Source organism: Microtus oregoni, unplaced genomic scaffold (assembly GCF_018167655.1).
Source record: "Microtus oregoni isolate MIOR12 unplaced genomic scaffold, Mior012 000086F_ref0000336, whole genome shotgun sequence".
Classification (NCBI taxonomy): domain Eukaryota; kingdom Metazoa; phylum Chordata; class Mammalia; order Rodentia; family Cricetidae; genus Microtus; species Microtus oregoni.
Genome location: NW_024544552.1, coordinates 3,697,397 through 3,821,370, shown reverse-complemented (window position 1 = coordinate 3,821,370; position 123,974 = coordinate 3,697,397). Strand labels below are relative to the sequence as shown.

At 46.7% G+C, this 123,974-nt stretch overlaps 5 protein-coding genes and 1 non-coding gene across 13 annotated transcripts; all 6 read left to right on the top strand.

Annotated features, from left to right (window-relative positions):
- Positions 1-3,162: 3,162 nt before the first annotated feature.
- Nectin4 (nectin cell adhesion molecule 4) lies at positions 3,163-19,562 on the top strand. Of its 2 annotated transcripts, XM_041643529.1 has the most exons (9): positions 3,163-3,477; positions 12,782-13,141; positions 14,915-15,205; positions 16,077-16,197; positions 17,300-17,448; positions 17,688-17,841; positions 18,203-18,278; positions 18,707-18,781; positions 19,116-19,562. In XM_041643529.1, the coding sequence occupies exons 1-9, from the start codon at positions 3,402-3,404 to the stop codon at positions 19,338-19,340; spliced, it is 1,527 nt and encodes a 508-aa protein (XP_041499463.1). In that variant the 5' UTR covers positions 3,163-3,401; the 3' UTR covers positions 19,341-19,562. The 2 variants fall into 2 exon arrangements, with proteins under 2 accessions (XP_041499463.1, XP_041499464.1); XM_041643530.1 differs by lacking the exon at positions 18,707-18,781.
- Positions 14,600-14,706, top strand: LOC121442120. Its single transcript, XR_005973528.1, has one exon. It is a non-coding gene; the product is annotated as a U6 spliceosomal RNA (small nuclear RNA).
- A 1,906-nt stretch (positions 19,563-21,468) lies between the features above and the next one.
- Positions 21,469-44,404, top strand: LOC121442044 (rho GTPase-activating protein 30-like). Its single transcript, XM_041643483.1, has 12 exons — positions 21,469-21,819; positions 31,855-31,957; positions 34,837-34,981; positions 36,449-36,531; positions 36,673-36,780; positions 37,516-37,643; positions 38,124-38,292; positions 38,374-38,477; positions 38,558-38,635; positions 39,335-39,730; positions 41,742-42,028; positions 42,121-44,404. Exons 1-12 carry the CDS (start codon positions 21,723-21,725, stop codon positions 43,726-43,728), a joined length of 3,306 nt encoding a protein of 1,101 aa, XP_041499417.1. The 5' UTR covers positions 21,469-21,722; the 3' UTR covers positions 43,729-44,404.
- Positions 44,405-45,392: 988 nt separating this feature from the next.
- Positions 45,393-54,753, top strand: Usf1 (upstream transcription factor 1). 5 transcript variants are annotated; one of them, XM_041643485.1, is made up of 12 exons: positions 45,393-45,670; positions 49,090-49,273; positions 49,773-49,865; positions 50,546-50,595; positions 50,900-51,015; positions 51,516-51,617; positions 52,459-52,654; positions 53,023-53,110; positions 53,242-53,300; positions 53,426-53,520; positions 53,746-53,874; positions 54,078-54,753. In XM_041643485.1, the coding sequence occupies exons 3-12, from the start codon at positions 49,858-49,860 to the stop codon at positions 54,165-54,167; spliced, it is 933 nt and encodes a 310-aa protein (XP_041499419.1). In that variant the 5' UTR covers positions 45,393-45,670; positions 49,090-49,273; positions 49,773-49,857; the 3' UTR covers positions 54,168-54,753. The 5 variants fall into 5 exon arrangements, with proteins under 5 accessions (XP_041499419.1, XP_041499418.1, XP_041499422.1 ...); XM_041643484.1 differs by having other exon boundaries at positions 45,394-45,670; positions 49,090-49,226; XM_041643487.1 differs by lacking the exon at positions 45,393-45,670 and adding an exon at positions 45,696-46,275 and having other exon boundaries at positions 49,090-49,226.
- A 91-nt stretch (positions 54,754-54,844) lies between these two features.
- Tstd1 (thiosulfate sulfurtransferase like domain containing 1) lies at positions 54,845-56,330 on the top strand. Of its 3 annotated transcripts, none has more exons than XM_041643491.1 (4): positions 54,845-55,130; positions 55,314-55,406; positions 55,916-56,078; positions 56,169-56,330. In XM_041643491.1, exons 1-4 carry the CDS (start codon positions 54,908-54,910, stop codon positions 56,218-56,220), a joined length of 531 nt encoding a protein of 176 aa, XP_041499425.1. In that variant the 5' UTR covers positions 54,845-54,907; the 3' UTR covers positions 56,221-56,330. The 3 variants fall into 3 exon arrangements, with proteins under 3 accessions (XP_041499425.1, XP_041499426.1, XP_041499424.1); XM_041643490.1 differs by having other exon boundaries at positions 54,919-55,130; positions 55,314-55,436; XM_041643492.1 differs by lacking the exon at positions 55,314-55,406 and having other exon boundaries at positions 54,858-55,130.
- Positions 56,331-74,512: 18,182 nt separating this feature from the next.
- Positions 74,513-102,952, top strand: F11r (F11 receptor). The gene is made up of 10 exons (XM_041643571.1): positions 74,513-74,677; positions 99,175-99,243; positions 99,348-99,455; positions 99,646-99,792; positions 100,044-100,246; positions 100,406-100,508; positions 100,645-100,752; positions 101,086-101,098; positions 101,348-101,399; positions 101,508-102,952. Exons 1-10 carry the CDS (start codon positions 74,617-74,619, stop codon positions 101,541-101,543), a joined length of 900 nt encoding a protein of 299 aa, XP_041499505.1. The 5' UTR covers positions 74,513-74,616; the 3' UTR covers positions 101,544-102,952.
- Positions 102,953-123,974: the final 21,022 nt, after the last annotated feature.

Here is a 123,974-nt window from a genome sequence, read left to right as displayed (position 1 = left end):
GAGACCAGTTGAAGTTGCTTGGACACACGCAGGTAATATCCACATGGATATGGACAGAGGCAGGCCCGTGTATATTAGCAACACACAGAGACACGCAAAGGAAACGTGATGGTAAGGTGTCATGTGTTGGAGATATATGTGTCTGTCCTCTCCTGACCAAGGGGCCCTTGAGGGCAGGGATCATATGTCCTATGTCTTTGTCACCTCCCTTGAGCCTGACACTTAAGCGTCTGTTGATTGAATGTGCACTTGCAGTCATGCCCTGTGATGCTGCTCAGACGAATGCATGTGCTAAGGATGCCATCTATCATGGCTTGAATTGTCCCCATTCTTCGAGCTCAGAATGCAGGTGGGAGGAGGGTAGGTAGTGAGGCATGAGGGGAATGGGGAGTCAGTGTTGAAAGAATTGGGCTCTGAATGTAGGCACTGGTCCTGAAAGGTTTTCATAACCATTATTTTAGTATATAGTCCCTGACCTGCAATATGGCTTCCCTAGGACTTATCTCAGAAGAGGATAGAAAAGGCCTGAATATAAAGCATATTTCTCAGGAGTGTGGTCCACGTGAAACATTATAGGACTAAGGGAGAGAGGACTTGAAGATAAATATTTGTTAGATGAGGAAAGAAAAATCCCAGCTAAAGGCATGGATGGCCACCTTATTCTCTCTGCCCGTGGCACTTGCAGCCCCCAGTTTAAGGTTGTTTACTAGGGCCTGACCATATCCACGAAGATGGGGTGTTCATTACCTTAATACTGCCTCAGAGAAGTCCTATTCCCCTTTAGTGATTTAGGGTCCCAGCCTCCAGGGGCTCAGAGATACTCTGGCTGGTAGCCCTCTGAGGGGAAGAGTATATTGTGAATAGATCCACCCCAGCGGACTGGATACTCACTTTGTGGTCTAGCTGCTTTCCCACCCCCATGCCTCAGTTTCTCCCGTGATTTCCTGTACCTAGAGGGATGAATCCGTGGGAAGGAAAGAGCTCCTCTGACAGCATGTGATAGGATCCAAAGTGTGATAATTATAATTATAACACAGGATGCTCCCCCTCCCATCCCCCTGGCCCTACCCCACCCCTGCCACACTGGATCTCAAAGGAGCATCGGGGTGGGGCTGTTCCCCTGGCATAGGCGGGGACCTGGGTCCTGAAGAGGGGAAGGGGTTTGCCAAGGCGGAGGTGGAGAGAAATTAAGGAGATTTGGCATCCAGCCTGACCCTTAAATCTGCCTCTGACCCGCAGGAAATAGCCCTTGAGGAAGAGGCCACTATCCTAATCACTGCTGAGAGGTAGGGTCCAGAGAGGGGTCTACTCTATGGGCAGCGTTAGAGCCTAGATTGCAACCCAGGTTCAGGATGGGAACATGATTATTCGAGATCTCTGCCTGCTGACCCTCCGTCACCATCTTCTCCGGACTGACACTGGTTGATTTAGACATGCAGGCCTTCCTAAAACAAATGCACTCACTCCCCACTGGGGTTGTGAGCTGCCCTAGCATGGCTGACTGGGCAAAAGTATAAAACGAGCCCGACCTTTAAGTACTTCACAGAGGGCAGCTGCCATCCTTTCCCTCGGTTTAACGAGTTTACTGTTAAATCTCGGGCATGCAACAGGCCTCAATCAATGGCTCTTGAATTAAAGCTTACAATTTAGTTAAGGAGATAAGATGTGCACAAATTATGAGTGCACAAGCTATAATAAAGAGACTGGCAAGGACCGAGGAAGACGAGAAGAAAGGTGGGAGGAGCCGAGAAAGCTTCAAGGGAGATATGGCCTTTGAGGTCAGTTTTGAGAGATGAGCAAGACTGACAGGTAAGGGAACTGAGGAAGTGGCTTGGTGGTAGAGAGCTTAGCTTGTATGCACAAAGCGCTGGTCCTAAGCCTCCACCTAAAAAACAAACAAGAAAACGAGAACTGGTAGAGTTGGGGAAAATCTCCTACATTAATAACCTCCCCCGTTATTGATACTTCTTTCTTCTTTTCTATGCTTCTGGACACGAGAACTGTGTAACCTCTCTATTCTCTTCCCCTGGGTTTATTTCTACATGCATATGTCTTTTTAAAGTTATTATTATTATTATTTGAGGTAGAGCCTCATATAGCCCAGGATAGCCCAGAACTCTGTGTAGTCAAAACTGCCTTCACCTCCCAAGGGCTGGGCCTGTGGAGATGCACCAGCATGTCTGGCTTTTACCTGTCTGTGAAATTCCAGTCTGCCAGCGATCCCGCCTCCCTCTTTCAGGGGATAGATATGTACCCCTTCTTCCGGCTCTCTAGCTGTCCCTTGGTTACTTTTATTCACCCAAATTGGAAATATGTGATCAGATGAGCATAAGAGTTACAGGGGTACAAGGATAGAGTGAAATCCTCGCCAAGTCCAGACACATGTCCATGGGGGGGCACACCATAGAGAACGAGGAAAGCCCCCCCTGTTTGGGTTGCACTGATGCACTTTTAAAACTCCTGCCATGGGTTAAGTTGTTGAGCGAAGGTTCTGAGAGGAAAAGCAGGAATTCACAGGGCTAATCCCCTGGTCAGCCCCTCTTCCTCTCCCATGCAGGGGTGGGCTAGAGGAAAGCAGTGAAGTTATTTCTCAGAGGGTTCTCTGAACTAACTTTCTGCTTCCAGAAAATCACTAGACTAACTTGACTGTCCTCTAGCAAGTCCATCCTCCTATTTAGGCCTTCTGAAGCATGAGGTAGATGGGCCAGCGGGCCAGGGACCTCCTCAGTTCTCTGATTCTGTGGCACCAAAAGTGAATCCTTCAGGAGTTTGAGGAACTTGTCAGGGACCCCAGGAAACAGCTGACCTGGCTGTCATATGAAAGGGTTGGGTGCTTTTTCAGACACATCTGGTGCTTCCGTCTTTAAGACACCCAGGCCTCCTTGTTCCACGCCCCCTGCTAGAGGCTCACCACCACCCTCACGCTGCTGTCCATGGCCTCACAGGTAAAGCCCCTGTTACTGATGAGATCCCACTGCCCGCACCCAGATTCGTCCCTTCTTCCCTCCCTCCTTGGCGCCCATTAGCTAGCCCAGGCCGTGGGGGCGGTGGCTGCGGAGTCTCCTCTCTGTGCCAGGCCCGGCCCCCAGAGACGCACCTGTTCTGACCTGCTTAGCAGGTTCCCAGGTTTCTGCCTTCGTTGTTGGCCACGGCGTGGGAAGCAGCTCTGGGGGAGCTCAGGGCTCCCGATCACGGCTTCTTGGGGGTAGCCACGGCTGGGTGGGTAGAACTGGGGCCTGGGTCCCCTAGTGGAGACCCAAGTGGGATAGGCAGGCACGTTAGTGCCTGGGGACTCCGTGACTTCCTGCCTTCTGGGTCAGAGCTTTACACAGCTCCAGAACCGGCTCCCAGGGAGAACTCCGTGGAACTCAGAATCACTGGCCAGGTCTGCCTTTCAGCCAATGCCCCTGTCCCTGGGAGCCGAGATGTGGGGCCTTGAAGCCTGGCTGCTGCTGTTGTTCCTGGCATCGTTTACAGGTAGGACTTGCCTGAACCGTCAGGACTCTTGCTTCTGAGCTCTACCTGGCAGAGACAGGCACACACACACACACACACACACACACACACACACACACAGACTTACACACGAATGTACCACATACCCAAACATTCCCTTTCCTTGGACTCCGGATGGAGAAGACAATCTCTCTCTCCTGTTCATTCCACTTGCCATCAGTGCCCTCAAAAGAACCAATGTAGCTCTTTCTTCTCAAGTCTCCTCTCTGTCCCAAGACCAAGCCACTTAATGTCTGCAGTCCCTAACCACCTCTGCTAAAGCCTTGCTTGCCAAGGCCTTTGTAGATACACACACGCACACACGCACATACACACATACGCACACAGGGCAGGTGGGCTGAAAGGTGGACTCCGAGAACCCTGCTTACCCCAGGGCTTCCTGAAGGCTTTGTGGCCTACCCACTGGGCTTCAGACCTGCCTCAGCATTCACCAGGAGCAGGAAACCTGGTGTCTGGGGAGTGGAGGGGCATTTCTGTCTCCTTCTCCTCTCATAGTAATATTCTGAGCGCAGGATTGAGGTGCTCATTGTGGGATTACAGGAAAGCCATGAAACGCCTCTCACCCTAGCGCCTCTCCCTCCCTGGCACACACTAGTAGGTGGAGAATAATGGTGTGTGTTTCTTACACAATGGGGGGATGTTAAAGGGTAAAGGGTCTTCTAGATGAGATGCGGTCCACTTTTATTCATTTATTATCTTTCCATTTCCTCTGTTGAATGCCTATACAATACTTAGACTTTCTGCTTGCCTAATATAGCCAGAACATACATAAAACATCAGAATGTATCATTGTCAGAGCGAGAGGGACAGAATATGTGTGCAAGGAGACCAAAGTAGGATGCTATTGGCTGTTGCTGGGGAAGGAATAGCTAAGAGCTCTTTTTCCTCAGAAAGACAGGGCCTTGTCTGCAGAGGACAGTAGGGTCCTCAGCTCAAGAAACAGAAGCAGGGACTATCAGTTGTCCAGCAGCACTTGGTGACTCTCTCCCCACCTCCATTCTCAGTTGAAGCACACACACACAAGGCATAGATGGAGAACAAGGCATAGATGCCTGGATTGGAAGGCTTGAGGTTGCCCTCACTCTGGTCTTGTAACAGAAGGGTCAGTGGGTCACTCTCCAGTATCAGAACGCTAAGCTCCAACCTCTGCCATCTGCCCTTACCCTCAGCCCCTGCCCTTAATTTCCATTTTCCAGATAGCCCTTTTCCCTGGGTTAAGCCAAGAGGGTGGGGCCTCCTGCTGGGCCAGGGAACCCAACTGACACTTTCCTGGGGAATCTACCTACCCCTGAGGAATGGAGTCATGCTGTCTCAGGACTTGGGTAGGACCAAAGAGATCACTACTCCAACTCCTTCATTTTAAAGATGGGAAAACCAAGAGAAACAGATGGGCAGGTGAGATCTGCAAGATTACTCAGTGTAAAAAGCAGAACCAGGGTTAGGGCCTTGGTCACCCAACTCCTTGTTAAAAAAAAGAAAAAAACCAGGATAGTTGAGAGCATGCGGTACTAGAGGCTGGCTACTAGATACTAGATACAGTGGTAAGGGTAGTACCCCCGCCTTCCTTCTTCATGAGGCAAAGCTGATCTTTCTAGTAGAAGCCCAGAGAAGAGGGAGAGAACTCCTGGCTAGAAGATTGCCCCAGACTTCACCCAGGTCTGGGAGAAGCTAAGCTGAGGAGAAAGGCTGGCTCCAGGATAGCCCAGGAGGCTAGTAGCTAATCGGATGTCACTGAACTTCTGCTGCCATGACCTGCGCAGAGATGAAGCCTGTTCCCAGGAATCCCTGGAAGCTCGCACTATGGGGCCACAGCCCAAGGACTAGAGAGTCCCATCCCCTTCATTTTGGCTCCCTTGTGTGTATGTGTAGGCATCTTGTTCATGGCCCTAGGAACCTAGACTCATTTTATATCTCTGAACACCCCTCAGATTTGGAAATCAAGAGCCTTGAGTTCTGATCCCATTTCTTCCATTAATTTGTTAGGTATTTTTGAACAGCTGAGAGACTGCATCAGGAGACCGAGAAGGACTGGAGGGTCTCTGCAGACCTTTTGACTCTGAAATACTAGGCTTCTGTGATTGGTTGTCCAGCTCCTGGCTTGAAGTGTTGTGGTGGCTGAAGAATTGATCAGTCTCCCTGTGGCTGAGAGGACCCTTCCCAAGGACACAGCCTTCCTGGCCCAATTGCAAAGTGACACCTGCCCCCCAACTCCAGGACCATTAGAGCACTGAGCCCTAGGGCCCTGCCCCACCCCTGACAGGGAGAGGAGCCCAGGCTTGGGAGGCGCCTCCAACACCACAGCTCTTTGTTTCTCCTTAATGGGATGAGTTTCCGGGTGAGGTCCCATCCCTCCTCCCTCCCCCATCTCTTGCCCTGGGGCTGAGGGGCTGAGTCTGCAAACTGTTTTCCTATAGGTTCCCAGTTTCTAACTCTTTGAGTCTTGCGGGGGCCCTGGGAGTAAGCTGGTCCATGAATTCTAAATTCTGTCTTCTGATGGTTAGGATCAACTTTCTGTTGAGATTAATTTCCTAGAAAGGGAGGGGCCCCATCCCTGCTTTTCTGCTCCCGTTGACAGAGGTGGGCAGGCCCTTTCCTGTAGGGCCTACCCAAACCCAGAGAAGCCAGAAAGGGAGGTTTGCTTCCCCGCCCAAGTGTGGAGAACCAGGAGAATCCCAGGGAAGCCCTTGGCCCCAGTGACCCTGGTTCCATCCTAGCATTTTGTATTGATGCAGCGGGTGGGGGGGTGGGGGGGTGGGAGGGTGGAGAGACCCCCAGCTACAGAGATAGCAGTGATAAGGTTAATGTGCACAGTCCCATCTTCTAGAGTATAGCCTCAGACTCCAGGGGTCCTGGGGCCACTGAGGAGAGCAAGTCCTGTAGGGAGAGAATGCCTGTAGAATCTGGACTCCAAATCTTCAAAAGACTCGACAAAGAAGGGATGGAAATGAAAAGTGGCAAATTAAGTCAGGAGCACAGAGAGCAGAGGAACTTTGGGGTCCAGATCTGGAAACAGAATCTAAAGCAATTAAGTTTTAAATGGGAGGTACCCACCTGTTTTCTGGAGGAGAATGGGGGTACCATACCCTATCCTTTCACTGGAACAGGAGCCAACAGGGTGCCTGGGACTGAGGACCTGTTCCCATGGCTTTCTGTACCACCCCCACCCCCAACACGTCTCTCTAAAACTGTTCTGAAAGCTAAGGTTAGGGCTGTGATGTGGAATGAAGCTGGCTAGACACAATGGGAGAAGGGATGGGCAGAATTTGGGTGTTGGTGGGGAGGCTAGATCTCAGGGGTTTGAGAGAAGTTGAATTCTAGGTCTCCCACCCACCCACAGCGGTGACTCAGCAGGGCTCAGACTCTGGCTCCTGGGGGGTTTAGGGGACTTATCTGTGCTGAGAGCTGTGTCTAAGGCAGAGCCGCCTGCCTCATGAACTGTCCGTCCTCCCCATTGTTCCTCTTTCCCTCTGTTACTTACGTGGCCCCCCTCCCTAGACACTAATCTGTGGGTGGGCGCTTTGCCCAGCTTGGGAAGCTCTTGTTAAGCTGGGGGGCTTAGGAAAAATGAGGGGTATGTAAGGGAGGTGGGTGAAGGCGGAGGGAAAGTTTTTGGTTTTCAAAGTCCCTCAATTCCAAGGCCAAGGTTACGGGCAGAGGAAAGTCCAAAATAACCATTTGCTTTGTCTGTGTCACCTGTCCTGGGTGGACGGGGACTAGAAGCTTCCCTCTCATGTCTTCTCTTACCTCTAACACACCTACGCCAGCCTTCTCTGGTGAAGCAGTGAAGGGAGGGAGGCAAGAGTTAACAAAAAATATGAGACCCTAGACAGCCTGGACCCCTCCCCCTAGCCCCAGGCAACCCCCCCCCCCCCCAGCTGCTTCCCACCGAACCTGCATCAGACAGCTCTTACCCCAGGCCTGGAGCCAGAGCTGGTTTTTCTGGTGGTAGCAAGTAGCAAAGCCCTGACAGAGATTCCCAGGGAAGAATCTCTGCTTGGGGGGTCAGAGTCCTGAGGGGGCCCAGGGGTGTGGCCATAGGGGGTAAAAAGGGTGGGAGTCCCTTTGTAGGAACCCAAAGAGAAAAAGAGAGAGAGCCTTTGTTTTGTTTGTCAGGGAGGTTCGGTGGCAATTTCCCATCACCTGGAGGGACAGTGACCTCATCTCTGATTACCTCCACCTTTAGCCTGAGATGAATCTGCCCTGAAGTCTTGGGGTGAGATGGAGAGGGAAGCCAGGGGCAACATTAGAACGGGCAGAAGCCCAGAGCCACACGCTGACCAAATGCAGCTGAGCCAGACGTGCGGAAGCCAAGATAAACGCCATCAAAATATTTACTGTGTGTGTGGAGTTCCGTAGTAGGGTGATGTGGACTGTGTGTTCAGAGGGTGAGATGTATATGTCATGGTGCGTGCGTATATGTTCATATGCTAACACATAGCTCTTCCCTCTGGGTACAGAAAATTTAGGATGTAGATTTCCCCGAAGAGAGCTGTGAACACATATATTATGTATGAAACACCCCAGGTTCTTGCAAGGAAATAGTTTCACATTCATACGAACTAGAAAAACTGGCCTAGCCCTCATCCAAAGATTCAGACACAAAAGACTAGACAGTTATTACCTTTGTCACACAGACACACCTCAAGGACCCCAATGTGTGTACATCCTCTTATGCACCAATAGAAGACAATGATGGATAAAAGTCCCTCAAAAAAAAAAATCTCATTCTCAAACACATTGCTAAGGTTGGGTATCTGCAACTGCCAGCCTCAGTTTCCCCTTTTGAGCTTAAAGGCCAAGACTTACACAGAAAGGAAAGTAGGAGCCAAGGGAACAGAGTAGGGTGTAGCCAGCTAGCCCAAGCCAGGAATGAAGGACCTGTCTGGGAGCGGGCGGGGTACACAAAAGGCAGGGCCCCAAAGAGGCCTGAGGGGGCCTGGCCAGGGGTGGGGGAGGCTGAGGGCAGGGATCCCGTCTGGCCAGTTGGGCCTGTTCTCTCCCTTGCGCAAGGTGGTGGTGGCTGTGGCTAGGCCTGCTGCTCTGTGGCAGCTTCTGAGTCACTAAGGCTCCTGACCAGCGTCCTGGTGCTCCTTGAGAGGAGGGGTGGGGAGAGTCAGGAGGAGGAGTGCCCAGGAAGCTAGAGGCCACCAGCCTCAGCAAACTACACACGCAGCAGTAGAAGGGTCTGTGGGCTTGACCTGGCCTGGCTACTGCATGCCCATAAGGTGACCTCACCAGGCAGGCGGTGTGTCTCCTTCAGCCTGGTGACATCATCATGCTGACGCCAGGCAGGCAGTGGGTGGGGGAGAGGAGGAGACAATCCTGGCTTGCCCTGGCTTGGAAGCCTGGGTTCTTGGGTCCATTTAGCTCAGGACAAGGATCCTTGGCCCCAACTTCTCTTAACTCATCTCTTTTGATTTAGAAGATGAACTGAAGGCCATTGGAAGTGGGGATGCCTCAGCCTAAGATACTTCCACTAAATAGCGGCTTTAGGACAGTGTGGGTTTTGTAGGAGCAATTCCAAAGGAACTTTCCTGTCCCATTAGGTACCTCAGTCTGCAAAACTGGGGCTTGTACCTTCAGGATGAGGATTTCGGACTCACAGGTTAGGGACATTATGGATGGAGATGCAGGCATGTGATGGGTACCCAATTCTTACTGTGCTTTAAGGAGGTATCTTGGGGGACAGAATATGGATGACTTGTAGTGGGGGTAGGGGCCAGTGTAAGGGCTTGAGAGATGATGGTTAAGAGCACTTGTTCTTGCAGAGAACCTGGGTTCAATTCCCAGGACCCACATGGCAGTGACCAGCCACCTGTAACTCCAATTCCAAGACATCAGATGCTCTCTGCTAACCTACATGGCCACCAGGCATATAGTATACATATATGCAAGCAAAACATTCATACACATACAAAAATAAATAAGTAAGTAAAAATTTAACGATGGAAATATGGGATCTGCCAATGTCACAGAAATGTCTTTGGAAGGATTTCTATCTCCTGGTGGGCAGGACTTGGGGGTCCCTGTGACATGCATCCACATTATTGTGACTTAAATCTACATCAGTGTTTTGCAGCAGAGTGAGCTGAGAGCCCATATTGCACCCCACCGCCAGGCTTTTTTGACAACCTTACTCCCTTTAGTGCTAGGAGGAGGTACCTGGGAGGGGTGCAAGCTGGACTCCCAGGCTGGGCTGGGTGGGACCCATGTCAGCTTAGGCAGGTCAGGGCCCTGGTATCTGGCCCTGCAGGTCTGTCCCGTCCAGTCTGGGGCCCTCCCAACTCCCAGCAGCAGCATCCTTCCCTCCACCCCTCCTATCAGGGCCACAAGACCCATTCATCTGTCTCCCTGGAACCCTCTGCCCTACCCCATGCTTCATTTCCTCACTACATGCCTGCCTGTCTCCATCGCCTTCGTCCTTTGTCTGGTCCAGAGTTGCTTGCTCTGGCAGTGAACCCAGACAGCCAGTTTATCTTACCCCCGCCCCAAGGTTGCCATGCCAACACTTTCCCTGCCTCATCCAAATAAGGGACTGTGCCTTCCTCTTGGTTCTACTTTCTTTCTGCTGCCTCTTTCAAGCATCTGCTCACTCATTTGTATATTCTTTTTGTTTTTGATTTTTGTGGGGATTGAGACATTGTTTCCCTTTTGCTTGGGATGATGGCCTTGAACCCAAGATCTTCTTGCCTGAGCTTCCCCAAGTGTTGGGATAAGAGGTATGGGCTACCAAGTCTGGCTTTGTTCACTCATTCATTGATTCACTCAGTCAGTAAACATTCATCAGTGTCCAGTTATGTGACAGGAAGGAGACCACATACCACTGACTGAGCATGAAATCAGAAACCATGTTTTTAATATGTGATACGTGACCCTGTTTCGACTCTTTTGAAGCTCAATGCCTTGGGGAAGGAGAACACGAAAACAGAAAGTCTGATCTATAGGTTAAAGTGCTATGATTGAGGCTAAAGCAGAGGGGCAGGGCACTCGAAGCGGCTTGAGGTGGGGGAAGGGAGGGAGGACTCAAGAGGAAATGATGTCTAAGCAGAGTCTTAAGGCGTGAGTAGGTGTTCTCCAGACAGCGATGAGTAGGAGCAACCAGACACAGGGAGGAGAGCATTCCAGGCAGGGGTACAGTGTGAGCAAAGGTGACAGACAGCAGGGTGTGGGGGGGTACTGGTTAGAGGCAGGGATTATCAAAAGTTGGATGCTCTAAGTGGAAGCTCTGGCCATCCCAGAACACTCTTCTGCCCTGGCCCGGCCCCTGACCCTGGGTTTTGTTTATTTATTTACTTATTTTATAACCATAGGCATTCCCAGGCCCAACCTTCTTTATAAGCTACTCATTCTAGATAACCAGTTATCTTTTCCTGTTCCCCACCTCTCTCTAGTCAGTGACCAAATCCCCACCAAATGTCCCCTTTTATCTGCCCAGTACCACCTTGCCAGGCTACGGCCTCATGGTATCTGCCTCGGTCTCTTTCCATGACCTGTTTTCTGGTCAGACTATATGTTGTCACCTGCTTCATGCAACTTGCTAGCTAGGGAAGCTTTGGTGACTCTCCACTTCCTACTGACCAAATTTGAATTCCTTTTCCTGGCATGGGTAGTCCTGAGCTATTCGGACCCACCCTACCCCAGCTATGGTTTCCCTGCTGCTCAACACACACACCCCCTTAGGTTGGGTCCTCTTCTCTTTGCTTCCTGAACCAGCAACCAGTCTTTCTACTTCCTTAGGTGTTTGCTTACTTGATCCTCTATTATCAATGCCTTTCGAGGTCTCCCGGGCCTCCTGATCCCACTCAACTCACTCATGAAGCCTTCCCTATGACTCCCACATGCCTCAAACAACCTAGGACCCAGACACCAAACACTAAACCAGAAACCACCATTGCAAGTCAGGTGGGGTGGTGGGGTGGTGTATCCAGTAATCTAAGCACTCCAGAGGCTGGGGTGGGAGAACAGTGAGTCTGAAGCCAGCCTGACAGGCTACATAATTAGTCCTTTTTTTTTTTTTTTTTTTTTGGTTTTTTCGAGACAGGGTTTCTCTGTAGTTTTGGAGCCTGTCCTGGAACTAGCTCTTGTAGACCAGACTGGCCTCGAACTCCCAGAGATCCGCCTGCCTCTGCCTCCCAAGTGCTGAGATTAAAGGCGTGAGCCACCATCGCCCGGCAGTTAGACTGTCTTAAAAAGAAAGAGGAAGAGGAGGAGAGTGGAAAGAGGAGAAAGAAAAAAAAATTATCATTGCACGATTCAATGCCTGTCTGTTAGTAGCTAGATGATAGATAGATAGATAGATAGATAGATGATAGATAGATGACAGATGGATGGGTGGATGGATGCATGGATGTCTATCATTTGTATTTCTTCCTCCTAAACAGACCTCGAGTTCCATGAGGGCAGGAAATGGATCTTTACTTGCCAGTAAGGTTATATAATGGACTTATCTAAATTCAAAATTTCCAAATGCTTCCTACAGCTGCTCATCAATTACCAAAGCACTAGTCCTTCATCCCTGGTCCTCTGATTCTGGCTCAACATTCTGACAATTGCCGTGTACCTGCCCTGACCTCATCTCTCCAGGCCCCTGACCTAGGCGCCCTTTTTGTCTTCAGTGACTTGCTGCTTCCTGCCCCTAAGCCTGTTCATGCCATTCCTCCCACATGGAAGACCTCCTTCTCTCTGGGAATCCAGGACTCTCATCTTCAAGCCATGGGAAAAAGCGTTCCCAAGGGCCTTATCCTTCCAAAATGGCCCATCCCAAGCCCCAAACATTCTGAACATTTTCAACCGCTCTTCACCATTCCTTCCAAAAGCACTGGCTTTTACTTTTACCCCACTTTGTAGACTGTGCCTCCTGTGAAATTTGTCCTTGGTTTCCTGTTTCTCTGGGCAGAGATTCCATTTCCTGGAAGGCTGTGAGCTCTGTGAGGGGCAGAAGCTAGGTCTCTGGACCTGTTATAGTTTCTTTGTTCAAATAGAATTCTAGACGGCAACAGGGTGAGTCTTCCATAAATCATCTGCGTGGCCTTAGGGAAGCCACTTCCCTCTGGGTCTCAGTTTCCTCCTCTGTTAAATGGTGATAATAACGCCTACCCTCTTGGGAATGTTGAGTGGATCTAATGAGGTAATGGCTAGAATGCGCTTTGCAAGCATAAATTGCTCCTGGAGTTCCGGCTGCCTTTGCTGTCATTATCATTTTGATTGCGTTCCTTTGGTTCTGCCCCCCCCCCCCCCACTCTGACTTACTGTCTACCCCCTGCAGGCCGATGCCCGGCGGGTGAGCTGGAGACCTCGGACTTAGTGACGGTGGTGCTGGGCCAGGACGCAAAATTGCCCTGCTTCTACCGAGGGGATCCTGACGAGCAGGTGGGGCAAGTGGCGTGGGCTCGGGTGGACCCAAACGAGGGCACCCGGGAGCTGGCCCTACTGCACTCCAAATATGGGCTTCATGTGAGCCCCGCCTATGAGGACCGCGTGGAGCAACCACCGCCCCCACGAGACCCTCTGGACGGCTCCGTGCTCCTGCGCAACGCTGTGCAAGCAGATGAGGGCGAGTACGAGTGCAGAGTCAGCACTTTCCCCGCCGGCAGCTTCCAGGCACGGATGCGGCTCCGCGTTCTGGGTTAGTAGAGCCAGCTGGGCACAATCAGAATTCGTGGGTGTATGGAGGGGAACGGAGACAGGACGGGACTGCAGAGATGGATGGGGCAGAGGCAGAACAGGCAAACATAAAAGATAAGGCCATGTAGGGGTGAGGGAGGAATACCCAGTCCCTCCCACCCAATCCATAAATTCTCTCCAAAAGCCGCCAAAGCTGGGGAATAATACATATTTTAGGGAGCTTGTCCTTCCCACGGTCCGAATTTCACTCTGTGCACCTTTGTCCTTCTGGAACATGGGCTTATTCTTTCGAATAGCTTTTCAGAGAGCTGAGAACTTCTGGCAGACTCCACTTAAACGCCCTCGTTTCCAAGTTGCACTTACTGATTCTAGGAAAGACACCAATGCACCAATGCAAAGCTTTCTTCACTACCCTAGGTGCTGCGGTTTTACAATGTGAGAGTCACAGATGTGAACATGACGCCCAGCTGTGATGTGATATGTGAGCAGGGGAGCGGTTAATAGGTTAATACGCTCCTTGATTGGGACTTCAATGGACGTGATCTAAGACCACGATCACGTTTATCTATCTGTCTGTCTGTCTGTCTGTCTGTCCGTCCGTCCGTCCATCCATCTATTGGTTTTTCGAGGCAGGATTTCCTCTGTGCAGCTTTGGAGCCTGTCCTGGAACTCTCTTTGGGGACCAGGCTGGCCTTGAACGCACAGAGAGTACTGGGATTAAAGGCGTGTGCCATCACCGTCTGGCTCACAATTGCATTCTAAACCACTGCTTTGCATTATGGACAGTGGTGCTGGTCAACCTGTTCCTATGGTCAAGGTGTCTTTTCAATTTTGTGGTTGAGCTATTTTGAAGCTAGAATTTTTTTTTAAAAAAAACGTGCTTTGGGTTATTTTGAAGTTAGAAATAAAAAGCCTTCATGTTTTTGCTTTGGATGGAAGTTAGTAGCCTAAGTCTTGGAGGGGAAAAAAAAAACCAAAACTTGAATGAAAAAAAAAAAAGCTGGGCATAGTGATAAATATCTATACTTACACTGCTCCAGAAGCTGAGTCAGGAGAATGGAGAATCTGAGGCCAACACACACCCCAAAACAAAATCTGTGACTCTAGGCTTTGTCACGTAAGAGCTGAGGACCTGGAGCAAATCCCTAACCCTCCTTGAGCTTTGGTTTCTCATCTGAAGAGCAAAGCATAATAATACCACCTCACTAGTGTGTTAGCAGAATCAAATGAGATAATGCATGAAAGCATTTAGCCTAATAGTCGACACATGGTAAGCAGTGGTTATTATTGTTATTATTACATAGATAGTATCTAATTAGTTTTAAAATTATTTTATTTTTTTTAAAAAAATAACCTATGCACGTTGTAAAAAATTCTAATAGCGAAGAAAGATGTAAAGACACTTGAAATTACACCACTGATCTGGCACTTTTCTTAGTAAGATAAGAAAGGGGGACTGGAGCTCGCTTCAGCAGCACAGATACTAAAATTGGAACGATACAGGGAAGATTAGCACGGCCCCTGCACAGGGATGACAAGCAAATTTGTGAAGCGTTCCATATTTTTAAGACAAGATCTCCTGAGTAAACTGGGAGCATGGGACCATGGGAGAGGGTTGGAAGGGAGGGGAGAGGAAGGAAGGGGAGCAGAGAAAAATGTATAGCTCAATAAAATCAATCATTAAAAAAAAGTGGGGCTGGAGTTTGCAGCTGGGTAGGACTGAGAGAGGCCTCCTGACAGCGGATCTTCCATACACTCCTCTCCCCATCCACAGTGCCTCCCCTGCCTTCACTGAATCCTGGTCCACCACTAGAAGAGGGCCAGGGCCTGACGCTGGCAGCCTCTTGCACTGCCGAGGGCAGCCCAGCTCCCACCGTGACCTGGGACACAGAAGTCAAAGGTACTCAGGCCAGCCGCTCCTTCAAGCACTCCCGCTCAGCTGCCGTCACGTCAGAGTTCCACCTGGTGCCTAGCCGAAGCATGAATGGGCAGCCACTTACCTGTGTGGTGTCTCACCCTGGCCTGCTCCAGGACCAGAGAATCACCCACACCCTCCAAGTGGCCTGTGAGTATTGGGATAGATGGGTAAGATAACCTATGTTCTGAAAATAGTGCTAGGACCCTGTGACCCTGAACCACGCCAGGAGGGTCAGCCTGAGAACAGAAGACTTGGGGGCCAACCTAGATGCCCTGGGAAAACCATTGTGGTCTCTGTGAACTATATTTCAAGTGCTGGGATTAAAGGCAAGCCCCACTGCCGCCTGGTGTCTCTGTGAACTTTGTAGAAGAGACTGCCTTATTTTCACAGTGTTGATGGGAGAATAAAATATAAATTTGATACTGAAGGTATTTGCATAATATACAGTTTTAGAGTTTGGAGGCAGACTTGGGACAAGCCGCCGTTCTGCTATTTACCAATAGTTATTTAATCTTGTTAGACTTCATTTTATTCACCAGAAAATGAGTGTAATTATACCAACTCTACAGGATTTTGATGAGAATTAGCATCCTTGAATGCAAAGCATCTCACAGATTTGAAATCCTGTAAGGGTTCAGCAAATGATAGTGTGCTCCCAGCGTTAGACTGCAAGCCCAGATTACACCGCCATTTGGCATGAAGTAGGAAATCAACACACGTCTGTTAGGAAAATGAACAAACTGGCGGATTTTTAGGCCCTTAGTGAGCACCTGCTCGGTGAGTTAGCAGTATGCTAGGTGTCACCGGAGAGTCAGAAAGACTGAAACTCCCTTACTCCTAGGGACGGGCGGGCTTTGCAGCACAGGTCAAACAAAATAAACTCTGAGCTTGGGTGGGGGTGGGGAGCACGTGACAATGTAGTCAGGAGCTGTGGGTGAGGGGAGAGGGAGGTTGTTCGTGTAGGACAAGAGGGGATTCATGGATTAAAGCATCTTCCTCCTCCCTCTTCCCACTCCAGTCCTTGCAGAGGCCTCTGTGAGGGGCCTTGAGGACCAAAACTTGTGGCATGTTGGCCGAGAAGGAGCTACACTCAAGTGCCTGAGTGAAGGACAGCCCCCTCCCTCATTCAACTGGACGCGGTAAGGGCCTATGCCTGCAGAAAGGCCTAGCATGGGACTAGCATCCTTTTCTTTTCAGGATGAACCCTATATTAGTTAGGGCATATGTTCAGACCAATATAAAAATATGCATAGTCAGCAAATATTACTGGTGCGGTCCAGGGAATGTGTGATTACCCATGGGAATATGTAGATATCTTCTTGGCTTTTCAAAACCCCTTAACTTGGGCTGGAGAGATGGCTCAGCGGTTAAGAGCACTGGCTGCTCTTCCAGAGGTCCTGAGTTCAATTCCCAGCAACCACATGGTGGTTCACAACCATCTGTACTGAGATCTGGCACCCTCCTCTGGCGTGTGGGCATACATGGAGGCAGAATGTTGTATATATAATAAATAAATAAATCTTTAAAAAAAAACCTTAACTTTAAACTATGAACTAAAACTATGGTAGATATGAATCTTTTAACTATTTCTGAGTGCTAAAAGAGCAGGAGACAAAAAGACAGCTGGCTATAACTGCTGTTATACCAATGCTCCTTATAACCATCATGTGGCTAGCACCCCAGAAACACCCACCCCCTTCCACCAGCTCCTTCAAGAGCCCTTGTCTTTTCTTCCAAAGAATTACAAAAGGGTAGGATACCCATGTATGTGAGCCTATGATAGACATGTTCTTACATGTGGACATACGAACGATACATGTGGCCTTGTGCCTAGGGCTAGGTTTGTTTTCTCTGCCATGTAATATCATAGGTGTTGGAGCATGCAATCACAGTTTCCAGGTACCTCTGAGGCCAGCTAGGAGTGGAGTGTCCTGTTGTGTGGACTTTGTAACATGTATTCCTGTTACCTGGTGCTAGATGACGTGATGCCTGTGGGAGCATGTGGGATGGCACGCGTGTGGATCTTCCCCAAGTGTGTGTGGGGGTGCCCGGGTCAGGCTGGGCGGCAGGGAGAAAGGGCCTCTGCCTAGACCTGCCTAGGGTAGGGAGGGGCACCGTGGGAACAGCCTGAGGCTCTGGATGACGTCATGGGGGAGGGGGATGAATAGCTGCCTGGGCACGTTGGATGGTGGCAGCCTTAGCCTGCCCCAGCCAGCACCCTTCAGCTTCCCTGTCCTTCAGGCTGGATGGACCTCTGCCTAGCGGGGTGCGAGTGAAGGGGGACACTCTGGGCTTTCCCCCACTGACCACTGAGCACAGTGGCATCTACGTCTGCCATGTCAGCAATGAACTTTCTTCGAGGGACTCTCAGGTCACCGTGGAGGTTCTTGGTAAGCACAGTGGTTGGGGAACAAAGACAGGGAGACTGAATCAGAGCTGGGGATGGGCAACAAGAAGCAAGACAGAGAAAGAAATGGGAAGGAGTGTCTTTGGGGATGGTAGATGGGGCTAAACTGAGTGGGTAGCTGAGGATGTCTTCTGTGAGGATAATATTTGGGTAGCAATGGGGTCTGGGGTAGATCCAGAAAGGATCTGGGCATGCGCCTCAGACACAGCCTGTCTCCAGCAGACCCTCAAGATTCAGGAAAGCAAGTGGACCTAGTGTCGGCCTCAGTGGTGGTAGTGGGCGTGATTGCTGCATTCTTGTTCTGCCTCCTGGTGGTGGTGGTGGTACTCATGTCCCGGTATCACCGACGGAAAGCACAGCAGATGACCCAGAAATAGTGAGTACTGGCTACATCGAGTGGGTGGAGCCGAGCTGAGACCAAAGACAATGAAGTAGGAGGTGAATCAGAACAGAGGAGAGAGGACACTGGGTAGCCTATGACTGGACAGCTTGTCCACCAGAGATGGGCAAAGCCTTTGGGGAAGTGAGGAAAGCCTGGGGCCTGGACCACAGCTCGATGAGGAGGCATGAGCCTGAGAGAAGCCCAGATCCATATTCTCCGGTGTCATCTACTATGCGTACTTTAGCACTATGTGGCACACATATGCTCCAGCTATCGTACACAGGCTCAGCCAGGCTAGATTCGCCGTAGGAGGCTGTCATTGCTCTCAGGTCCTGACAAGGGGTGTCTTTCCCAGTGAGGAGGAACTGACTCTGACCAGGGAGAACTCCATCCGAAGGCTGCATTCTCATCATACAGACCCCAGGAGCCAGGTGTGTGCTAAGGATGGGGGCCTGTGTGGGGCGTGGGCACACGGGTTTGCTTGGGTCTGGGCTCCTCTACAGATAGGAACATAGCCCTATACCGGGTCTGGCTGCTTACTCATAGCTGGAGCTGAGCCGAGGCTGGGATATTAGCCGGGGATAGATGCTTTGGGGCTGCTGGGACTCCTCCTTGCAAGGCCCTTTCAGCCCTGGGTTGGGGGCTGCTCTAGGAATCCACCACCAGTGCTGGTTCCAGGGTGGGTTTTTGGGAGTGAGTGTGGGAAGGGGGATGTTTGTGTCAGAGAGACAGAGAACTACGGGTTGGGGGAAAGATGATCAGGGAGGAGGCTGGTAGAGGATGAGAGAGGTGAAGAGGCTGAGGGGAGGAGGCTGGACTCTCTTCTGACTCCTCCTCCCCTATGTCTGGGCTCCTGCAGCCGGAGGAGAGTGTAGGGCTGAGAGCGGAGGGCCACCCCGATAGTCTCAAGGACAACAGTAGCTGCTCTGTGATGGTGAGGCCCCCGGCCCCACCGGTGTCCCCAACACTCTCCTGGCCCCAGATGTGGTGTGACAGCAGCCCCCTCTACCAGTCCCTGCCTCTCATCCCTGGCTCCCATGTGAGCCCCGCCCCGCATTTCTGCTGTGCCTTCGTTCTCTGTCTCCCCATCCCTATATATAACACCTGCTCTTGCCCTCCCCACCCCCAAATTTCCAAGCCCCATGCCTCCAGGACAGCCATTACCCATGCTTTACCTGACCTCTGACCCCACCACAACCCATCCCTACCCTACTGTGTCTGCCTGTTTGATCTCAACTGCTGACTTATCCTCTGCCCTTGGTCTCCAGAGTGAAGAGCCAGAGGGCCGTAGCTACTCCACGTTGACCACAGTGAGGGAGATTGAAACACAGACTGAACTACTGTCTCCGGGCTCTGGGCGGACAGAAGAGGAGGAGGATCAGGATGAAGGCATCAAACAGGCCATGAACCATTTTGTTCAGGAGAATGGGACCCTGAGGGCCAAACCCACAGGCAATGGCATCTACATCAACGGGCGAGGGCACCTGGTCTGACCCAGGCCAGCCTCCCTCCCTAGGCCTGGTTTCTTCTGCTTCCATGGGGGATTTCAACTCTTCTTAGGGGAACCCTCCTTAAAAGCCTGCATTTCTTTAGGAAGATACTTCCCACCCCACTGACTGCTCCACTTTTACCTCCAATCCTGGTCATCAGGAGGGCTCCACTGATTGAGTGTCTCCTATTTGTGTGTGTGTGTGTGTGTGCGTGTGTGTGTGCGTGCGCGTGTGTGTATGGCATGCATTGTGCTGTCATGTTAAGAGTCCCAGCGAATGGTATGTGTGCCACAGGATTTGTGGCTGTGCGCAGAACATTGCTAGGGTGTGGCTCGTGCCTAGCATGCCTCATGTGTGACCTCTGCCTGCAGACGCAGGTATTATCCTCAGACCCCAGAGCAGTATTAGTGATGCAGAGGTTGGAAGGGAGACGTGGAGACTGTGGGCCAGATCCAGGTGTGCGGGCATAGCTGGAGCTAGAATCTGACCTCCAAAGTCGGGGAGCTGTGTTCCCACCCTTGGGGGGCAAGTGTGAAGCAGGCCTCCAGGGGTCTGCCAGAGGCTTGAACTGTTACAGAAGCCCTCTGCCCTCTGGTGGCCTGTGGGCCTGCTGCACATACACACCATACTGTCTGTAAATTAACCTCCAAGGGAGCCTCCTGAGGTCCCCTCAGGCTCCCTTAGTAAGAGAAAAAGAAACTTAAAAAACAAACAAACAAACAAAACCCTTTTTGTTACTGTGCATGCTTCTTGCTGGGCTTAAGCAAGGCCAGCCCACATAGGCATCAACAAGACTGTTTAGCAGACCCCACAGCAGGAGCTAATTCTTATGGTTCTGGAAAGTTCTCCTCCTAGGGCATCTTCACCCAAAGAGGCTCTGGGGAGGAAACTGACAGCTGGCGGAGTCTGGAACCAGTGGTGTGAGGTATAAACACGGGGAGAAGAGGGTAGAGATAGGGTGTTTGGCTCCCATGGCCCTTCAAATCTTCCCCGAGTTGTGTCCACAGTTCAAACCTTCACAGAGTTGGGACCTGGTGTCCAGGGCCCCTGGTTCAGTTGTGTAGAGGGCAGAGGGTAGCAAGGGAAGGGAGAAGTTCAGGGGAGGTTTGAGCTGCTGTGGGCGAGGGTGATAATAGCTCCTTCCCCAGGGTTTCTGAGTCATTAATTTGGGGCTCTTCTGGCGTTTTCTATGTGTGGGGCTTGGGATTAGATGTTTTTCTTTAGCCTGCCCAAACCTACTCAGCCAGAATACTGAGATTTACTATTCCAACCTTGTTTGGCCTGCAGTCTGGTCTGACGGAGAGGCTTTCATCTCATTCCCATGGACTTGTGGACCCCAAGGATCTGGGGTCCTAGTATGTATATTTTATGTAAATATATGTATATTTGTACATAAAATGATATTCTGTTTTTAAATAAACAGATAAAATCTTTTCTGTCTGATTCCTGTCTTGCCCCTTGACCTGGATAAGTCACAAGTGCGATCTCAGTGTCTTCCTTCCTATGCTCCTGGGCAGGGTGAGGACCCAGGTACTTGCAGCTAAGAAGGAACAAATAGCTTTCAAAACCCTTTTAGCCATTTCTGAGTGCCCTCAGGTAGGAGAGTGTGGACGTGACCTCCTTTAGGGGAAGCCAGTGCCTTAATGTGCAAAGTGCTTCGAATTTGACTGTGCTGGAAACTTCCAACAGCTGTGTGGGGTGGACAGCCGTGTAGTCTTCTACAAAGAAACTGAAACTCAGAAGGCAGCTGGTCTGTGTACTCGTTTTCAAAGGTATGGCAACCGAGGCTCAGTGAAGAAACGTGGCTTGACCACGATGACAAAGCCACCAGAGGCATCCTCCATTCTGAGTATATTCTGCCTGGTCCTTGCTCCCCGAATTTGGGTCTCTGGAGATGCCAACCACCTGCTCACACCCCAGGCCCCATTACTCCACCCAAGCGTCCTGACATCACCTCCCTTTGTGACCAATAGATGAAGTCCCAGCAATGATGAGGATGTGAATGTCAGCTACCTCCCCCACCGCAGGCTCTGTGGTTGCAAAGATGCTCTAACAGGAAGCGGGTTTGAGGAGCTGCACAGCTTCCTGCCCCCCTAGAGCTTCACAGTGCGAGAAAGGGCCAGGGCTCAGCTTGGCCACGAGATACAGCTTCATGCCAGGGTTCTGGTAGCTTCCTCTTCCATATCCACTTCCGTGTGGCCCCGAGTGGGCCCCAGAGGCAAGTGCTGCTGTCCGTTGCCCAAGCCACCCTCCACCTCCAGTTTGGAGCCCTGCCCTTCTAGGGCTGGGCCAAACCAAACTACTGACTGGGATTCCATGGGGGACTGGTAGGTCAAAGGTCTTGGGGAACAGAAGTGGTGGGGCCAGATCCTGGGGGCTCTGGCCATGAAGTCTCGGCAGAAAGTAAAGAAGAAGGGCTGCTCCAAGGAACGAGTGTTTGGGTGCGACTTACAGGAGCACCTACAGCACTCAGGACAAGACGGTAAGGAGGCCAACCGAGCAGGGGGCAGCGGAACGGGTGGGCGGACTGGCACGCAGGCACCGAGCTTGTCTTCTCTGGCTTGATTTGATCTGTTGGGAAGAATCAACTCCTAGGGCCCCGTGGCTCAGGATCACCATCCATGAGACCTGTGCCCAGGAAAGACAGGAAATGCGGCTCAGAGGAGGCAGAGAGGTTCGCTTCTGTAATAGTTGTGGGGCAGGTCTCTGAGAGGGTGAGGATAAGAACTCCAAGGGGATGCGAAGTGGGGGATGGTGATATTTATAAAGTCTAGAGATGCCGACGAATCAGGTGAGGAGACGGAGAGGGGGACAGAGGGTAGGAATGGAGGTCCTATGTCACGAGAGTGGCTGAAGGGATGGTTGATAGAAAAATAAACGGAGGTGGGATTGGGCCCAGTGGGTCTGAGGACATAGCTTGGGGAGAGTGGAGGGAGGCATCCTAGCTGGAGAACAGCACCAAGGGACAAGGACCTGGCCCTTCTGCATCTTTGCTGGGCCGCGGGAGGGTGTGGGGGAAGGAGAGACCGTCTTCTTTAGATTGCTTGCAAAAAAGAAACAGGTTTGGCGTAGAAGGCAAGGGGAGAAGCTGCTGGTGTACGGAACACAGAAAAGTGAAGGAGATGGTTTAAGCCCTGGTTTGAAGCTGGGAGTAGAAGCTGCAATAAAGATAGATGTGGGCACTGTCTGGAGCTGCCTCGGTTCCTTGCCTGGTTCCTTGCCTGGCTTACTACGCGGTGGCCTTGGAAAGCCAGCCTACCCAGGGACAAGCCCTGGCTCAGTGCTCTGCCTAACACGCGCTCAGAACCATGTCTTACTTGATTTGAAATTGAGCTATCTTGACTATACCGGCCAGCTTGTTTTCAGCACACTGAGCAACTTACAAAAAAGGGCATGATTCTGCCCCCCCCACTCCACCCCACCCCAATCTGTCATTTCCTCTTTGTCCCCTTCTCTGGTTGTGGTGCCTGCAGAGAAGGGAGGGCGATGGTGGTTCCCAGCTCATTTCCTGCTCTTAGCCCCGCCCCTGTGTCCCCAGACACCTCCTTCCCCTTTTCTCCTCCATCAGAGGGCCCCATCCCTACCAGCCTCCATTAAGGGAAAGTCCAGGCCCCAAGAAAGAGTGTTTGCAGCCGAGGTGGACTTTTCTGTGCCTTCCTCTTCTCTCTGAGCACACCTGGCTCCTTTACTATTATTCCACTGGCCATAATGATTCTTTAACAAAAAGTATCACACCATTTACTTATATATTTTGTATGCATGTTGGGAAGGGGCAAATTGGTTCCCCCGCAGGTATGGAGGTCAGAGGACAACCTGAGGGAACCAGTTTTCTCCTTCCATCATGTGGGTCCCAGACATCAAACACAAGTCATCAGGCTTGGTGGCAAGTACCTTCATCCACTGCACCACCTCACAGGTTGTATTTCGTTGTTGTTGTTGTTGTTGCTGTTTTTCAAGACAGGGTTTCTCTGTGTAGCCCTGGCTGTTCAGGAACTTGCTCTGTAGACCAGGCTGGCCTCAAACTCAGAGAGATACGACTGCCTCTGCCTTCTGAGTGCTGGGGGTTAAGATTAAAGGTGTGCACCACCATTGCCTGGCAGGCTATATGTATTGGTAGTATTAGTGTCAGTGTGTGTATGTGTGTGTCCACATGCATATGTGGAAGTCAGATAGCAACTTTTGGAAGCCAGTTCTCTCTTACCATCATGTGGGTCCCAGCGTTGAACTGAGGTTTTCGGGCTTGGTGGCAGGTATCTTTTACCTCCTGAGCCATCTCACCAGCACTAAAGGATTTTCTTTTTAATTTTGAGATTTTTTTTAAAAAATTTTTTATAGGCATGAGTTTTGTCTGTGGGTGTGTGTTTCACATGTGTGCAGTGCCTACGGAGGCCAGAAGAGGGCATCAGATTCTCACTGGAACTGGAGTTCCCATCCGTAGCTGCCAAGGGTGCTCTGAAGAACAGTCAATTCTCTTAGCTGAGGAGCCGCCTAGCCAGCACTAGATAACGATTCCCGACAGAGAGCCGTACATCTTCATTGGACTTCATTGGGGATGATGTTCTTGTAGTTCCTGGTAAACCCTCAGTTCAGCCTCCTTATCCTGGTTCAGCCCTTCCCTGTGGTTCCCATCCCCCACAGACAGCCCAGACTCCCCTTCTGGGACTCTCAGGGCCACCATTCCCAGCTGGTAAAGGTTTCTTTCTAGAGATCCAGGGATAATGAAAGGCCAGCGGCTCCTGGTTGCAGGTGAATTCAGAGCAGGTGAGAAATTACTTCTGTCCCTTACCAGAACTTCACCTGCGCTGCAGGCTTGAGAGATGACTCTTGGGTCTCTCGGGTATCAGTGAGAACTCCTCCCCTAATCCAAAACATCCTGGTACAGAGAGGTGTAAAGTGTTAGGGAAGAGTGAGGCTGGTTGATTGCAGCTTCTCTCGTTAGCTCAAGATCCAGCAAGAAATTGAAGGTCCTGGTAGGCGAGATCCATCTGCTTCTGGTGTACTGATTCTCCCAGGTCATCTTAGTTTTCTCTACTCTTACACCCTTGCTTGACTTTAGACCTCTTCCCTAACTCTTCTCCCCTAAATGGATCTTTCCCTGTCCCTGAGCCCTGCATACACTCTGATAACTTGCTTGTGTTTCTGATTCACTGTCGGTGCTTCTTTGACTCCACCCACACCCTCCGCATCATGTTGACTCCATCACCCCAGTCTTGTCTCTAGATTCCATCGTCTTGTCTCTGACTTCATTTTTCTGATGTCTATCTGCAGCTCCACCAACTCTCTGACCCTGTTATCTTTAGAACCATTTCCCTTATGACTCAGGCTCCTTAAGACCTTCCATCTCTGTAAAGACTACTCCAGAGGTTCAAAATCAACTGAGAAGAATAGGGCAGGAAAACCTGGTTTAGATGAAACCTAGGAATTTAGAGGAGAGAGGGAGATTGATGTTTGAGGTGCAGTCTCGCTATGTAGCTGGGATTACAAGTGCGCACTAACCAGACCCAGCCGGCAGCCTATTTGTGAGTCATCAGAGCAATATGGTGGCCAAAAGAATGGATGCAGCATTTGGCACCCAACGGCGGAGCAGCAGCTTCAACAAGCAGGGCAGCCTCATCTCTTCATTTAGTGCCGAGAACTAAGGACAGGGGACCACGGAAAAGCGAGAGCAGGACCCGAAGGCATGAACAGTGGCTAGGCTGGAGTGAGGTGAGAAAGGTGACAAGAGCCCAAATTTTAGGAACCACTCACTCCAGAGACATTGTGCAAATGTCCTGGGTCCCTCATTCTAAGGATTAACACACACACAACCCTGAAAGCAAAGACTTCCTTAAATTTTTTTTTAATCCTCCATGCTTTTCTTGTTTCACCCAAGTTCCGGGTATGAGCAAAAAGACAAAGGATCTGAAAAGCAGGTCACAGGAAGAAAGATGAAAACCAGTGATCGGTGGGATTATTATCTAGAACCTTCACCCTGGTTTTCTGTCATATTTGTTCCACAAAAAGCTTGGGAAGACAGCTGGCTCTCTGTGCGTTTGAGGTTAGCCTGGTCCACAGAGTGAGTTCCAGGACGGTCAGGACTGTTAAACAAAGAAACCCCCATCTCGAAAAATGAAACAAACACAAACCTCAAACAAAAAGCTTGGGTTGACTCCTGAGAGGCAACACAACAAACAAATAAATGACTGAGGAACTGAATTGAATGGAAATTAAGAAGAGTAGGACCCAGAGCTGCACGTCAGATAGTTCTATGTGGCTGCTAGGGGTGGGCCGTAAACTGCGTAGTAGTTAAAGTCATATGAAACTCACAAGCCTTTTAGGGAACAAAAATTTAGGTAGCTGAGAAGAAGCACAACTTTCCCCGATACTGATAAACGCAAGGAACTTCTCTGGTGACTTCCAGTCAACAGGACTCAGTGCTCTGTGAAAGGCAATGTTCCTTATCAAATCTCTAAGGGACTTTAGTGATTCAGACGTAATTCTGAATTAATTCATTGTGTAATCTAACAAACATTTGAATACCTCAGGTTCCACCGCAGTGAGAGATATGATTCTCTGACAAGAGAGTACCATTTGTCAGGAGGTATAGATACAACCACTTACAATAAAGTGTCGTAAGTACTGTAAGATTGGGGGCTGGAGAGATGGCTCAGTAGTTAAGAGCATTTGCTGCTCTTGCAGAGGACCTGGGATTAGTTCTCAGCATCCACATAGTGTAGCTCACAACTGCCTGTAACTCCAGTTCCACCCTAATCTGACGCCCTCTTCTGGAATCCTCAGGTACCTGCATATATAAGGTGCATGTACAAGATGCTCACATATATAGATACAAAAAAAATTGAGATGAGTAAAGGACTGTAATATATATACATATGTATACATACACACATATACATATGTATATACATATATACACATACATACAAAGGGTTCAGAATCAAGTGATTTTTTAAATTTGTTTTTATCTTATTTTTGTGTGCATGGATACATGTGTGTGGCTATTTGAGGTTAATATCTGGGCTCATTCTCCATCACTCTCCAGCACATTATTTTTGGCAGTGTCTCTCAGTCAAGCCCACAGTTTGCTGATATGGCTGTATCACCAGCCTGATTGCTCTGGGGCATCTCCTATCTCCACTTTGTGAGGACAGAATTGCAACCCATTTACATGAATTCACATGGATTCTGGGGACCTGAATTCCAAAACTCTTGCTTTCCAGGCAAACACTCTTAATTGCTGAACCACCTCTCCAGCCCTTGTTTAGTTCATTTAGTTTAGTTAAGGTTTTTTGTTTGTTTGTTTTCTTTTGTTTTTTTAAGATGATCTCATTATGTTGTATGTTGGCTCTGAATTCCTGGGCTACAGTGATTCTCCTGCCTCAGCCTCCCAAAGAGCTAGGACTATAAGCATGTGCCCAGCTAGGAGGCTATGCTTGAGATATTTTGAGTAACAGTTTACCAGGCAATTGGAGGGGAAGGTATATTCCCAGACAGGAGAATAAAACAAGTGCCTTCATCAGTTCTGGGTTGCTCCAGCAAAACAGCTCAAATGGAGAAATTATGGAGAAGTTGCTTTTGCTCATGACTACAGTGGCTGAGGTTTTCAGAAAGCTTATGCTAGCATCCTGGCAAGGGACTCCTGGGTATGTCACAATATGGTGAGGTGGAAAGAAAACTATCTGCATACAGAAGGACCAGGAGCATGGAGTGGCATTGCTTTTGATAACTCACTTTCTGATCCAGTCATGAAAGACCCACTCCCGCCCAAAGAGGTAGCACTGTAAACCTTGGTGGCACACTTTTTTAATCCCAGTACTTGAAAGGTATAGGAGCATCTTCAAAGGCCTGTCTGAGGTAGTAATAAAGACCATCTCTCAAACAAGATTATACACACATTAAAAAAACAAAAAGCCAGGCCAGGGGATGATGGTGGCGCATGCCTTTAATCCCAACACTTGGGAGGCAGAGGCAGGTGGATGTTTGTGAGCTTGAGGCCAACCTGGTCTACAAAGCTGGTTTCAAACAGCTAGGGCTGTTACACACAGAGAAACCCTGCCTCAAAAAACAAACACAAAATACCAGGCAAACCCCCCACAAAATTTAAGAGACAGTAATAATTCATTCATGAGGAGAGAGTCCGATGACTTGATTATCACTCACTAGATCCCATTTTCTTGACTGTTTCCCATCTCAACACCACCACTCTGAGATGCTTCCAGCACACAAACCTTTGAGAGAAAAAGCATGTCCCAGCCACATCACTGAAGAATGGTACCCACGCTTGCTTATGGATTAGCAAAGGGCTCAGTCATAGAGTTTGTCAGGACCTGGTTTGTGAAGGTCTTCTATCCCAGGCTGAGGAGCTCATATTTTATTCTGTGTCTATAAGATAAACACTGGGTACTCGGGTAGGGTAGGCTGGGTGTTTCTGTAGCCTAAGATTAAAGTGTGGAAGGGGGCGTAGTTTGTAGGTTTGAGTTAGGTTGCATTCACAGCTATTTTTGTCTGCATGGCTTTCTTTTTTCTTTTTCCTTTCTCTTTCTTTCTTTCTTTCTTTCTTTTGAGGCATGGTTTCTTGATGTAGCCTTGGCTGTCCTGCAACTTGCTTGGTTGACCAGGCTGACCTTGAACTAAGGGAGATCTGCCTGCCTCTGCCTCCTGAGTGCTGGGGTCAAAGACATGGGCCACTACCGCCTGGCTACATGGCTTGCTTTCTTTTATTTTTCTTTTTTCTTTTCTTGGTTTTTTGAGACAGGGTTTCTCTGTAGCTTTGGAGCCTGTCCTGAAACTAGCTCTTGTAGACCAGGCTGGCCTCGAACTCACAGAGATCCGCCTGATTCTGCCTCCCAAGTGCTGGGATTAAAGGCCCCGGCTAGCACGGCTTTCAATACTTGTTTTTGAGACTCTATCACAACTGCTACTCTATCAAGATAACACGAGAAATACCATGATAATCTTTAAGGAGATTAGTCTAATAGCACAATATTGGCCCAAGGTCAGGAGAGATAATATAATTTTTTGCATTCTTTTTTTTTTTTTAAAACACCATATTTTTTTTTAATTTTATTTATTATGTATCCAGTGTTCTGTCTCTGTGTATCCCTGCAGGCCAGAAGAGGGCACCACATCTCATTACAGATGGTTGTGAGCACATGTGGTTGCTGGGAATTGAACTCAGGACCTTTGGAAGAGCAGGCAAAGCTCTTAACCACTGAGCCATCTCTCCAGCCCTTTGCATTCTTTAAAAATGGTTTATTATTTTGTTTGTATATTGTGTGGACACACATGTGCCATGAAGGGCATGCGAAAGTCAAAGGACAACTTGTGGAAGTCGGTACTCTCCTTTTACGCCTGACCATGTGATCAGGCGTGGTACTTTCCAATGCCAAACTGAGTAACTGCAAGTTTTCTTACCGGAGAAAGTGCCTGAAGCTAAACCCTTTCAGCTGCCTTCCATTTCAGCCGGGATAACCAGGGTTCATTTGTTCACGGCTGGCAGAGTGTTACATAAATGCAATTTGGGTGCCAGTCTTTGACTTGTCTACCCCACAAAATTGCTGTTCCCTTTAAAAATTCTGGGGTATGTCACAGGGTGGTGGGACAAACCTTTAAATCCCAGCTCTTGGGGGCTGGAGGCAGGTGGATCTCTATGAACGCAAGGCCAGACTGGTCTACAGAGCAAGTTCCAGGGCATACAGGGCTACACAGAAAAACTCTGTCTGGGAAAAAAAAATCTGGGGCAACAAATGATGACAAAGAGAAGTTTCAGTTCCAAAGCTGCGGACCTGTTCTTCCTGTAACTACATACAGCACTGACAGCTGAGTACAGGGCAGGAGGGATGGCTCAGCAGTTAAGAACACAAGCTGCTCTCGCAGAGGCCAGGGTTTGGTTCCCAGTACTCATGTTGGGCAGCTCACAATCACCTGTAATTCTAGCCCCTCGGGGATCCTGGGATGCTTCTGCACTCATAAGCACATGCATGTGCACACACATGCACACACACAAGACTATTAATGAGATGCCATTGGTCTAGTCAGGCATTGGTGACACATGCCTTAATTTCAGCACTCAAGAGGCCCAGGGCTACACAGAGAAACCCTGTCTTAAAAAAACAAAACAAAACAGTTACCATTTATCTTATTTCTCTATTTAATGTTGTGATTTGGCCTAATAATTTTATTTGTGTTTTCTAATACAGATACTGATATTTAAAGTTAGATTGAGGTGGTTTTCTTTTGTATTTCTTTTTTTGGGGGGCGTTGTTTCAAGACAAGATTTTGTGTGTGTGTGTGTCTGTGTGTCTGTGTAACAATCCTAACTTTCCTGAAATTCGTTTTGTAAACCAGGCTGGCCTTGAACTCACAGAGATCAGTCTGGCTCTGCCTCCCCAGTGTTGCGATTAAAGTCATGAGCCACCATTGCATGGCTCTTTTGTGTTTCTTTTTTCTTTTTAATTTATTTATTATGTATATAGTGTTCTGGGCACCAGATCTCATTACAGATGGGTGTGTGTCATCATGTGGTTGCTGGGAATTGAACTCAGGACCTCTGGAACAGCAGTCAGTTCTCTTAACCTCTGAGCCATCTCTCCAGCCCATCTTTTGTGTTTCTTAATGATTTATCTGTTTTTGTTTTGTTTGAGGCAGGTTTTCTCTGTGTAGTCTTGGCTGTTCTAGAACTTGATTTGTAGACCAGGCTGACTTCAGACTCATAGAGAGATCAGCCTGCCTCTGCCTCCCAAGTGCTGAAATTAAAGGCGTGTGCCACTATGCCTACCTTAATTATTTTATCTTTAACTTTTAAGGTTTTTGTTAACTGGATTTGTGTATAAGATGTTAAATATCTATAAACTGTTAAAATGAATGTAAGGTTATTGTAAATTATTTGATGTTCTACAACCATAGCCCGTCATTTTCTGTGTAAATCTAAAATAATAAGCTATAACACTGAGTACATATCATAAAAAGGGAACTGGGGATGTAGCTTGGTCGGCAGAGTGCTTGCCTAGCGTGCATAGGCCGGCCTTGTGTTTGATCCCAGTATCACACAGACCAAGTATGGGGGCACATGCTTATAATCTCAGTATTCAGGAAGCAGAAGCAGTAGGATCAGGAATTCAAAGTCACCTTCAACTACACAGCAAATTCAAGGTCACCCTGGGTTAGGTAAGACTCTCAAAAACAAACAAATTGAATGTAATGGGCACACCTGTAATCCCAGTACTCAGGAAGTAGAGGCAGGAGGATCAGAAACTCAAGGTCTTCCTCAAGTATACAGCAAGCTGAAGGCCAGCCCAAGATCTGTGAGGCCCTGTCTCAAAGCAAACAAATGAACAAACAGAGGTAGAGCTGTGTTATGGAATATTACTTTAAACAGGCAGAGACGTGTTAATATTTGTTTATGATGCATTTGTTCCAGGATGTAAAGACTTGTTGCTGTTTCACCTTGACTGCCTGAAGGCACCTGATTGGCCTAATAAAAAAACTAAATAGCCAATAGCTAGGCAGTAGAGGGATAGGCATGGCTGGTGGGCAGAAAGAATAGGTGGAAGGAGAGGGAAGAGAGAAAGAAGAGTGAATGAGGGAGAGAAAAAGGGAGACACCCAGGGCCAGCCAGACAGCCAGACACAGAGAAGGACATACAGAATGAAAGAAAGGTAAAAAGCCCCAAGGCAAACTGTAGATGAAGAAAAATGGATTAAATTTAGTAATAAGAGCTAATGGGGCAAGCATAAGATAAGGCTGAGCATTCATAACTAATACTAGGTCTCTGTGTCATGATTTGGAGGCTGGTTGGTGGCCAAAATAAAGCCTGTTACAGAGCTGGGGCTCAAGAGATGGCTCAGTGTTTAAAAGCACTTGCTGCTCTTGCAGAGATCTGAATTCAGTTTCCCAGCATCCATGTTAGGCACCTCACAAGCCCTACAATTCCAGCTACAGGGATATCTGCTGTCTCTGGCCTCTGCAGGCACCAGTACTATATGCAAATTCCCTTGAGCAGACACATACACATAATTTTTTAAAAATCTTTATCTTTAAAAAAGAAATAGAGGGGGCTGGAGAGATGGCTCAGAGGTTAAGAGCACCGCCTGCTCTTCCAAGGGTCCTGAGTTCAATTCCCAGCAACCACATGGTGGCTCACAACCATCTGTAATGAGATCTGGCGCCCTCCTCTGGCGTGCGGGCATATATCGAGGCAGAATGTTGTATACATAATAAATAAATAAATCTTTAAAAAAAAAAAGAAAGAAAAAAAGAAATAGAACTAAGAGGGTCAATATTAAGTAGCAGTGAACTCCTCTTTAGTACAGGAGAGACTTCAGGACTATGGGATAAAAATATTATACAAAGATAGGTGAGTTGGGTCTGATCACCTGTAAGAATCTTTCTAGTGAGTTTTTTATTTCACAAGCTTTGCCCTTAACCTTGGTGAACCCTCTTCCATGATGTTGCGTTTCTCAGACCCCTTACAGTAACTAGCTTTTCAGATTTTCTTTTCTCTGCCCATCTGTGTCCCCAGTGCCCCAGGTGCTAAGGAGCTGTGCAGAGTTCGTGCAAGAGTATGGAGTGGTGGATGGGATCTACCGCCTCTCAGGGGTCTCCTCTAACATCCAGAAGCTCCGGTGAGTCAGACAGAGTGGACAGGCTCTGTGGGCCAGACAGTCATGGTAAAAGCTGCTGGGGAGAGCTGGAGGAGGGGTAAGGGAAAGTGGGAGAAGGAAGCACAGAGGTTAAGTGCTATTCCAGGGAGAGGCTCTGAAGTCTGGTCAGGCAAGGTGGGGACCCCAAACTCACTCCCCCAGCAGACATACTCTCCCCGTTCCCACATATGCAGTCTGCTTTTAAAACACACACACATACTTGCATGCACATACACATGATTTGCATACTATAAAATTTACTATTTAAAAATGTTTGCATCAGTTATATTTAGTATAATCACAACACTGCAATCATTACCATTAATTCCAGAACATGTCACTATCCTCTCTACATTTCCCCTTCACCTAACTTGACTTTCTGTCTGTATAGATCTGTCTCTTCTGGACATCTCATAAAAAATAACAATACAATGCATGTTTTCACTGTCTCTTCCCTCTGAGTCCTTTCAAGGTTCACACATGCTGTGGCATGTACTAGTATTTTATTGCTTTCTGTAGATGAATACAATTCTCCAGCATGGCTACACATTTTTTTCTACCCTTTTATCAGTTGATGGCTCTCCAGGTTGTTTTCACCTTGGGCTATTATGAATAATTCTACTACAAACATGTACAAGTTTTCATGGCTGTATCTCACTTATTATTAATGTAAACCTGAGTGGAATGGCTGGGCCATATGGCAACTCATGTTAAACTTTTCAAAGTAACTGCCAAACTGTTTAATTTTGGTTTTTTTTTTAATATTTATTTATTTATTATGTACACAATATTCTGTCTATGTGTATGCCTGCAGGCCAGAAGAGGGCACCAGACCTTATTACAGATGGTTGTGAGCCACCATGTGGTTGCTGGGAATTGAACTCAGGACCTTTGGAAGAGCAGGCAATGCTCTTAACCACTGAGCCATCTCTCCAGCCCCCTGCCAAACTGTTTAATATAACAGTGTATCACTTACATGTCTGCCTGCCCTATATGAAGGCTCCAGTTTCTCCTCAGTGCTGGCAACATTTGTTACTGTCTTTCTGATTGTAGCCTTCCTAGTGGGTGTGTATGATATGTCATTGTGATTTATGTGTGCATCTCCGCAGCTACAGATGAAGTTGAATACCTGTCGTGCCTTCCTTTTGGGAAACAACTATTCAAATCTTATGCTTCTGCTTAATTTTTTTTTAAATCATTGAGTTGTAATAAATTATATGTTCTGAATGTCAAAGTTTTTTTTTTTTTTTTTTTTTTGAGACAGGGTTACACTGCGTAGCCCTAGCTGTCCTGGAACTCACTCTGTAGATCAGGCGGGCTTTGAATGCACAGAGATTCGCCTGCCTCTGCCTTCTAAGTGCTGGGATTAAAGCGCACCATCACGGCCTGGCAAAGTACTAGGTTTTAATCAGATGTATGATGAGCAGTATTTTCCCCTCCCCATCTGTGGTTTGTGGGTTGTTCTCTTCCTCTTCTTCTTTGTGGTAGCGGGGATTTTGAACCCAGGGTTCTTTTTATTGATAGTATCCTTTGACACATAAACATTCCTTTTCTTTTCTTCTATTGTGGATGGTATATGCACGTATATGTTCGTGTGGTTATGTGCATTTGTGTGGATGCCAGAGATCATGTTTTGCCTGTTTTCCTCAATTGCCTAATTTTAAAAATGAATTTATTTTTATTAAAATATCTTTATTTTATGTGCATGGGTTCTCTGCCTGCTTGTATGCCTGTGTACAACGTGTGTGCCTGGTGCCCAGAGACGCCAGATGAGGCCCAGAACTAGAGTTACAAACGACTGTGGGGCACCATAAAGGTGCTGGGAACGGAACCTTGTTCCTTTGGAAGAGCAGCTAGTGCTCTTAACCACTGAGCATCTTTCCAGTCCTCTCCACGTTTTTGTTATTATTAATGTTGCTGTTGTTTGAGTCAGGGATCTTGCTGAACTTGAAGCTTTCAGATTTGGCTAGACAGAATGGCCAGCAAGCTCCTGGGATTCCCCAGTGCTGTTCTTACAGGTCTCTGCTGCCTTGCCTGGCTTTTCCTGTGAGTGCTGGGGATCCGAACTCAGAGGCTTAAGCTTATGGGGCAAGCACTTTATCAACTGAGGTGTTTCCCTAGCCCCTTGTCTTGCTCTTTCTCTTTTTTTCCCCCTTACTCTGTAACTTAGAATTTATTACATAGCATAGGATAATCTCAAATTCACGGAAATCTTCCTGTCTCGGGAGAATTTGTGTCATCAATTTATCTATCTTCTTTTGGTTGTTGGCACTTTGGGTGCCATATCTGAGCACCTGCCAGCTAATTAAATCAAGATCATGAAGACAACAGCCAGGCTAGGCAAAGTGGCATGTGTTTTGAATGCCAGCATTTAAGAGGCAAAGTCAGATGGATCTTTGTGAGTCAGCGCTCAACTTGGTCTATATATTGAGTTCCAGACCACCCAAGAACTATATAGCAGGACCCTTTCTCAAAAAAAGAAAAGGAAAAAGGAGAGACACATTTAGGTCCATCGCCTGTGTCTACTGAGTCCGCTCTACCTCTTCGCTGCTAATCATAGATCCCTAGTTAGTCACGCGCAGATCCACTTACCTGTCTCTACTCATCTTTACATTCATGTCTACATATCCACATATGCAATTCCTAATATTTCCTGACATACATAGAAAATATATGTAAATACTCCAGTGAACATATATAATGTATATACATGTGAATATGCATACATTCCAGCATTCTCCCTCCAAGTCTCACCCATGTGGACCATGACCCTGCCTGCAGCTGACCTCTATGGTCCTGCTTCTCCCTTACACATCCCCCGTCTGACCTGTACCACGCCTGACCACTCTGCCCCTCCCCAGGCAGGAGTTCGAGGCCGAGCGGAAGCCGGACCTTCGGCGGGATGTGTACCTACAGGACATTCACTGCGTCTCCTCCTTGTGCAAGGCCTATTTCAGAGAGCTGCCAGATCCCCTCCTCACTTACCGGCTCTATGACAAATTTGCCGTGAGTTGAGAGGTGGGGGGTGGGAGACAGGGTTCAAGGGCCACCGCCTCAGTTTTGACACCCCAGGTGTGTCACGTGCCAGGCACCGTCTTGGGAGCCTGACAGTTAAGTGTTACTGAGGAGAAGAGCCCTCCTTCCCAGACCTCGTCAACTCCCTGCCTGCCACCTCTGCCAGCCTCTGTCCCTCTTGTCTTCACTCTCTCCCTATCGTGTTTCCCCTAAGACCTGCAGACCTCACAGAGCACAGCGGTAAGACTTGGGAGGTAAAGGGCAGGCTGTCAGAGCTGGGAGGCCTTGGAAAGCACCTAGACCAGAGTTTCCCTACACTTAAGAGAACAAAAATGCTGTTTACATAACAAAAAAAATATTTTCAGGAATGTCCCTCCAGTTACAACTATAACTGTATCTTAAATCTTAAACAGTTTTGGAGGAGAAAACACATGACAAAAATGGTGTCCTGATTTGAGTAATACTTTTTTTTTTCCCTTTTCTTTTTCTTTTCTTTGGTTTTTTACACAGGGTCTCTCTGTGTAGCTTTGGAGCCGGTCCTGGAACTTGCTCTGTAGACCAGGCTGGCCTCGAACTCACAGAGATCCTCCCAAGTGCTGGGATTAAAGGTGTGCGCCACTATCACCCGGCTTGAGTAATACTTTTAAAGTAAAGTTCTCGCTTCTTCGGAGGTTGAGGCAGAAGGATTGCTGGAGCCTAGAGTTTGAGCGTAGATTGGGCAACATAGCGAAGTCCCATCTACTTGCCAAGAGTTTGCATTTTATTGAGTGCAACAACATTGAGACTCAGAATAGCAACCGCAGCCTGCTCAGTCCATCCAGACCAGCCTGGGTGGATCACCTTCCCAGACACCTTTCAAAGGTCTAGCTCCAGAGCTGTACCGAGGTGGACACTGAGGCAGGGGAAATGGCGGTGAGTTGCTCAAGGTCACAAGACGACTTATAAATAAGATTCAGCAATCAGCTACGTCGTGGTGGCTCCTGCCTTTAATCCCAGCACTTGGGAGGCAGGTGAATCATTGTGAGTTTGAGGCCAGCCTGGCCCACAAGAGCAAATTCTGGGACAGGCTCCAAAGCTACAGAGAAACCCTGCCTCAAAAACTTAAAAAAAAAATTCAGTAGTCATTTGTGCGCCCAAAGGTCCTAAGCTTGATTTCTGTGGTTTTGGGGATTGAACCAGTGCTCTTGTGCATGGCAGGAAAGCACTCTACCACTGGGTTACATCCCGATCCTTGTTTCCTGCCTCCTGCCTCTGCCTCTAGAGTGCTGGGGTCAGAGGCATGTGCTACCATGCTCAGCCTGAGGTGTTTCCACTGTTTTATGGTGCCTTGAAGATCTAGGCAGGGCCGTTGTGGGACATAGCAATAGATGATCCCTGAGAGTTTAATTTGGACCTCTGCGAAGCAAGCAGGTCATCTGTGAGTCAATGTCTCCCTCTTATACCCTGGTCCCCAATTAGGAGGCAGTGGCGGTACAGCTAGAGCCAGAACGCTTGATCAAGATCCTTGATGTGCTCCAGGAACTCCCTGCCCCAAACTACAGGTGTGTGGGGTTCCGCCCTCTGTACTCCAGAGACACCCCTGCCCTCCCTACAGCCCCAGCCTGGCTGGCTCTCCCAGCTCTCAGGTCAGCCCACCCCTGCCTTGATGTTCTTTTGGGTGATTCTGTTCTTGATTTCTGCAGGACGCTGGAGTTCCTTATGAGGCACTTGGTCCACATGGCCTCATTTAGTGCCCAAACCAACATGCATGCCCGAAATCTGGCGATTGTGTGGGCCCCCAACCTGCTCAGGTGGGTGTATGTGTGAGCAGTGTGGAGCTGCTCGGAGACTTGGTGTAGCAAGATATACTCGATGTGGTTGTGAGGGTGCACTGGAGAGGGTTTGGGGGTCTCATAAACCCAGCAAGACAGGGAAGTTCAGCAGTGGCTAAGTAGTATAAAGTCTACCAACTTGGGCCTTCACTGAGACCAAGTGAATTTCTTAAGAGCAAGACTTGCACTGTGCTGTGGAGGCTGGAGACTAGAATATTGGTCTTTGCCAAACATTTACTGAGAGAACATCTTACAGTCTATTCAGGAACTGGCCTGTCTCTGACTCATTATGGCACAAAGCATTATTAATTATAACAATTATAACAATTCTTGGTCTTCCTTTTGCGGTACAGTGCAAGGAGTATGGCAGGACATTGCAGATGGCTTTCTCGGGGGAAGTGGTATTTGAACTTGAATCATACCTGTGGCTTAAGAGGTAGTTGTGAAGGTAAAGACCAGGGGCAGAGGTATAGAGCATTTCAGAGGTTAGGCATTTGTAATATGACTTTGACACTAGCACTTGGGAGACGGAGGCAGGTGGATTTTTGTGAGTTCAAGGCCAGTCTGGTGTACACTGACAGTTCTAAATCAGTTACAGCCACAGCTACGTAATGAGACCTGTCTGTCATTTGTGTGTGTGTGTGTGTTTTCAGGAAGACTTTAGATAGGAAAGTGTTTTGAGTCTTGGGAGGGACTAATTCCACATCTTTACAGGTCTAAGGACATAGAGGCCTCCGGCTTCAATGGGACCGCAGCGTTCATGGAGGTGCGAGTGCAGTCCATTGTCGTGGAGTTCATCCTCACCCATGTGGAGCAGCTCTTTGGGGGTGCCTCCCTCTCTGGTTAGTGTCCTTTGTGCCCATTACCCATCACCACTCTCTGCTGGGAAGAGCTTTTTAGTTGCTTTATGGTTTTGACTAAGATCAGCTCTAGAGAGTCTCACAAGTCGCTTCATTCAGACTCCTCATTTTGTGGGTAGGGAGACTGTGTCTCTCACAGAGGGCAGTACGTGATCAGCACCTGCAGAGAACACTGGAGAAGTGTTAGTACAGCCAGGGCTTGGGCAGGCCTCTTCTGTTGGCATTCTAGCACATAGATTAGTCTCTGCAGCACCACCTTGGAGGACAAGGCTAATGTCTTGGGATCTCCTGATCCTCTTCGTTCTTGAGAATACCCTTCTGAAATGGATAGAGAGGATCTATCTCCAAGAGCCTCTGAATATATCCTTAACTTGGTAGTTTGTTGTGGGGGGGATGGACTGGGGACTTGAGGTTCCTTTCTTGGTTCTGTTACTGGCTGGCCAATTCTTTTCGTTCTCCTAGCTGGTGCAGATGTGGAGAGCGGATGGCTGCCAGGGGCCCGGGCATCAGGCAGCTCTGAGGACTTCATGTCCAGGCCTCCTCCCTACCACTTGCCTAGCATATTACAGGCTGGCGATGGACCACCGCAGATCCGGCCCTACCATACCATCATTGAGATTGCAGAACACAAGTAAGGCCTGCTTCCCGGGACTTCTTCCCTTGCACTGAGTCACCCAGACTCCACTCCTAATTATATCTCCATTCTCTGCAGGAGAAAGGGATCTTTGAAGGTCAGGAAATGGCGATCTATCTTCAATTTGGGTCGCTCTGGCAATGAGACAAAACGTAAACTTCCACTGCGGGCTGAGGACAGGGGTAGGTCTGGGATGATGAGGAAATGGGGCTCTGGTGAGGGCGTGCGAGGTCTTGGTGCTATGCACATTCATCTATTTCAGAAGAAAAAGCCAACAAGGGGACACTGCGGCCCGCTAAGAGCATGGACTCACTGAGTGCTGCAGCTGGCGCCATTGATGGTGAGGACAGATGTTAGTGGCTATGTGTGTATGTGCTGTGACAATTACAGCACAGGCTTGGGTGTCTATAAATGTGGCCAAGTGTGTCTAGTAATTTTATTTTATTTTTTTCAAAATATTTATTTATTTATTATGTATACAATATTCTGTCTGTGTGTATGCGTGCAGGCCAAAAGAGGGCACCAGACCTCATTACAGATGGTTGTGAGCCACCATGTGGTTGCTGGGAATTGAACTCAGGACCTTTGGAAGAGCAGGCAAAGCTCTTAACCACTGAGCCATCTCTCCAGCCCCTAGTAATTTTAAAAGAATCCCAAATAATTATATATCAGTCTTGGATACACATGGCAAGTTTTACAATAGATGAGCCTATTGTCTAATCTCTGGGTATATTCATGAGTATTTGTACATGGAGACTGTGTGTGTGTGTGTGTGTGTGTGTGTGTGTGTGTGTGTGTGTGAGTGGTAGCTAGTGACTGTATCTACAGAGAGGGAAGAGGATCCATCAGGTATGTGTGACCTTTAACCTGCTGACTGGGTGGATAATTTGCAATAGAGGCCAAAAGAAAGCTGGGTCTGGTACCTTCCAATTATCCTACCCCTAAAACCTAAGAAAAGGGAGCCACTGAGTCTGACCTGAGCTGTCAAGACCCTTTGGAGCTGAGGCTGCTGAATACCTGACCTCTCTCTCTTCCACAGAGCCAGAGGGACTGGTAGGGCCCAGCAGTCCTCAGTCAAGCTCACTGATATCTGAGAGCTTGGAGAATAATTCTATGGATGCAGCAGAGGGTGAACAGGAACCTGAGGCGGAGGCACAGGGCAGTGCGAATTCTGAGCCAGGAACTCCACGAGCTGGGCGGTCAGCTATTCGGGCCTCGGGGAGCAGTCGTGCGGAGCGTTGTGCCGGTGTCCACATCTCAGACCCTTACAACGTCAACCTCCCGCTACACATAACCTCCATCCTCAGTGTACCTCCAAACATCATTTCTAACGTCTCCTTGGTCAGGCTTACCCGTGGCCTTGAGTGTCCCGCCCTACAGCCCAGGCCAAATCCCACCTCAGGTCCTGGCCCTGGCCCCGGCCCAGGCCCCCCAGGTGAGAACTTGGAGATTTCCCAGGACTGGAAAAGAATCTAAAACTTTAGGTTGAAGTTGTGGGTGCTGAGGACGTAGTGTTGGAAGGTCAGAGGTCAGAGGCTTCAGCCCTTAGGCTTTGAACACAGTCTTACGTTGCCTGCCTAGATTTGGGGTTTGGGGATCCAGTAATATTATTAGGTTATATGAAGTGCATGGAGAAGGGATCTCTGTCAGGCTTCAAATCACTGATTTACCCCCAAGAATAGGGGCCTGTGCCAGACGCAAAAGGGATTTATTAAGGTACGAGTAGGGGTAAGAACAAAAGTTGCTGTTGAGTCTCAGCAAATTAATATAAGAGCTAAATATCACTTATCAATTCATGCTGAGGGCTGTATTAGACACTTCACAGGTATTAGCTCATTTTCTCATAACATTAAGATGTAAGTATTGTTATTCTTACAACAGTAGAACCTGAAAGTTATCTTCAGCAATTACTACTGATTTAGGTAGCGAGAGCTAGGATGTGATTCATCCTCAGATTCCTATGCCCAAAGTGTCACTGATGAGAAAGCTGGGGTTGTATAAGGTAGAGGTAAATAGAACAGTTAAGTGGACAGAACTCAAATTTTGTCTGCGCCACTTATTAGCTGCATAGCCTTGGACAAGCTGCTCTGAGCTTCAGTTTCGTTAAAGCCAACGGAGGATGAAGAGTCGGGGGCGTAGCTCTGTTGGTACAGTGCTTGCCTGATGTACAAAGCACTGGATTTGATCCCCAGCACCACATAAACCTGGTATGGAAGCTTATGTAATCCAACACTTCGGAGGTGGAGATGGAAGACTGGAAGTTTGAGGTCATCCCTGGCTCCATAGTTTGAAATCAGCCTGGGATACAGGAGACCTGTGTCAAAAAAAGGGTGTGGTACAACATCCTCTATAATATTTCTTTATTTTTGGAGGGTATTTGTGTGAAGGGGAGTTGCCTGTGCAGGTGTGTACATGAATATAGGAACCAGAGGACCACCTTAGGTGTTGTTCTTAGATGTCCACATTTTTTTTTTCTGTGACAGAGTATTTCAATGACCTGGAACTTCCCAAGTAGGCTACAGTGGTCAGCTCCAGGGACTGACCTGCCCCTCTTGCCTAGCACTGGGATCAGAAGAGCACACCAACTTTCTGGGGATCCAACTCAGGTCCTCGGGGCTGGAGAGATGGCTCAGAGGTTAAGAGCACTGACTGCTCTTCCAGAGGTCTTGAGTTCAATTCCCAGCAACCACATGGTGGCTCACAACCATCTGTAATGAGATGTGCAGGCACACATGCAGATAGAACACTATACATAATAAATAAATTAAAAAAAAACAAACATAGTTCCTCATATTTGCATACACTCATTATGAACCAAGCCATCCATCCAGCCCAGGGATATATAACAGTTTATTCTGTAGGGAAATATAAAGATTAATTATAAAAATATCAAACACAGTCAGGCAGTGGTGGTGCATGCCTTTAATCCCAGCACTCAAGAAACAGAGACAGGTGGATCTTTGTGAGTTCGAGGCCAGCCTGGTCTATAAGAGCTAGCTCCAGGACAGGTTCCAAAGCTACAGAGAAACCCTGTCTCAAAAAACAAAAAACAAAACACACACACACACACACACACACACACCAATGCTTAGAGCTGGTGGTGCATGTCTTTTTAATCCCAGCATTTAGAAGGCATAGATATCTTGATCTCTGTGAGTTGAGGCCAACCTGGTTTACTTAGTCAGTCCAGGCCAAGTAGTGCTATGTAGTGACACCTTGCCTCAAAAACAAAGAAATACACAAACACCCCACAATGTTGGCACTTGAGTGAGAATAAAGAGAGCTATCAGTAGTGAGCCATTCTGGTCTGAGAGGAGGAGCCATGTTGACTAGTACATACCAGGAGTGTTGGGCCCCTAGAGTATCAATGTGAGGAATACCCATACCTGAAAGCGTTGGGACTGACCTTGACTTTTGGATTTCTGAAACTATTTTTCTTCCAACAGATGAAAAGTCGGAGACAAGATCAGCCCTAGGTTCTCTGGCTGACTCAAACCCAGCAGACATGACTCCTGCCCTGGAGGACTCCTTGTCCCAGGAGGTGCAGGATTCCTTCTCCTTCCTAGAGGACTTGAGCAGCTCAGAGCCTGAGTGGGTGGGGGTGGAGGATAGGGAGGTGGCCAAGGCAGAAGCCGCAGGAGCAGCAGGAGCAGCAGGAGCAGCACCTTTCTCCCTTGGGGAGGATGACCCTGGGATGGGCTACCTGGAGGAGCTCCTGGGAGTTGGGCCTCAGGTAAGGAGGAGCTGTTCTGGGTATTTGGGTAGTGTGTAGCCTAGAGAGTGGCTAGGACTACCTGGTCCTTAGACACAATGCTTTGCCTACAGGTGGAAGAGTTTTCTGTAGAGCCACCCCTGGATGATCTGTCTCTGGACGATGCACAGTATGTCCTGGCTCCTAGCTGCTGCTCCCTCGATTCTGCTGGTCCCACACCTGATGTGGAAGAAGAAAATGGGGAAGAAGTCTTCTTGAGTGCCTATGATGATTTGAGCCCCCTTCTGAGCCCTAGATCCACGAACTGGGAGGGTGTAGGGAGTCTGGAGGAAGAGGCAGCAAGATGTGGAAAACAACCTCCGACACAGGCTGAAGAGAAACAGGCGTGCCGGGAAGCTGAAGAGGACAAGGAAGCTGGGCCTGGAAGCACAGCGGCTAACAGGAAAGATGCTGAGGCAACTCCAGAGGCTGAGATGGAAGCTGGGGAAGCTGATGAGGAAGGAGGGGAAGGGGAAAGAAGCCAAAAGGTGATGGGTGGTTTTGAAAAGGGGAATAGTGAAGAGATAGAGACCATGGAAGGAAATTCCAAAGGTCAAGAGGTTGAAAGTATAGAGACCAAAGATACGGAGAAAACAAGAGAAGAGGATAAAGACAAGCAGGAAAGAGAGAGTGGGAGAAAAGAAGGAGCTGAGAAAGGAGAGGACACCCCTGTAGAAACTGGAATGGACCCAGAGCATCCGGTCCAGGAATACCTGCTTCCTGGAGAGAGCTGGGAAGTGGTATACAACCAAGAGACTGAGAAAGGCAACAAGGATGAGATCAAAGGACTGAGTGGGAATACTGACCACCAGTCAAGAGAAGACCAAGGACATAGTGCAGATAGTAGAAGTCCAGTAGAAGATGATGATGGGGAGGAAGGGGAGGTCAGCAAGGAAGAAAAAAGTATAGATATAGAAACTGAAGGCAAGAGAGCTGTTGGTGACCACTTAGAAGAGGGGACCCTCTCTGAAGAGCCAGGTGCAGAGTTCCTGGAGGTTGACAGTACAGAAGAAGTCAATGAACAGTCTTCTGAGATGGAACAAGGTCCTCCACAGCCATCTGAACCAGAGGGGATGGAGGCTGAGGGACAGCTCAGTTCTGAGGCATGTGACTTGTACTCTTGTCCCTGTGGTTCAACTGGTGGTGTGGGTATGCGTCTGGCTTCTACCCTAGTTCAGGTCCAACAGGTCCGCTCTGTTCCTGTAGTACCCCCCAAACCACAGTTTGCCAAGATGCCCAGTGCAATGTGTAGTAAGATCCATGTAGCACCTGCAAATCCATGTCCAAGACCTGGTAGGCTTGATGGGACTCCTGGAGAAAGAGCTTGGGGGTCTCGTGCTTCTTGGAGGAACGGGGGTAGTCTTTCCTTTGATGCTGCTGTGGCCCTGGCCCGGGAACGCCAGAGAACTGAGGCGCAGGGAATTCGGCGGACCCAGACTTGTACTGGGGGTGGGGATTATAGCCTCAACTCCAGAACCTCTCCCTGTAGCATGATTCCTGCCCATTCTTCCCGGCCCCTTAGCTGTCTGGAACTCCCTCCTGAAGGCACAGAAGGGTCTGAGCCCAGGAGTCGGCTTAGTCTGCCCCCTAGAGAGCTTCACCCCCCTGTCCCTCTTATGTCCCCTCAGCGTCAGACATATGCCTTTGAAACACAGACTAACCGTGGGAAAGAAGGGCTGTGATTAGGGTGGGACAAGAGGAATCAGAAATTTATCATCAATCTCTGGAACCCTCACCTAGCTGTCGTTGCACACTTGGCAGCTGAAGTGTCCAATTCCATAGGCTTGGGTCCTCCAGCTACTTGTTTTGACCATGGGAGGCACTGCCTTAGTGGGTTTACTTGAGTTTGTGTTAGACACAAAGCACTTATTTCTTAGCAGAGTCTTAAGAAATATAAGAAGATTTTATTCCCATGAAGTTGTGATTATTAACCAAAACATAGGGTAGGTAGAAACTTATTATTTTTCTTAAATTTAAATACATGGGGGGGGGGGAATTCCAGTCAAACTCCTGCCCTCTTCTGAGGCTGTGAACATCTCTTCATAGAAGCCCAAGGCAGATGTGGAAAATACAGGGCCAGATACAGAATTGCTCACTTCTGTTTTGTTCCCAGATCCTTAACTATCTCCTGACCCTTTTAGCTCCAGATTAGGGGAAACACATCCAAGAAGCTCTTTAAAGTCCTCAGTGTTCACTGAAAGAAATGGATGGCATCTTCTGTTTTCAATTATTTGCAGAGGAAGTGCTGTACAGATCTCTCTGGTCTTTCTTTTTCCCATTAGAATAACCTCCTATTTCAGGAATGGGATGTCTGGTCATCACTCTGGCCCTGGCACTGTTTCTCTGCACAGGCGGGAGCTAGAGGCCTCATTTAGCCATGGTGGCTGTTTGATAATAAAATTGAATTTTTTATACTTAAATAGTGTATGGACTTACTCTTATTAAAGTCTTGGGGGGAAAGGTCTCACATTTGAATGTTGCCAAAATGTATATATTTTGTTTAGATATTCTTTCTCGGTTGCCATGGGAACCTGGAGCTAAAAAGTAGAACTAAGTTCGTGGTGGTCAAAAAATGAGGAAGAGAAACCTGTATTTACATAATGTTCATCTAATGCCAGGAATTGGGCTAGATTTATGTGCATAAAAACTTTGCTCTTGAATTTATTCAATCTACTTAATTTGGTAACGTTGGTATTAGTACTTCCATCTTACAAATGAGAAAATTAAGCTGTAATTAACTAAAAATGCATGCTTATCAAAGATCTCAGAATGAAGAAGCAGCAGTTTCCAGTGACACACGCCCTTAAACTTAGGCACTCAGGAGGCAGGGGCTAGGGAATCTATGTGACTTCAGAGACAGCCTGGTCTACATAAAACAGTTCAGAACGACATAGTGATCCTGTCTCAAAAAAAAAAAAGCATCAGTTGAGGATTTAAGATCGGGGTCTGGAATGGTTTCAGAATCTGAATTCTAGCTATTATACGTCACTATTCAAAAACCATCATGGGTATCACCCTGAATGAGACAAAATGGTAATCAAAATTGTCACACATGATCCTCAGAAAAACTGGAAGCTATGAAGTCTTTGGGGGATTGCTGACGCTAGTACAAAGGAATATACCCAGATCTACGTATGCCCAGAAATGTCCCAATGTCCACTTGGAAATTCCTCAAAATGATGCCCTGATCCAAGATGGCGTCCCAAATTGCCCTTGTTAAAGATGGCGCCGAAGAACGCCGTTTCTCCCCCTACTTCCTTTTAGCGGAACTAAAAAGGCTCCGCCTAGCACCAAGATGGAACTACAGTTTAGACTTTTTTCTGGTTCTTGTTGAAAAAGCTGGAACTCTAGCGACGTCCCCAAGGATACTGCTTCTCTTCGGGGCCCGTAAAAAACTCGCATCCCCACGCCGGCTTTAGCGCGCCTCGAAGTTCGAAGCGAACGGAAACCGGGCGGTCCTGGGAATCCAGCGGTCGGCTGGGCAGGTCGAGGAGATACACTTCCGCCCCTCATCAATATGGCTGCAGGCTACGATTGCGCATGAGCAGTTGTCTATGGAGAGACCTAGATCCAAAGAGGGAGAACGCTGCCGGGGGAAATTGGCGACTAAAGCGGCCTGGGTCGGTGAGTGCCTGGGAGCCAGCCGGCGTCTGGAGACGAGGTGGAGCGGCCAGGCGGGGCAGCTTTGGTGTTGCTTCATTGTGTCAGGCCAGGCAACGCCTGGGCACGGAGCCTTTGTTTTGGGGGAGGGGGCCGTAGCCAGCTCTTTATCTCCTGCCCTGCTTTGTGGGCCGAGCTCGCTCCCCGCGCCGGAGAGCACACGTCCCACCCTCTCCGCAGGCCTGGAGAGGTCCCCGGTGTCCTTTTCCGTCTCCTCTGCGGAGCAGCCGCGGCGCGGGGCGAGCAAGGCTGGGCCGGCGGGGTCAGCGCGCGGGCTTCGGGGCTCGCGCCTGGCGGGTGCTCGGCTCCCCAAGCGCCTCCTTCTAGTTGGTGGGCCTGCAGGGTGACGTCTCGTTCTCCGGCCAGGTTCTGGCGCCTGAATTCTTTCGGAACTTTATCTTTTTTTGTTTGTTTGTTTGTTTGTTTGTTTTGCCTTTGCGTCCGTACTTGGCGAGGGCGTTTGCTGGGCCCGCCTTTTGAGCGTGCAAACCACAACACCCTATGCTGATTTCCGTGTCACTTATTCTTAATGCTCAGGAAACGCTTCCGGATGTCCAACCAAGGTTTGAGTAAGTAGCCTAACGCGGTTGCTGGGTGGCCTCAGAAGTTGCACTGTCTGACGGTTGTGGGTTATACAGTTACCTCCTGTGCCTGGCCTTCTCCCTTGCCGCCTCCTGCAAGCCATGCAACTAGCTTCGGAGGTGCCCTTCCTCATGGCGTTTGAGGATGGAGACCTAGTGGTCCCTAAACACTGCCTCCCTTTGCAGCCTTACTTTGGACAGGCAGTTTCACTTTCAGTTCCTCTTTGTTGTTGTTATTGTTACCATTTTCTTTGCACGCGGGCTTTCTAAAGTGATTCATCCGCTAAAGATTTTCTTTGGATTAGCAAGGTTTGGAGGACCTTATTGGTAGAGAGTTTACAAAAATCTTGCTGAGATTATTTTTATTGCGTTGTACTGTGCAGCTGTTTCTGGAGGCATCTGTCTGCACAGTTCTTTGTTTTTCCGGTTCCCTGGCCGGGTGTCAAGAGTTCTAAGGCAGAAACATTGTAGATGGATTCCTCCCCCATTGTCTTTTCTCCTTCAGAACCCTGAGCCTGGATTCTCCCCCCAACCCCCCAGGCTTAGTTGATTTGGAGTTGTCATGGCAACATTTTAGCAACTGTGTTTCTCTACAGGAAGTCTTGATGAATAAAATAAAGAAGCCTTGAATATGTTGCACTTGGGCTTTAGAGCTGGTAACAGATGCTGTAAATCTGGACTCCCCCAAACCAACAGCCCTGACAGTAGAATGGTGCCCAAGAGCCAAATCTAGGTTTTGTGGTTCCTGATGATTTTCCAGTGGCAAAAAGAGGTTCCGGTTTTCCCTTTAAACTTGAGGACTGGAATTTCTTTTTTTCTTGTTATTTTATTTTGAGACATCTCACTTTTGATGATCTTCACATTTTGGAGGCTCTCACTATATAGAGCCCTGGCTGTTTTGGAACTCAGTATGTAGATCAGAATGTATTGGAACTCAAAGAGATCCACCTGCCTCTGCCTCCTGAGTGCTGGGACTAAAGGCGTGCACCAAAACGTGTGGTGTGGACTAGAATTTCTTTAGTTTTTCCAAGACAGGGTTTCTCAGTGTAGTCCTGGAACTTACTCTGTAAACCAGGCTGGTCTTTAACTCAGAGATCTGTCTGCCTCTGCCTCCCGAGTGCTGGAATTAAAGGTGTGTGCCATCAACACCCAGAATCAGGGAACAGGGTGGGTGTTATTTGATCGTGGTGGTCTAATATGGCCCTGCTAATCCTATGAAACTGCTGTCGTAGCAGACTATAATAGCTTTAGTAATAATTCATAATTGCTTCAATAATGCACCTTGAAACACATTATTTCTCAGCCTTCCAGTATAATTATCTCCTTCCTCTCAGAGTTTGAATGACTAAGGAGGAACGGCCAGGTGGTGGTAGTGCATGTGTTTAATCCCAGCACTCTGGGAGGCAGAGACAGGCAGGATTTCTATGTTGGAGGTCAGCTTGGTCTACAGAGTGAGTTCCAGGACATCCAGAGCTACATAGAGAAGCCCAGTTTTAACCAAAACCAAAAGAAAAAGAGCAAAGAATATTATTTTAAAAGTTGCTTTTAAAAAAGTTCTGGTACGCCGGGCGGTGGTGGCGCACGCCTTTAATCCCAGCACTCGGGAGGCAGAGGCAGGCGGATCTCTGGGAGTTTGAGGCCAGCCTGTTCTACAAGAGCTAGTTCCGGGACAGGCACCAAAGCTACAGAGAAACCCTGTCTCGAAAAAAAAAAAAAGTTCTGGTGTGTGTGTACATACATGCATGTGGTCTGTGCACCTGTGGAGGTCAGAGCAGAGCTTTCGGGACTTAGTCTTATCTTTCTTGGTTTTTCAAGATAAGCTTTCTCTGTAGCTCTAGATTTTAGTAGGCTTTGACCGCCAGCCCCCAATCATGACACAGAAATTTATTATAAGTTATGAATGTTGGGCCTTATCTTATGCTTGTTTTTACTTTCTTAACTCTGTGTGTCTTTTACATCATGTATCTTGATCCCCTTTATTTCCCTATCCCTCTGAATCTGCCCTCTGCCCCGCACCCCTCCACAAATAAAACAAAATTTCAGAGGAAAGGGGGGAAAAATTAAAAATCTCATCATGAAAGCTTCAGTGTAACACAGTGCGTCACACAGTACACCCCTTTCCCAAGTATCATTCATTGCTTCACTTGCAAGTGTTCATTGCAGAGAGTCATTAGTCTGGTGCCCGGCCTCTGGTTTCTACTATGCTCTTGATGCTGGGCTCCCACTGGAACTTCTCTTGGTTATCCTGCTGTTGCTCTGTGTTGTGGAGATCCTGCAGTTTGGGGTCTACAGGTTAGGTCCCTTTACGTGCTCCAGCAGATCATAGATGAGGTGGATGAATGTTGTGTATCTTATTTTGCTTTTTCCTCTGTGTCTGGCTGGTTGGCAGTGCCTGGCTTCTGGCCCTGGGTGTGTCCTTCTCTTTCTCCCTTATTCTCTCTTCTCCAAGCCTAGATTCCTCTTCCTCCTTATTCTATCATCTGCCTGCCAGCCCTGCCTATCCCTCTACTGCCTAACTATTGGCCGGTCAGTCAGGTCCCTTAGGCAGGCAAAGTGAAACAGCAACACATCTTTACATCATTAAACAAACGCAGCATAAATAAATGTAACACATCTTTGCCTAGTTAATGTAATATTGCACATCAATAGATGTCCTGGAACTCACACTGTAGCCCAGGCTGGCCTCGAACTCACAGCAATCCTGCCTCATTTTACCTCCCCAGTGCTGGGATTAAAGGTGTGGACGTCTACTGCCCAGCTTGCTAAGCCGTCTTAACAGCCTGATTTTTCTCTTTGGTTCAGAGGACAACTTTAGGGTGTCGGTCCTTGCTACCTTGTTGGAGACAGAGTCTCTTCACTGCTGCATTTGCCCCCCGGCTTCCAGGGATTCCCTTACCTCTCCTGCTCATCTGTCCATCGAGGCGTGCTGTGACTTACAGGTGCTCACGACGGCGTCCCTGCTCTCACCGCTGCGCCCTTTTCTTGTGTAGGTTTAGGTTTCCATTCCAAGTGCTTTTGTCCCTGAGCCATCTCCCAGTTTATGGTGTTTTGTTTGTTTGTTTTTGTTTTTGAGACAAGTTCTTGTAGCCCAACCTGGCCTAAGACTTGCTTTGCAACCCAGGATAGCCTTAAATTCCTAATTCTTTTGCCTCAACCTCCTAAGTATTGGGATTACAGGCATGGGCAAGCACACCTGGTTCTTTCTCTCCAAGGTCTCATTCTGTAGCCAAAGCTAGCCTCAAACTTGCACCAATCTTCCTATCTCATTCCCTTGCGTGTTAGGATTCTCGGAGTGAGCACCGTGTCTCATGAGAATTGCTTTTCAATCACTGCAGGCCAGCCCTTGCCATCAGAATTGGGGAAATTGGCTGTCCTTTGCAGATAATTAGTTTATTTTCCTGGCTGTGTCTTCTTGGAGCCTAGGTTCCAGAACTTGGAAAATTGTTCAGTTGCCTGGCCTCACTGTTAACTATAATTTCCACCAGGATTTAGCTCTCAGACCTTTCAGTCAGGAGATACGAAGATTTCCAAAAGGATACCAGATCCTCGGATGAGCTCCCTCACAGAGAGATGAAGGGGTAAGTGGACAAGTGGCGTCTGGGATGAGAGAAGGATGACCATGGGGAATGCAAAGTGGCTAAGAGTTTAGATTCAGACAGAACTGGATTTGGGTCCCCCAGCTCCATTACTCACCCGCTCTGTGATTTAGTTTTAACTGTAAAGTAGGTATTATTATTGATTTCATATGTTGTTATTAGTATCATCCATTGGGCGGTAGTGGTGCATGCCTTTAATCTCAGCACTTGGGAGAGACAAAGGCAGGCTGATCTTTGAGTGTGGGGCCAACCTTGTCTACAGAACAAGTTCTAGGACAACCAAGACTACACAGAGAAACCCTTTCTTGAAAAACCAAAAAGAAAAAAAAAGTTATTATAGCCTAATTCTATGTACATAGCAAACACTTAGTTCACTAGTTTTTTTTTGTTGTTGTTGTTGTTTATTTCATTTTGTTTTTGAGACAGAATATATCTCTACATAACCCTAACTGTCCTGGAACTCACTATGTAGACCAGGTTGGCTTCAAAAATCACAGAGATCTGCCTGCCTCTGCCTCCTGAGTGCTGAGATTAAGGGCGTGCGCCACTGTGACTGTCGTTATCTAACCTGACCTAACATCTGTTGTGGATGCTCGTGAGTTTGGGAGCCGTGTTAATGAGCTTCTCACATCTTCTCTTTGTTTTTGTTTCACCACAAATAGGCAGCAGAAAACAGCTGAAACCGAAGAGGGGACGGTGCAGATTCAGGAAGGTGAATGCTAAAATCAAGACCATGCACCCATTGTAGCCTCCCTCCCTCCTCAACTGACTGGCCCATCTTCTGTGTACCACGGGTCTTTTAAGTGCGATGCAAGTAGAACAGGGAGAAAGGCAGTTAACTCATAGATCTTTCTTTACCTCTTTTCTTTTTTTTAAATTGATTTTATTGAGCTCTACATTTTTCTCTGCTCCCTTCCTTTCCCTTCCTCTTCAACTCTTTCCAATGTCTCCATGCTCCCAGTTCACTCAGGAGATCTTGTCTTTTTCTACGTCGCTCTTTGCCTCTTTTAATTTAGGTGCAGTGGCTACTGGAGAGGACCCAACTAGTGTAGCCATCGCCAGCATCCAGTCAGCTGCCACTTTCCCCGATCCCAACGTCAAGTACGTCTTCCGAACTGAGAATGGGGGCCAGGTAAGGGAGGGGGCCAGGTGACTGCAGATGTTACCTGGGCTTGGGCTCAAGGGAGGTGCCTGGACACATTTGGGGAGCTGTGACTTGGAGAATGAGATGGAACTGTACTATTGGGGTGAAATGTTGATAGGAGGCTAAGATAGAGGTTGGTGTGGGGCTGGATATGCGAAAGTCTCAAAATGAGGAAAGAAGGGACAAATAGCTGAATCTGCTTTTGAAAGGTCCCTGGGACTCAATCCAAGAGGCACTTTTTTTTAATTTTTAATTTTTTTTGTTTTTTTTGTTTCTGAGACAGGGTTTCTCTGTAGCTTTGGAGCCTGTCCCTGGGACTAGCTCTTGTAGACCAGGCTGGCCTCGAACTCACAGAGATTGGAGTGCTGGGATTAAAGGCGTGCGCCACCACTGCCCGGCCCAAGAGGCACTTTTTGAGAAGGCCTAGGATTCTGGATACTTACTCTTGTCTTTTCTTCCCACCCCTCACCCCTCTTCATTGCTTCTAGGTGATGTACCGGGTGATCCAGGTGTCTGAGGGGCAGCTGGATGGCCAGACAGAAGGCACTGGTGCCATTAGTGGCTACCCTGCCACTCAGTCTATGACCCAGGTATGGGGATAAGCTGTGAGAGGACTAGAGAGCTCTTAGCACTAAGAGAAGCTACGGAGCCAATAGGAAGGAAGGGTGGGGTTAGAACAGTGGGATGCATCGGGGACTGGATTCAGATGTATTTAACCTTCTGACTACAAATTCCCAAAATGATTGTTTATAAATGTTTGTTTTCATTTAAAGGGGGGATTAATTATAAATGATTAATGGTCATAGTTAATCTCTTTTAAGAAAGGGGGGAATATAATATAGAAATGATACATTACACTGGTATGGACTTTGGTTTATTGATACAAATTTACGGTCAATTTTGTTATATGTATATTTTGACTTGTATTAAAATTATAAATCATCATTTATAATAGTCAAACTTGTCATTTAAGTATTGTCATTGAGACATGTCTCTGTCATCTACAAAGATCATGCCCATGAACAACGCAGTTGGGGCTGGAGAGATGGCTTAGCAGTTAGCAGCAGTTCTGAGCACCTTTTGCTTTAAAGAGAACCTGAGTTCAGTGCTTAATATCTGCATGGTGGATCACAGCCATCTGGTTTCAGGGTATCAAATATCCTCCTGCCTCCTCGGGCAAAAGGCATACATATAGTATACATACATACAGGCAAAATACTCCTACATATAAAAATAAGTCTTAAAAGACTCACACAATTGAATTAAACGATTCATATTTTAAGTAAGGATAGTTTTGTGTTGGGTTGCATTCATAGCTATCTTTGGCCACATGTGTTTCTCCTTCCTTCTGGTAAGGGATAGAAACTTCAGGGTGATGGCGTGGAAATATGTCCCTGCCTGACTGGACTCTGCTCTCACTTCCCTTCTCAGGCAGTGATCCAGGGTGCTTTCACCAGTGATGATGCAGTTGACACGGAGGGAACAGCTGCTGAAACACACTATACTTACTTTCCCAGCACTGCAGTGGGAGATGGGTCAGGGGGTACCACGTCTGGGAGTACCACTGCTGTCGTTACCACCCAGGGCTCAGAGGCACTGCTGGGACAGGCAACCCCTCCCAGTACAGGTGAGAATGGCAGCCAGAGGGGCTACTGTGGGATGTGGCTGGGGGCTCTGGGCCCTAGCACTTGACTTAGTGATTCTAAGATCAAGGTCACTGGGTGGTGATCGCACACACCTTTAATCCGGGCACTCAGGAGACAGAGGTGGGCTGTTAGAGAGTTTGAGGTCAGCCTGGTCTACAGAATGAGTTCCAGGACAACCAGGGCTTCACAGACAAAGCATGTCTGAACCTCTCCCTCTGCAAAATCAGGGTATATAGTGAGTCTGAGCTGCTTTACCAGCAGGTGGTAGTATGTTCTCAAAAGGGTCCTAAGGTTTTGGTGAGGCTCCTGGCTCTAGGTCCTGACAAAAACCTAACTCACGCCGTCACAGGTCAGTTCTTTGTGATGATGTCGCCACAAGAAGTACTGCAGGGAGGGAGCCAGCGTTCAATTGCTCCCAGGACCCACCCTTATTCCCCGTGAGTGACCTTATCTCTCCTTAGTCGTTTTGAGTGATTTTAATGCCTGCTAAAGATTGTGTAATTCTTCATCCTAAACAGTCTTTTTTGCTTGTTTATCTTTAACTTGTCACCCTGGCCTCTACCTTCAGGAAGTCAGAGGCTCCCAGGACAACTCGGGATGAGAAACGCAGGGCTCAGCATAATGAAGGTAGGGAGTACCCAGGTGTGAAGCTGGGCGCCACCTGAGTAGATCTGGGAACTGCAGGGATGTGTGAGGGGGGCAGGGCTGCTCATCTTTCACAGAGTCACTATGTCCTCCACTTTGCCCCACAGTGGAGCGCCGCCGCCGGGACAAGATCAACAACTGGATTGTGCAGCTGTCCAAAATCATCCCAGACTGCTCTCTGGAGAGCACCAAGTCTGGCCAGGTCATGGAAAGGCCCTGGTAGCAGGGAGGAGGCTAGAGTTCTGTCTCCTGGCATTATTTTCAGAAACGGTGGCGAGTAGTGTTCACGGCAGTCCACTTTTCCTCATACTCTCTGAGACAATTGTCACCACTCTGAGGGACATAGGCTGGAAGTATGAGTGTGCTCTTGGACAGAAAGCGGGGTGTGTTAAGCCTTTGTCCTCATTTTGTTGACTTTGCCTTGCAGAGTAAAGGTGGAATCCTATCCAAAGCCTGTGATTATATCCAGGAGCTGCGGCAGAGCAACCACCGGTTGTCGGAAGAATTGCAGGGGTTAGATCAGCTGCAGCTAGACAATGATGTGCTTCGGCAACAGGTCAGACAAATGCCAGGGCAGGCCCCTTGGCAGCCCTGTAGCCACTGACCCAGTTTGGATTCCCTAGAAAACACTTCACATTGCCCTCCTCAGCACTGGGTGTGTGACTGAATTTCTGCTTAGCAGTATCAGGTTTTTTTTTTTTGTTTTTTTGTTTTGTGTTTTTTCCTATCCATTCCCCTTACTGCCTCCTTTCTGTGCAGGTGGAAGATCTTAAAAACAAGAACCTGCTACTACGAGCTCAGTTACGGCACCATGGATTAGAGGTCGTCATCAAGAATGACAGCAACTAACTGTGGGGATGCAGGGGCTTTGGGCCCTAGAACTGCAGAGAGCCCGGGAGCAACAGGCTGATCCCACGCCCCTTCCCTTCACTGCCAACTTCTGGCATGTAGGGGGGAGTCTGGCAAGCGTGTGTGTTAAAACACGAAGTGGACCTGTCCTGACAGTCTCGCCTGCTCCCGCTGTGTGGTCCCCGGGCCCTGTGCTCCTTTGCATACTGCATGTCCCGTATCCATCGACACTGGACACACGAAATCTGGGCTTGCCTTGTGCTTGCTTAGAGTGCCCAGCAGAGGGTCCGTGGACACTCTGTGGGTTTAGCACTTCTACTGGTTCTTCCTTTCCCTGGAGCAGGAGCTAAGATATGCACCTGGTTACTCTGGGGAGCAGGCTTATTCGGAAATGGGGAAGGATGCTAGGTGGCTGCTAGCCCATGAGTAGTCGAGGGGCCAGTGTGCAGCTGGGGCCTCTGCAGAAGTCTCTGAAGCCAGGGAGAAAGATAGGCAGGGGCTCACCGAGAGCCTTCCCCTTCTGGGGGTGGTTCTTTTTATTTCTTTTCTTTTTTTTTTTTTTTTTTTAAAGATAAAATTGTTTAGATCCACAGTTGTCTGTTTTCCTTCTTTTGTGGGGTTCTGGGGGAAGGGAAAGTGCATGTTACCCTTTGACCAGTAAGGGTTGGGTCACGCTTTGGGTGGGGTGTTAGTATTCCTATATTCATTACCCAGAGCATGGGTACCTGTGCCAAACCTGGATGTCATTTCCGGCCTACACTGGGCAGATTTTAAAGGTTTCAAGTGTGGACTGGTTAGAGTTGTCACCAACAGGTGCTCCTGGGGCTCTGCGGGTGCCAACCAGGTGCCGCGCTTTGCTTCTATTTCCTGTCTCCCTGGTTGGACTCGGGGAGGGAGGGGGTATGCTGCGGGTTGCATTCCTGCGTCTCTGTCACACAGTTGCTGCTGGCACCATGTCTGGAGGTACTCGAGAAGGATATGGGGGTACCTGGGATGTGGGAGTAGGGCTGTGTATGCTGGTCCCCGAGAGGAGTGTAGGGGTGTGTCCACAGCTCCACTGGGTTCGGAAGCTCCCAGGGAGAGGGCACAGACCACAGGTGTCTTGTGGTCCCCCAGCCCTTGATTCTTTCCTGTTGTCTTTCTCAGTGCCTACGGTCTCGTTATCTGAACTACGGTCACTCCTAGCCTCAGGCAGGGCCCGGCTCTTCGATGTTCGATCTCGGGAGGAGGCAGAAGCTGGTACCATCCCCGGGGCACTCAACATCCCTGGTATAGGATTTCTTGTATTGGCAGAGTGACAGTCCGAGTTGGTCTTAGCTAAAGGGGCCTCACTCAGGGTAGGGATGATGCTGGTAGAGATAGAGATGGCCTTATATCTGCTCAAGCCAGCCCTCGGGTTCCCTAGAGAAAAACCGAATGGAGAATCCTGGCAGTAGAACTAGCTTATCCAGTTTGAGGGGGCAGCAGGCAGCCAGAGGGGTAGATCAGCCCCTATATACATGGCTTGCCTGAAGCTGGATTCCCTAATCCACCTGATCCTCTACCGCCTCCTTAGGACCCAGAAAGCGGCTGCATTGTTGGCCTAACTTCCTGCAATGGCAGGCTCTTCCTTGTCTTTGAGGTTGGGGTGGGGTGGGGGGTGGCCACCATAGGTGGACAATCTCTGCAGACCGGCCAGGACTCCGCTCTTGAGGTCCACATTGTGAACCCCAATGTGCCACTGGCTCTCCGTTTTTGTCCTCTCTCAGTGTCTGAGTTGGAAAGCGCCTTGACCATGGACCCAGCTGCTTTCCGAGCTTTGTACAGTGCTGAGAAGCCAAAGCTTGAAGACAAGAATCTCGTTTTCTTCTGTCAGCTGGGCAAGCGAGGCTCCCAGGCCACACAGCTGGCACAAGGTCTTGGATACACAGGGTACGACAAGGCGTGAGACTTGCTGACTGGGGACTGCCTGGGGCCGGCCTACAGGACCTAGTCCTTTCTCAACATTCTTTTTCTTCACAGGGCTCGACACTATGCTGGGGCCTATAAGGAATGGCTGGAGAAAGAGGGCTAGGTAGAAGGCTTAGGGGTCGTGACCCTTCTCATAACCACCTTGCAGGGTTGCACAAGCCCTTATAGTGTTTTGTACATGAAAAACTCAAATAAAGAACATTTAATCAAGTATTACAAGCATTTAATTTGGTAGGTGGACAAAAATGGTTCCAATGTTAATCTAGTTCTGAGAGTTTATTGTAGGATCCTTGTCCATTCGTTTGTCTGTTATCTGCTACCCAATCTGAAGTGGACCAAGGGCAGCAATGTCCAGCCCAGAATGCATATCAAGTAATCACCTAATAGCTTTAGAGTTTTTTTTTTAATATTTTATTTATTTATTATGTATACAATTTTCTGTCTGTGTGTATGCCTGAAGGCCAGAAGAGGGCGCCAGACCTCTTTACAGGTGGTTGTGAGCCACCATGTGGTTGCTGGGAATCGAACTCTGGTCCTTTGGAAGAGCAGGCAATGCTCTTAACCACTGAGCCATCTCTCCAGCCCCTAGCTTTAGAGTTTTGAAGCTAGGTGTGTTCAGTCCCAGCTACTTGGGAGGCTGAATCTAGTTCAGTTCCTGGCCAGTCTGGTAACAAGCAAGACTGAAGAGCTTGTTCTGGCCCAGGCATGGTGGCACAAGCCTTTAATCTCAGCACTCAGGAGGCAAAGGCATGTAGTGGGAACAGCAGGCTACGTTTCTGCCACCCGGCTCCCGGCCGCCTGGCTAGCTTATGCCCCGAAATAACAACACACAAACTAACTGTATTCATTTAAACACTGCTTGGCCCATTAGCTCTAGCCTCTTACTGGCTAACTCTCACATCTTGATTAAGCCATATCTATTAATATGTGTAGCACCACGAGGTGGTGGTTTACTGGGAAGATTCTAACCTGTGTCTGTCTTGGGTCAGAGATCATGGCGACTGCCTCATTTCCCTTCTTCCCAGCATTCTGTTCTGTCTACTCCACACACCTATGTTCTGACCTATCAGGCCAAACAGTTTCTTTATTAACCAATGAAAGTAACACATAGACAGATGACCCTCCTACATCAAAGGCGAGCAGATCTCTAAGAGGCCAGCCTGGTTTACACAGTGAGTTCCAGCTCAACCAAGGGTCTGTAGAGAGAGAGCTAGTTCCAGGGATCTGATGCCCTCTTCTGACCTCCTTGGGCACCAGGTTTGCAAAAAGCACAGATACATACATGCAAGCAAGATAGTCGTACACATAAATATTTTTTAAAAAAGGAACTTTTTAGCTATGTGTGATAGAACGTGTCTAATCCCAGTACTTTGGAGATGGAAGCAGAAGGATTATAGATTTGAGGCCAGCCTAGGCTTCATAGTAAAAAACTTAAAAGCTTGGACACTTTTGATTTTATGGGCTCCTCTTATGTTTCCAATATGCAGCTACAAACAACAGACTGCTGTCTTTACCAGTCCTTTTTGTTGTCTACATGGGTAGGACATATGCCTTTTGTACAAAATTAGCAGAATCATGTAACAGCTACATGTCTTTCAGAACCTAAAATGGCACTTTATAGAAAATGCTTACCCATTACTGCTTGAGATTTACAGCTCCTCAGCCCCAATTCCACCTTCCTCAGATTCTAGAACTGGATTAAGGTAATGAAGTTACCTATGAACTAGTGGTAGTAACATATATATAAAACTCTGAATTCAGAAGGGTGGCTCCTTCCATGGGTCCTGAGTTCAATTCCCAGCAACCACATGGTGGCTCAGAAGGGTGGCTCACGCTCACGCCTTTAAATTCAGTACTTGGGAGACAGAGACAGGTGGATCTCTGTGAGTTAGAGGCCAGCCTGGTCTACAGAGCGAGTTCTAAGACAGCCAGGGCTACACAGAGAAACCCTGTCTCAAAAACAAAAACAAGACAAAAAGAAACCTAAAACACACAGAAAAACTCTCTGAATTCAATTCCCAGTATCACCACAAAAAACAAAATAGCAACAAAGAAGCACTGGGGTTGGGTAGGAAGTGTGCCTGTATCAAGCTATTTGGGAGTTTGAGGCTAAGTCACTGTGGGAAATAATCTTAAGAAGATAAGTACAAAGCCGGGCAGTGGTGGCGCATGCCTTTAATCCCAGCACTCGGGAGGCAGAGGCAGGCGGATCTCTGTGAGTTTGAGACCAGCCTGGTCTACAAGAGCTAGTTCCAGGACAGGCTCCAAAACCACAGAGAAACCCTGTCTCAAAAAACAAAAAAAAAATAATAAAAAGAAAAGAAAATAAGTACATTTAGACCAGGACTGGTGGTGAATGTCTGTAAGGTAGGAGACTGAAGCAGGAGTATCACATTCAAGGTCTGTCTAGGATACAGACTTAAGTTCAAAGCCAGCCTGGTCAATTTAGTGAGAAACTCAAAAATTTACAAAGGACTTTATATAGAGCTCAGCGGGAGAGCACTTGCCTACTTACCACCAATAAATGAATAAATCAATATATGTATATGTCAGATACCTACCAGTCAGATATGGTGACATACACTGTTAGTTCCAGCCCTCGGGAAACAGGCAGATCTGAGTGCAAGGCCAGCCTGGTCTACAGAGCTGAGTTCCAGAACAGTCAGGGCTATGTAGAGAACTCTTGTCTCAACCCAAATAAACTATCAACAAGGAGCTTAACAGCAACTTGCAAATTCTTACTGAAATAAGTCTCACTGAAAAGTTGATCTACCCTAGGGTGGTAGATCATTTGGATATTCTTTTGAGATACTGAATTTTTTTGTTGTTGTTTTTGAGAGACGTTTCTTGTAGCTTTGGAGCCTGTCCTGGACTAGCTCTTGTAGACCAGGCTGGTCCCAAACTCACAGATATCTGCCTGCCTCTGCCTCCCAAGTGCTGGAGATATTAAAATGTTTTTGTGGGGGCTGGAGAGGTGGCTCAGAGGTTAAGAGCACTGGCTGCTTTTCCAAAGGACCCAGGTTCAATTCCCAGCACCCAAATGGCAGCTTACAATTGTTTGTAACTGGTCCAGAGGATTCGGCACCCTCACAGACCTACATGTAGGTAAAACACTAATGCACATGAAATTTTTTAAAGATTAATTTAAAATTTGTGTGTGTGAATGTGTTAATTGCCTTAACTGCTTTCCACCTTTAGTTTTTGAGGCAGTCTCTTACTGAACCTGAAACTCAAGGATTTGGCCAGGCATGTTGGGCAGGCAATGGAGCTTCAGAATTCACCTGTCTTTGCCCCTCAAGGGCTAGAGTTACAGGCATATGCCATCACCTCTGGCTTTTTTTTTTTTTTTTTTTTTTTCCGAGACAGGGTTTCTCTGTGGTTTTGGAGCCTGTCCTGGAACTAGCTCTTGTAGACCAGGCTGGTCTCGAACTCACAGAGATCCGCCTGCCTCTGCCTCCCAGAATGCTGGGATTAAAGGCGTGCACCACCACACCGCCACCACTGCCCGGCCACCTCTGGCTTTTTACATGGATTCTGGGGATCTGAATTCAGGTCCTGAGGATTTTGCAACAAGCCTTTTCCCCAGTTCTAATGGAAAAATAGTTTAGCAGGTGTGGTGGTACACGCCTGTAAGCCCTGCTCTGGGGCAGATGCAGAGGCAATGCTAGCAGGATTTCTTTAGGTTCTAGTCTGGGCTGAGCTACTGTGAGTTCTGTGCAGCCACAGCAACATACCAAGACCCTGTCTCGAAAGGAAAAAGCTCCTGGTTGTGCACACCTTTAATCCCAGCAGTGGGAGGCAGAGGAAGTTGAATCTGAGTGTGAGGCCAGCTTGGTCTGTGTGGTGAGTTCTAGGTCAGCCAGGGCTACATGGGGAGACACTACCAAAAACAAATCAGCAGGTGGACAAAATCTACATATGGGCTGGTGAGATGGGTCAACAACTAAAGAAAGGCTCCTGCTGCCAAGAGGTAGAAAGACAGACCAACTCTGTAGATTGTCCTCTGATCTCACATGGGTGGCATGTGCCCATACCCAAAACATAAATATTTTTATAACCACATGAAGTATTCCTTGGCTGGTGAAATCGTTCAGCAATTAAAAGCACTGATCCCTGGCTCTTCTTCCAGAATGCCTGGGTGTGATTCCCAGCACCCACATGGGAGCTCATGACCGTCTGTCACCCCAGTCCCAGGGGGGTCTCCTCAGTCACCAGGCACATGTGTGGGAAGACTGGCACGCAGACAGAACACCCATACACATACAGTCGAATGAAAATTGAAAATATTTGCAGGGTGGCGGTGGCACCCACCTTTGACTCCAGCATGGTCAGCCCCGCCCACAGAGTGAGACAGTCAGAGATACACAGAGAAACTATTTCGAAAGCAAAACAATGTCCCTCACCAAAAAAAAAAAAAAAAGAAAGAAAGAAAGAAAAGAAAATTAAAGGACTTGTTCCTTTAGCTAGAAAAGCAGACTTGCTCAGGTATGTTTCCAATTTTCTGATTTTTTTTCAAGTGCTTAAAACAATTTATCAGACATTTCCTGTTTTCTTTGCTTTTTTCCTTCTTTTCCTCTGCTCTCCCACCCACCTGGATTCTCCATCGTTGACCCAGCCTACTTCTCCTGGACAACTTGAGTTTAGTTTTTGTTTGCACATGCTCACCAGGTTCTCCATTCCTCAGTCACCTGGCTCCCAGCCCAAGTCTGGAGATAAGAGTGGTATTCACCTTTGGGTCAGGTAAATGGCAGGTGTTAACACGTTTTTCCCCCAAAATTCAGTCTCTAACTCTGCAGTAGATTGGGAAATCTCTCCTGGATGTAACTTTTCTTGTCATGAGTGTACACACCCCTCCCAATACCTTTATTATGGTTCATAGTATTTAAGATTATAATTACTGAGACATAATTTATTTGCAACAAAATACAGTAGTGTGAATGCTTAGTTCATTGAAGGATCTTGTTTGTTTTTGACAAACCAAACAGGGTCTCATATCCTTTTAACTTTTTAATTTAATACAGATTTTACAGACAGGGTCTCATTGATTGAGTTGAATTTCAGATATTCCTGTCTCCGCTCCTGACTGCTGGAACACCCTAAGTGGTACCAGGGATTGAACCCAGCCCCAAAATTTTTTGTTTGGTTTTGGTTTTTCAAGTTCAGGCTTCTCTGTGTAGCTCTGGCCATCTTGGAACTCAGAGAAACCCTGTCTTGGAAAGAAAAAAAAAAAAAAAGAGGTACACCTGCATAGTGCCATCACCACCTGATCCCAAGATTGATTGATTGAGTCCTCCCATCCCTGCACCCCCCCATAGGGTGCCCCTGGCTGTCCTGGAACTCCCTCTATAGACCAAGCTGGTTTCGAACTCACAGAGATCTGGCTGCCTCTGTCTCCCAAGTGCTGGGATTAAAAGCATGTGCCACCACGTGAAGTTTATTTTAAAAAGCCGATTAGGCTGGTAAAATGGTTCAGTGAAATGGTTCATTTGCTGCCAAGACAACCTGAGTTCAATTCCCAAGATCTACAGGGTGGAAGAAAGAGAACCTACTATTGAAAGTGTGCTCTGACCGCCACACACACATAAATGTAATTTCAAAAAGTGGGGGTAGAAAGGAGGTGGGGGGAGGGGATGGGAGGAGAGGAGGAGGGGAAACTGGTTGGTATGTGAAATAAATGGTCACTGGGGGCCGGGGAGATAGATAGCTTAGTGGTCAAGAGCATTTCTTTCTTTCTTTTTTTTTCAGGGAGGGGGGCATTGAGAAAGGGGGTTTCTCTGTGTAGCAGCCCTGGTTGTCCTGGAACTTGCTAAACTAGGCTGGCCTCAAACTCAGAGATCCGCCTACCTCCACCTCCTGAGTGCTGAGATTAAAGGCATACACCACCATGCCCAGCTGCAAGTCAAGAACATTTCTTGGAGAGGACCTGGTTCAAGTCCCTGCACTCACACAGCTGACCAGAGTTGTTGGTAACTCCAGTTCCAGGGCACCTGCTGCCTTCTTCTGACCCAGGTATCAGACACATACATGGTACACAGATAGAAACACTCATATGTAAGACTATGACAATTCTGAAGCCATTTCTGACAATTCTTTTTTTTTTTTTTTTTTTTTTTTTTTGGTTTTTCGAGACAGGGTTTCTCTGTGGCTTTGTAACCTGTCCTGGAACTAGCTCTTGTAGACCAGGCTGGTCTCGAACTCACAGAGATCTGCCTGCCTCTGCCTCCCGAGTGCTGGGATTAAAGGCGTGCACCACCATCTCCTGGCTATTTCTGACAATTCTGAATCCTCTCAGCCTCTGTGCCATAGTGCTTCCCCTCCTCCCCTGGGAACCAAGGACCTAACAGCTACACATGCACGTACTCAGTTCCTGAACAATTATACCCATATATGTATGTTTTGATTCGGTCCCCTGAGAAACAGGGTCAAAATGACCTCTTACCTCATCTGATCTGGCAACAGCTCTCCAGCCAGTTATTGGTAATAGCCCTTTTGAATAAGCCAATCACAACCCCCCTTTGCCTCTGTGGCCTTCTCCTTTAAAAGTAACCTGTGCCAGCTATTCGAGGTCTCTCAGCTTCCCGAATGCTGAGGGACCCTGTCATGACAGAATTAATAAAATCCTCATGCTTTTGCATCAGTTGTGGTGTGTGAGGTGGTCTCTGGGGGTGACTCCTCCTCGGTGTTTGGACGCTAGAGTCCAACACATACACATAAAATAAAAGGAGTAAACCTAAAAAAAAAAACTTACTAAAATAAAATGAGTCCTTTTTTTTTTTTCTTTTCCTTTTCAAAACAAAAAATTCTAAGCGAGTGAGACAGGACCTTGCTATGTAGTCCTGGCTGGTCTCCAGCTTGCAGCAATCCTCCTGTGTCGTTCCAAATGCTGGGGTTACGTCTGCGAGTCAGTATGTCTTTTTCTTTTTTTCTCTGTGATGCTGAGGGTTGAATCCAGGTCTTCGTGCATGCCAGGCAAACGCTCCATCAACAGAACTTTTGGAGTCCAGGAATGGAGCCAGTCAGTTTGATTTCCGGAGAACAAACTCCATGCCTGTATGGCCCCTCGATCTTTAAATACCTATTAGAGGGAATAAATAATTAATGGTCAGAAGTTTGGGAGATTGTTTTGTGTCAACCTAAAGGGATAGTGCGAGGTTGGGTGATTTTAAGATGACAATGGGTTGGTTAAGTATATTTATTTATGCCTAGAAGACCCAGCTCAAGGCAGACCATTGGTTTACCACCTCCACAAGGGCTGAGCTCTTTTTTTTTTTTTAAAAGTGTATATATAATATATATATATATATAATTTATTTATTTTAATTTTATCTACATTGGTGTTTAGCCTGCATGCATGTCTGTGTGAGGGTGTTGGATCTTAGAGTTATACAGACAGGTGTGAGCTGCCCTATGGATGCAGGTCCCCTGGAGGAGCAGTTTTCTCTTCGCCACTGAGTCGTCTCTCCTACCCCTAGCCTTAGCTCTTTAGTGAAAGGGATCTTTATTTCATTGTTAGAACTAACCATGAAACCCAAACATGGCATCCATTCAGTAAGTGAGCTTAGAAATTCTGAGGGGAGGGGCTGGAGAGATGGCTCAGCGGAGCATTGCCTGCTCTTCCAAAGGTCCTGAGTTCAATTCCCAGCAACCACATGGTGGTTCACAACCATCTGTAATGAGGTCTGGTGCCCTCTCCTGGCCTGCAGGCATACACACAGACAGAACATTGTATACATAATAAATAAATAAATATTTAAAAAAAATTCTGAGGGGAAAGCTGGGAATACTAATGAGTGGGGAATGGCTTATTGTGGAAAGGGATTGTTGGGGTCTGGGTCTGCTAACCATAACTGAGTAGCTACCACGAGGCACTTTTAGCTACTTCATCACCTTCACTATTTGTAAAATGGGAATTATAAGGTTTATGGCCCTTCCAGGTATGGTGGCTCGTGTCTAGATTCCCAGCACGTGAGAGGCTGAGGCAGAAAGGTTGCCATGAGTTCAAGGCCAGCCTCAACTATAGCAAAATTTTCTCTGTGGCTTTCCGTGATAGTTTAATCCCCATGAAATACCTGTCACAGAGAGCATATGGTTTGTTGCTGTAGGAAGACCTTCAGCTTGTAAGTACTTGCCTACTGGGGCGTGGCCTCTTATACTATATATGCGGATAAAAAAATCCAGGTCTGTCCCTTTTCTTCTTCCCCTGCTCCTTTTCCGGCTGCTGTTCTTTTTGGATTGCGTGATCCAACCGGTCAAGAGGAGGATTCTGATTTGTGAGTTTACCCCTAAATAAATAACTATTTCTCAATTCTGAGCTAGTGTGGGATTTCTTTTAAGTGTCCGTTCACTGCTTCAGTTTGTATACATGTATACTAGTGTAAGTAATAAACATTAAGAAGCCAGGTGGTGGTGGCTCACCCCTTCAATCCTAGCACTTGGGAGGCAGAGGCAGGTGGCTCTCTGAGTTTGAGGCCAGCCTGGTCTACAGAGTGAGTGCCAGGGCAGCCAGGGCTACACAGAGAAATGTTATCTTGAGAAACCAAAGGCATCGCATGCATGCAGATGACAGCGTTTTACAAATGAATGTACTCATTTGACCAGTACTGTGTGGGACAGAAAAATATACACCATATGGTTTAATAAAACATGTTGAGGCTTGCCTTGTGGCTAAGTTTTGTTCATGGACCATGGCTACATAAAAGAGGGTATGTTGTCAGATATAATGGCACACACCTGTAATTCTAGTAGCGGGGAGGCTGAGGCTACAGAATCCTGTTTCAAGAGGGGAGGTAGTGATGGTTAATCTTGATGCTAACTTGACTTAGAATCTTTTTTTTTTAAATATTTATTTATTTATTATGTATACAATATTCTGTCTGTGTGTATGTCTCCAGGCCAGAAGAGGGCACCAGACCTCATTACAGATGGTTGTGAGCCACCATGTGGTTGCTGGGAATTGAACTCAGGACCTTTGGAAGAGCAGGCAATGCTCTTAACCTCTGAGCCATCTCTCCAGCCCTTGACTTAGAACCTTATAGGAGACAGACCTCTGGGTACATCTGTGAGACTTAACTGAGGTCCCTAAATGTGGACCCCTGGGCTGGTACAGTACTGAACAAAAAGAGGAAGGCGAGCTGAGTGCCAGCCTTCATCTTTCTCTGCTTTCCGACTGTGGAGGCCATGTGAGCAGCTGCCTTACCCTCCTGCTGCTGCAGCTGGAGCTGTTCTCTCTGCCATGCTCCACCCCCCACAGCAGACTGACTCGAGCTGCAAGGTTACTCTTGTCGGGTATTTTCTCACAGCAGTGGGAACAGTAATCTACTCCTTAGCACAGGGTAAGCGGATAAACACACTCTATGCATCATATAATACATGATATATATTTCTGTGGATCAAAGGTCGAGAATATGGAAACCACCAAGAACGGTGTATTATCTTGAGGTAAAGACATCCCTATAGCTATGACTCAACACCAGAAGCCATAGAACAAGCTGACGATACCAGGCGTGGTGGTGCACACCTTTAATCCCAGGACTCGGTAAGCAGAGGCAGGAGAATGAGTTTGAGACCAACCTAGTAGCCTATGGAGTGAAATTCACTCAAAAACAGAATGTGGTGTGTTGCAAGGAGCGGGGCCTGCTTGTTCATCCTGGCCGCCGGCTAGCTTAGCCCCGAAATAACCACACAGAAATTAAATCAGTGCTTGGCCCATTAGCTCTAGCCTCTTATTGGCTAACTCTCACAACTTGATTTAACCCATTTATATTAATCTGTATATCACCACGTGGCAGTGGCTTACCGCCAACGATTCAGCACGTCTGACTCTGGCAGCGGCTCCATAGTGTCTCTCTCTGACTCTGCCTCCTTTCTCTCAGCATGTCATTTAGTTTTCCCCACCTACCTAAGTTCTGTCCTATCAACAGGCCCAAAGCAGTTTCTTTATTAACTAACGAAAGCAACACAAAGACAGAAGGACCTCCTACACCAGTGGTGCAGTGGTAGCCCACGCCTCTCTTTAACGGGCACTCTGATGAAGAGGGAGGAAGATCTCTGAGTTTGAGGTCAACCTGGTCTACAGAGTGAGTTCCAGGACAACCAAGGCAACACAAACCCTGTCTCAAAAACAACAACAATAACCACCAACCAACCAACCAACAACAACAACAAAAAAAAAACCACCAAAAATAAATTAAGTAAAATCTAAACAATTAAGCAAAGCCTTCCGCATGATACATGGCTACACTGGTAAACAGGTGCATAGACACACAAGTCAGAAGGAACAGCAACTGGGAAATGTTCAACTGATAGCATACATAGGAGGGCTAATTCATTTCATATGGAAAGAACACTTACAAATCTGTAAGAAAGGCTGGGCGGTGGTGGCGCACGCCTTTAATCCCAGCACTCGGGAGGCAGAGACAGGTGGATCTTTGTGAGTTCGAGGCCAGCCTGGTCTATAAGAGCTAGTTCCAGGACAGGTTCCAAAGCTACAGAGAAACCCTGTCTCGAAAAAAAAAAAAAATCTGTAAGAAAAAACAATTATCCTGCTATAGTTTGTACAAGGTTTGGGTGTCCCCTAATGGACCATGTGTTGGACTTGGTCACCAGAGTAGGTGACTGAAAGGTTCTATAGGTCTTTAAGAATGAAGGCAGGGGGCTGGAGAGATTCTTTAAGAATGAAGGCAGGGGGCTGGAGAGATGGCTCAGCGGTTAAGAGCATTGCCTGTTCTTCCAAAGGTCCTGAGTTCAATTCCCAGCAACCACATGGTGGCTCACAACCATCTGTAATGAGGTCTCGTGCCCTCTTCTGGCCTGCAGGCATACACACAGATAGAACATTGTATACATACTAAATAAATAAATATTTAAAAAAAATTAAAAAAAAAAAAGAATGAAGGCAGGGCCGGGCGATGGTGGCGCACGCCTTTAATCCCAGCACTTGGGAGGCAGAGGCAGGCGGATCTCTGTGAGTTCAAGACCAGCCTGGTCCACAAGAGCTAGTTCCAGGACAGGCTCCAAAACCACAGAGAAACCCTGTCTCGAAAAACCAAAAAAAAAAAAAAAAAGAATGAGGGCAGGGTGTAGGTGTAGGCCTTTAATCTTAGAACTTGAGATCCAGAGGCAGGTAAATCTCAGTTCGAGGTCAGATTCTTACTGAGCAAGGATCTCTGAGTTCAAGACCAGCCAGGGCTAAATACTAAAATTGTCGTTTTTTTTTTTTTTTTTGTTTTGTTTTTTGGTTTTTTTTTTTTTTTTTTTTTGAGATAGAGATTCTCTATGTAGCTCTGGCTGTCCTGGAACTAGCTTTGTAGACCAGGCTGGCTTTGAACTCAGAGATCCTCCTGTCTTTGCTTCACAGGTGCTGCCCACACATGAGGAACTGAGTTCTAGTTCCCAGAGCACATGTTAAAAAGCCAGGATTAGTTGTATGTGCCTGTAACTCCAGTGCTGTGGTGGCTGGAGAAGGGGATCCTAGGGCGGGCGGGCTACTAGTCCAGCTGTAAATACAGTGAGGGACTCTATTTCAAGAAAAAAGGTGGAGCGTGACAGAGCAGGCCACCTGGCATCCTCCTCTGACTCTGCATGCTAGTGGGCGGGCATACCTGCTACATACAAGCATACATATCACCAAGAGAGAGGCGGGGAGAGGGAGGAAGAGAGGGAGGGAGGAGGAAAGGCTGACAGGAGATCCTTGGGTTACTGTAAACCCTCAAAGGAGATTAAAGAATTTCTAGTGGTGTTTGGAGGCTGTCACAGGGGAAGCCTAGCTGCACAGTCTCTGCATCCTGGTTTGAGATGTGACTTTGCTTTGGAATGCATCCCTGCCATTGCCAACTGCCACGATTCAAGGTAGCTCAGAAAGCGCCCTCACAAGAATTGAGCTGGTGGGCTGGAGAGACGTTGTTTCAGAGGTTAAGAGCACCAGTTGCTCTTTCAGAGTCCTGAGTTCAACCTCCAGCAACCACGTACGTGGTGGCTCACAACCATCTCTAGGGGGATCTGATGTCCTCTTCTGGCATAAGGGTGTACATGCAGACAGAGCACTCATACATAAAATAAGTAAATTAAATCCCACCCCCCCCCCAAAAAAATAGAAAGAAATGAAAAGAATTGAGCTGATGCCTCTGGAGGAGCCTCAGAAATTCCAGGTTTTAGCCGGGCGAAGGTGGCGCATGCCTTTAATCCCAGCACTCGGGAGGCAGAGGCAGGCGGATCTCTGTGAGTTCGAGACCAGCCTGGTCTACAGAGCTAGTTCCAGGACAGGCTCCAAAGCCATAGAGAAACCCTGTCTCGAAAAACCAAAAAAAAAAAAAAAAAAAAAGAAATTCCAGGTTTAACACTCGGGTTTAACAGGCCCCTGTGGCGTCAAGGATTTTGTAACATCGAGGAAAAGCTGACGGGTATCTTAGCTAGGGTTTCTACTGCTGTGCTACACCTCTATAACCAAAAGCACCTTGGGGAGGGAAGGGCTCTTTTCAGCTTTACTGTCAGCCAGTCTGGTGGGACACTTTCCCAGTTGAGGTCCTCTCTTCCCAAATGACTCCATTTTGTGTCAAATAAAACTAGCCAGCATACTAGCATATATTCCAATTTGAAAAAGAAAATTGAAGCAAGGTGTGGTAAAGGAGGCTGAAGAATAAGGATGGTCAAGAGTTCAAGGCTAAGCTAGACCACATAATGAGAAGCCAGGACAAGCCTGAATAATACAATGAATCCCTGTTTCATCCTGTTTCCAAATAAAATAAAAATAAAGACTGTGATATAGATATAAATAATTTGCATTGGTATGGATTTTGGTCTAATGATACAAATTTAAGGTCAATTTTGTTATATGTATATTTCTGCTCTTGATTAAGGTATTGTGTTTGTGCAGCTCATTTAAAAATGTAATGTATAGGTGGCTGGAGAGATGGCTTGGAGGTTAAGAGCACTGACTGCTCTTCCTGAGGACCTGAGTTCAATTTCCAGCAACCACATGGTGGCTCACAACCATCTGTAATGAGATCTGGTGCCCTCTCTGGCGAGCAGGCATATATGCAGACAGAACACTATATACGTAATAAGTAAAAATCTTTTTTAAAAAAAGAATATACCTTTAAAAATGTAATGTATAATTAAGAAATACAGTTAATAGATAGGCATCTATAAAGGTCAAGCTTGTAGTTATGTTAGTTAGGTTTTCTAGATATATAGAGATATATTTCAGCTGGATAGATATTCCTCAAATCTTTCAGAGACCTTCAGAATATGGCATTTAAAATGTTTTAAGAATTTAGGATGCCAGGCAGTGGTGGCACACGCCTTTAATCCTAGCACTTGGGAGGTAGAGGCAGGTGGGTTTCTGTGAGTTCAAAGCCAGCATGGTCTATAAGGGCTAGTTCCGGGACAGGCTCAAAAAATAAAATAAAATAAAATAAGGACTTATCATGACAATGACACATCTGTTCCTGGCAGCACCAATATACTTCAAAAAGAAGATGGGCATCGAAGAGGCTCCTTATGGAGTTTGATAGCCATTTGGGCAAGAAACTGCTCTTGCCTGGACTGCTTGATGTTATGCTGTGTGAACTGGATATGCAGGACCCACAGAGAAATGACTGCTAAACTTGCCTAAAGGTGAGACGGTCCTTCAGGGCTCCTGCTTCATGAAAGAGTCTGCCAGATATTCTGCAGGACACAGAAGAATGCAACTGATGAACTTTACCATTACAAGGTAAAACAGATCTTTGAATTTTCTGCTTCATGGAAAAGTCTGCTGGATATTATGGGCCTGTAGGCTGAAGATGGATGCCCCAACAGTACAGAAGAACTTTGGGTGACTTTCCAGGTAGTGAGATGTCTCTGTCAATTCTAGAGTTTTGGAAATTGCTTACAATGCACTTCTTGTTAACTTAGGTAATATTATATCCTTCTGGGGTCTATGTTGGAGTTGAGGAATAGATAGTTATAACTATAGTTTTCCTTAGTTATGATAAAAGATAAAATAGATATAAATATTGCAACTATAATTCTTGCTTGATACTTGTTTGTTATATGTAATTTTACTATGTTAAAGTTAAAACACAGAAAAGGGGAAATGGTGTGGGAAGTCCCTTTGTATATGTGTTGCTTTTATTGCTTAAAGAATAAAAAAAGCTGCTTTCAGCCAATGGCTTCACAGAATATAGCCAGACCGGAAGAGATATAGAGAGAGAGTAGGTGTAATCAAAGAGACACCATGTAGCTGCCAGCGGGGAAAGACGTGAGCTGTCAGCTGGAATCTTGCTGGTAGGCCACAAGCCTCATGGCAAAATATAAAATAATGGAAATGGGTTAATTCTAGATGTAAGAGCTACCTAGCAATATACAAACAGTACTGCAAATAATATAGTTTCTGTGTAGTTATTTCAGGGCTGAGCAGCCGGGAACAAACAAGCAGTCTTCTATTACAGATGGGAGTGCCAAGTATCCACGGAAAACCTGAGAAAGCTTAAAAAGTAATTCTAGAAAATAATAGAAATGGGTTATAGGCCAAGCAGTGATTTCTTTAATACAATTTGTCTGGTTATTTCGAGTCTGGGCAGCCGGGAGTGAACAAGCAGCCTCCTACTAGAAGACTGGGTCTGCCAGGGTTGGTGGCGCACACCATTAATTCCAGCACTTGAGAGGCAGAGGCAGGCAGATCTCTGTGAGTTCGAGGTCAGTCTGATCTACAGCGCTAGTTCCAGGACAGTCAGGGCTGTTACACAAAGAAACCCCGACCCAGAAAAACAAAAACAGAGAAAGCAACAACAAAACACCAATATGACAGGCTGGAGAGATGGCTCAGAGTTAAGAGCACTGACTGTTCTTCCAGAGGTCCTGAGTTCAATTCCCAGCAACCACATGGTGGCTCACAGCCATCTGTAATGAGATCTGATGCCCTCTTCTGGACAGCAAGCAAGCATGCAGACAGAACATTGTATGCATAATAAATAAATAAATAAATAAATATTTCTTTGAAAAAAACACCAATATGACTAAAAATTCAGTGGGTCCTCTGAAAGAACGGTATACACTCTTAACCACTAAGCCACCATTCCTGCTCCTAATATTTATTTATTTAGATTTTTGTTTTGCTTTTTGAGACAAGCTTTCTCTGTGTAACTTTGGAACCTGTCCTGGAACTTGTTCTGTAGATTAAGCTGACCTTGAACGCACAGGGATTTGCTTGCACCACCACGACCAGGCTTATTTTTATTTTATTTTTTTAAAGGAAAGACTACCAGAAGAAAAGAATAATTAAACATTTTGTGCATTGCCAGGGCATAGTAGCTGGAAATTAAAAAAAAAACACTTTCACATATTTATTAGGTATAGTGTTCACGCTATAATCTTGGTTTTTAGAGAGGCTGAGACATCCTGAGTTCAAGGACATTTTGGGCTACACATTTTGGGCTACATACATCCTGAGTTTCAGACCAGCCTGGGCTAAAGGAAGACCACCCCAAACAAAGCCAAACTGTGTAAGGTCTCACCTTAGGACTTTAAATTTGTTTGAGAAGGAATAACATAGTTTGCACTTGGCAGGTACCCAGACATTTGTTTCAATTTAGTAGTACAAAGTTTTGTTCTTGGTTATGCATTGTCCTGTTTATTACGGTGCCAACCTTGAAGTCACAACTGTTTTTTGTTTGTTTCTGAGCAGAACTGCTGTTTTTATTTATTTGCACTTTCCTATCTCACCCAGTCATGCTTGGTAAACATGTCGTTGTTGTTATTACTGGCTTTTTGAGACAAAGTCTCCCTTTGTAGCTCTGGCTGTCCTGGAATTCACTATGTAGAATAAAGGGGTGTGCCACCATGCCCAGTGCAGCGGGCACTCTTAACTGCTAAGCCATCTCTCCAGCCTGTTTTTATTTTATTATTTATTTTTAACACCTTTCCCCCTCCCTCTCGAGACAGGGTTTCTCTTTGTAACAGTCCTGGCTATTCTAGATCAAGCTGGCCTTGAAGTCACAGAGATCCGCCTGCCTCTGCCTCCTGAATGCCCTCCTGAATGCTGGGATTAAAGGTGTGCGCCACCACTATCCCAGCTATTTATTTAATTTTACATACTAATCCCAACTTCCCCTCCCTCCCATCTGCTCCTCAGTGAGGGTAAGGCCTCCTCTGGGAAGTCAACTAAGTCTGTCCCCTGACTTTACTGAGGCAGGACCAAGGTCCCCCTGCCCCTTCCTAGGCTAAGCAAGGTATCTCTCAATAGAGAATAGGCTCCACAAAGTAAGTTTTAGGGTTAGATCCTGGTCTCACTGCCAGTGGCCCTGTTGTGCCTGAGTCCTAGGACCCCCAAGAAGACCACCACGGAGCCACACTTCCGAATGCAAAAGCAAGGTTTCCTCTGCTTCCCAGTCTGACACAGCAGATGGGGGGGGAGAAGGACCATCTACTATTGTAAGGGGTTTATAAAGACGAAAACCACAAAACAGTCATAAGGTTACAGTCTCAAAAGGCAAAATTACGTATCCTATATTATAATTGGTTAAAGATTAGGTAAAGCTCAGTTGTTAGTTCCTGATAGGCTATTAGTCTAAGGGGTTAGCACCCCTCCCCTTAAGTCCTCCAGACATCTGCTGACCCTTTGCTAACCACAGGGACTGGTTGAAATATTACCCAGCTGGTAGGGGAAGTTGGGTGGTCAACATTCTCTGTATGACTACAGGCAGGGGAATGGGCTGCAGTCAGCAACATTAATGTAACTTAGGTTTCTCCATTAGCTAATACTTCCCCTAAACAGGGGTCCCATGGCCTTCAGCTTATCCTGAGGGCTGGGGTGTCAGCCTTCAGCATTTCCTGGGGGCCGGGGTGTAGTTCAAGGGCTCCAAAGGGCCCAGCACAGAAATGGAATCTTTTCCGGCCTTTCAGCCCCACATACTGCTTAATTCCCCCGCCCCCCCCTCCCCCGCATTGTCACCTGCATTCAGGGGCCCTAGTTCAGTCCTATGCAGGTTCCCCAGCTGTCAGCCCAGAGTCAGTGAGTTCCCATTAGCTCCCGTCAGCCGATTCTGTGGGTTTTTTTTTTTTAAATGGGGTCTCTTTTAACCAAGGCTATTGTCAGATTTACTACCTTGTCAAGGATAGCCTTAAACTCTTAATTCTCCAGCCTCCCCCCCCACCCCCCACAGGGTCTCTCTCTTTTTTTTTTTTTTTCGAGACAGGGTTTCTCTGTGGTTTTGGAGCCTGTCCTGGAACCAGGCTGGTCTCGAACTCACAGAGATCCGCCTGCCTCTGCCTCCCGAGTGCTGGGATTAAAGGCGTGCGCCACCACCGCCCGGCTTCCCACACGGTCTCTTAAGTAGCTTTGGAGCCTTGGAATTTATCAGGCTGGCCTTGAACTCACGGAGATCTGCCTCCCAAGTGCTAAGATTAAAGATGTGTGCCACCACTGCCCGGCTTGTTTTTAAAGTGCTAGGTTACAGGCATAGACACTATGGGGTTTTGGTTATTTCCTTCCCTCTGCTGCCTCCTCCTCCTCCTGTTCTTCCTTCTCCTCCTCCTCTTCATTTTTTAATTTTGAGACAGGGTCTCATGAAGCCCAGGCTGATCTACAATTCACCGGGTACCTAAGACTGGCCTTGAACTTCCAATATTCCTGTAGCTATCTCTTGGGTGCTGGAATTACAGGCAGGTGCTGCGGTGTGAGATAGCCTTTTCTATAGGAAGATCCACAGCTCGAGGCCAGCTACAGCCACATAGCTAGCCCTGGTCTAGGGAAACAAAAACCAACCCAAATGTAAGGCTCAGCAATGGAGCTACTGACTAATCATACCCGTAAAAAAGACAAATCTCCTGTCATCCAGGGAACTGTAGGTCAGCTTTTATAAACTGGATGTTTTGTGTTGTTTGTGTATAGAGTTTCTTTTTGAAAGAATGTAACCAGAAGGACAGAGTAACCCAGTTTGGGGTAGGTACTCAAAGTATCTCTCCTCCTTTCTCCCAACTTCCCATATTAATATGTGTTTTTACTTATCAAGGAAGGAAGGGAGGGGGGAGGACTGTGCAGCATTGAGCAATTTTAAATTAATGGGAAAAAAAACCCCCAACCAAACAGATTCTTAAATCTTAGAGGCCTGTGACCTTCCCCATCTCCTCCTCAGAGATAACTATTAAGAGCCCGGCCAGTCAGAAAGGTCCTAGCTGCAAATCCTGCTGCCAATCGGGATGCCCTTACCTGTTGGAGGCGGCTTTGGTTTCCTTAAGCGACTGTCTTCTGGACCAACCAGAGGTCTCTAGGAAAGGAAGGCACCAATCGGACTCAAGAGGGAGGAAAGTTCGGGGCTGCACCTGCGTACGGTGAGTCACTCATCGGAGGTCCCTTTCTCTTCACCAATCGGAACGTGGGACAGCCGGGCACCGCCCACCGGGCGTGGAGAGAAAGGCGGGCTGGACTCAACCTGGCGGCTGGAGTCCAGTCCCAGCGCGGTGGATCGCGGAGCACGTCCCAGCCGAGTGGCTCGCCCGACGCGTCGGGGTTGTAACTGTAATGGGCACCGAGGGGAAAACCGGCAAGAAACTGCTGTTTCTCTTCACGTCTGTGATTCTTGGTGAGTTCCCGGAGTTTTTGGAGGAGTAGATGGGTGGTCCGGTCAGAGGTTGGACGAAGGCGCACCCCCACGCGCCCTCGGGAAGGGAGGAGTCCAGAAACCTGCCTGCTCGCCTGCCTCGCCCTAGGAGTCCACTTTTCCGCCCAGGTCTGGGTACTCTCCTTTCCCCTCCCCCACCTGGATACTGGCTTTCCCTTCCCCCAAGCGGGTGATCTGTGACCCCACCTCCTACACCGTGGCCGGGAGCATTAAAAATAACTGGGGGGGAGGGGTTGTCCACGGTTCTGGGTCTCCCCTTCAGCGGGAGGATCCTTCCCGCCCCAACTATCCAGCTACTTATTCCATTCCATATATACCTGGGAATTGCCGTCTTCCCCCTCTCGGAGGACTCAGAGAGACCTTGAGCCTCTCATCCGGACTCCCTTGGCTCAAGTGTCCTAGGAGGAAATGTAATGGAGGTGGGGGTAGGGAATGTTTCCTTTCCTGGCTTTTGCAGAAAGGGTGTTTCGCTCTTGTTAAATTGTGGACCTTCTGGGATTAATGCGGGGGGTTCAGCGTCTGAAGAAGAAATGAAATCTCTAAAATAAACTTCTCAGATCATAGCATTCATAATTCCTTCCTTGAATAACTAGCGAGGAGTCCTTAATTAATCTTGTTGACAGAGTGACGATTCCCTGGGGGAGACTGGGTCTATTGGCTGGTTGATCTCAGAGCCAGAACTCTGCCCTCCCCCTTGTCCGGAATGAGAGTTTTTTTGTTTCTTTGTAGCCTCCCTTTCCTGAGAAACAACCAGGCTCGCAAGCTGGGGCTTGACTGTCTCAGAGGTGTGTTTGGATGAGGCCGAGAGTGAGGTTGGTTGGTTTGTGCCTTGGTCAATGTGTGTCAGCACCTGTATATTTATCTGTCTGATTTTCCCCGCCACCACCCTTCAGAGCCGAGGACCAAACCCAGGGACTTGGGTGTGCTATGTCTGGTTCTCGAGTGTCATACACTACTGTTGGGTAGTTTTGTTGGAACATGTTCTTTATGAATCTGTTTCAAGGTTCCTGCTTTAGAGGAAACGAGACATTACAGTAAATGCTGGTGTCTTCCGAAGGTTTGTTTTGCTGCGTTTTTTGGAGAACAGAAATAGATCATCCACGGTGGATAGATAGATAGATAACGCCTTTGTCTCATCACAAAGCTGTGAACCAGTTTTGTGGGTGGACTAGACAATGGGTGATCCTACTTCTCTTTTCCTACAGATAAGGAAACTAGTCTTGAGAGAGGAAATGACCTTTCCAGTTTACAAGGGGGTAGAAGCTGGGGCTGGACCAAAGTCCTCTGTCCTCCATTCCTGGAGAGCCAGCATCTTAGGGATGAGGCACTATCTGAGTGATTGTTTCAGAATTTGCTGTTTTATAAAATAAAAAACAAAACCAAAACAACCTTCCACCAGATCTTTCTTGTCTCGCTTGAACTTCTCATTCTGCCCATCCATTTCTGCTTTTCCTCATCTTCCTTTCTTTGCCCAACCATCACTTACTTCATTTTAATTTGTATCTTAGAAATGTTAGCCACACCCATTTTCCTGTTTTGTGTTCAGTTTCTTCTGGATCACTGACAGCAGTTGTTAGGCTTGTAAACTTCCTGAAGCTGCCTTCCTTTTCTCTTTCCCTAACTTCCTATCTTGGTTCTATAGCAAACTCCCGCCCAAAGGATTGTGACAGCGACGTTTTGAGCAAGCAGCCACGTTCTTAGGAAGCCTGAGGTGTTGCATTTGCTTGGCGGGGCAGTGGTTCCTATGGAGGGGCTGGGGTATGGGTGGTAGGGTGGAGGAATTCACCTTGCAACTTTTAAGTCAAGGCAGACCTGGGGGAGGGGAGTGGTTTGCTTAGTGCAAATGAGGATGGAAATGGTAGCCTGGCCACTTCATCAGGCATCCTGGCTTTGCTTTTTTCTCTGTCTGTGACCTTAAACTCGGCTCTTGAGCTATAAAACAGGTGTAATAATACCGGTCCTGCCCTTGCCGTGAGGATCAATGGAGGTAATAGCTACATCCCAGGACATGAAGGGATTTCTGCTGCACAGCTATTACCTACCCCTTTGGATTTTGTGAGGTTGTAAGAATGCTGTCCTTACCAGAGTAGGTCAAAGGAAGCAGGGAAATTCCCGCTGGCAAGGCTTTATTTTAGCATTAAATTGAAGTATGGTCTTTGGGGGGGGCATCTGGTCTGAAGCATAAACAAACGGCCACTGTGTCCTTTTCTTTCTGAGTCACTCATCGTGGTCTCCGCTATCGGGGAGGGAGAAGAAAGGACAAGATAGTGTGAGCAGCTGAGTGAAAGACAGCTCCAGCCTGAGGTACTTAGTGGGCAGGGACACACATAGACACGCTGCGAGGGCTGAGCTTGGCGGTTGTAAGACTGGTGACCCAGAATGCTGCATTCCATTCCCTCGAGAACCTGAACTTGGAAAAAGTTCAGCTACGAGCACTGGCCAGTGGATGGGCCAAATTTTATTGTATTCAGAAGGGAGGAAAGCAAGCCAGGGTTGGGTGGAATGCTGACATTTTCGCTGCCTCCTCTTACCTGGGTGTGGGGTTCCCTTGCTAAGAGGGGTGGACAAAGGCCATGGCTTTTGGTTCTTCTGGTGTTTCTGAAGAAGTCCCCTTTGAGGATTTCCAATGTGCTGTTCACGGGGCAGACTTTCCTCAAAACTGTGGATTGGTGAGTCACGCCTACTGCTTCATCCTGGGGAAATGATTGTTCTCTTGAAACTAGAAACTGGTGAGTGGCCACAGCTAGGAGGAAATCGAGCGGTGGCGGTGCTCCAGCAGGCTAGACTTGGCTCTGGAATGCTTTCACCTGTGACAGTTCGCATCCGCTTGTGAGCTGGGCTTGTTCAGGGCCTCGAGCGTAGCTCTGTGGGCAGAGCTGCTGTGATTCTAAAAAGTGTTTATCCAAAGTGCATTGGTTGACAGGATTTGAGATTCAAAATATATCGAAGGGGTGGAGTGGTTCCCTCCCACTCTGTTCTTGCTAAACTATACCTGGCAGAGATTCTTTCTAGTATTTTGTTATGCAGACACATGTGTGCAAATGTGTATTTGTTTTCTCACCATTTCCTTACACAGTAGAGGCTTACAGTACAGTATGTATTAGATCACATCTTGTTTATTTTACTTAATATAGCCTAAAATCAATCAATCAATCTTTCTTCTCTTCCTCCTCCTCCTCCTTTTTTTTTTTTTTTTTGTTGTTATTTTGAGACTGAGTCTTACTGTGTAGCCTTAGCTGGCCTGAAATTTGCTATGTAGATTAGGCTAGTAGTCTTGAACTCAGTTTCCACTGTGTTTTTTTTTCCCCCATGCTAGCTAGCATTATTATAGGGGCTATGATCTTGGCTGCTTGGATCTGTCCAACCTCCACACAGCTGGAATTCAAGGGGAAGGGTGCCGACATGCCCCTCTCCCAAACCCCCAAAGATGGATTGAAATGCGACATACATTTTATGTGGTAAATGAGGAAGTAATGGGGCTTGATTTGAACATCTGTTGGCTTTGAGACTAGGAAATCTCAGAATTCATGCCTATTTCCCTCTGCACAGGCTCGGCTAGGTGTGAAAAGCAAATATGAAGTGAAAAAGAGGTTTCTCAGGATTGGGAGGAGGGTCGGGGAAGCAGTATAAGCAGATGGGCATTGGGGTTTTCCAGGCTTTGAAACCCTGGAGTTGGTTTGCCTGGGACTCCCTGATAAGCAGAGTTTCTGTCCAAAGTCCAGCTCGTGTCATTTGTATTACAGTGTGGGGGTGGGATTAGAGGAAGCAGCTGCCTGGCAGGAAGTGTGATGCCAGGTCCCTGGGTGAATTCTGTCCTGGCAGGAGTCACTGTCCTTTGTGATGGGGGAGGGGGCCGAACAGGTCAAACTGGAAAGTCTACAAAGAGAGGGCGGGAGGGAGCGTGGAGTGAAAGCCCCCCTCCTCTCGCCGCCATTGTTGATCTCTACCGTCTTCAGAAGTTCGAGCCTGCTCTGTAGTAGGACTCACACAGCCTTCCTATAGCCCAGGCGTTCTGTACCCGATCACTTCAACCTCCAGAAAGTGTGTATTTGTTCATTATGTCCAGAGCGTCTTCTGAAGTTCGTCTGCCCAGATGTGAAGGACTGTGTTCTTAGAGAAAACCAGAGATTGGCTGGCTGACTTCCCTCCTTCCTTTTTAAAAATCAGACTATCTGTGAGTTCGAGACCAGCCTGGTCTACAGAGCTAGTTCCAGGACAGGCTCCAAAACCACAGAGAAACCCTGTCTCGAAAAACCAAAAAAAAATAAAAAATAAAAATAAAAATCAGACTAGTGGCATAAAAGCATCTTGAGGAATATTCTAATAGTTAACCGGATGTATATGGAGAGAAAACAAAGGGCTTCCTATTAGAACAGTAGAAGGAAGTAGCTGTTCTGCTGTGGGCTGGACCCTCATGTTAGAAACCGGGTTGTGTGTGTGTGTGGCTTCAGGGAGGTTTAGGGAACATCTACAGCTAAGGACTGAAGCCAGCTTGTTTCTTTGTTTCCAAGAGCTGCAAGTAGGATCCCCAACTTGGATATTGGGGGGGGGGGAGGTGTCAACAAAGCACAGAAAGTTTTGGGAGCAAAAGGCAGGAGGTGACTTGTGATGGATGTGGTGACTTGTGTCAGTAATGCCAGCATGCTGAGATCTTTGACAGCGCCATTGTATGCACTGTGTTCTGGTTATGCTCACATTGTATGCACTGTGTTCTGGTTATGCTCACACTGTATGCACTGTGTTCTGGTTATGCTCACACTGTATGCACTGTGTTCTGGTTATGCTCACACTGTATGCACTGTGTTCTGGTTATGCTCACACTGTATGCACTGTGTTCTGCTTATGCTCACACTGTATGCACTGTGTTCTGCTTATGCTCACACTGTATGCACTGTGTTCTGGTTATGCTCACTGTATGCACTGTGTTCTGCTTATGCTCACACTGTATGCACTGTGTTCTGGTTATGCTTACACGTGCCTCCTTTATCCCCCTTTCACTTCTGCCCATCTCCCTCCCTCAACAAATTCCCTTCCCACTTACACATCTTTCTTTCCTTTTATTCTTTTAAGGACTACGTTTTTTAGATTTCATTTGTGTGTGTGTACGTGGAGGTCAGGAAAGACCTTGTGTGAGTCGGCTCTCCTGCCATGGAACTGAACTCTGGTTGTCAGGCTTGGTGGTGGGCATCTTTACCAGCTGAACCGTCTCCTTGGCCCTCTGCTTGGTTTTTGTTTTTATTTTGTGATTCACTGAGTTTAACCAAGGCCTTGGGTGTGGTGCTATAAACTAGTGGCCCTTGCGTAACTCAGTTGTGGCTACACCATTGTAGACGGTGACTCCTCCCCAGTAGCCATCATGCCAATTACTGGGTGAGCAGGAGGGACCCAGAAGCCCCTCTGCCAGCCCAGACTGAATCTCTAGGGCCCAGTCGTGTGCCATCAAGCACAGCTGCTCGGGATATGAGTGCAACAGCTGTGCTGTGCCCAGATGACAGCTTTTCGTTACCCTCCTCCACATCCTCCGGCTGTTACAGCCCTTGAGAAACAATCTGTAAAATTCTGTTTGTTTATTGTACTGTATGTATGTATACGTGTGTCATGTGTGGAGGTCAGAGGCCGACTGTTGGGAGTTGCTTTTCGCCTCCTGTCATGTGGGACTTGGGGATTGAATTCAGGCTGTCAGGCTCTTACAACCCCCTCCCCATCCCCCATCTTGTGAAGTTCTCAGAGCCTTGGAGGGGTGATACAAATGTCCCACGTAGAGATGAACATTCAGTAATCATTTATTTCCAGCATCTTGATTGGTTCTAAGTCATTAACCACCATCTGCAAAAAAGAAGCTTCTTTGACTAATATAAATATTTAGAAGGCAGTTGAGTAGCATGTCCACTTAGGAAAATAAAGCAGTGGGGCTCATGGCCTATGACCTATGTCCTCCAGCCTATGCTTTGACCAGGTCCATGGTACTGTTCATAAATGCCCTCTTGTGGAGTAAGCCTCCGATCTACTCGGTATGCAGTTGGCTATTCCTCTAACAGTCATGCTGTTACTGCACAGTGGGCACCGTTTGCTTGGCAGGTTGGTGTTATAGCTTGTAAGATCCACAGTTGAATAACAGAACTGATTGCTTTGCTTTCCAGTTGTCTAGATAGCACCTTCCAGCACTGTGAAGTCAGCCAGCGGGGAGGAAGCTTCTAGCTCAGTTCCAGCTGGATTTCTCTATATCCTGCAACTAAAGTATATAGTATCTTTAACAGTAGAGTCTTACCGTCTAGTTCTGGGCGTTGTAGAATATTACTTTTAACTGTGTATAGGTGTGTTGCTTTGGTTTATGCTTCATTTGTTTATGTAAAGGTGTGTTGCTGCTTCACCTTGTCTGCCTAAGGCATCTGATTGAGCTAATAAAAAGTTGAATGGTCAGTAGTTAGGCAGTAGAGGGGTAGGCAGGGAGAAGAGAACAGTGATGTTTGGGTCAGCTAGCCAGGCAGCTGCCAGGCAGACACAGAAAAGACATACAGAATGAATGAAAGGTAAAAAGCCCTGAGGCAAAATGTGGATGAAGAGAAACAGGTTACCAAGAAATGCGCATAAGGCCAAATATTCATAACTAATAATAAATCCGTGTCATGATTTGGGAGTTGGTTGGTGATCTAAAAGAAAGCCCATTATAGGTAGACAGCTAAGAGCAATGGGTAATACAATATCCTCTATGTTTTGGTACCTCTGGTACTGCCTGACCAACATTTATAAGGAAGTATCCTACACTTGGCACTGAGGAGATTCTTTCTTTCTTTCTTTCTTTCGTTCATTCTTTCTTTTCTTTTTTGTTTGGTTTTGTTTTTTGGTGAGACAAGAGTTTCCCTGTGTTACAGTCTTGACTATCTGGAACTTGATTTGGAGATCAGACTGGCCTTGAACTCATAGATGTGCACCTGCCTTTGCCTCCTGAGTGGTGGGATTAAAGGTGTGCATCACCACTACCTAGTGAGATTTTTATTTAATAACCCATGCCTTCTGGGGTGGGCACTACCCATCTTTGTGGAGTACCTCTGTTCAGTTTTTTTAAAAATTAATTCATGTATAAATGTAAGTATGTATGAACATATGTTTGGGTCCCTACGGTGGCTAGAAGAGGGTATCCATTCCCTGTAGCTGGAGATAGAGTCAGTTGTGAGCCACCTGACTGGATGCTGGGAACTGAACTTGGGCCCTCTTCAGGAGCAGTAATTTCCTAATAAGCCACCTCTCCAGCCCCTAAACTTGCAGGTGTGTGTGTGGGGGGGGGCAAAGAAAGAAAAGATTAAAATAAAAATCCTACTAAAGAGATAGAGGCACCATGGTTGTGCTGTTCTCTGTTTGTAATCGCAGCATGAGGGACCCTGAGAGGAGGATGGTGAGTTGGAGTCCTGTCTAGACTACAGAGTGACTCACTTTCAAAGCAGGAACAGCACAGAGAGTGACACCTGTAGCCAGACTTTCCTTTGGGCCACCAGCTCACAAATAGCAGCTCAGAGACTTCCTGGTAACCACGAAAGCTCAGCCTCGGCTTAGGCTTGTCACTCTTGCTCTTCTAACTTAAATTAACCATTTATATTAATAGAGATTCTGCCACGTGGCATTACCTCTATTTCATCTTCTGTTTCTTCTCTGTGTCTGGCTGGTGACTTCATCTTTCTTCTTCCCAGAATTCCTTCTCTACTGGGAAGTCCCGCCTAAATTTCCTGCCTAGCTCTTGGCCATTCAGCTTTTTGTTACACTGATCACACCAATACATTTTCACACAGTATACAGATATTCCACATTTCCCCCTTTTTGTCTAAATAAAAAAGAAAAGTTTTAATTCTTAACACAGGAAAGCTGTATACAGTAAGAACAGTTATCAGGTAGGAATTGCATTTACAATGTCCAGTTCATTGGCATTTGGCAAATTTGGAGAAAGTACTGTATTGTTTATCCTATCATAGTGAGTCCAAAGTTTTATACCTAAACCACTTATCACTGTATTACCAACATAGAAAAATTTTCTTAGAAAAACAGTTTAAGCTTTTAAATCTCTCAACCTTATGCAATTTACATCTCTTTTGTGGATTTCTTTTCTGAATTTGGTAACAAGAAAACAGTAACTATAACTAGACCATCAAAGACCCAAGAAGGATATAATATTACCTGAGTAAAGAGGAAGGGCAGAACAAACAACTTCCAAAACTATAAAAACAGCAGAGACAGCTGGCTGCCTGGACAGTGACCCAAGGTTCCTGTGTAATGTGGAAGCATCCCTCTTTGGCCTACAGGCCTAAAATATTTGACAGAATTCTGTAAAGCAGGGATTTAGCTTGAATGACCATCCTACCTTGTCTTGACAAAGTTCGGCAGTTCCCTTTTCTTGTCCTTCTTATCCAGTTTGGAAAGTATTCTGTCAGCAGTTGAGGCAAGGGCAGTCTCTTGCCCAGATGACTAGCTTTGCCACATTGAAAGCAAACTTCATATGGAGGTTATTCAATGCCCATCAGTCTTTATTAAAGCCAATTGGTATTTCCAGAAGCGTATGTGTCTCACTGTCATGAAAAGTCTTATGTTATTAAAGCATCTTAAATGCCATATTCTGTAGGTCTCCGAAGAGTTTTAAGACCATCTATCTAGCTATAATATATCTCTTACTGACCTTGAATACATATTTAACATGACTATAGGTTTTATTGTTATAGATGACTAACCACTAACCTGCATTTCTTAATTATCCTAAACAGTTTATAATAATAGCCTTTAAGAAATGAGCTGCACAGGTACAATATCTTAAACAAGAGTAGAAACATATGCGGTATAACAAAAATGACCTTAAATTTGTATCAGTTTGCAAAAATCCATGCTAATGTAAAATATTTGAGATTCATAGTTTTTTAAATTTAAAAGTAGGTTAAATAATTACCCTTTTAGTCTGTCATTTTTATATCCCCCTTTTCTTTTTAGAAAAATCCTTGAATCTAACCTTTTTTTTCCGTTTAGTATTTTTATTTATTTATTTTTTTGATCATTACCAGTAACAACTTGTAACTAATCCCCCAGCCCCAAACAATGAAAAACATACATTAATGGACCAGAAGCCACCCACTCCACCTCTTGGGTATGTGGGCATTGGGTTTACTCTAGACTGCTTCCTGTTTTCTGGGGTGATAGCATCTTTAGGGGACCCTGAAAAAATTGGGGTATTGGTCAAGTCCTGGGAGAGCTAGCTGTATCATTTGTTGTCCAGTCTCAGTGTGATGGGATAGTGTAGAGCTATCTCTTTTCTTTGCTTGGAATTGGACTACAGCGTAGTAGTTTTGGAGCCTCAGAAATGGACAGACTTGGCAAGAGATGACTCAGATTAAGAACATTGGCTGTGACGCTGGAGAAGTGGCTCAGAGGTTAAGAGCACTGGCTATTCTTCCAGTTCAATTTACAACAACCACATGGTGGCTCACAGCTGTCTATAATCAGATCTGATGCCCTCTTCTGGTCTGCAGGTAAACATGCAGAGAGACTATTGTATACATAATAAATAAATAAATAATGTTAAAAAACAAAACAGACAAAGAATAAAGACCACTGGCTTCTCTTCCAGAGAACCTGGGTTTGATTCTCACCCACATTACAACTGAAAGCCCCGAACTCCAGTTCTAGGGGGATCTGGTGCCCTCTTCTGACCTCTGCAGGCACCAGGTACATAATCTGGTACAGACATACATGCAGGCAAAATACCCATGTACATAAAATTAAAATTAAAAATAAATTAATAATAATAAAAAGAAATAGATTTAAAACCGGAATGGTAGCTCAGTAATAGAGCCCTTCTTTTAATCTGCACCATGGCCTAGATTCGATTCATAATACTGCCTACATAAACACAAAAGAAAACAGGACTTCAAAAAAGAATTAGAGGGGCTGGAGAGATGGCTCAGAGGTTAAGAGCATTGCCTGCTCTTCCAAAGGTCCTGAGTTCAATTCCCAGCAACCACATGGTGGCTCACAACCATCTGTAATGAGATCTGGTGCCCTCTTCTGGCCTGCAGGCATACACACAGACAGAATATTGTATACATAATAAATAAAATATTTAAAAAAAAAGAATTAGAGAGGCTTATGACCCTTGCCTTCTTATGCAGCAGCTGTTCTAAGCCTCAGTTTCCTTGTCTATAAAATGGGATGAGGGTCTGGGGAGGTGGCTCAGTTGATAATATACTTGCTGTGCAAGCATGAAGACCTGTATTCTCAAAACCCTTGTTAAAAGCAGGGCACAGCCAGGCCTGGCAGTGTACCTGCCCCTTTAGTCCCAGTGCTCAGGAGTCCTGGGAGCTTGCTGTGTAGACAGTCTAGTCAGTCGTTGAGCTCTGGGAGATAACTGAAAAAATAGGGTGGAGAGTGAGAGAAAGACAGAGAGAGTGATCTCTGGCTTCCTCAAGTTTGTGTCTAGGCAGGTATCTCTCTCTTACACACACACACACACACACACACACACACACACCTCTGCTGGTACAGCCCCTTTGGATATCAGTATGGCAATTTCTCAGAAAATTAGGACAACCTTCCTCGAGACCCAGCAATACCACTTTTGGGTATATACCCAAAGGACGCTCAATCGTGCTACAAGGACATGTGCTCAACTATGTTCATAGCAGCTTTATTTGTCATAGCCAGAACCTGGAAACAACCTAAATGCCCCTCGACCGAAGAATGGATAAGGAAAATGCGGTACATTTACACAATGGGGTACTACACAGCAGAAAAAAAAAATGACATTTTGAAATTTGCAGGCAAATGGATAGAGCTAGAAAACATTATTTTGAGTGAGGTAACCCAGACCCAGAAAGACAATTACCACATGTACTCACTCATAAGTGGTTTTTAAACATAAAGCAAAGAAAACCAGCCTACAAATCACAATCCCAGAGAACCTAGACAACAATGAGGACCCTAAGAGAGAAATACATGGATCTAGTCTACATGGGAAGTAGAAAAAGACAAGATCTCCTGAGTAAATTAGGAGCTTGTGGACCATGAGAAAGGGTTGAAGGGGAGTGAAGAAGCAGGGAGGGGAGCAGAGAAAAATGTATAGCTCAATAAAATCAATTAAAAAAAAGACATCTCTGGTTTCCTTAAGTGTGTGCATAGACAGGCATCTCCCCCCCCCCCTTCCCCTAGTGCTGAGATTAAAGGCATGTGCCACTATTCCTGGCTTGTTTTTTTGAGAATTTAATAAGAAAATAGCACTAACGTTAATGTGAAGATTCTGTGTATCACTCTTGGCTATTATTCAGTAGTCATAGGACTCTGTCTACACCGGAGAGCACTTAGACTCTACCCTAGTCCTAAAACACGCACGTGGGAGGAGATAACACTAGATAAATTGGACCATTTTGGAAAAGCCGTTTACCACATTGTATTATTACTTAGATACACTGTGATTTTCCGTAGTTACACAGTCAGGGTTACAGATTTATATAGTTTGTCCCTGATTCTTGTTCATTTCTGCATTTTAGTTTACCTATGGTCAGTCTGGGTTTGAAAATATTAAAACGAAAATTCCAGAAACAGTACACGAATTTGGGGTGGATTTTGTTGTGGTGGCTATCGATATAGTCTCATGTGGTCAGGGTCGCCTTTGCCTCACTTTGTGACTGATGGCTGATGCTTGTCTTGAGTGCCTCCTGCCTCCACCTCCCAAGTGCTAGGATTACAAGCATGTACCACCACGTCTGGCTAGTAATAGTACATTACTTTTAAATAACTTTATCACAGTGTGTTGCCATTATATTATTATGAGTTACTGTTACTAATCTTTTATCATTTCTAATTTATGCATTAAGTCTTATTACATGTAAGAAAGACTATCCAAAAGTTTTGGGTTTAGACTATCTTTGGTTTCATGTGAGGGCAGAACATGTTGGAATGCATCCCGAGGATAAGGAGTGGGGGTGGGGAGAGCACATTAATTAGCTGAGTACAAGCACCAGCTCTCTTGAAAAAAGTCTCTTGGGCTCAGCCTGGTGGCACATACCTATAATACCAGTACTATAGAAACAGAAGCAGGATTGTCAAAGTTCGACTAGTGTGATATACTTACTGATTTCGGACAAGCCAGGGGCTACATACTGAGACCGTGTCTCCAAAACCAGGGGATTGGTGAGAGGGGAGTAAAAGAAATCATATCTCATGAAAATATGTGGAGATGACTGACTTAGTTGTTAATATTTTGTGATTATTTTCTGTTCCCTTGTTTTCTCTTCCACATCCTCCTGTGCATGTCCTTCTGCTTTCCTGCTTTCTGTCCCCCGTCTCCCGGACGTCTGTGTGCTGGTGTCCTTGTTCCCCCGTCTCCGGGACATCTGGGTGCTGGTGTTCTTGTTCCCCGTCTCCAGGACGTCTGTGTGCTGGTGTTCTTGTTCCCCGTCTCCAGGACGTCTGTGTGATGGTGCTCTTGTCCCCCGTCTCCAGGACATCTGTGTGCTGGTGTCCTTGTCCCCCGTCTCCAGGACATCTGGGTGCTGGTGCTCTTGTCCCCCGTCTCCAGGACGTTTGTGTGATGGTGCTCTTGTACCCTGTCCTCCCTCACACAGCCTTCCCTGCAGCTCACATTTCTTCCTCGTCTGTTACCTCAGTTCACCTTTAACGTTTATTTGAACATTGTTCACTTTCTGATACAGTATACCACTGATAACTGATATCGGATACTTCCCCCTCTCTTTCTCTCTATCTCTCTCTTGTTTTTCTCTTTTTCTCCTTTTGTAGTGCTGGACATTAAACCCAGAACCTGGCGCAGCTAGGCAAGGGCTCTACCACTGGGCTGCACGTCCAGCCCCATGCCTTCTAGTTTCTGGCTATGTGTTTGCCTCTCCTATTTATTTGGCTGTGTTTCTTCTTGTAGTTTATCTGATTTACCCCCTTTCCCTTCTTTCTCTCTAGTTGTTTTGAGACAGGGTTCACTCAGTAGTCCATGTTAGCCTCAAGTACTGACACTACAACAAGGGTCAGTTCCTTCCTATCTCCTCTTTCTTCTAGGTTATGATACTTCAGATATACCTGTTTATTAACGAAATACAGAACATGGGCAGGAGAGATGTTGGCGACTGCCAAGTGGGGTCAGTCTGTGCTTGGGCTATTTTTATTATTTATAATTTTTTAAAAATTATTTATGTGAGCCGGGCGGTGGTGGCGCACGCCTTTAATCCCAGCACTCAGGAGGCAGAGGCAGGCGAATCTCTGAGTTTGAGACCAGCCTGGTCTACAAGAGCTAGTTCCAAAACCACAGAGAAACCCTGTCTCGAAAAACCAAAAAAAAAAAAATTATTTATGTAGATTGAAGCATACTTTTAATTGTAGCACTCAGAAGCCCCAGGAGTCTGACCTCTATGAATTTGAGGCAAGCCTCTTCTGCCTGTTCTGTCTACATGGCGGGCAAGTTCAGGTCAGGCATAGCGAGACTCAAAAAGGGTGTGGGTATCACTTTATATTATATCACCTCATATTTTGGAGATATTTATATGTCAGTTCAGATTGGTTTAAATTTGCTTCGGATGGCACCGTGTTTTGTTTTGTTTTGTTTTTTGTTTTGTTTCTCTTAAGGGGAGGAGTTTATATAGCCCAGACTTGCCCGTAACTATGTAGCTGAAGATAGGTGACATTGAACTCCTGAGGCTCCTACCTCTACGCCCACGTGCTAGGATTACAGGCGTGTGCCAACTTGCCTGGTTTTGTTTTGTTTTACATCTGCCACTTCATTTCTTGTTTTCATTTGCAGAAGGAGGGGAAGTAAGTTTTGAGGGTTATCTTTCTTTCCAAATCATGAGTCCTGCGGAGGAGATTCAGGCCAGCCGTGGTTATATGTGGGATTTTTAGCTCAAGAACAAAGGGCCTGCAAGATGGCTTAGTAGGTAAAGATGCTTGCAACTATGCATGTCAATTTAAGTTTGGTTTCTGGGATCACATAGTGGAAGGAGAAAAGACTCCCACTATGTTGAAATAGGAGCGGTGGGGCTGCATCCCCGGCACCCGGCCGCCCCCACGGCTAGCTTTACCCGAAATAATTACACCGAAACTGTATTCTTTTAAACACTGCTTGGCCTTTTAGCTCTAGCCCTTACTGGCTAATTCTGATATCCCGATCAACCCATCTCTAATAATCTGTGGGCACCGGTCTTACTGGGAAGATTCTAGCCTACGTCCATCCTGTGTTGGAGCTTCATCGCTTGCATCTGCCTGGGAGCGCATGGCGTCTCTCTGCTCCAGAGAGCAGAGTCTCTGAGCTCACTTCCTCTTCCTTCCAGCATTCTGTTCTGTTTACTCCACCCACCTATGTTCTAAGCTATGAGCCCAAGCAGTTTGTTTATTACTTAACCAATGAAATCAACAGATTGATATATGACACTCCCACATCACCACTAGTGTTCTGCTGAGTTCTCACGGGCACACTGGCATGTACATATTTGCGTGCACACACAAGTATACATGGTGTATGTGTGTGTGTGCAGGATATATTACAGTAGTTGATTCAGTTTTGTGTACTAGGACCATATTATGTGAGTTATAAATTTAGCTTTGCCACCCACTAGTTTTGTGACCTTGAACAAATTAATTTCTGTGCCCTGCTTACTCAATAAAGATGAGAGCTATAATTGTATCTGTCTCGTAGCATTAGTCTAAGAGTAAATGAATTATAAATCACTAAAGGCCTTGGAGTATCTGGCACATAGTGGATATTCAAAAAATGTTGGTAGTTATTGTATTAGCCAGTGGCTTCTTGATTGTACTCAGTGTCTACAATTCAGATATGATGAATTCACTGTGTAGAACAAGCTGGTTCTTTTTTTTAAGTGATTTTTTTAAAAGTTTATTTATTTATTATGTATACAGTGTTCTGCCTGCATGCCAGAAGAGGGCACCAGATCTCATTATGGATGGTTGCACCATATGGTTGCTGGGAATTGAACTCAGGACCTCTGGAAGAGCAACCAGTGCTCTTAACCTCTGAGCCGTCTCTCCAGCCCAACAAGCTGGATCTTTCTTTGTGTAGTGTCCTCATGCCTTCTTTTATCTATGTGGTATGCAGATGGGGGTGCATAGATAAACCAGGGGACCATTGTGTTAGTTTGTTGGGGCCACTGTAACAGATGCCACAGGCTGGGTAGCTTGTCCAAACTTTTCTCACAGTTCTGGATGTTGAAAGTCTAAGATGGATTACTGGCTGGATTAGTTCCCTGTGAGACCTCGTTCCTTGGCTGGCAGATGGCTCTCCCCCTTGCTGTCTGTTCACATGCCACACACTCCAGGTGTGCCTCTGTGTGTGTGTCTTTATTGTAAGGAGACCAGCTGGATTGGATCGAAAGATCCAGTAGTAGCCTCGCCTTAACATCATTGCCTCTCTTAAAGGTCCTGGCTCCGAGTACATGCTGAGGTATTGGGAGTTGGAGCATAAGTATGAGAATTTGGGGGAATCAACACAGTCCATAACAACATAAACCGTTGTGGAGCTGGCCTTAAAAGCAATGGCTTGGCCGGCAGTTTCCTTTTCTGCTGAATTGAGTAATGTAAATGAATTGAGTATGTAAACTTTCATTGCTGCTGCTGCTTTTGTGGTCATGAGAATAATGGTGGTGTTGGGAATGGACTCGCCTCTTCTATTTTTCCCCCAAATAGAACCCACATTCTTTGGGAGTAGGAAAGCAAAAGTTCTCCTTTGCGGTTGGTCCTGTTTTGTTGTCTTTGCCTTGTGAAGTGCAGGCTGGTTTCAGAGTTACCAAGTAGCTAAGGCTGGCCTTGAACTCTTTCCTTATCCTTATCTGCCCACCACTACATCCCAAGTACTGGGGTACCAAGTCTTTGCCAGTGGGACTGGCTTCCAGTTGATATAGAACCACGAACGAATGAGGGAGACCATGTGTTTTACTGGTACCGGCTTTACCTGAAAGACCAAGTGGCTGTGTCTGACTCTGTTCTGAGTTCTTGGTGAATTTTTTTATTTATTTATTTTATTTTATTTATTATGTATACAATATTCTGTCTGTATGCCTGAAGGCCAGAAGAGGGCGCCAGACCTCTTTACAGATGGTTGTGAGCCACCATGTGGTTGCTGGGAATTGAACTCAGGACCTTTGGAAGAGCAGGCAATGCTCTTAACCACTGAGCCATCTCTCCAGCCCCCTCTTGGTGAATTTTCCAGCCCTCTCTTCACTCTCATCCTTCCCTTCTCTTTCCATTCACTTGAGACAGGGGTTTCTCCCACTTCTTGCTGTTTTAGACCCTGCATTAGGGGTTTTTCTGGCTCTTTTTCTACTTGTGGCTCTTTGTTCTTCCCCTGGAGGTCTTCAGGTACCAGTGTACACAGCCCAGATGGAGAAACCAGCGTCCTTCCAATGTATATGCAACACTCACTGCATCCCAGGTGCAGAAATCAGCCCCGTTTATAAAACAGTAAGCAGGAATTATGGGTAGAGAGAGTAAACACTGTTTTGAGACAGTTGAATTTAAAATCACTTTGTTAGTGTGGTGTGGTGGAGCAGGCATGCAATCTCAAGCATCCACTCCTAATCCCAGCACTCAAAAGGAGGGGCAAGACAATTTCCATAAATTAAAAGCCAGCCTGTTCTAGGCAGCCAATTCAAGGACAGTCTGGCCTACTTAGTGAAATCTTATCTCAAAAAACCAAAATATCAGAATTAAGCCAAAACCACTTTGTTTTTAAAGTACAGAACTAAAAGAATTGGAGAGGTGGCTCAGGGATTCAAAGCACTTGTTCTTCTAGAGGACGGGGTTCAGGTCCCAGTACCCTCATGATAGTTCATTACCATCCATAACACCAGTTGCAGGGGATCTAACGCCCTCTTCTGGCGTCTGTCTAAGTTTTAGGACTTGAGAGAGGGTTTGGTAGTTAAGAACTGAGTTTGGTTCCTAGTACCAGCATTGGGAGGTTCACAACCACCTCTAACTCCAGCTCCAGGGGGATCTGCTGCCCTCTCCTGGCCTCTGTGGTCACCCACACACATGCACACAAATAAAATCTTACAAACAAAAAAACAAGGCTAGGTTTTAGGAGCTGGGAGTGTAGTTCAGTTGGTAGAATGCTTGCCTAACATGTATGAAGGCTTAGATTCAATCCCCAGTGATGCATAAAACTATGGATGATGAAGTACTCTTGTAACCCCAGCATCCAAGAGGTAAAGACAAAAGGAACAGAAATTGGCTAGCCTAGATTACATGAGACCCTATCCCAAATAAAACAAAAATACTAATTTTAGTTTTCTCCCCCCAGAACTAAGGCTTAAAAATGAATTATGATAGTATTAAAATATTGCATAGATTGGATTTTGAAGGAAGTTTGTTTTTCTTTGTTTGGCCATACTGCCATCTGTCCTGCCCATTTAAAAACTGGACTTTGAAGATAAACCTCAACAAGTAGGTATTAGAGTCTACTATGACTTAATTTGTTTGTGTTGTGTGTCACTCAGCAAATACCTGATACATAGTATCAGGCACTATGCTAGGGGTTGAGTAGTACTTAGAATAACAAATGAAACTTAGTTTCTGCTCTCTGGGCATTTGCTGGAGAGAGCATGGGAGTGTTTTTATATAATAGCACGTAATTCGGTAAACACTTTAATGGTGTTTTTGCAGGGGCTAATTAATGAAAGTCCCGGAAAGAGGCTAAGAGAACTGGGGTGTGGTGGGTCATTTCCCGGAAAAAGAAAATCACGGAAGAGATGGGTGCCAACCAGACCAAAGAGGGGAAAGGGTGTTTTCCATAGCACAAGCGGCTTGAGCAAAGGCAGAGATTGGGAAACAGCTGGGAAGTGGTTTTGCGTTAACAGATCGTCAGTTGCAACAGGAGAGTGGGTGAAAAATGGGGAGCTTATCGCAGCTCAGATAGTGCTGGAATTTTCTTAGCTTGCTGAAAATTTGCATTTCACCACGCAGGCAGCTTGGAATCCACCAAAACAGGTCGCAGGATTGGATCAGCCTTTGACTGGGTGGCTGTAGCCTGCCTTGCCATTGGGCTGTATTTGAAACTCTGTTACCACTCACTGTTTTAATTTCCTCCCAGGGTTTTTGTTTTGTTTTGTTTTTTGTTTTTTTTCGAGACAGGGTTTCTCTGTGTACCTTTGTTTGCCTGGAACTTGCTCTGTAGACCAGTCTGTTCTTGAACTCCCAGAGGCCTCCCAATTTTTTGTTTGTTTGTTTAGTTATTTTCTTCATTTTTTTGGAGACAGGGTCTCTCAGACAGATGTGGAGTAGGGCATATAGAATGAAAGATAAAAAGCCTGAGGCAAAAATGTAAATGAAGAGACAGGTTAAGTTACAAGAGCTAGTGGGACTAACATAAGATAAGGCAAAGCATTCATAATTGATAATATGTTTCCTTGTCTTGTTTTGGGACCTGGTTGGCAGTCCAAGGAAGCCTACTAAAACTGTCTCTGAGGATTTATGCATTTGTGTGCTTGCAACACTGCCTGGTCCATTCTAAGTGCTCAGTAACTGGGATATTTGCACACTGTGAAGATACACTGCTGTGATTGGTTTAATAAAGAGCTAAACGGCTACTAGCTAGGCGGGAAGCATGGGTGGGACTTTGGGGGAGGGGGAAGTAGGAGATGAATTGAGGTGCCTGAGAAACACCAGGAGACACAGAAGAAGCAGAATGGGAGGTACATAACAGAACGTTATTAATAGAAATGGGTGAAGTTATAAGAGGTAGTTAAAAACAAGCCTAAGCTTTCATAATTAATAATAGGTCTCCGTGTCATTATCTGGGACCTGACTGGCAGGACAAAGAAAGAGTCGTTAAAATGGATTTTCAGTTTATAGACTCAAAATTTAAGGAGGCCAAAAGGCTAATCTTTAACTTTGTGTTGTGAGTTTCAGTAAGGGAGGTGTATGTGGTAACACACACATGTGATCCTAGTACTGGGGAAACTGAGGCAGGAAGTGTTTGAGTTCAAAGCTAGCCTGGGCTACATAGTAAAACCATGTCTCTTTTGCACACAAAAACCAAAACAACCAAAACAAAAAGTAAGTGAAACTGAGCTGGAGAGATGATCCAGAGGTTAAAAGCACTGACTGCTCTTCCAGAGGACCTGGCTTTGATTCCCAGCATTTACATGGCAGTTCATAAACTATTTCTAAGGCTAGTTGTAGAGACTCTAACTCCTCTTTCTGACCTGTATGGGTGCGGCACACACATGGTGCACAGATGTTCATGCAGACAAAACACTCATTTATATAAAAGAAAAATAAAACGGGCGATGGTGGCACACGCCTTTAATCCCAGCATTCGGGAGGCAGAGGCAGGCGGATCTCTGTGAGTTCGAGACCAGCCTGGTCTACAGAGCTAGTTCCACGACAGGCTCCAAAGCCACAGAGAAACCCTGTCTCAAAAAACAAAACAAAAGAAAAAATCACCAGAAAATAGACTTTTTTGTTTGTTTTGAGGTGTTTTTTTTTTTTAATTTATATATCTTTTTTTTTTTCCTAGACAGGGTTTCTTTGGATCCTGTCTTGGAACTTACTCTGTAGACCAGTCTAGCATTGAATTCACAGAGATCTACCTGCCTCTGCCTCCCAAGTGCTGGGGTTAAAAGCAGGCACCACCACCGCCCGGTCCTAAAAATAGATTTTTTTTTTTTTTTTTTTTTTTGATTTTCGAGACAGGGTTTCTCCGTAGCTTTTGGTGCCTGGTCTGGAACTAGCTCTTGTAGACCAGGCTGGCCTCGAACTCCCAGAGATCTGCCTGCCTCTGCCTCCCGAGTGCTGGGATTAAAGGCGTGTGCCACCACTGCCCAGTTTAGATTTGTTTTTTTTAAGTAAATGAAACTTGAGAATAGGATTTCTCTGTTTTATTTACTCTGTGCATTAGTAAGAGTTTGTAGGAGGGTCAGAGGTTAGATTAAAAAAGAAAAAGAGGGGCTGGAGAGATGGCTCAGCTGTTAAGAGCACTGACTGTTCTTCCAGAGGACCTGGGTTCAATTCCCAGCACCCACATGGCAGCTCACATCTGTCTATAACTCCCAGATCAGACAAACATGCAGGCAAAACATTAATGCACATAAAATAATAAATAAATTTAAAAAGAAAAAAGAAAAAGGGAGCTGTGCTGAGGCCAGGGAAAGAGTAGAGGTGAGGCTGGCCGGAGAATGATTGTAGTTGGGGTCCATGAGGGGATCCCTAACTCTTCTGCCCTACCCATGAAAGTTAGAAGGGGATGCCCTCCTGAGGCAGTTACAGTGACAAGGGGGATGATTTGGTGGGTTGGGATATAAGCCTTCCTCATGTAGTACTTACTGCTTAATTTAAATGTCCCATTGGGCTACAATGGCCTGCCTTGGGCACACAGTCAAGTAGGGAACAGAGCTGGGATTTGCACACAGTTGCACATAGGTCGTCTGGTTCCAAAGGCGTGCAAAGGAATGAGAGGGGAATGTGGGCCCCATTGGTTGCCTTGTGTTTGGCGGATGAATAAGAAGAGCATGGTGCAGAGGCTGGAATTGAATCACGGGGGACATAGGCAGGCACCGTGGATGCTAACTATTAGTTAATTAGTCTTTATTTTTAAATCGAAAATTTTCATTTCGTGTGTGTGTGTGTGTGTGTGTGTGTGTACGTACATACGTACGTACATACACACCAGTGTGGAGGGAGGTAAGAGGAACTGGTTTTCCACTTTTACCATGTGGACTGGGGAAGCTATCTCAGGACTTCAGGCTTGGTGACAAGTGACTATACCTCCAGTTGAGCCATCTCACCTCCCCACAGTAGACTTTTGAGTCTTGGTCAGGTGGGTCTTCGCCAACAGGCATTTGCAGTGGAGGGGTTGATAGACATTGAGATGCGGGTTCCTGTGTTTTTACAGAACATGAAGTAGGTTGTGTCCATTATGATTCTCAAGAGGGGACTGTGCCTGGAGCCCAGAGTTTTTATGTGTGTCTGTGACATAATCCCTGGATGTCTTTTTGATCTCAGTTTCAAAAGACTCAGAAGACAGTTTTAGAGACTGGGGAGATGACCCAGCGGGTAAACCTGACCAGAGTTCAGTGACCAGAACCCATGTAAAAAGTCTTTGGCCAGGTAGCCTGGACAGCACAGCATGGTGGCAGAGAGGAGAGACATGGTCTGCAAGGTGGAAGAGAGAAGTGATTTCCAGAACGTTGTTTATTGACCGTGCATTCTTATCTCAGCATGAGCATCCACACTCCTAATTAATCAATTAGTTGATTAATTAAAAACTTCATTCGATACCAGAAGTGACTGCGGAATAAAAGTCATACACGTTGTGGCTTGTGTCTGTGTGTGCGCACGGGCACACATGAATTTTAGATGGTTTTCCAGTTTAATTAGATGCTTGCTCATGATTTGGGTGGTGTCATAGGTTGGGTTCTTGGGAAGCTGACTCTGAGATACCAATTATCATACGAGACACTTTAGTAGGGCGTGTCCTTGATATTCACCCCTGTGGAGAGGAGAAGTCTGTAGGATTGGGTGGAGAGAGGGGCTGAGGTGCACTGACAACTCCTACTCCTGTCATTGTCTGCCTACTCCTCAGGGAACTTCGGAGAGCTGGGAAGTACCCTCCTGTCATTGTCAGATAATGGCTTCTGGCTGCCCTTACCCTGGTAGAAAGCAGGTCCCGGGGCAGGGCGGTGTTCTGTAGCTATGAGCCTGTGGGCTGCCTTTTGGCGGCACTCCGGTCTCTAGGACAGTGAGTTCTTCATTCCTAGTGAGGTATCTGGTTCAAACATCACCGTGTGTACATCACAGAAGGAAAATTGCAAAGCTTCGGAGCCTTTGTAGAACAAGGTTCCCAGCATTCAGGCAGCGATGATTTGTGAGCCACCAGACCTGGCCTGGAACTCACTGTATAGACCAGGCCGGCCTGGAACTTGCATTAGTTTTCTTGTCTTTGCCTCTTCTTTTTGATTAGTTTTTGTTTGGTTGGTTTTTTAGTTTTGTTTTTTTTATTTTTATTTATTTATTTATTTTGGTTTTTCAAGATGGGGTTTCTCTGTGTAGTTTTGGTGCCTGTCCTGGAAATAACTTTGTAGATCAGGCTGGCTTCAAACTCACAAAGATCCACCTGCCTCTGTTTCTCGAGTGCTGGGATTAAAGCCATGCGCCACCACCGCCCGACTGTCTTTGCCTCTCAAATGATGGGTTTATAGATACATTAATTTTTAAGATTTATTATTTGTGTGTATGCACATGGGTGGGGATGTCAAAGGACAATTGGAGTTGGTTCTCTCCTTTCACCTTGGCGCAGGTTCTGGGGACCAAACTCTGGTGACGATGCTTGCGTCATCAGGTGGGAAGAGCCTTTAACCACTGAGCTTTTAATCGTATCCCTCCCCAGGAAGATTTTCCCGTTTAATGAGGGCTATTTGATTTAATTTCTTGTTCTGTTGTTACACTTGAGTATGAATTCAACGTTAATTAAAACTATAACGAGCCGGGCGGTGGTGGCGCACGCCCTTAATCCCAGCACTCGGGAGGCAGAGGCAGGCGGATCTCTGTGAGTTCGAGACCAGCCTGGTCTACAGAGCTAGTTTCCAGGACAGGCTCCAAAGCCACAGAGAAACCCTGTCTCGAAAAATCAAAAAAAAATAAAAAATAAAAAAAATAAAACTATAATGAGCCAGGCGGTGGTGGCACACGCCTTTAATCCCAGCACTAGGGAGGCAGAGGCAGGTGGGTCTTTGTTAATTGAAGGCCAGTACAGCCAGAATTGTTATACAAAAAAAACCCTTCTCAAAAAAATAAAATAAAAAGTCCATAATGAAAAATATGCGAAGTGATAGTATTAGAAATAACTTAGAGATCAATGTATGACTTTTTAAGAGTAGCATCGAAGGGACTGGAGAGATGGCTTGGAGGTTAAGAGCCCTTGCTGCTCTTGCAGAGGACCCAGGTTCGGTTCCCAGCAACCTACTTGGCAGGTTACAGCTGTCTGTAACTCTGGTTCCAGGGGATCGGATACCTTCTTCTGACTTCCTGGTGCAGTACATACATGTAGGCAAAGCACTTATGTATCTGTGATGTCAGTTTATTAGGGAGTGCTCTCGGGATCCACACTTGTGGAAAGAGGGAGGGTTACCTACTGTTACGTGGAGATTTGAAACAGGAATCTTTCAGGGATTCCCCAGATCTGGAGTTGGGAATCCCAGCATTTGGGACGTAAGGACAGGATGATTAAGATGCTCCAGGCCAGTCTGGTTTACAGTGGGGTCCTTTCTCAAAAACAACAACAAAAACAAAACCCAACTGATTGTGTCTGATTGAAATCAATGCATATTAAGATACTCCGTAGGCCTAGCTGGGGGCGTGGCTTGGTAGTACTGTGCATGCCTGTTATGTACAAGGCCCTATCTTTGATCCCCAGTACTGCAGAAACAAAGTACTCTTTTAACAGTGATGCCAGAGAGTAGGAGAACAACAGGACTCTGGGGACCGTCTAGTGCAAACTCTTACGTTTCAGTTAAGGAATGAGACCTCAGAGTCCAAGACTGTATTCAGTTCTGTGGATACATAAATAAAGGAAGGCGTACTTGAGTGTGGTAGCTATGCTCGCAGTGTACACATCTTTCTGCCTTTATCTAAGGACTCTGACTTAGAGCTATAAATAAGCACATTCTTTGTAGATTTGGACTTTGAAAGCACAAAGGAGGGTGTGTGTGCGCAGTCCTCTGTCACTAGCTTGAGGACTTTACTGTGAACTCCGATGGCTCCCCTGCTCCCCTGTTACTATTTTGTTAGCGTCCTCATATTTCCACCCCCACCCACACTACCTTTTCTTTCTCCATTTGGCGAGTGTGTGACTCCAGTGAGGTGAGCTGAGCTCAATTCTAGTCGTCGCTGGGAGTCACAGCCAGCTGTGTGTTTTCGTGCTCCTGGCTTTACTTGTGGTCTCTGTTGCTTGTGTAAAATTCGGCTACTGACTCTTGTCCTGTGCTGTGTCCTGCTTGTTTCAAGGTTCAAACAATGTAACATCTCCGAACCCTTTTGGAAAGGGCTAATGTTCTACAAATGTCAAGTGGTGGTTTTATCCTCATTACCCACCCTTCCTTCCCCTGCCTGACTTGCCTCCAGCTTGCTGGCTTTCTTTCAGGATTGTTTCGACAAGTGGCAGCGTTTGGTGGAGCTCTCTCTGAACCATGAAATGTCATTCAACAAGCTCCCTTTCAACCAGTAGGAATGTCATTAGAGTATTAGGAGCCATAGAGGAAGCTAAAAATAAAGAGAAGTTGTGTTTGAAAGAAATGTTTTATATCTATTGATAAAAGTAGTACTGGCCTGCCCGCTGTTGTAACAACACATTGAACGTGTTTAGGATACTGGCCAGCTTGACCCTCCCTTTACCTTAAGCTCCCAGCCTAATTTCCTAGCTCTGTTCCTCCTTCTCTGTGGAAGCTCTCTCTCCTGATGGGGTCCCTCTCTTTTCTTCTCAGGCTCTTTGGTACAAGGCAAGGGATCAGTGTACACTTCTCAGCCCGACGTCCAAGTTGCCGAGAATAACTGTGAGTGGGCCAGAGCTATGAGGTCATCAGGGTGGGGGTTGGGAGGATGTAGCTTGTGGTTTGGGGCTGCTTCTTTCTCTCTCTCATTTTGGTCCTGTCTGTAGCTGTCAAGCTGTCCTGTACCTACTCTGGCTTCTCCTCTCCCCGAGTGGAATGGAAGTTCGTCCAAGGTGACACTACCACGCTTGTTTGCTATAACAGCCAGATCACAGGTAAATTGTCCCACTTGTTAAGATTGCAGTGTCATTGGCACTGCCCAGCCTGGGTTCCTGGGGTGGGGAACATCCCCGGAGCTCTGAGTATTTCCTTTTAGCGGAGAATGAAGGATGTACCTTGGGTCCACCTTCCTCTTTTCTTTGCTGGCCAGTTTACTCTGTCTCTTCTGCTCCTGTCTCTTTATAGCTTCCTATGCAGGTCGTGTTACCTTCTCGTCCAGTGGCATCACATTCAATTCTGTGACCCGGAAAGACACCGGAGCATATACTTGTATGGTCTCTGAGGACGGTGGCCAGAACTATGGGGAAGTCAACATCCACCTCACCGTGCTTGGTATGTGCCGTGTAACTTCGTGTAGGCTTAAAACCAGTTGTTCCCCTAAACCTGATAGTAGACTGACTGCTAAGCTTTAGGCCTTGCAGATGGGGAGACTATAGAGAGGGTGAGTGCTCCTCCCCTCCCCCACCCCGTTTAATGGGAACTCGGGGTATACAGGTTGCATCTCTAGCTGATTGGTTGAGAGTGTCATCCTGGTTTGTTACCTACACTTATGTAACCCTATTGTCCTTGCGTTCCCTCCCTAGTGCCCCCATCCAAACCGACGGTCAATATCCCCTCCTCCGTCACCATTGGGAACAGGGCAGTGCTGACCTGCTCAGAACAAGATGGTTCCCCACCTTCTGAGTATTCCTGGTTCAGGGATGGGATAGACATGCTTACAGATGCCAAGAAAACCCGTGCCTTCGTCAATTCTTCATACACCGTTGATCCAAAGACAGGGGACCTGGTACGAAAAGGGAGAGGTGAAAGGTGGGGGGGGGGGGGGCAGCCGTAGAACCCCTGAGAGTGGGAAGGCAGAGACATCAGGGCTGACAGCATCAGAGAACTAATGGGATAGATGCTTGATTTATTCGAGCAAGAAACCAGTGTATTCTCTTCCCTCTAGATCTTTGATCCTGTGACAGCCTTTGATACTGGCGAATACTATTGTCAAGCCCAGAATGGCTTTGGGACAGCCACGAGGTCAGAGGCCGTACGCATGGACGCTGGTGAGTGAGAAGGTGACTGCGGCCTGAGGTTAGAGCTGGGGTACAGTCAGAGGCCAGTTTTCATGTGCTTATTGACAGCTTTGTCAGTGCACAGTTGTCTGTCAGGACACCTCACCTCTTAATTTGTGTCTCACAGTGGAGCTGAATGTGGGGGGCATCGTGGCCGCTGTCCTGGTAACACTGATTCTCCTTGGAGTCTTGATTTTTGGCATCTGGTTTGCCTACAGCCGAGGATACTTTGAAAGTAAGTGCCTTCCCCCCCTGCCTTGTTTGTGATAGCCCAGGCTATCACAACTCACAGTGATCCTCCTACCTCAGCCTCTAAGTGCTGAACATAGTAGCAAGTGCTACTGTACCCAGCTGGATGTTCTTTGTCTTTGCGTGGTTTGTGGGTAGCATCTGAGTATGGACCCTGATACCATGCTCCATGTGCTGGTACCATCTGCCCAGGGAGCATGGATAAGTTGATTTAGTTCCTATCAAAAACCACATACTACTTCCCCCTAATGCCCTACTCATACAGCATTCTGTTCTGATAGTAATCATGGTCTCTCTTTCTCTCTTTTTTCTTTTTCAGGAACAAAGAAAGGGTGAGCCGTGGTGCTGTCCCACAGGGTTCTCTCATTAAAGCATGGGCTTGTGTGGTTTGGAGCTGAGCTGAGTCCCAGGAGTGGGGTGGAGAGCTAGGTGGAGGCAGCTGTTTCAGAGGGAATGACCCTGCACCTTGCACTCTGTTTTTCTGCAAAGGTTTACCTTCTGACCCCCCCCCCCATCCTGGCAAGGATACATTGTTACCAGGGTCTGAGTGTTTCCGATTTCGATTTCCGCTTTTCCCTTAGGACCGCACCAAGTAAAAAGGTGATCTACAGTCAGCCCAGTACTCGAAGTGAGGTGAGTGTATCTGGCCTGAGGAGGGGATGCCTGAAGTGAAGTGTCTAACCTGCTTGTGTGTTGATGAGCAAAATGAGACTGGTGTTTACTGACGTTTTATTTCCCTAGGGGGAGTTCAAACAGACCTCGTCATTCCTGGTGTGACCTCCTGCGGCTCACCTGTTTCTTCTCCACTTGTCTTACTCAGGTGCTACAGGTTCCAGCCCCTGCTGGCTGTAGCTGCACAGGATGCCTTCAATGTCTTCTAGGTCTCACAGGACCCCTTGCTTTTATTTTAGCTAGGATACGGTTTTAATAAGGTCGGCTATTTCTCCCTCCTCTTTCCTGCCCACCATGGCCTGAGACTAGTTACAAAGTCTCATTCCCTGTTCTGATGTGGAATTGGACAAGAGTCCTAGATTTGGCAGCAAAAATGACTGGACTGACAGGAACCTGAAACCAGTACCTGACTTTAATGGCCTTTGAATAAGAACTTTTAAGCCTAATTCCCCAGTTTTCTCTTCGCTTGATGAGGATGGTTGCCTGCTGCTCTAGAGTGGGAATTGGAGAAAGGAGGGACTGAAGCATTCGGTGGTGACCTCAGCTCTTTGGTCTCTGGAGCCTTCTGTCCCCACAAAATGTGCCACTGGGATTCTTCTCCTGGATACAAGCAAATTGCCACCACGGTCCGTATGAGGTGGGAGAACTCAGCACTCTCCCAAGAGGCTTGGAGTAAGAGAGATTTAAACTACTAATCTAAAGAAAAGGCTGGGACTTGTAGCCGGCAGCACTCTTCCCTTGACTGGAACAACTGCACAGACCCTTGTAAGATGTGTGTGAATTCTGGAGATGTGTGCATTGTAGTCTTGCCCCTTTGGTGGACTCTGTGTGTGTGTGTGTGTGTGTGAGAGAGAGAGAGAGAGAGAGAGAGAGAGAGAGAGAGAGCGCGAGCGCGAGCGCGCGTGAGTGCACACGCTGGGCTTCCCCAGCTCTTTGGCAAGGTTGTGTTTCTGTGTGTTTATATTAGACAGATGTTGGAAATAAAAATTTGGTTTGTCAAACTTGTTTTTGTTGAAGTAAGGGAAGGAGATCTTTAAGGGACGGCTTCTTTGTATGAACAGGAAAATACATGAAAGTTCTGCTTCCCAGCAACCTGTGGCTGGCCCTCAGGACTGTTTTCTTAGCTCAAGGCAATACTTCAGAGACGTCAGAACTTCCTCGCAGCCTCCTACTGCTCGGTGAAGCTGGAAATCTGCTGGCAGGAAGTGGGTGGGTTCTCCTTAGCCCTTTAGTCCAGTGGGGAAGAAAGCGCCCTGCACTGTCCTGCCTGCGTGCATAATGGACCAAGGCTTCTAAGGGGGCGTTCTTTGATCATTTGAAGAACTGCCTTAATGTTTGAGACAGCAGAAATGACAAGATAGCTCTGGGTCATTGCTTTCTTCACTGTGGGCCCCTTTCAGCCGCTGGAAATTAAACACTCGCCTAAGGGTCTTCCACCAATAAAGCATTTTCCAAAGGAAATCAAATCCAATTGAACAATAAAAGAAAAATTTGAAACAGTTCAGTAAAGATAAGACCTTTTCAAGTATGTTTCAATTTGTTGTCATGGTTGGGGGAGGGGGATGGGGGGTGGGATAGAGGAGGGTAAGGGTAAATTAAAGGGCCCAGGGTCCTTTACCCCTTGAGATAAATAATTCCCTCAGGGGCTTCTGATAAGTATGAATCAATTTACAGTCTTGGAGTTTATCTCTCCAGGTTACAACAGCCCTTGGAAATGCCACGTCTACTTTTATTTCCCAATGTCAAAATTAATTTTTGTAATAAATGCTTATTTTTCACATCGATTTTGTTTAAATCCTGAAGTTCTGCAGTAAGAGAATTGGGACTCCCAGATGGAGTAATAGTTAATAAGCTGGTAAAGGGCTTGCCTAGCATGGCAGAAGCCCTCAGCTATGCTGATTGGATCCCCAGCACTGCACACAGTCAGGTGTGATTGCGCATGTCTGTGATGTGATCCCAGCCTTTGAGAAGCGGAGGCGGGAGGTTCACAAGTTCAAGGTCATCCTCAGCTAAACAGCAAGTTTGAGGTCTTGTCTCAAGACAAAAAAGAAACAAACAACTGAAAATGAGAAGACGGGTGAAATTAAGGGGGAAAAATAATTATGACTTCAGAAGTGGCTTGAACATCTAAAATTTTCCTGGTAATCTTGTTATTTGAAATTTCGGATGTCTGTTCATGTCTCTTAAAAACATTAGTTTTTAATTTTAAATAGGCGTATGTGTGTGTGTGGGTGGGTGTGGTATATGCAGGTGCCCTGGAGGCCAGATTAGGCCTTGGATTCCCATTGACCTTGAGGTTGAGGCAACTGTGCTGGGAGCTAGACAGGTCCTGTGGGAGGAACAGCAAGTACTCTTTGTTACTGAGCTATCTCTCCAATAGCTACATTTTAAAAATAGATTCATTTGGGGACTGGAGAGTCGGCTCAGTGTGGTTAAGAACACTGGCTGCTCTCCAGAGGCCCTGCGTTCAATTCCAGCAACCACATGGTGGCTCACAACTATCTATAATGAGATCGGGTGCCCGCCTCTGGTCTGTAAGCATACATACATGGAGGCAGATCACCGTCTACATAATAAATCTTAAAAGTAGATACATTTTAACTTAGCTTCTTTTTCATAGGCTTGTGTTTGAATGAGAATGACTTAGAAATTGCTGCTATATTAAAGATTTGGGCACGGGGGATGGGCCATTCCCATGGGCATTGTTTCTGTGAGCTAGTATAAAACTGTTTAGGATGCATCTGTTGTTTTTTTTTTTTTTGGTGAAGGTATGATTTGGCATGCACACTCTTGTGTTATGATTGTCACAGTCACGTTAACACTTTATCTGAGGGATTGGCCCTTATCTAAGGGTAGTTCAGGAGTAGAGTCCCTGTGTAGCACACTCGAGCCTGGTTTCAGCTTCTCCAGAGAGGAGGAAGGATGAATGTGTCTTCTATAACCATGCTGCCCTTTAGACACCTCAAACTTTGACCAACATGGCTGTTGCTGGTTTTGACAGGATCTGTAGTTCCATGAAGGCCAGTGATGGAGGAAGCGGAAGGAAATGGAATGAGGTGACAGTTTAACAGAGTGGCTAGAAGAAGAAAAGATGTAATTGTTATCTTCAGAAATGGTCTTGAAGGGCTGGAGAGGGGGCTCAGTGGGTAAAGGCACTTGCCACGAAACCTGATGACCTGCGTTTGATGCCCTAGATCCACAGGATAGCTAGAGAGGTGACTCCTGCAAGTTGTCCTCTGACTTACACGTGTACTTGTGTGCACACAGGTATACACAAAAATAAATGAATGTAATCAGCTTGGGTTTTCTATTGCATCAATGAAACAATGAAACACAATGACCAAAAGCAATGGGGAGGAAAGGATTTGCTTGTTCATTTTATTTTCATCTTTCTTTATAGCTGAGTAAAATTTCATTTTATATGTGAGCCATATTTTCTTTATCTGTTGGTAGATATCTAAGCTAGTTTGAGGAAAGGGTTCATTTGTCTTATATTTCCATATCACTGTTCATCGTTGAAGGAAGTCAGGACAGGAATTCAAATGGCAGGACCTGGAGGCAGGAGCTGATGCAGAGGTGATGCGTAGTGATGCTTACCAACCTGCTCCTCAAGGCTTGTTCATCCTCCTTTTTTTAACTTTAAATTTTCGTTTTTTGTGTCTTTCACATCATGCCTCTCGAGTCCACTCATCCTTCCTCCCCAAATAAAATTTAAGAGGAAAAAGGAGAAAGGAACAATCTCATCATAGAAGCTGCAGTGAGACACAGTGAGTCAGGCAGTAAACCCCTTTATCCGTGCAGGTGTTCATCACAAATTTTTTGATCTGATTTGAGGCCCTTGACCTCTGCTTCACCATCGATCCTGAACCCTCACTGGGACCCCTGGACATGCTGTTGGCTGTCCTGTGTCGTGTAGATTCTGCAGCCCCATGTCCACAGGACCAATGCCACCCACCACCACCACTCCGTGTCCCAGCAGATCACAGATGGGTTGGATGTTCGGGCAGGTCAACCTATAATCCTGGTTCTTGCCTGAATAGCCGGGTTAGCCTTCCTGCCGTTCAGGATGAGCTCTCCAGCATTGCCCTGCCTAGTTCACCCCAATTGTGGTGTTTTGTTTGCACTCCCATACCTACCCGTTCAGAGCCAGCTCTACTGTGTTGCCCAGGTGGAGGGGCCGTTCTCCCGAGTGCTGCAGCTGATGAGGTTCAGGAACAGCTCTTCCAACTGCCTTAGGCTTTGATAGGGGGTGCATCTCTCCCCCCCACCCATGCTGCTCCATATCAGATGAATAATGGGAACAGCTTTCACATGCTTACAGTGTCTCCTGTACCCACACCTTCGCGAACCAGGTCAGTTTTACTGTGCCTCAGGCGAGTGCTGCACCCGGTAAGGGAGAGGGGTCAGCTCCCTTGTCCACCACAGGTGGTGGGGGTGGGAAAGGTGGGGGGACATCCTTGCCTCGCCCTCACCACCGCACGGCAGATGACGGGGCGTGGCCAGCTGTCCCACTCTCACAGCCTAAGGGCTGTCTCACCTGAGCCAATGCCAACAGGGTCTGCTCTACTGTACTGCCTAGGTGAGGAGCAGGGCCCTCTTTCCTGTGTGCTGCAGGGAGAGGGTCAGCTTGTCTGTCACAGGTGGTAAGGGGTAAGGGGAGCATCTCTGCCCTGCCCATGTCATCACATGACAGAGAGTAGCGGGGACAGTTCTCCCACGCTCACAACTTGAGGGCTGGCTCATCCACACCTCCACCGACAGAGTTGGCTCTTTTGTTCTGCCGGGAGAGGTGTAGGACCTGCTTTCTCAAGTGTGCAGCTAGTAAAGGGGTCAGCTACCTCACCAGCTGGAGGCAGGAGGGGCAAGGGAGGAGGGCATCTTTCCCTTGTACCCACCACCACACTGTAGACGTGTTGGTATCAGCTAAGATCGCTCTCACCACCCTCAGAGCTCGCTCACCCTTGCCCTTATCTACAGGATCAACTCTGTAGCGCTGACTAGGTGAGGTGGAGGGCGCGCGTGTTTTCCCTAGTGCTGCAGCTGTTGAGGGGTGGGTCAGTTACTCCACGTGCTGCAGGTGGTGAAGGGAGTCCTGTCGGCTGCGTGGCATGGAGCAGAGCTGTTGCTATATATCCAGGTCCTGGGCTAGAGTCCCCACCAGTCACATGGCGACCGGGAGGTGTTGCTGTTACAGTATTGCTGCTTTCTAACAGAACCCAGGATCACTAATCTTCCAGCCTCCTGGCATGATTTTCTTAATGTATGTTTATTTTATATAGATAAGAGTGTTGGGGGGCTGGAGAGATGGCTCAGTGGTTAAGAGCATTGCCTGCTCTTCCAAAGGTCCTGAGTTCAATTCCCAGCAACCACATGGTGGCTCACAACCATCTGTAATGAGGTCTGGTGCCCTCTTCTGGACGACAGGCATACATGCAAACAGAATATTGTATACATAATAAATAAATGTTAAAAAAAAACTTTAAAAAAAAAAAGTGTTGGGTCCAGGGGGGGGTCACACAAAGATGAGAATACCACCAAATCTAATAAACCAGAAGCAAACTTTATTCCAGAAACCAGATCCTAGGAAAACCAGAAGCAAACTTAAAAAAGTAAAAATAAAATGAAAGAATTTATGGACTCTAAAAACAAATAAACAAACAAAAAAAGTAAAAATTAAAAACCACCACGGGGCACAGAAGCTTATCAGCTAGCTGAGACCACAGCCAGAGATGGTGTTTGTTAGGCCGTGTGTGGCAAAAGGCCAGTTTTTGAAGCCATCTTTTATAGTTAGGGCACCAAGCATTAGGTCTGAACAAAGGAATTTTTACAATCTTACCCTGACCCTAAGGAGGGGAGTGAGTTCTAACGTCAATGGGTAACTAGGCAGCTATCATGAAATACGTTTCAGAGTAGATTACAATGACAGTCACTAATTGTAAGAAAAAAGATGCCTTTAGCGATTAGTCAGAAGAGGGACTGCTAGTAATACTAGAAGGTTGATAAATTAGAATAATTGGTTCTTAAGCTGAGAATTTAGGAGATAGCAGAAAGCTTTTCACACTATCTCAAGGTAAAACTCAGATACCAACTGCCATACTTTACGACAACTCCATTATTAGAGCTCATTAGTTAAACCAGGTGTTTGCACCATGGTCACTGTTTCTCCTGGTACCTACAGGCAGTGTATACTGAAGCCCCATGCCTCCCCTTTGATGGCGCCAGTTTCCCATAACAGAGACAGTGCCTAACCCAGAGGTCACATATCTCTGTCTCCTAAAGGTTAACTCAGTTCACATCTGTCTTTTATCAAGGATGGCCAGGACACTACTCTAAATTTGCAGGGAGACGTTCTGGCCTTGTAAATAAAGCAACCAGTTGTAAAATGGAATGACCTAAGCTGATGGAGGCTTCCCAAGCATTCGAGAAAATAGCTCACTGTGAATGATTGAGTGTTGATCTGCTGAGAAAGCTGCTGATAGTCTGTTCTCATTCTCCGAGACTTATAACTTTATATTTCTTTATTTCTACATTCTTATTTTTAGAATCTACATTTTTATTTTCTTATTCTTGGACTCTTCAAGAGCTTTGCACATGTCTATGTGTGTGTACACTGCATGTATGCCTGGTGCCCGTGAAAGCCAGAATAGTGTCAGATCCTCTGGAACGGAAGTTACAGATGTGAGATGCATTATGGGAACTAAACCAGTGGATGCTCTTCTGAGCCACCTCTCCAGCCTCCACACCAACCCTCAAGTGTGCCAAGTGCACACCCACACACATGCGCACACACCCACCCACCATTTCCCTGTTTAGCCCTGACAAGGTCTGGAACTTCCCACCTAGACCAATCTGGCCTTGAACTTGTATCATTCCCTGACCTCTTAATGCCTCAGTGCTGGGACAACAGACATCCACCATGCCTAGTAGAACCTTTTTCCAAACATGAATTACTAGGTGTTGTTACTAACCCATTTTACAGGCACAGAATAGTCAAGAATTTGCCCAAGTTCACACTTCTTTGTATCTCCAGCCCTGAATGGAGACATGAGTAGCTAGAAGGCTTTTTAGTAAAGATCAAAAACATACCCATTGTCCCTTTCCCTAAGAGTTAATATAAATAGGCCTGTAAGTCAGGAGGCTAGGAGGGACTTTAAGAAAATAAAGGGCTGGGAATATAGCTCAACTGGAAGATCACTTATCTGACAAGCTCTGAGTCCTGGGTTCAATCTCTGATACCTTAAGAACCAAAGAGAGCAGCCAGTTTTGGCCCGTCTTTGTAGGGAGGCAGGAGGATTTGGAATTCAAGGTCTTTTCCAGCTGTAGTGACTCTGAGATCAGCCTAGGCTACATTGGGCGGTGGTGGTGCACACCTTTAATTCCAGCACTAGGGAGGCAGAGGCAGGCAGATCTCTGTGAGTTCAAGGCCAGCTTGGTCTACGAGAGCTGGTTCTACGACAAGCTCCAAAGCAACAGAAACACTGTCTCAAAAAAAAAAAAAAAAAGCCCATCAAGGAGGCAGGAGGCACTGGTTAACTGCCTTTAATTCACAGCCTGTTAGTCAGCAAGTATTTCCTTCCTTGCCAACAATGTGTGGAATGTACTTGGCTCCTTATCTTAAGAGGAAAAAAAAAAAAAAAAAAAAACCCAAGCAGAATGTCTACACGGTGTTTGCAAGGATCTGTGTCTTTTTTTTTTTTTTTTTTTTTTGGATTTTCAAGACAGGGTTTCTCTGTGGCTTTGGAGCCTGTCCTGGAACTCCATAGACCAGGCTGGCCTCAAACTCACAGAGATCTGCCTGCCTCTGCCTCCCGAGTGCTGGGATTAAAGGCCTGCGCCACCACCGCCTGGCCAAGGATCTGTATCTTACAAAGGAAAATCAAATTAAACCATCAAAAGAGATTTTGCTTTTGTTTATTTATTTATTTTTGAGGCAGGGTCTCTCACTGTGTACTTCTTACTATCCTGGAACTCATTCTGTAGACCAGGCTGATTTTGAACTCACAGAGATCTGCCTGCCCCTGCCTCCTGAGTGCTGGGATTAAAGGTGTGCATCATAAATAGATTTTTTTTTTTTGAGCCAGTGTCTCTCACTTGCCTGGGACTGCTGGGATAGTAGGCATTCCCCACCACACCCAGCTAACTATTAAAAATACCATCCTTATGACTAACAAAACCTTCCAGACCTCAGACCACTCCAATAACCTATAAAGCGCTGCTCGTTTCTGTCCGCAGCCTGAATCTTTTGCAATCAGTCCCATCCCTCCTTTCCCCTGATTCTTCCCTTCCCACGAGAGCTTCGTGTGAATGCTCATATTCTGGTTCAGTTTTTCTTTCTGTAGTCGTTGGCTTAAAAGTTTCCGTAAATCTGATGTTACTGTTCGTTTGCTTGTTTGGATAGGATCGCGTGCTTCCCAGGCTGGTTCCCAACTCTCTATGTCACCAAGGCGGGCTTTACCTGCCGTTCCTCCTTACTCCACCTTCTGAGTGCTGGGATTGCAGGAGTATGCCTCCACACTGGGTTTACGCAGTATTGGGGACCCAAGCGTTGGGGACCGCACCCCAAATAAGACTTTTTATCCTTCATAGTTTTGAATGCCTAATTATTTGCAATTTCTTCAGATTTGGAATGTGGCACACACTCCAACATGAGAGGATAGTTAAGTTTTCATGTGGGGAAATCATTGTTTTGTCTTTTGCTTAGCAAAGAAGGGGTAAGAAATGAAGTATTTAAAGTAAAAGTCTAGGGGGCTGGAGAAATGGCTCAGAGGTTAAGAGCATTGCCTGCTCTTTCAAAGGTCCTGAGTTCAATTCCCAGCAACCACATGGTGGCTCACAACCATCTGTAATGGGGTCTGGTGCCCTCTTCTGGCCTGCAGGCATACAGACAGACAGAATATTGTATAAATAACAAATAAATAAATATTTAAAAAAAAACATAAAGTGAAAGTCTAGTGCAAAGGCCCAATAGCTGAGACGGAGCGTTTTCCTGCATGAATATGCTGCCACCAGGTGGCGCCAGACCACCCTGGCAGGGCTCTTTCAAACTGTAATGTTTGAAATCCTGCGGGTTCAGGATTTGCTGGGGATAAGTTTGCATGAAGAATTAAAAATAGCCTGGCCTATCTGATTGGCAGGGACTCAGGATCTTGACAGAAGACTCAATTGGCACGGTTATGAGAAACAAGCACCCACATAGAGTTTTGGAAGGAATACAAAAATGTATAACTCTGGTAGAGAACAGTTTGGCAATATCTTAGCAAATCTACATATGCATTCAGCCTGGGACCTGGCATCCCATGCCATTTACCCTGAAGCTATATCTCTAACAATACGAATATACGTATTCACAAAAGTATTTGATTGCAGCATGATTACACTTGCTAGAAACCATTTTAAAATGTTCAAGACCCAGAATATTGGTTTACTAAACCACAATGAATGAAATACAGCAACTGTAAAAGTGACAGGGGAAAAAATCTCTACAAATTAGAGTTGTTTTCCCCTCCCCCACCTCCTTTCTTTTATCTTACTTTTTTTCTTGAGAGTGTCTTATTCAGTAGTCCAACTGTTCCTTCAAGACTTCTCAGAGATAGACTTCATAGGATGTCATGTCCTGAAGGGGGGCCAGCCACCAGGAACCAACTGAGCACAAGCAGGGTGACTCACTCCTGCCTCAACCAACAGAGACTTTGAGACCTGCTGGACACATGAGACCCTTTGCTACTGCCTCTTCCCTCAGTGACCTGCAGACATGCTTTGCCATGTACTGCTGTTGGCTGGCAGGCTGGCAGGCTGGCAGGCTGGCATAAGAACCCTCCGAGAACTTTCCAATGGGACATTGGCAGTCTTTCTGTTGGCACCTCTCAGTAAGACACCACAAAGCTTGCTTGAGGACATAGAACTGAAATAGTACCAATCTCTTTTGGTTGGCATCTGTTACCACCGAGGGTTGCAGAGTTCTTACTTTCCAACTGAAATGACAACATACAAAGTGGAAAAATGGATTCGTTTGCAGTTTGCTACTAAGTTATTAGCGTACTTGAAAGTCATTTAAGATGGAGCCTTCCTCATAATCAACAGTTTACAAAGCCAGTAGCTGGAACTCTAAGAATCTGATTACTACTCATAAGAATGGAATCTGAGAGGGCTGGAGTGTTTAAGAGCAATGGCTGCTCCTCGTGAGGTCCTGAGTTCAATTCCCAGCAACCACATGGTGGCTCACAGCCATCTATAGTGAGGTCTGGTGCCCTCTTCTGGCCTGCAGACTACATGCAGTCGGAACACTGAATACTTAATAAACAAACAAACAAAGGAATGGGATGTGAGTTTAGCTACGGCTCTGCACAGAAACAGGACATTCTAAACTGTCCAAAAGATCATAAGATTACTTCTAGCTGGAAGTTTTCTGATAGAGAATTATACCGCTTCACAGTCAACCCCAGACTGGATGTGGTGGTACATGCTTGTAAACTAGAGTGAGGGACCCTGAGGCAGGAGGATCTCTTCAGTCTCATCCTCTACACAAGTTTGAGGCCAGCCCAAGTCACATGATACTCTCTCTCAAAAAAGCGAAAATTAGCTCATAGTGCCTGTGTGTTAGTGACTTCTTCCACTTGGGGAACTGTTGTGTCCTGAGGCCTTGGTGCTACTGAGATGCTTCAAAACTTGACAAAGAATGCCTGGGTAGAGATGGAAAACTCATCAGGGAAGAAAGAGCACTGGCTGCCCTTCCAGGGGACCTGGCTCACAACCGTCTGTAACTCTAGTCTTAGGGTATCTGATGCTCTCTTCTTGGGCACTGCAAACCCATGGTGCACAGACTTATATGCAGGGAGAAATTTTATCTACTGCTATCTCTCTCTCTCTCTCTCCATATATATATATATATATATATATATATATATATGGAAATTAAAAAATTTGCATTGCCAGATGTGACACACACCTGTAATTCCAGCGCTCAGAAAGCAAAGGCAGGCAGATATCTGTGAGTTTGAGGGCTGGTTGGTCTATATAGTGAGTTTCTGGATAGCCAGAGCCTCATGGTGAGATCCTCTCTCAAAAACAAAAGAAAACAAAACAAAAAACTATTAGCTGCTGGTAGCCTCACTGTCTTTGATAGGGAAAACAGAACATCCCTCACACCCAAAGCAGTTAGAATTTGTAAAAGGAATTGACAAAGCCAGGTAATGCTCACATATAGATTGTGCTGTGCTACCTCCTCCACCTCCTCCACCTCCTCCACCTCCTCCACCTCCTCCACCTCCTCCACCTCCTCCACCTCCTCCACCTCCTCCCAGAGCGAGAGTGAGGACAATAATGCTGTTTTGGGGGGTGGGGTTCTGTTGCATAGTCCTGGTTCCGGGAGTCAGGAGTTTTGGGGGACAGCTTTTGCTTTTCTGATTGTAGGAATCTGGAGAAGTAGCTTCAGATTCTTTGGGGTTTTTTGTTTGTTTTTGTTTTTCAGATTCTTTGTTTTAAGGGGCCCCATTTCAAGAAGATCAGAGTTCAAGGCCAGCCCTGACTTTTTTATAGAAATCCTACACATAGAAAATCCCAAATCAGCCAGGCAGATTGCACACCTTTATTTTATTTTATTTTTTTTAAATATTTATTTATTTATTATGTATACAATATTCTGTCTGTGTATGTCTGCAGGCCAGAAGAGGGCACCAGACCTCATTACAGATGGTTGTGAGCCACCATGTGGTTGCTGGGAATTGAACTCAGGACCTTTGGAAGAGCAGGCAATGCTCTTAACCACTGAGCCATTTCTCCAGCCCTGGTGCACACCTTTAAACCCAACACTTGGAAGGTAGAGGCAGGCAGACCCCTGTGAGTTCAAGGCCAGCCTGGTCTACCGAGTGAATTCCAGGACAGCCAGGGCTACACAAAGAAACAAGGAAACCCTGTCTTGAAAAACCAAAAGAAAAAAAAAGTAAAAGAAAACCCCAAATCAACTAGGGAAAAATGTGTATCATGGAAATACTTATGAAAAACACCTCTACAGGGGTTGGTGAGATGGCTCAGTGGTCAGAGCACCTACTCTGCTCTGTCATAAGACCTGGATTCAATTCCCAGCACCCACGTGGCAGCTCACAACTGTCTGTAACTTCTGTTCCAGGGATCTGACACCCTCACATGCACAATAAATAAAACCCTAATGCACATAAAATAAAAAATAAATTAGCCGGGCGGTGGTGGCGCACGCCTTTAATCCCAGCACTCGGGAGGCAGAGGGAGGTGGATCTCTGTGAGTTCGAGGCCAGCGTGGTCTACAAGAGCTAGTTCCAGGCCAGGCACCAAAAGCTACGGAGAAACCCTGTCTCAAAAATAAAAATAAATAAATAAATAATAAATTATTAAAAAAAGACATTCCTATATCTGCTTATGAGGTGGAGGCAAAAGGATTAGGGATTCAAGGCCAACCTTGGCAACATGAGACCCTAAATTTAAAAAAGAAAAAAAACCATACAAAATAGTTGTATCAGAGAGCTGGAGAACTGGCTCAGTGTTTAAGACCTCTTGTTGATCTTGTGAGGGACCCAGGTTTGCCTAGAGAGTAGTTTGCGTCTCCCAGTCATGGTGCTGAGATAAGCCAAATGACGAATCGGTAGCTAGCTAGGTCTGTGGTAGCAGTGATGGAGCCCTTAACACCATGAGGGGTGGAGGGTCGTCGTGATAGCAGCGGGTTCAGGGGGCGCCTGCTGTGATTTCTAAACTCTTCCATTCTGAAATAAGGAGCAGGACAGAGACTCATAGTTAACAGCCACAGAGGGGGTTTATTAGGAAAGAAACTGAGTCAGCCGGGGTTGACTCAGAGATATGGCTGGGTTGGCAGGTGTCTCCATCCTCTATCACTTCCTATTGTTCCTCTTGAAGCCCAAGGACGATCTTCTCCACAGAGGTGGAAGAGTATCTGACTGGCTGCATTCTCTTACTAGACCCTCCAAACAAGCTCTCAACAAGAAATTCCTTCCAAGGCTGGAGAGATGGTTCAGCCTTTAAAAGCATGGCCTGCTCTTCCAGAGATACTGAGTTCAATTCCCAGCAACTGCGTGGTGGCTCATAACCTTTTGTAATGAGATCTGGTGCCCTCTTCTGGCCTGCAGGCGTACATGCAGACAGAACACTGTATAAGAGAGACAGAGAGAGAGAGAGAGAGAGAGAGAGAGAGGGAGGGAGGGAGGGAGGGAGGGAGAGAGAGAGAGAGAGAGAGCGAGCCCGTTAAGGCACCGCACACGCAGGCCGGGACTTCAGGAACCTTGTAGGCCATCTGCATATGGTGGGCTTTCTGGCACGTGATCAGTCTGCGTGGGAAAGCAGTGATGGGCAGGCGGTTCAATTTTCCCTTGGACTGGTTTCTTTCATATGCTAATTCCTAACCTTGGTGTAAAGCCTTTCACTCTCCTGGCTCAAAGAGACCCCAACCTGAGGTTCTAACCAGCGCTCCTAAAACTGCGTCTCACCTGCCCCCAAGTAAGTGGTCTAGAAGATGCTAGGGTACCCAGGAGATAGGTAACTGGGAGTTGGGCCCCTTCGTGGGTGCAGCTTCTGTGGGTGGCTCTTATGCCAGGGCTAGGACTTTTTAATGACAATGGCTGCTTTTGTGTCATCACTGTTCCTCTACGGAGCCCTAACAAACTCGTTGGCTCACCAGACTGTACTCAGATGGAATCCTTTTTGTTGTGTCTGTTCTCTATCTGGGGTGAATGTTTCTTTAGAATCTCGTCAGTTAAGTCATGAGATAGGATTGGTCATGCTTAAACTATGACACATGTTAAAGGGAATTGGTCCATGTGACTAGGGCATCTGGGTGTGGGAACTGATCCTACCTAGGTAAAAAAAAAAAATGAACGCTTATTTATTTATTTAGAGTCAGTATGTTACACTGTAGCCCAGGCTGGACTGGAACTCATGTTGTAGCTTAGGCTAGCCTCAAAGTCCTGGCAATCCTGCGTTAACCTCTTTGCTCAGAACAGGGATCTACAGGCGTGAGACACCTTGCCTGGTTTATCTATCAGATGTAGGAGATACTGGTGATGGAGTTCAGTGCTTCGCTGCTGGGAGCTGCTGTAAGCGCCATTCTCTTTGAGCTAGAATGTTTGTGTCCGAGACTGTTTGGGCTCTTGAAAAGACAACTCGTAGTGTTAAGATTTTAATCAAAAAAGGAATAGAGAAAGAAAGTGGGCGTGTGTGTGTATGTGTGTGTGTGTTGGAGATCAAAAGTTCTGGAAAACCAAATGTGCTGAGCCATATCCCCATTTATCAAGTAATCGCCCTGGGACCTACTAGGATGCTCTGGGACCTATCTTTATTAGCAGGCTTTGGTTGGCATAAACAGTCTATTTTCCTGGCAGTTTTACGGGGAAGCATTATAAGGCATTGTCTAGGGCCAGCCCAGGGACATGCCGGAACTCGCTAGAAGCCATGTAAGAGTCTGGTCAACAAGTCTTTTGTGTGTGCATTGTTAACCTCTGGTGGTTAACTGTCCACCTTGTTTGAGGCAGGGTCTCTCACTGGGACCTGGAGGACACCGATTAGGCTTCCTGGCCAGTGAGCCACTTCTCCAGTGCTGGGATTATAAACACACACATTTATGTCTAGTTTCTTGCATGAATGCTGGTGATTGGTCTCAGGTCCCCAAGACCTTCACAAGTTGAGTTCTCCCCCGAGGAGCCTGCTGTTTCTTGGCAGTTAGGCAATCTTACCTCAGTGACTTAGAACACGTGAGTAACTTGCCTCACCACAGCTGAAAATGGGCACTGTTTTTAGACGCCCTGGGAAGAATTTTCTTTCCTTCCTTCCTTTTTTGTGTGTGTTGTTTTGAGAAAGGGTTTCACACAGCCCGGGCTCATCTCGAATTCACTATGTAGCGGAGGATGTCCTGAACATCTGATCCCCCTGCCTCCACCTCTCAGGTGGGACTGTAGCCCCACTTCAGACCACTTCTGGTTTTGTGTGGTCCTGGGGATCAAACCCAGGGCTTTGCACATCTGACACGGGCTAGCACTCTACCAACTGAACTAAATCTCCAAGCCTTTTGGCTTACGGAAGCATCCATACAAGTTGCTGGCCACTCATCTCCAGGGAAACAGGGCTGGGAGGAGGATCCGTGTGAGACAGTGTGCTTAGGAAACACTTAAGGAAATACTGCCAGTGTGGGGGTGGGGGGTGGGGGGAAGATGGAGCCTAGCGCTGATGTCAGTAGCCTGAGGAGTTTATGGCTGAGAGACCTAACTCAGGTCAAGGCGGTTCCCTGGCTACATTACAGACAGGAGTTCCAAGGCAGGTCAGAGTGAAACAGAGTCACGGAGTTTACTAAATAGAGATAAGAGTACATACTTGATACTGAAGCGTGGGTAGTTAAAGAGACTCACAGAGGAAAAGGACAGCTTGCACCCGAGCATGGGTGTGGTTTTCAAGAGAAAGCCTTCACAAGGGCTTTCTAAGTTATGCCACTCAGCGGATGCAATTTACATGGTTTAAAGATGAAGCAGACTTTAAATATCAAATGAGGGGCTGGAAAGCTGGCTCAGCGGTTAAGAGTACTTACTCTTTTCTTGTTTTGAGACTGTGCAACAGTCATCCTGGCTGTCCTGAAACTTGCTTTGTAGTCCGGCTGGCCTCGAGCTCACAGAGACCCACCTGCCTCTGCCTCTCTAGTGCTGGGATTAAAGGCATGCGCCACCACTACCTGGCAGAGTCTGTTGCTTTCAATATCCTCATTTGAGATGTTTGGTTGAAGAAAACTAGCGTTAGCTTCTTATGCTTTAGAATTAACATGCTTAATTAAATAAGAAATCATTTTGCACATTTAGAGATTAAGAAAGGAAAGAGCTCTTTAATAATAGCGGGAGAATTTGTCTAGCTAATACACAAGAGGGAGCCAGTCTGGAATAGAAAAAAGTTTCAATTTATATAGGTCTTGGGCTTATACACTTCACATACACTGGCTATCATCCTTAAATCCCTTTCAGGTCCCACCTCCCGGGGACCTTACACTTTGAACAATTTAAACAGAGACAAGAGACTCAAACCTGACCACTTGGGGAGATGGGAAGTTCACACAGGAAAGATCATCAGAATTATTTTTCCTTCCTTTCTTTCTTTCTTTCTTTCTTTCTTTCTTTCTTTTTTTCTTTCTTTCTTGTGTGTTTTCAAGTCAGGGTTTCTGTGTATAGCCCTGGCTGTTCCGAACTAGCTCTGTAGACCAGGCTGGGCTAGAACTCAGAGATCCACCTGCCTCTGCCTCCTGAGTGTTGGGATTAAAGGCTTGCACCATCACCACCTGACTTGAAGTTTACAGTGTGGGGGTTCCCCTGGGTTTGTGTGTGGAGGTGGTGAGACAGGTGGTTTAGGGAGTAAAACCACAAAGCTGAGATTGGTCTTTTTCTGACTTCAGGATTGGTCTTCTGAAGGTTGTGAAATGGCTTCCTCTTTCTCTCCCTCTCCAAACAATGTCTTCTTTAGCCTAGGCTGGGCTCAAACTTGCTATAGAGCTTAGGAGAGTCTTGGACTCCTGATCCTCCTGCCTCCCTCCTTCTAAGGTTCCAGAACGATACATGGACAGCACCTTCTGGTCTTAGGCTGTTGTCTTAGGTTGTGACAGGGATTCCTCATCACTGGGTGTCTACAGCCTTGCTTGTCCGAAGGAACCCCCAGCTCTCCATCAAAGAGTGGAACCAACGATGACCAAGCCACTAGTCAAAGGAGTTACTAGCTATTAACCATGCCATTTGTGTCAAAGAATGCCACCATTAGTTTTTGTACGTCTCATGAGGGGGTCACAGACAGGGTAGGCGATTGTTTGTTGTCTGCCTCAGAAAAGATCTCGCCAGTCCTGGTTCATGCCAATTGTAGGAGACAAAGCAGACAGTTGGCACCTGGGAAGCAGCTGGCTATTGACTTTTTATTCTTCTCTTCCTGCCTAGCATCCTCTATCAAAAGGATGCAGGTAGACCTTGAGCTAAAATACAAATTTCTACAGCAACCTTTGACCACTCGTCTCCCTGGGGGGTTGTGTATTTTGAACCTGGGAGAGACACCGAGGCGGGGGTGCAACAGCATGCTGTCCCAGAGGAAGCACCCAGATGTGACTTCTCTGCAAGTGAATTCGCGAGTCTCCCGTGGGCCTTATATCTCACAGTGCTTCCCGAAGCCTCCCCTAATTTGACTCCACTGTGGCCCAATGGACACGTGGGGAATTGTCTTGAATGATTAATAAACTCCAAAACTTTGGGGTCCAGCAGAGCCCTGCATTGATTGGAATACAGCACAGGGGACACCTCTTGAGGGTTTTTTCCCATGTGAATATTCTAATGTATGCATGCCTCAAACGGGTGTGAAGAAATGCTTAAGTCCTGGTTCTACCTGCCAGCTTGGGTAGAACAGGAAGAAGCGAGACTTGAGGCTGAGCTGGAAGAGTCAAGCAGGGGGCACGCTGCGGTACTGCGTGAGCCTACGTGAGCTTGCTTGTGTGTGTGTGTGTGTGTGTGCGTGCGTGTGTGTACGTGTGTAAGGGCGGGGAACTGTTATTCTTCCAGTCACCCAGCGCACCCAGTCTTTGCCAGCCCCGCCAGGTTTTCTGACGACTTCATTCCACCACCTGACAGTAGCTCCCCGCCAGACCGGTTCTGAGGTGCAGAACTAGAGAGGCCTCAACCGGAAAGTCACTTCTCACAGGGAAGTTTACTCAACCTAGGCAAGGCAGGGCCGTGGCGTGTGTGTTGCCAGTGCGGTGGGGCGTGGGAGGGTGGAGGCAGCCCTGCCGGCTAGGCGGGGTGCTGGCTAATAGTGGGTGAGGGGAGAAAACGGAGAAAAGGGATTGTGAAAAGCACTACTTAAGGCAAGCGAGATGGCATGGGGCGTCCTGACCACGGATTTTATCCTCAGAATCCACATACAGGTGGGAGGGTGGAAGGAGAGCGCTGACTTCCACAGTTGGTCTGTGATGTGGACACGCATGCGCACACACGCCTACTAGGACAGGCTAGTTTTGAACTCACAGGATCTCAGCCTCCAGAGTTTGGGCTTGTTTTTGTTTTGAGGAGGGATTTCAAGTGGGTCAGGCCTTGAACTTAGTCTGAGCTGGAAGAGTCAAGCAGGGGGCACGCTGGGGTACTGCGTGAGCCTACGTGAGCTTGCTTGTGTGAGTGTGCGTGCGTGCGTGTGTGTACGTGTGTAAGGGCGGGGAACGGTTATTCTTTCAGTCACCCAGCGCACCCAGCCTTTGCCAGCCCCGCCAGCTTTTCTGACGACTTCAGACACCAGCATGTCTGTTGCAGAGGTTTAAGCCTTGAGCTTCCTTTAAAAAAAAATTTGTGTGTGTGTGTGTGTGTGTGTGTGTGTGTTTGGATGCGCAGGCACAAGTGTTCAAACACTCGGGAACCCTTAGAAATATCGGAGCACAACTTTGAGAAGTGGATTCTCTCCTACCTTAACGTGGGCTCTGCGGATTGAATAGAGGCAGTCAAGCAGCCCCTTTGTTATTTAAGCGACTTGGTTTGGGGCTGCAGAGACCCTCAGTGGTTAAGAGCTCTTGCTGTTCTTGCAGAGGATCCAGATTCAGTTTCCAAGCCCCACGATATGGCTCCATTTCTTACTGCAGTTCCCGGGGATCTGCTGCCCTCTTCTGGGCTCTGCAGGCGCCTCATGCACACAATCGCTATATGCAGGCAGAACACGCAATACATAAAATAAGAATAAATACATAATTTAAGTATTTAATTGATTTTTAGTTACCTACATACACGTGTCTCTGTGTCTTTATAACTTTATAATGGTTTAAAAATTATGTATATTGGGCGGTGGTGGTGCACTCAGGAGACAGAGGCAGGTGGATCTTTGTGAGTTCGAGGCCAGCCTGGTCTACAGAGTGAGTTACAGGATAGCCAGAGCTTCACGGAGAAGCCCTGTCTGGAAAAATAAAACAAAGCAAACATAAAAAAATTATTTATGGGCTGGAGAGATGGCTCAGAGGTTAAGAGCATTGCCTGCTCTTCCAAAGGTCCTGAGTTCAATTCCCAGCAACCGCATGGTGGCTCACAACCATCTGTAATGAGGTCTGGTGCCCTCTTCTGGCCTGCAGACATACACACAGACAGAATATTGTATACATAATAAATATTTAAAAAAAAATTATTTATTTGCTTATTTTTTTATTTTTGCAACAGGGTTTCATATGTCCAAGCTGGCCTCAAACTCAATATTACTGGCCTTGAACTCTTGATTTTCCTGGCTCCATCTCCTGAGTACTTGGATTCCAGGCATGGACCATGGTGCCCAGATATTTTTTCCTGCGAAAATCTGTTTGGGGAGCTGGAGAGATGGCTCAGAGGTTAAGAGCACTGGCTGCTCTTCCAGAGGTCCTGAGTTCAATTCCCAGCAACCACATGGTGGCTCACAACCATCTGTACTGAAATCTGGCATCCTCCTCTGGCATGTGGGCATACATCATGGCAGAATGTTGTATACATAATAAATAAATAAATAAATAAATAAATAAAAATCTGTTCTTTAAATTCTTATTAGGTGGGGTTGGCTGAAGCTGTTGAAGCCTATTTGGAATCCCCCTGTTGTAGGTGTACCAGAGTTCCTGCTTACCTTTAGTAACACAGAAAGAAAGAAGACAATTGCAAGTCGCATTTAAACTGAGGATCCAGTTTTTCCCTGTGTTAATGTTCAGCAGAAAAACGCCACTAACCTTGCCCACCCCAACTCAAACAAAAAACCAGACAGTAATACCTCTTCATTTGGGAAGTGGTAAGCTTTGGGGGACTCTGTGGATGAATGGGTGGGTAGTCACAGCCTTCCTGGGACCCATTAGAGCAGCGTGTTTCAATGGCCATAAAATTGTTCACACCCTGAAATCCAGCGATGGCTCTCATGGGAATAAGCCCTCAGGAAACAATTAAACAAAGCAAAAGACATATACATATACCCGTGAAAGACATTCATTGTGGCAAGATTTGTAAATGTAACAAGCTGGATGGAGACCAAGTTCTCCACAATAAGCTGATTGTTAAACTAGAGTACGCAGACCGGTGGACTTTTATCCAGTTATTGAATAATAATTACCGAGAGCGTGTAGAAACACGGAACTATTTATAATTTGGGGGTATACACTTATTAAATAAGAGGAGAGCGAAAGCCCAGTATGGTGGTGCCTGCTGATAGCCCCAACACTCAGAAGGTGGAGCAGAAAGACGAGCAGGAGGCTAGACGGGGTTCTGCGGCTAGTCTGGACTGGAAAGACAGACTATATATATTTATTTTCCTCTTTTGCAAAGTCCTTTCCTGGTTATTGAAGCTCAGCACTCAGGAGCAGCAAACTCTCTGGTGACGTTGTGTCAAGGTTGTGTGGGCGGTCCTGCACTGGGGTCCGGGCAGAGCTCAGAAGATTTTGGAAACAGTAGCGCTATACACCACCTGAAGCACGTGACCCTTAGAGGAAAAGGAGCTTCTTGAGGACTTAAGCCCAGTCCCTGCCTGGGTCTCTGTGGGCATCCAGCAACTGTGTATTGAGGTCAAGGCAGACAAAACACCCACACACATAAGTAAATCTTTTTTCTTTTAAAGATTTATTTATTTATTATGTATACAACATTCTGCCTCGATATATGCCTGCACGCCAGAGGAGGGCGCCAGATCTCATTGCAGATGATTGTGAGCCACCATGTGGTTGCTGGGAATTGAACTCAGGACCTCTGGAAGAGCAGCCAGTGCTCTTAACCTCTGAGCCATCTCTCCAACCCACATAAGTAAATCTTAAAAAAAAAAAAAAAGAATTATAGGACAGGAAAAAGTTCCAGGAAGTTGAGATCAATTATGATACTACATATAGAAGGGAAAAAATAAAAAAGAAGGAAGAAAATAAAAACTTATATCACAGATGACTGAAGATACTACTTTTTTGTTTTTGTTTTCTGAGACAGTGTTTCTCTGTGTAGCCCTGCCTGTCCTGGAACTCACTCTGTAGACCAGGCTGGCCTTGAGTTTACAGAGATCCACCTGTCTCTGCCACTGAGTTCTGGGATTAAAGGTGTGCATGCGTGGCTACCACCACTTGGTTGAAGATACTACTTAACATACGGTCTTCTGCCCGTGCCCCACAAACCGCTTTTCCTTCTGTATATAAGAATCCCTTTCCTTTACCTGGGTTTCCTCAGATGATCTTTTTTTGGGGGATGCTAGCCTCCTCCATCTTCTCTGCTTGTCAGTCCTTGAGTAAATCTGATTTCCTCCCGGCTATTTTTTGCCTCCCGAGCATTGGCCTTCCGGGTGACGGATGCATGTGCCTTGGATTACAGTAATGTTGGGTTCTATGTGTGTCTGTACATCGTCCTTTCTTCATGTCAGCACCACAGAGGCCCTGACAGTCAACATGATGCTTCGGGTCCTGGAGCAGACCATCAGGGCGGTGTGAGGCTCATTATGCTACTCGGACCTGCTTGAGATTTGAAACATAATTCCTTTTAAGTTTCTAGAAGTTGGGCTGGAGAGATGGCTCACAGGTTAAGAGCACTGACTGCTCTTCCAGAGGTCTTGAGTTCAATTCCCAGCACCCACATGGTGGCTCACAACCATCTGTAATGGAGTCTGGTGCCCTCTTCTGGCCTGCAGGCATGGAGGCTGAACACTGTGTACATAATAAATAAATTAATTAATTAATTAATTAAAAAAAGTTTCTAGAAGTTTTGGATTGCAGTTTAACAGAGGTAATTGAAGCTTTTGAAGACAAAAATCATGGATGGAGAGGAAGCTGTATTTTAACTTGATATATACATGGCAAACAGCCAGAAAAAAAATTTCACACGGGAAACTTTGAATTTAGGTTTCTCTCTCTCTCTCTCTCTCTCTCTCTCTCTCTCTCATCTTTGGGAGAAACAAAGGAGGCGGTGGTAGTTAACAGTATAGTTTGCTTTGCAGATTTAAATCAGTACTTCTCTGGTGATGAGAAGTTGAATTACCGTCCCCTTCCTGGTGTAGAGGGAGACACTCTTGAAATGGAAATTTCCTTTTCTAAGGGGGCAGCTTCTGCTTCCTTTCCTTAGCAGTTTCCAAGGCTGGGAGTGTGGGTCAGTGGTGGGAGCATGCGCATGGCTCTGGGTTATCCAGTATCCGTAGGATCTAGAACTAAGTGCTTACTCCTCTACCCATCCAGGGAGGGACAGACAAGCATCTGAGTGGTTTTGTTAGGAACTCATGAATGGAGGCAGTCTTTACTCCACAGAGAAGAATGGCAGCTCCTGTTGGACAGGGGCAAAACTGGGTTTTGTGAGAGAGAGACATGGAAACAGAACAATATGGAGTTGGGGAAATTTGCTTGGTAGCAGGAGGTAGCAGGTTTTTTTTTTTTTTTTCCTCCCTTCTGTAAGGATTAAAGCAGGAGGTACTTCCTCCCTGTGGTGACTCAGGAAACTGGAATCTCTTGTTGGTAAGAAAATCCCTGTTTGGGCTCTGTGTGCTTCCTTTTCAGTCTGATTTATCCTTTTGATTTGGCCTGGTCACTCTTGGGACCCACAAAGACCTCAG

Bases quoted from the DNA above. Each gene is read 5' to 3' on its own strand.
- Nectin4 (XM_041643529.1), top strand. From the start codon at position 3,402: ATGCCCCTGTCCCTGGGAGCCGAGATGTGGGGCCTTGAAGCCTGGCTG. The intron at 13,142-14,914 runs GTTAGTAGAGCC...CCCCATCCACAG, and splicing joins GATGCGGCTCCGCGTTCTGG to TGCCTCCCCTGCCTTCACTG. The intron at 15,206-16,076 runs GTGAGTATTGGG...TTCCCACTCCAG, and splicing joins CCACACCCTCCAAGTGGCCT to TCCTTGCAGAGGCCTCTGTG.
- LOC121442044 (XM_041643483.1), top strand. From the start codon at position 21,723: ATGAAGTCTCGGCAGAAAGTAAAGAAGAAGGGCTGCTCCAAGGAACGA. The intron at 21,820-31,854 runs GTAAGGAGGCCA...CTGTGTCCCCAG, and splicing joins ACAGCACTCAGGACAAGACG to TGCCCCAGGTGCTAAGGAGC. The intron at 34,982-36,448 runs GTGAGTTGAGAG...GTCCCCAATTAG, and splicing joins GGCTCTATGACAAATTTGCC to GAGGCAGTGGCGGTACAGCT.
- Usf1 (XM_041643485.1), top strand. The intron at 53,521-53,745 runs GTCATGGAAAGG...TTTGCCTTGCAG, and splicing joins AGAGCACCAAGTCTGGCCAG to AGTAAAGGTGGAATCCTATC. The intron at 53,875-54,077 runs GTCAGACAAATG...CTTTCTGTGCAG, and splicing joins ATGATGTGCTTCGGCAACAG to GTGGAAGATCTTAAAAACAA.
- Tstd1 (XM_041643491.1), top strand. From the start codon at position 54,908: ATGTCATTTCCGGCCTACACTGGGCAGATTTTAAAGGTTTCAAGTGTG. The intron at 55,407-55,915 runs GTACCATCCCCG...GTCCTCTCTCAG, and splicing joins TCGGGAGGAGGCAGAAGCTG to TGTCTGAGTTGGAAAGCGCC. The intron at 56,079-56,168 runs GTACGACAAGGC...TTTTCTTCACAG, and splicing joins CAAGGTCTTGGATACACAGG to GGCTCGACACTATGCTGGGG.
- F11r (XM_041643571.1), top strand. From the start codon at position 74,617: ATGGGCACCGAGGGGAAAACCGGCAAGAAACTGCTGTTTCTCTTCACG. The intron at 100,247-100,405 runs GTACGAAAAGGG...TCTTCCCTCTAG, and splicing joins ATCCAAAGACAGGGGACCTG to ATCTTTGATCCTGTGACAGC. The intron at 100,509-100,644 runs GTGAGTGAGAAG...TGTGTCTCACAG, and splicing joins GGCCGTACGCATGGACGCTG to TGGAGCTGAATGTGGGGGGC.